Here is a 144,179-nt window from a genome sequence, read left to right as displayed (position 1 = left end):
CATATCCTATATCTATTCGACTACACCTCTAACATAACCAATTAAACAGTTTACAACTCATTCAATAGGATCTTTTACATGCAGATTCAGTCGATCTATTAATTAACTAAATCTCTAAACACAACCAATTAAACAGTTTAGAACTTATTCAATAGGAACTTTTACGTGCATACTACACTTCTAATAATAGGCCAATTGATAAAAAATAAAAATACAAATAAAAAATAAAAACGAGCAAAACAAGATCTCCCCGATCAATGTCTTAGGTTCTTATGTAAAAAATTTGGGCACCGATTCATACTCACGCCCAGTACTTTCTGATCAAAATTTGGTTTAGGCTATAATACAATATGCAGATTTCGATATAACGGGCTCTGCTCACCTTTATATAGAGCGCTCCGATCAGATTTCCTGAGGCAAGATGAATGGCTGGGGAAGTCACTCTTCCGTCTGATTTTTTAGCCGTGATCAGTCTCGTCCTCTCACACTAACTTATAATAGATCGAATTCGAGAACAACCATCCTCTGCTACCAATTCTGTTAGTGTTCAAATACTGGAGAGTTGAGACCAAATCACGGACGCTGGACAGAGTGGATTTCAGTTGTAACGAAAGACAGTTTTAATGAGTCAGGGATATCTTGTCCCGCAGTTTTACGTGCACGGACCTAGTTCACATAACTCGGCAAGGAGCCAGGTGAAAAAGAGGCCTATACAATGGTTACATACATTTTTATACATAGAATAAAGTAGGTGGAGTCTTGTCGTTTCGGTCTTCTTGACTGGTCGGAGGGTTGGAGGCGGGCCTTGCTCTAGCCAGAGCGGGCCCCATTGGTGCACAGCAAAAGTTCTTTGCTCTTGGGACCGGCCAGTTAGAGGGAGATGAGATGTGTGTTTATATAAGGAAGAGGGGGTCAGTCTTATGGCTGGGTGTATGTGTTCTTACGACGGAATGTCTTTGTTTATATGAGCTATGTGTATGAATATTTATATAACATTTTCCAACAGCAAGGCTCACTGCAACATGGCAGTGTTGCCATTGTTTATAAAAGTGTTTCTTTGTAATGTCTCCAACCCCCATATCACACACTTACAAACTGAAATCATATGTGTGTTCATTGTACTATCAATTGGTGAGAGAGCCTCAAATATCACATTAATTTGTAAACTCAGCAAAAAAAGAAACGTCCCTTTTTCTGGAACCTGTCTTTCAAAGATAATTCGTAAAAATCCAAATAACTTCACATATCTTCATTTTAAATGGTTTAAACACTGTTTTCCATGCTTGTTCAATGAACTATAAACAATTAATTAACATGCACCTGTGGAATGGTCGTTTAGACACTATAAGCTTACAGATGGTAGGCAATTAAGGTCACAGTTATGAAAACTTAGGACACTAAAGAGGCCTTTCTACTGACTCTGAAAAATACCAAAATAAAGATGCCCAGTGTCCCTGCTCATCTGCGTGAATTTGCCTTAGGCGTGCTGCAAGGAGGCATGATAACTGCAGATGTGGCCAGGGCAATACATTGCAATGTCCAGACTGTGAGTGGCCTAAGACAGCGCTACAGGGAGACAGGACGGACAGATGATCGTCCTCGCAGTGGCAGACCACGTGTAACAACACCTGCACAGGATCGGTACATCCGAGCATCACACCTGTGGGACAGGTACAGGATGGCAACAACAACTGCCTGAGTTACACCAGGAACGCACAATCCATCCATCAGTGCTCAGACTGTCCGCAATAGGCTGAGAGAGGCTGGACTGAGGGCTGGTAGGCCTGTTGTAAGGCAGGTCCTCATCAGACATCACCGGCAACAACGTCACCTCTGGGCACAAACCCACCATTGCTGGACCAGACAGGACTGGCAAAAAGTGCTCTTCAGTGACAAGTCGTGGTTTTGTTTCACCAGGGGTGATGGTCGGATTTGCATTTATCATCAGAGGAATGAGCGTTACACGGAGCGGGAGCGCAGCAGGATCGATTTGGAGGTGGAGGGTCTGTCATGGTCTGGTCATCATTGGACTGAGCTTGTTGTCATTGCAGGCAATCGCAATGCTGTGCGTTACAGGGAAGACATCCTCCTCCCTCATGTGGTACCCTTCCTGCAGGCTCATCCTGACATGACCCTCCAGCATGACAATGCCACCAGCCACACTGCTCATTCTGTGCGTGATTTCCTGCAAGACAGGAATGTCAGTGTTCTGCCATGGCCAGCGAAGAGCCCGGATCTCAATCCCATTGAGCACGTCTGGGACCTGTTGGATCGGAGGGTGAGGGCTAGGGCCATTCTCCCCAGAAATGTCCGGGAACTTGCTGGTGCCTTGGTGGAAGAGTGGGATAACATCTCGCAGTAAGAACAGGCAAATCTGATGCAGTCCATGAGGAGGAGATGCACTGCAGTACTTAATGCAGCTGGTGGCCACACCAGATACTGACTGTTACTTTTGATTTTGACCCTTTGTTCAGGGAAACATTATTCAATTTCTGTTAGTCACATGTCTATGGAATTTGTTCAGTTTATGTCTCAGTTGTTGAATCTTGTAATGTTCAATCAAATATTTAAACATGTTAAGTTTGCTTTAAATAAACACAGTTGACAGTGAGAAGACGTTTCTTTTTTTTGCTGAGTTTATATATCTACTGTATACATTGAATCACTGAAAAGTTGGTTCCTGTTTTAGTCATGTCACATTCGTAGGGGTCAAACAAAAACACCCTAATGATTAGTTGACAAAAGAGCATCCCACAATGCAGGCGATGGCTGCAGGATGAAGTTGGTGAAGATCATCTGCAGAAACTTGCAGTCAATTACAGTCAAAACTTCATGTACTTTCACATAAGTTCATATAGTCAAAATTTTTATTTTGACATTTTACCCCTTTTTCTCCCCAATTGGTAGTTACAATCTTGTCCCATCGCGGCATTTCCCTTATGGACTCGGGAGAGGCAAAGGTCGAGAGCCATGCGTCCTCTGAAACACAAACCGCACTGCTTCTTGACACACTGCTCGCTTAACCCGGAAGCCAGCTGCACCAATTTGTCAGAGGAAACACCATACAGCTGGAGCCCGATGTCAGAGTGCATGCGTCCGGCCCACCACAAGGAGTCACTAGAGCGCGATGGGACAAGGACATTCCGGCCGGCCAAACCCTCCCCTAACATGGACGACGCTGGGCCAATTGGGTGGGTGAAGAGGGGGTGAGTGTGCACAGTAGCTACTTAGAAAAAATATGTGCGTAAAATAACAGGCACTCAGAACATGATCCATAGCTTTGGGAAAGATGTTTCCAGAATGGCGGGGTCGGGGTGAAAACCTATTACAAATGCATGAGCTATGTTGGTTGGAATGCTTTTCAGGGTTAGAATAATTGATGTAGGAGTAAATGCAAATAGATATGTATTTTTTTTTATCCCCACCCCCACCCCCAACCTCCTAGAAATACAACATTTTAGGAAAAATGAAACAAGTAAAAAGAGTAGCAATAGAAATGAATTGTATCATACATTTTCTTAGGGGAGAAATTTCAGACCCTCGATGAACATATCAGGGTAAATATACAGTAGTTCTGGTTTACTCTGAATATTGGACTGCAATAGCTGCATACAATATAACCTGTCTGTCATCCAACAAATAAATTGTGAATTAAATTGGCTATTCACGTTAGACCGGTGAACAGGCATTTGGAGTTGAGGAGTCATGTCCGTGTCCTGAGTTCTGGGATTGAGTTTGATTCTATAGGAGCCCCTCATCTAATTTGCCCAGTCATTCCATTTCAAGATTGAAAATGTCTCAATTCTATTACCAAGTAATAACTCCCTGACAGTTGATTATTTTTTGGCTAAAAATGCAGAGGAAATGTTTGCTGATGCATTTGAAAGTGAGTTGAGAAAGCTTTGAAGACACTTTTTTTTAATGGGTTGAAACGTCAAGATTGCTTATGGCAATAAAGATGGGATGTGCTGACCTTGTCATTTACATGATGATCATTTAAGAAGAGTCGGGATTACCTTACCTTAAGGTGATTTCCCAATATACCTCAGTAGTAGTCTAATTGATTTGAAGTCACTTGGAGGACTTTATAGCTAAAGTACAAGGCTATTTTTTATTGAAATGGATGTTTCATCTATGGAACTGGGCAATGTTTTTATATCTGCATAGTCACTTTAACCATACCTACATGTACATACTACCTCAATCAGCCTGACTAACTGGTGCCTGTATATAGCCTCACTACTAGAATAGCCTCTCTACTGTATACAGCCTCTCTACTGTTATAGCCTCACTGCTGTATACAGCCTCTCTACTGTTATTTTTCACTGCCTTTTTACTGTTGTTTTTATTTCTTATCTATTGTTCACCTAATACCTCTTTTTTTTTACTTAAAATTGCACTGTTGGTTAGGGCCTGTAAGTAAGCATTTCACTGTAAGGTCTACTACACCTGTTGTATTTGGCGCACGTGACAAATACATTTTGATTTGTTCATCATGAATCAATCTGCCAAATCAAGTCTGTCCTCAGAGCGACATTGCAGGCCTCCTCATTCATACTTATGGCAGCAGAGTTTGGCTACAGCCACTAGCCCACCAGTATCAGTTGTTAGAATCTTTCACTCACTGCAATAATCCCTAGGACAAGAGTTCCCAGAGAGCATAACAGCTATGATGATTTATGGGCCCCTGAGCAATCAGGTACTGCTGATATCCATCCTCAGTCATGCAAGTGCCATGTCAATGAAGATTCCTTGATTCCTCCTCGCACTCTGATTCTGCACACATCTCTAACACTGACACTTCCTCTGCTGTAAACTAGATGACACATTTGATGTTTGGAACTTGTCTTTTTGAGCGGATATTAGAGTTTCACTATTCAGAAATCGCTCCGCCATTTCCTGGTTGCTAAAACTCTAATAGTTTGCCTAATTTCAGTTTATGTGACAAAATAAGTTAATATAGTGTATATAGTCACCATTTAAACCGCTGTGAAATATATTTTCCATACCCACAAATATAGTTGTTTCAGCTGTTTGAAGCTGGCGCACAAAACCGAAAGTAAAAGAGGTAAAAAACAAAATGGGAAGCATAGAAATAGCGCACATAGAACAGAACTACTGCTTCTTAGACTTGCTTTCAAGTAGAATGATAGATCTATAACTCACATTTCTATGTGAGTTTTGTCAGGTCGCCCAAAAAGTTGCATATTGCCACTTTAAGCTTTCCGTTGGCTGCTGATGTGTGTTGAATAATCAGACCTCTTGCTGTCTCATTGAAAAACATGCACGGAGAGGATGTTTTATAGAGGTGTCTGATTTAGCAATAAGGCACCTCGGGTGTTTGTGGTATATGGCCAATATACCACGGCTAAGGGCTGTTCTTATGTGCACCACTGAGTGCCTGGATACAGGTCTTAGCCGTGATATATTGGCCATATACCACAAACCCCCGAGGTGCCTTACTGCTATTATAAACTGGTTACCAACGTATTTAGAGCAGTAAAAATACATGCTTTGTCATACCCGTGTTATACGGTCTGATATACCACGGCTGTCAGCCAATCAACATTCAGGGCTCGAACCATCCAGTTCATAATTTAAACTATAAACCTGCCAGCTGTAATCCTGGACATTAACCTTGTCACCTTGTCAATCTGAGCAAAGTCCTTGAGCTCAGAGAGAGAAGGTAAACAAGAGCTGCGCTCCAATTAGGGTTAGTTACAGGTCCACAAAGTAGGGCAACGTAGAGCCTTTCGCTTTGAATACTATTTTAAACCACCGCCCAACAGCACCCATGGGTCAGGTGTTTTATGCAATCGGGCACAGTTGCATGAAACTAGCTACAGTATTATTCAAGACCTGTTTTTATTTATTTGCTTATGTAGTGTTTAATTGCGTTCTACAAACTAAATTAGTGTTTGTAGATACAGAAATAGCCCAATTAACACTGAATTCTACCAAGAAGCAAAGCGGGAGAGCCTTTTTAAAAGTCTATAGAAATGCAGGCCATGTTAATTGCTCATACACTAGCCCTGTAAACGTCTCCCTGAGGATGCATGTTGAGTCCAAATTAGGTCACCTATATTCAAACAAGGCTCACAGTCAGACGGAGCACAGCAAAGCACAGGTGCCCCACCACACTGATTAATGTTTTTGTTGAGGCATTTGTTGCATCTCTGCTAGTGGGTCAGCGGTTATGCGGTCACGATCGGAATTTGTTAAGGTGGAATTGGACACTGGGGGGATGGGTCTGTAACAACCTTGCCATGCTGTTGTCCGCAGTCTGATTAGGATTCCACAGGGATGTGTGAGAACAGGCTGCTTGCTGTATGCTGTGTGGAGGAACTCTGTTTCACCAAGTTTCCTCATTAAAATGATACGCAAGTGATAAGGAAGTGCTACTTTCTATTACATTTTATGCATTTACTGTCTAGATTTGATATGTACATTTTACCGGCAATTTCAATGTGGTAAAAAAATTGTATTGGTTATGAAATATAGAATAGTAGAGCTCGTAATTGAATATATATATTTGGTCTCGGTAGCCTGCAGTGTCTCAGTTGATGGGGCTGTCCAGAAACCAGAGTGACAAGATGGGATAATTAGAACTGTGATCTCTGCTGTCCAACAAACACCTTGGAGAAGTTGAAGGGCCTATAATTTAAATAGGCTATCAGCTGATCATGCCATCTGATATGAATTAGTGCCTGAATACCTACCACTGCTGAGCATTTTGACGTTGAATTGGCATGCTATTGCCTGGAGGAAATGATTATCTTGGAAGAGTGCATGTAGTTATGCTCTCTCTGTCTCTGAATAGGGTTAAATTAGTTGTCCTATTGGACTCATCACACATCTGCCTTTTTCAATCTAGTCTAGCAGTCCCTTGTGTATTTCAATAAATCATCAAATGAATCCTGTTCAGGCCTACAATTTTTTTTTAAAGCCATAGTTCCAAGTGTGATGAATTCAATGCGGATGAATTACAGATGTGCTGAGTGCATTACCTTCAGCAGACGAGAGTAGCATAAACCAGCAAGGATCTTTTCTTTTTAAATTGCTGTCAGCCGTTTATCGCTAACTTTTGTCCTCTGGAATTAATCACAGCTATGTTTCCATTAACTTGTGCACTAATTTTTTTTGTAGACATTTAGAAGGATCGCATAGAAAATAGATGCGACAATTGCATGCTAGGGTGCATTTAAAAACAGCTGTACGTACCGAGAGAAAAAAAAACTAGTGTCGAATAAAAATGTAGTGGTTGAAGCGTTTCCGTTACCTATTTAGGCAAATTGCGCGTAAATAAATTGGCTACAGCCTGTATCCCCTCCCACCTATCTGTTTTATGTCTCAGGAAGCCCGAGAAAGCCAGAATGGATAGAATGCAATACTTGACTAATATTTGTCATATTCTAATACTTCCCATGCGCCTGAATGTATCGCAATGGTCCGTGCCATGGTGAAACGTGCACTCCTGCAGATCGGAAATAAGTGGATGGTGAAGCTTGTATCCAGCCAACCAGAAAAGCAGGGCATTATTGAAAGTCAGGACAATCCTTGTCCTGCAAAGACACATTATTTTTTATAGTTTGCATTTTTTTATTTTGTACGAAGTAGGCGTTTCAAATTAAATGAGGAGTGGAGTTTTATAGTTATGCATGACATTGCGTGCCCCTCAAATGATTCGGCAATCATAATTTATTCGAAAAACACAGTTTCCATCATCATTTGTCGCAATTGTTTATTTATTTAACGTTAATTTAACTAGGCAAGTCAGTTGAGAACAAATTCCTATTTACATTGACGGCCTACACCGGCCAAACCCGGACAACGCTGGGCCAATTGTGCGCCGCACTATGGGACTCCCAATCACTGAGATGCAGTGCCTTAGACCGCTGCGCTTCTCAGGAGCCCTGAATAAATATAAAGAAAGAAATCAAGAAAAGCTCGACAAAATAACAATCATCCAACCCTGTCAAACAGGATAAAAATGTTGTTGATGTTGAGAAAATGTCTCATATCTGCTGGTTCCATTACACAATTATATTTTTTGCAACATTGCTTTCTTCACATAAACCTGGGTCAATAGAAACCTGCCTACTGTCAAAGTTTCTCTCAGATATCCCTCCCAGTCTGACACTAATGACATGACCCCTCAGGGCAGAGGACAGAGGGTGGCAGTAAGACACTGGACAGATGGACAGTCACAAAGAGGCCTGGGAGGTTTCAGCCATGTTGTGTCATTTAAGGAGATGTTAAGGTCTAGAGACACTTGGATGATTTCCCTCCATTTGAGTTGTATTAATCACAGGAGGCTGCTGAGGGGAGGACTGCTCATGATAATGTCTGGAATGGAGTGAATGAAATGGTATCAAACAAATGGAAATCATGTTTGATACCATTCCATTAATTCCATTCCAGCCATTACTATGAACCCGTTCTCCCAAATTAAGGTGCCACCTGTGATATACAGTGGCTTGCGAAAGTATTCACCCCCTTGGCATTTTTCCTATTTTGTTGCCTTACAACCTGGAATTAAAATAGTTTTTTGGGGGGTTGTATCATTGGATTTACACAACATGCCTACCACTTTGAAGATGCATAATATTTTTTATTGTGAAAAACTTGAGCGTGCATAACTATGCATAACTCTTTGGCCTGAATGCCAAGCATCACGTCTGGAGGAAACCTGGCACTATCCCTATGGTGATGCATGGTGGTGGAAGCAACATGCTGTGTGGATGTTTTTCAGCTGCAGGGACTGGGAGACTAGTCGGGATCGAGGCAAAGATGAACGGAGCAAAGTACAGAGAGATCCTTGATGAAAACCTGCTCAGGACCTCAGACTGGGGTGAAGGTTCACCTTCCAACAGGACAACAACCCATAGCACACAGCCAAGACAACAAAGGAGTGGCTTCGGGACAAGCCTCTGAATGCCCTTGAGTGGCCCTGGCTGGGAGCCTGGACTTGAACCCGAATTAACATCTCTGGAGAGACCTGAACATAGCTCCCCAACCAACCTGACAGAGCTTGAGAGGATCTGCAGAGAAGAACAGGAGAAACTCCCCAAATACAGATGTGCCATGCTTGTAGCCTCATACCCAAGAAGACTCGGTTGTAAATGCTGCCAAAGGTGCTTCAACAAAGTACTGAATAAAGGGCACGAATACTTATGTAAATGTGATATTTCACTTTTTTTTCTTGGTGTCATCAGACTAGAGAATCTTATTTCTCATTGTCTGAGAGTCACTTCTCATGGTCTGAGAGTCCTTCACCTCCCTGACCAAGGCCCTTCTCCCCCGATTACTCAGTTTGGCCGGGCGGCAAGCTTTAGGAAGAGTCTAGGCGGTTCTAAGGTTCTTCCAATTAAGAGTAATGGAGGCCACTGTGTTCTCAGGGACCATCAATGCTGCAGAAATGTTTTGGTACCCTTCCCCAGATCTTTGCCTCGACACAATCTTGTTTCGGAGCTCTACGGACAATTCCTTTGACCTCATGTCTTGGTTTTTGCTCAGACATTCACTGTCAACTGTGGGACATTATATAGACAGGTGTGTGCCTTTCCAAATCATGTCCAATCAATTGAATTTACCACAGGTGGACTCCAATCAAGTTGTAGAAACATCTCAAGGATGATAAATGGAAAAAGCATGCACCTGAGCTCTATTTAGAGTCTCATAGCAAAGGGTCTGAATACTTATGTCAATAAGATATTTCCGTTTTTTTATTTTATATATTTGCTAAAATTTATAAAAACCTGTTTTCGCTTTGTCATTATGGGGTATTGTGTGTAGATTGAAGAGGAGAATAACAATTTAAGCCATTTTATAATAAGGCTGTAACGTAACAAAATGTGGAAAAAGAAAGGGGTCTGAATACTTTCAGAATGCAATGTATCTCAATGTTTCTCCCCCCGGTGCATGTTGCTCACGGTTCACAGAAGGTGTTGCTACCAGTGTGTCCCCCTCCCACACTGATCCAATGTTAATGATGATGATGACTGGTAGCATGTAGCCTACACCCTCTATCTGCCGATCCCCACAAACAGTGTCCCCTTCCTCTTTCTTTAGCTAAAAGAGTCTTTGGTGAGCTCACATGTCCAATTCGTGTGTCAGAACTCTGATAGTGGTGGTCTGTTAATATAGACACCTGCTTGTTTAAATGCATTGGGGGAATATTCCACAGGACTATGATTTACTGGACCTGAAATTGCTTTGTCTTTGAGAACCAGGGTCTGACCATGTTTAGCTCACCCACCATGGGTGGAGAGGAGTAGACCAATGATGTACAGTATATAAACACTAGATTGCTTATGCTAGGCCAATGAGAGATTTTGAAACTACCTATCTGCCATAATTTGGCACTCCCCAGTAGGAGCAGTCCTCCATTGGAATGAATGGAAATCTACAGTATTTCAAGTAAATGTTTGCAAGACAAAATTAAATGTATTTAAGTATTTTTGTTGTTGTAGTGGGGACATTAATATTAACACGCTCCAAAAATTCTACTTTTAGGAAAATCTTTCTATATTTTTTATTTATTTGTATGTTAAGCTCACATAATATAATTTAAACGTATGCATTAAGGTGTCTTTAATATAATATAAGTAGAAAAAACGAATGTATACATTAATAAACGCCTTTCTGGAGGCTTCCAAAATAGATTTTTTTACAATGATGGAGGAGTCGTAAAAAGAGGCGTGGTGACTTCAAAACAGCGCCCCCTGTGTGTCACTCTAATGTATACTGTTTATAAATCATTAAAGCAGCTGCTTCAGGAAGTCCATGCACCAGGCGTCCAAGGGCTTTTTATTCAAGTTGAACCCCAACTTCCCCTTTATTAATTGTTAGCTTTAAATCCAATTCTTAATTCTAATTAGAATATTGATTCATTAGGATGCCTATTAGAGTGAGAAGTTAGAGCATAAAATAGTCTACACTGGAACAGGATTTTGTGACGCTGCCTGTGGAAAGGTAAATTAGAAAGATGGCAGGAAATTCCAGCGTGGAGACAGTAATGAGCAATATCATGTTATTTTTCCCCACAGAGAGGATTTCATTTGACGTGCTGTTTCATGATATGCCATTTGTCATACTGCAATTATACCTTGAATGTGCATATCTGTGCTGAAAATCTGCATGTGCGCAGATACAAAAGGTGGAGCCATATGCTGTAGGTGAAGCTTTAAATGAAATGTGACAAGAAAATCAGCCAATTTACAGTGTATTATAAACATTGGAGTTTAAACAGCTTGCCTATGAATATACAGATGTAATTTATCTGCGGTGGATTATTCAGTGTGCGGAGCCCTATCTGGAGGTAAACACCCAGGCCACTCAGGCTGCGTTTCCACAAGCAGGCCAATTCTCATCAGAATTGTGGTGCCTAAAAAAACCACAGCCTCAGAGTTGAATCTGTCCTTTCAAATCTTCTCAAGGTCTTCAGTGAACATCTTTTTCGTGTGGGTTTCATATGTAAGACACAAGGTTCGGAGTTGTACGCTCTCCGTTCAGTGTCCATTCATTTCAGTGGAAAATTTAATAGCAAGAATAGTTACAATACCTTGAATTTGCTATAGACTAGGAGGTTTAAAAGCCACTTTCATTCTTTGGATGTCTGTCCATACACCAAAAGTGTTACATTAATTTTAGTGAAAGAGAGATAAGGTACATTTCAGGGAACGTGACCATGCCATTTGAGGGATTATAAGCACAGATACAATTATTAAAAGTATTTCATGGACAATCTATTAAGTATATTGCAATGAGAACTCCTGATTTACTCTGACAAGACAAAGGAATTATTTCTAATTGTACCCAGGGGAATAATACATAAATAAACCAGTTTTAAATAAACCAGTCTATAAAATTCTGGGATTTTATAGATAAACTGATTCAGTGTGGACTGTGGACCACCCTAATTCAACATTTAGGGGTCTTTAAAAGTGTTCATTATTGGGGTAATTATTAGCAAAAGTTTAAAAAACAAGTACCCACCAGGTAGAGCAATTTCTCAGGAATGCAATGTCCATCCAGTACTCCCATCCACCCATTATTACTGAGAATTACCCCTTAAAGAGGCACAAATGGAAACAACCTGTATCCTCAGCTCAATTCTGTGGTTCCTTCTCTTTTTAGAACTGGTCAGGTTAGTGTTGGGTCATTGAAAAGGACATATCATTGAGTAATTTAAGAGGACGATCCATTTGAAAGGGTAATTCAGAGGTGTCAGAATCTCTGATTTATGGTTAGAGTGCATCTAGGAACCCGACGGACGAGAAACCTCAAGGTCATCGTTTGTACGCCCTGGTTCCATTATCCTGACTGACTCAGTGATGTGACCGTCACTGTAGCCGGATATACATTTAATTTACTCAGAGAGGACACTCCCTGATGTCTGCTTTGGCAATAAAAGGCCGGAGAGTGTGCAAAGCCTGCTTATTATCAGAGGCAGATTCATTGTAGGGGCTTCAACTTCTATTGCTGTATTTTTGTCAGTCCTCATGCAATCCCATTACTTTCTCCTTGAGTCTTTCCTTTGGAAAGCTATGTAAATGGCTTTAATAGTTCTCCCATGTGGTTTTCAAGTTGTGGTAATATCTGTGGTAATATCTTTCAGTTCCACGGCCTCATCATGATGCCATAGTTGTTTTAAGGTTCTATGTGTTTCAATGGTAGCTCTGTTCACATCTTAGCACGGGAGAATGGAGCGATCTAAAAATCCTCCCTTACAGCAGATTTGTCTAAATCCCAAATGCTTTTTTGTTGTTGCTGATCCACAGGGTGCACAAGAGGAACGTTTTAGATTTAACCACAAGATAATACAAATACTATAAGTTAAGCTATCCCTCGCTGGTCTATGATTCACACCTCAAAGCAAATACCACTTCAAAGAAATAGCCAAGCCAATTGCTTCAGATGCAATGACTCACGTGGAAGCTGTGGGTTCCCTGATGTCAAGTGCCCCCCCCCTAGCAAGACAATTAATGCCTTGGTTATAATAATAATACTGATCCCCCCCCTGTTGAGGCCAGCCCAGCATGTTTCCAAATCCAAATGAAAGCGTGTGATCATCTATGATCCTCTGGTCTCTTCTAGTACATTGTGTTCCTTTTGGTGCTTCAACATTTACTACGGTGTTTGACTGAGCTTTGGCATGAAACAAGCACAGAGTCTAGCACGTCACTGTCAAATTAACACAATTTAGAGTTGTAGCATGATGTGTTGACCTAGTGTATTTTGACGTAAAATATAAACATTTCTAATAGTTAGATTTGATCAATAATGTAACGCAAAACTTTAAGGTAGAACAAGAACTACTACTAAAAATATACAATGTTCCTACATACTGTTCAACCTGTTCCTTCTCGTTCTCAGATATGCTATTTAAATACAAAAATAAAAACATCTGGAATAAATGAACAAATCAAAACAATTACAATCAAACATTTATGTACCACTATTCACCCTAGTCAACCTTGGCCAATGTCATCCCTATCAACATAAGGTTTTTCTCTACAATATACTTGAATATACATTGAACATGGAATATTTCAGTATACTTGAAAAAGGCCTAGCTTAATGACTGATCAAATAGTAATATATTGATCAAATATATTCACAGTATGTGCTGTACAATGAAGGGTTAATCCCAGTCCTTAACATATCAACATTTACATTTGAGTCATTTAGCAGATGCTCTTATCCAGAACGACTTACAGGAGCAATTAGGGCTAAGTGCCCTGCTGAAGGCTCAAAACTAGTTATGCTTTAAAGTGCATGGTACATTTGACGAAATATGTCCATATGACCAACTGTCAAGCACATATAAATATGTTACTAACATAATTGTGTTGCATGACTGAGTTTGGTCAAAATTCTACACATAATAATTACAATTTCACAAATGGTTTCGAAGGTGGTTCATTGAACACACCATAAAACAATTACTTTTCCTGTTACTCAATATACATAACTGGAACCATGGCTCACCATCTGAGGTGCATATTGTTGAACTTTAAAATGTTTCTTCTTATTATTTTTTAAAATACATTTCTCACACAAACTTTATGCATCGAGTGTGATTTTCAATTTCAAGTACCAAATACACAGTGATATATCTAACAAAATAACATGACGGTGTCATTTGTCCTACCACAGCCATAGCCTATTATTTGTCCTCTCATCCAATACATCAGAGTGTGCCATGCTATCTAAAAATGTTCTCTGCATTTCACCCGTCATCTAACATTTAATTTCTGACAGCGTGCACTAAAATGCAGAAGAACAGCCATTCAGAATGCCTATCAGAACACTCGATTGAAAATAAATGATTGAAGGAAGATTGTAATCTGACGCTTGGTTTGGGTCTGTCCCAATAACCTGACAAAATGTGGAGCTAATGTTCTTGTGTGTGCCAGGTGTGAACAATAATAACAGTTATTTTCTATACATTTATATAGCCTTCCTCTACTCATGAACTGAATAGGATTCCTCAGTCTAGAGCAATGTTTGCTGACTGGTCCAGAGGGTTATCTGCCTCAATTTAGTCAAATGTCAAATACAATTTTTCATCCAAACCATAGCTTGCCGGTCTCTGTGAGTAAAACGAGAAGTTTAAGAAACACTGTTCTAGCTAGATCACCAGATCTGGTCTCTCAGCCAGTTTGAGGGCCTCGTGCATGCTGGCGGCGGAGAGTTTGCGGTTGATGTTCCTGTACCTGCAGAGTAGGATGTTACGGTAGGTGGTCCTCAGGTCCCTGTTGAAGAAGGCGTAGATGAAGGGGTTGATGAGGGAGTTGGCGTAGCCCAGCCAGAGCAGGAACCTCTCCACCCAGAGGGGAACACAGCTACACTCTGGCCCGCAGATGAAGGGCCTGGCCGTGGACAGAAGGAAGAAGGGCAGCCAACAGACGGAGAAGGCCCCCACCACGATGCCCAGGGTGGCGGCCGCCTTCTGTTCCCGTTTGAAGATGGAGATGTTCTTCCTGTCGTTCTTCAGCAGACGAGAGAAACTGGCACACTCCTCTACCTCCTTCTGGAGCTTAAAGGCCGCGGCCACGCAGTCAACACTGTTGCATTCGTCCTCCACCTTGGGAAAGCCTTGGATGGTGTGCTTGGCGGCACTCACCTTGGCCGCTCGGTAGATGTTGTAGTACATCATCAACATCACCGACATGGGGATGTAGAACGCGACGGCGGTGGAATAGATAGTGTAGCCCACGTCCTGGCTGATTAGACACACCTTGTCGTCGTTGACGTTCTGGGCCCAGCCGAACAACGGGGGAAGGGTGATGGAGGCCGACAGCAGCCACACAGACAGAACTATTTTGGCCATGCATCTCCCACTCTGTCGCACAGGGTAGGTCAAGGGTTTAGTTATGCCTAGGTACCTGTAACGGCAAAGAGATTTGTTTTAAATATTGAGAAGTCTCCGATGGAAGTAATATGATTGACAAAGTAATCACAGGATAGTATAGATTCCTCAAACTCAACTATGGACCTTGAAGCTGATTAGAGGGAAACAATGAAAGAACACAGTGAAGCCAGTTCCCTCTAATCGGGGACGGACTTACCTGGGCCACCAGGTGGGTGCAATTATTTATCAGATAGACCAGAAAACCAGCAGGCTTTGGACCTCGTAGGGCAAGAGTTGAATACCCCTGGTATACTGTAGATCAAAGGGTGGCCAACCATCTTCCTGCTGCAGTGCAGGCTTTTGCTCCAGCCCTTCTCTAACGCACCTGATCATGCTAATCAAGGATCTGATGAGCAGGTGTGTTAGAGCAGGGCTACAGTAAAAACCTGCACCTTCCCCCAGCCCAGAAACTCAAGAGGAGGGTTGGCCACCCCTGGTATAGGGTTGACAGGGTTGGTATAGATACAATAATCCATTCTCAATGTTTCCTCAATGGTTGAAAAAAAACAACATAGGCAAGTCTGTTCATTGGTGCTAATTGCTGTTGACTTTTCTTATGAGACTAACCTGGATAAATAATGGTTTGGGGAAAGACAAAAAGAAGAACATTTGCAATTTATTGGTTTTATTAGGGAGTCGAGACTGCATCTTGACTCACCTGTCTATGCTTATTACACACAGGGTCATGATTGATGCAGTGCAACACATCACGTCCATGGCAATAAAAACGTTGCAGAACACCTGTCCGAAGATCCACTGTCCCCCGATGAGGTCCGTGATGCTGACAAAAGGCATCACCGCCACGGCTATAGACAGGTCCGCGACCGCCAGGGAGACGATGAGATAATTGGAGGGCTGCTTCAGCTTCTTCACAAAGCACACGGATATCACCACAAGTAAGTTACCGCAAATGGTGAGCAAAGTGAGCACAGTGAGAACTCCTCCGATAAGAACCTTCTCCACATTCCCGTGGCTGAGAATCTGCATCCCGCATGTCGTGTCATTTTCCGTGGGGCTCAGAATTGGCAAAGTTGCAGTGGTTGTTTGGTGCGCCCTCAGCAGACGCAGATCCATCTCCGCTGTAGTCATACTGGTCCTGGCAAGTTCCTTCATCAGGTCTTTGGTCAAAGATGATCTCATGAGATTAATAAGATTTAATTGGTTCCATTCTTATATATTAATCCGTTATTAATAATGCATTGGGAATCCATCAATGCACAATGATTATTCCCCCCAACTTCATTGATTCATTAGTCTTTTCCATAATTTCTCCAAATTACCAGTCCCTGTAGTACCCTTATCCATGCAGCGGCGCCAAGGCAGCAGGTTAATGGGATAGAGTAAATTAATAGGATAAACAGACTCCGGTTAACAAGCTTGGTTTGTGATACATTGTAAAATGTAAGGCTGTTCAATGGTGACCATCGCACGAGTGGCTAGCGCAGCAAAGAACTCTGGAAATGTTGTATCGGCTAGACTGGAGGGAAATTATACCGGGATGACGTCAGAAGAACCCGCAGAGGTGTAGGCTAGCCTAGTTAATCGTCGCCACAAAGTCATAATTATGGCTAAACCCCTTCTATTTCTACAATTTCTCTTCTTATAATCAGATTTTTAACCTAACCTTAACCCCAACCTTATCCACACAGCTAACCTTATGCCTAACACAAACCTTAAATTAAGACCATGAATTTTTGGGATATAGACAATTTTGACTTTGTGGCTGTGCTAACTAGTGGCAAACAGTCTAGTTGGAAATTATTCTATAAATATAAAGCATATGCATATCACAGAAGTTTATATTTTATTTTGGTTTTTAGAACGGAGCAACACCTTGTTGCCATTATTTTACCAATTGTAGCTAGTGTTTATGTGTGCATGCATGTGTGTGAGAGAGGGGGAGAGAGAGATTATTTACTGTTAACTGTTGACTTTTTATTGTTTATTTCACTTTTCTTTATCCATTTCACTTGCTTTGGCAATGTAAACATATGTTTCCCATGCCAACAAAGCCCCTTGAATTGAATTTAATTGAGAGAGATCGCGAGAGTATCAGATTTATGCACTTTGGCGCCATCCTGAGGCTTTATTATAGGTCAAAATGTTTTTACAATATCCAAATTTTTTCACACAGTCAAATAGTGATTTTATTATATTTAGGATTGATATATTTACATGACAAGGGGCGTAATCTTAAAGTGGCAATCTGTAGTTGCGGCATACATTTTGGGGGGATTTATAGATGAATGATATAGGCCTACTAATTGATTCTTGGAGAATATAATTTAGAAATGCCTAATTAATTTAGTTAAACTGTCATACTCCATCAGAAGCCAAAATATAAGATGGTTATATTCCAATGTTTGTAAACAAAGTAAATCTACACAAACACTGTATAGCCTCATACCATGGTTAAAACTATAATTGTGATATAACGGATGGTCTTCCCTCAGATTTTTACCGAAACAGGCTTTGTTATTGTTATTGTCTGCGGATTGCCACTTTAAAGACTTCAGAAATGTGAGCTAGCTATTTTGTCTATTTATGTTTTAGAATTTTTTTTAACTGGGAAACCCCTGTGTCTTTATTAGGCTAATCTCTCGTGGACAGATTCTCTTGGACAGATTATATTTTCGCGAGAGAGTTTTGCTTCTGAGTAACCGATATAATTATTAAGCCTACTTGTAGGTAGACTACAATGTTGCCTATTGTAATGATACGTGTTACATTGTTCCTATTAGGCCTACAGTGTAACAATGCAATTAATTAGCCCAGTTCTTGATAAACTACACTACAAGATAATTACACAGTAGGCTAATAAACTGTCAATTTTGCCCAGTCAATTCATGTGTAACAGTTCATGTGTAACTTCAACTGATTTGGACCATGGGAGATGGCAATAAGAGAAGTTTAAAAATGTAATTATTTGGAGGATCTACGAAACAAACTGTACAATGACGTAGGCTGCCGGCTGTTTAACTCGGAAGCTGCTGCAGGAGATGAGCATGAAGAAGCCAAATGAACGACAGTGACCTCAGCCGAACGTCCTAGCAGTTGTTGCATTGTTCCACTATCCACTTCGACCCAAGGGCCATCATTATTTTCTGTCGCAATAGATATTTACCAAATAGCCTGACATCGGTCCTTTTGAAGAAACATCGCGGAGGAAAGCGGATCAATTGTCTGAAACTGCCCGCTAGTGCTTTCCCTGCGCCCCAAAAAATGGATAACGCTAATGGCAAAGCATCGGATCAGAAAATAACAGGCGTTTGCCAAGATAATGGTTTGACAAATGGATTCCATCCTACACAAACTGGCAACGGGAGCTGCAGTGCCTTATGTTCAAATGGAACCAGTACCAGTGGCGGGTGTTGTATTGGTAGTAGTAGTAGTAGTAGTAGTAGTAGTGCTGCTGGTGGTAGTGGACATAATGGAATTGAACATTTCCACGATCTTCAGTACCAGGAAGACGTCCATAATAATGGGTCGCCTCCAAAGCGGTGTAGACTCAGAAGAAGAATGGATTCTGGCAAAAAGAGTAGACCGCGTAAGTAGAATACCATTTTAATACAATGTTTCAGCCTCAATGCTAACTGTCATGTCGGCTGTACACATTCGGTCAAGTCTGCCTACACTTTCTAAGCATCCTCTCATAAATGTCAAGCACAGCAGGGTTTTCTGTCAATGCATTGATTGCACATAATTCGGTGTTTCCGATATTACACATCGAAAGTGAAGATCGCCTGGATTTTCTATGGTGACATGTCTCTTTTCATGAAACAATGAACCAGTCAGACTTGCTGCTGCATGATAGAATATCGCTTTGTGTTGCAAAGCTTTGCCAAGAATGTCAACAAGCAAGCCTAACCGCCCAATTCACCAATGTATACTGCTTCTGTAACGAATAATCGGCATGTCGGCCTATGTTTGTGGAGAAATCATTTGAAGGCCTATTCCTGTATCCTCAAACTACATTCTAGCTATTTCTAAGAAATGCACAAATAATAAGAATCAAGAACCATAAATAAGTAATTCTGTATTGTTTATAAACATGTTTATCATATACTAATACGACAATCATATTGTTTGACACAATGTAACACTCCCGGTAATAGAACATGAGGTGTATCCTCCCTCCCCCCTTGCTATTGTGAGATCTTTGATGTTATCCGTTGAACCGTTTCATTGGTCGTTTCAAAGTCAGGAGGTGTGTTGAAATCGCTGCTGATATGAGAGCCAACTCCCCTTGACCAATCAGTCGACAGTACTTGCTTAATAAGGGGGGTTGGCTGAAGAAACTAACAGAGCAGCCAGCTTTATTAACAGCACAGTATGTTTCTCTGTTTCCACTATAACACTGTAAAACAAGTTTGTCACTCACCATGTCAGTTAAGTGTAGCCTGCTTTATTGCTGCGACGACATTATGCCACAATGCAATAGGGCTGATTGAGTGATACTACTACTTATAGCCCAAGTCTTGGATTGAAGTTTCTTTGACCATAAGCACTTTGACCTGAGGATCACAATGAAGCTTATTGTTAAAAAACCAGGTAAGAGTTTATACTGTATTGTATTTTAAAGGGCTGAAATGTACTTATTTACTTACTTTTATTTGCATATTAACATCTCTTGCTACCTTGGCTGAATCAAATCTCAGTGGACAAACAGCAATTTTCCTAATTTCTTGAATATTGCAATGCTATACACTTTGGGCGTGCTTCTGGAACGATTTGGCTGGTTTATTATCTGTGTGGTGAATGCATGTAGCTCAACCATTAGTCCAAGAAGTTGCTACACTATGCTGGCTTGTCTGTGTTCCTCTGGGCACTGTTCAAATATGTCTGGAATCCAAACAGACAGCTTCTATTATATCATTGAATAGTAGTGATTGTGAACAAGAGCTGCAAGTTGATAAAATGCACTTGGCATGAAGACAAATACACATGTTTTCCCTCCAGCAGATGAGGCTGGTGGGAGGAGCTATAGGAGGACGGGCTCATTGTAATGGCTGGAATGGAATCAATGGAACAGTCGATCGGGGTTTCCATATGTTTGATATCGTTCCAATTATTCCATTACAGCCATTTCAATGAGCCTGTCCTCCTATAGCTCCTCCCTCCAGCCTCCTCTGCCCTCCAGTATGATCAATCGAATAAGCATAATATGCTTTGCTGATGTCGGCTTATTGGTAGTTCCCCTTATATGCAACAAACTGAATAGCAAATGGAGTTATGCTGTGCCAGTCACTCAACTATGAAAATATATGGTGTTAAATCCTTGACTTTTGTTGCACATTAATGTTAGGCTACTGTTAGGCTCTACTCTGACTAGCTGCTGAGAACTTTGCTCTCTGGGTGGGGGAATAAACACACCTTTCACCTATAAGTGCTGCCAGTCACGGTGCCCTGGCTTCCAGGGCCCAGATTCACAAATCCTTCTGAGGAAAACATTTATTCTTAACTGTTATTTTTTCCTTAACTATAGACTTAAGAAGAAAGATAAGCAAAGTTGCTATTCCTCAAAAAGGTTATTGGAAATGTACTTGCACTATTTCTTATTTTTCTCCTTAAGCAAAAAGTTAAGAAGAAATCAGATTCTTGAAAATAAGTTATTGGAAATGTTGTTAATTCCAAGATAGCTAAACCCTTGTCTTAAACTCAGGGCAGTGAGAAAAAAGCTAATGAAAGCAATTGAACATGTTTAATTCAATCACATACTTCATCTGTAAATTTCAGCATGGATTATTTTAAACGCAAGAACATGTTTTAGAACAGTAATCTCAGTAAGACAAATGCTAGTATGATTGCCATTGCTAGCTAGATAGCTAGCTAAAATGGTTGCCTAGCAACACACATCTTAAGAAGATTTGTAAGAGATATTTGAGATTGTAAGAAAATCATAAAATCTTAAGATATTGTTGAGGAATTGAGATCACAAACTATCTAATTAACTTCTTTTTGTTTCTTAGGAACTTTTTAACGTTTTTACGTAAGAAGTGTTTTGTGAATCTGGGCCCTGGTTACAGCCCTGGGCCCCCGATTCACTTAACCTTATTAAGAAGAATTGTCTTAATTAACTGTCGTTTTTTCTTCAACTATAGACTTAAGAAGAAAGTTAAGCAAGTTGCTATTCCTCAAAAAGGTTATTGGAAATGTCATTGCGCTATTTCTTATGTTTCAAAAAGTTAAGAAGAAATCAGAAAATAAAGTTATTGGAAATGTTGTTAATTCCAAGATAACTAAACCCTTGTCTTAAACTCAGGGCAGTGAGAGAAAAAGCTCATGAAAGCAATTGAGACTGGGCTCAGACATTAACTGAGGAGTGGCATAAATGGAAACATTCAGTCAAATACCTCCTCTGTAAAATGACAGTGAAATCATTGCAAAGCAAGATCTGTCTGTAGCACCGCTGACCGATGTATTGAAATCGGGTGATTAAGTCAGTAAAGATTCCAGAGTATATACTAGAAATTGATTGTCCAACCCAGATTGCACCACCATTACACCTCTGATATCAACAATTACATCTCAAATTGGACTATTTCAAGCACCCAAGAATGTCTTTTGGTTACAGTTTTTCTGTAGCTTTGCACAGAGTTGAATGTAACCAGTCTGGTTTGTGGAATGAGCCATAAGGGACTTTACACCCCTCTGTCAAATGAAGTGCTATTGATTGAAAAGCCAGGGGGAAGAAACCAGTTTGCCTGCCTGTGTATTGACTACATACAGTATTCATTGTACTGTACAATCAGTAGTAAATTGAGGGTTGGGCAGACTCTCCAGGCAATCTTCTCTCCATGCTGGTGTTTCCATGGCAACAAAGCCCTCAGCTTTTGTTGCAGAATGAACACACTGCTGTGAATTTGAGGACCCCCTTCCTCTCCTCTCCCTTCCTCCCCTCTCCCTCCCTTCCTCCCTCTCTCCAAAAAAGAGAGGAACATGTCAGTGATCGCTTATAAGAAGACATGATGTGTGCATAGTATGACATGATGGTTTCGTCTTCAATGAAATCAAGTTAGAAAATGCAACATAGGTCTGCACGGTTGATTGGTTGGCCTGACCTATATGGGGCAATAGTTTAGTTGTGACAGACAGAACACTAGAGCCCTCTCTTTTGAGAGCTTGTGTATCCATTTGTTGAAAGATAATTTAGCATTACTTCTAAAGAGCTAAACAGTACTTTTCTACAGACAAAGGTGACTAAGCTCCAATTCATCTCTTAAAATACATTTTGTTTTCTATTCCAGCCTTCCCCTGGTTTGGGATGGACATCGGCGGCACTCTGGTGAAGCTGGTCTACTTCGAGCCCAAGGACTTCACGTCGGAGGAGGAGGAGGTGGAGAGCCTGAAGAGCATCCGCCACTTCCTGACCTCCAACGTGGCCTACGGCAACACGGGAATCCGCGACGTCCACCTGGAGCTCAAGAACCTAACCATGTGCGGCCGGAAGGGTAACCTGCACTTCATCCGCTTCCCCACCCAGGACATGCTGGGCTTCATCCAGATGGGCCGAGATAAGAACTTCTCCAGCCTGCACACCACACTCTGCGCCACTGGCGGAGGGGCCTACAAGTTTGAGGACGACTTTAGGACGGTGTGTGATGGTTGGAAGAACTTTTGGCTGTTGCCAGACAGGGAGACTGACTGATAGTGACAGACGATGTGTATTTGTTTATTGCATGTTATTACATGTGTCATTAGTCAGTTAAAGATTGCGTGGCATGATCATTGACGGCAGCATGGTTTCTCATGTGATTAGATGAGAGTTGATGTATGTGGTTGGTTCAGACTCGCCTGGTCTAGTTACAGACAGCTCATGCTCAAAGTTGGAGCAGTTACCATTGCATATCAAAACCACTCCAGTTTCTACTCCTGCCCTATAGTCTTATACATCTTCTGCTTTCCATCTCCCAGATCGCCAACCTAAAGCTCCAGAAGCTGGATGAACTGGACTGTCTCATCCAGGGTCTTCTCTATGTGGACTCAGTAGGGTTCAATGGCCATCCAGAGTGCTACTTTTTCGAGAACCCCTCCGACCCCGAGAGTGAGAACTGTGTCAAGAAAACGTGTTGCCTTGACAACCCCTTCCCCATGTTGTTGGTAAACATTGGCTCAGGCGTTAGCATGCTGGCAGTCTATTCGAAGGACAACTACAAACGGGTCACAGGCACCAGGTAAACAAATGTAATCTGTTGCTTCTAGGTAAACCAAGGTAATCATGTCATTCAATGTCATGATAGCTGTATGTATTTGATCTGATAACACAGTTCTGTCACAATACCTTTGCTCGCATCCTTCTGTATTCGATGTATTCATGTTTTGAGTGTAGATAAGTTACCATGGTTCCTAACGTAGACAAAATAACAAAACAACTGTGAAAAAACTGGTTGAATCAATGTTGTTTCCATGTAATTTCAACAAAAAATTCATTGTTTTTATATAATCTTATTTATCGTTGAATCAAAGTGGAAAAATGCATGGATTTGAAAAAAGTCATCAAAGTAAGGGGATTTTAGAATTTTGTTTTTTCACCAAACTTCTACCTAAATCCAATGACACAGTGTCATTTTTTGTTTTGTTTTCACGTTGAATTCACATTAGTTGACAACTCAACCAAATGTAAACCAAAACTAGATGTAGAAATGATGTCTGTGCCCAGTGGGTTGTTTCCTGCAAGCTAAACAGATGTGCACAACCCATAGAGTAGAAGCTCACATAATTGCCTGTCCCCCACAGTTTGGGAGGTGGGACGTTCCTAGGCCTATGCTGCTTGCTGACTGGCTGCGAGACATTTGAGGAGGCCCTGGAAATGGCGGCAAAGGGGGACAGCAGCAACGTGGACAAACTGGTGAAGGACATCTATGGAGGAGACTATGAACGCTTCGGTCTCCAGGGGTCTACTGTTGCATCTAGGTGAAGTTTAAGTTAACTAATACCTCAAGTAGACGTATGCTTTGAAAACAGAGTATTATGGAAACTAACCCAATTCGTTAATTTATTGCAGTTTTGGTCATATGATGAGCAAGGAGAAGCGTGACAGCATCAGTAAGGAGGACCTAGCCCGAGCCACTCTCGTCACCATCACCAACAACATTGGCTCTATTGCTCGTATGTGTGCGGTTAATGAGGTACAAAGGCAAAGGTTGTTGTCACATCAGCAATCAAATTCCGTTTAACTTGGTTGAGTCATTCTAATAGTGTGACGATACACGTAACTGAAAAGAATAATGGAAACACTTTGTTGGTGTTTCTTTTATTTTGTTAGTTACCTGTAGCACACTGGGGTGTGACAGAAGGGTTCAAGTTCTCACAAAGTTATTTTCTGTCATCATAAAACAAAGGAGTGAAGTGGACAGCCAGTGTGATGGATGATGGGAATGGACTCTGTGTGCTTTCAGCTTCTTTACAGTGTTGCCTTGTGGCATGGAGATCAAGCAGCATTGTACAGGGCTATCAAAGCACACAGAACAACAACAGTAAGCTTTCTGACACAAATCAAGAGTTTGGGACTATAAGTTTCTATCTACATTTTTGTCAAAATGTACTTTTTGACATAGCCTTGTTCTGTATGATGTTCTCTACCTACAGTATATGGTGCTCTAAATAGATCATTTCATGTTGTTAAGTTCAAAAGGATACAAGATAAAATTGCCGACACCATTCAAACCAATGAGGTTTCGGAACATTAAAGCCAATTATCTCAGAATCATCTTTTTGCAGATATAACCTTAGGGGGGGGGGGATTTTCTGAGCTCTGGTGCATTTAACCCATTAGATCGGTGTGTTTGGACTGGTGTGAACACCATCCACACTCGCGAGCACACTAAATAGCGCACTAAACAACGCACCGTGGTTCGCTCAAAAAGGGTGGTCTCGGTCCGATTCAATTCGTACTGTGGTGCAGTTCACTGCAAGATTATCTTCCCCTTTGAGCAACCCCATTGTAATGTTTTGAGTGCAATGTACACAAGTGTACATTTGATTCAGCTTTCTAGCTACTTATGCATGTAGAGAACAGTGTATGAATTGGAGGAAGTCTTACGACTTCCCTGCACAGTACACCACTTTTTTGCTTTGGTGGATTGTTATTTAGAATGAGCAGTCTTGTCATTCTGGCAGCCCCGTAACTATGTAATTAACAGAAGTTGAGCCGTTCGTTATTGGCTACTGCTCAACCTTTCTCTCCCCTGCTGCTGAGTCACTGAAGCTTAAGATTGATTCTACTGCTGCTGCTCCTTCAGGTTTTCTCCCCTATTTCATCTTAATCATTTTATTTAACTAGGCAAGTCAGTTAAGAACAAATTATTATTTTACGATGGCCTACCCGGGCCAAACCCTATCCCGGACGACGCTGGGCCAATAGTGCGCTGCCCTTTGGGACTCCCAATCATGGCCGGTTGTGAAACAGCCCGGGATCGAACCAGGGTTTGTAGGGATACCTCTAGCACTGAGATGCAGTGCCTTAGACCGCTGTGCCACTTGGGAGCCCTAGATGGCAGTCAGACACCCATCTATGCTATTAATCTGAGAGCAAGCCCAAGGTCTTCAAACAAATATTTTTGTGGACATATCTTACTTTGAAAACATCTCATTCCATCTTGCTCTGTGAAACAGTCATTCTAAAAAAGTCTGGTTTACAAATGGTTCAATGTTGTCTTTCAGAAAATTGAAAGAGTGGTGTTTGTTGGGAATTTCCTGAGAATCAATACTGTGTCAACGAAGCTGCTTGCTTATGCCATGGATTTTTGGTCCAAAGGACAATTAAAAGCTCTCTTCTTAGAGCATGAGGTAAGTAGTTTGCGATATGGTCATATGCTCATTGGAATGCGTTGATCTAAGGGCAGTGTCACTGAGTCACTTCCCAATGCTATTATAACGTATGTGTAGTGTGAGGGATGTTTCTATGCTCGAAGGGGCCGATTCAGACTTAGGAAATCTATGCTTTTTTACACGTTTTTATTTAAGCGCTTCAAATGCGCCGAATACCTTACCGTGAAATGATTACTTACAAGCCCTTAACCACCAAGGCAGTTCAAGAAATAGAGTTAAGAAAATATTTACTAAATAAACAAAATAAAAAAGTAACACAATAAAATAACGAGGCTATATGCAGGGGTACCGGTACCGAGTCAATGTGCGGGGGTACAGGTTAGTCAAGGTAATTTGTACATGTAGGTCTGGGTAAAGTGACAATGTGATGGTATGGGTGGCCATTTGATTAATTGTTCAGCAGTCTTAGGGCTTGGCTCAGTAGTATTAAGACTGACATTGTGCAGGTGTCTAACACGCTTTGCGGGTGTGGCTCCCTTATGCCCGCTAAAAACCCTTCAACTTGCTGGCCAAAATATTTTATTTTGGAGTTTTCATTCCATAGGGTTTTCAGTCCATCTGCCTAAAGCCGTCCCTTTAAATATGGATTACCTTTAATTTGATTTTTCTCAAGACTCACAAGAATAAATTGAAAGAATGGTTCAGAATATTAGAGATCAATGAAAGAAAGCCATCTAAATATATATATATATTCCTCTCTGTTTCCGCACCAATTGGTAGATGCAAAAATACTCTGATCTTGTAGATTATTTAGGGTTTGTAAAGTATTTATGAGTAATAAAAAAAACTGGTTTGGAGAGCGTGTATGCACAAAATATATTGGTGAATCAAAAATACAGTTTGATTCTTCTTGAAACTTGCCATATTCAATTGTTTAATCCATTAAATATTGGATGGTGAAAAAAGTGTAGAATAGGGGTTGAACAATAGTTCTATAAATCTACTCTAATCATGGAACTGTGATGACAACGGTCCAGTCGTCGTGAACCGTATGGCAGGTTTAAACTGCTACGTGTGGTATATGTTCCATAATGATTCCAATAGGCTACATGTCCCAAATTATTAATTAATTATTATTATTAATATGGTGCACTATTGCTAGTGACTCTCATGAACAACCACACGGACCCGACAGAGGAAAGAAAGGTCAACTAATGATGGAATGGAAGGATGCAAAAATGTAGGCTACAAATTGAAACTAACATTAAGTGACAGTTATAAATGCATGTGGCACAGGAGGCTGCTGAGGGGCTGGAATGGAGTGAATGGAATGGTATTAAACACATGGAAATCATTTGTTTGATTAGATCGATTACCATTCCATTCCAGCCATTACTCTGAGCTCGTCTTCCCCAATTAAGGAACAACCAACCACATGTGGTATGTGGGTATTACTGACGGTGGCTACCGATAGTGGCTAATATTTAACGTGATAGGCTATAAATGGAAAACAGAATATAATTAAACATTTGAGAGTGCACAAAGGTTCAATTTGGCGCGACTTTGCTCATGTCGAAGCCCTGTGATCACGTGAACTAGGCTGCAGTAGGCTACCCATTTGGGGTGTGTCTCCAAGTTTCGTCCCTGCAAGCTAATAGGCCGTACAGTAAAAATTCTTCATGACATCACAGCATCTTATGTTGACTGTGCTTTTCAGTTCGCTGACTGGCTTCACATTTGTCTCCAGCGACCATAAGAAAATGTCGATCTGAAACAATTATCATTTATATTTACAATCCGCTTATCTGAACGGATTACTTTCTTATCAATAGCTCTTATCAATTTGTAAATTACAGTGCATGGAGAATGCTGTTATTTATATCGGGGGGGAAAAGTTTATGTTTTCCCACTTGGAAACTTTTTCATGCTTTCTTTGCGCTTAAAGGATATGGAATTATGAGGGAATTAAGTCAAGGTTATAATATGGTGTATCTGTAGACACCTTTGCCACACCTCCATTTCTGCTATCCACCTCAAACAAATACCTGGCTGGCACATGTTTCCCCATGCTTCAGTTCAAATGTCAGAATGCGTGCGTGCAGAGAGGATAGTATGTGTGAAAATAATTACGTTTAATTTATGAAAGCAGCACACTTGTTGTTTTAGTCTCCTAATTGTACCATGAAAAGGTTAAACAACAGATCATCTGCGTATGTTTGGATAGGTTACAATTGGGTGCTGAGCAGGAATCTCAAGGTTGCTGATGATAATATCCTGGTCAAATACCTGATCAGATAATGAACTGACCTGAGCCCTCTGTGTTTTTCAGGGTTATTTCGGGGCCGTCGGTGCCTTCCTGGAGCTACTGAAAATGACGGACGACCTTTAAGACGGACAGACGGATGCAGACGAAACCCTAACTCTCACCACAAGATGCTGCTGCTCTACAGTTCCGGAAAAGCCACTGACTGGCCAAAATGGTGGAAAAGCCACTGACTGGCCAAAATGGTGGAAAAGCCACTGACTGGCCAAAATGGGGAAAAGCCATTTGAATAGTTTAACTGTTTTAAGAGGTTCTGCTAATTATCCTCTTCCGCGTCTGCTGATGTTTTAGAAAACAGATTTTTAATATTATGAAAACAGGCTGGAGGAGATGAGGTTGGCATTTTGTTTGCCACTTTAAAGTAAACATGTGTGGTACTTCCTGTTTATAAAAGCCCTAACTGTATATTGTGTGCTTAAGCCAAACGCTACTGGTCCCTGATAGTATGTGTGTTTTGGGACCATATTTGTTATTTTATTTTTACAAGATGTAAGTAGCTAAATTGATCTTTAAATTAGGAGCATTAGCTTTCAACTAGCCTTCACATTTTTTTTCCCTAATCAATCATCCTAACCCGTTGTTCTGTGATATGATTTGAGATGTAATCAAATGTATTATCCTACTGTACATGGGAATAGTAAGCAGTTACTATATCAACTGCTTCTGTCAACCCATCATCTGTGGTTTGGCCAATTTGGGAAATTTTGACCATTAAGCAGTAGCTAAATTTGACATCAAATGTTGCGGGTTGATTTTGTGAAATAATACGCTGCAATACCTCAAACAGCATTTTACATAATGGATATTTTTTTATCAGTAGCAGTGGAATGACCAGTTCCCCAAATCATTCCTCTGCATTCACTTTAATGCAGTATTCTGTCTCTCCTTCCCTGTTCCATGCCTTATAATTCTGTCACTGTTTTAAGGAAACTGTTAACTTTGGGACCAAGCATTCAGTACTAAATGATCCTTAGAAACTTCACAAAGTAGATGTTCCTCAGAAAAGCCGACTCACTGACATGGACTAGCCTAGCAGGTGCGATACAAAGTGTCCTTTGTGAGTCATGAGATTCCAAACCTTTACATGAAGGAACTTTTTAAGAGTTCTAAAAAATAGTTAATTCTACAGTTCTGTTTTCATTCTCATCAAAGTGGGTGTCCATTTATGCCTGACTTCCTACCTGTAATAATCCGTATGTGTTTTATGATTGTAATTGAATATGTTTTGGATGTACTGTATTGAGTACTCTAGTCGAAAGGAGATTTGATTCTCCTACGGTATCTCTTGGTTAAATTTCATGACATTTCATGATGCCGTTTTGGTTTCAAGTGAAACTGCATAGCTGGCCTGTGAACCGCTGTGTGCTGCATACCCTTCTGCCTTCCTGCCCTCTTCAGAGGGTCCCGTGACCATCCTCCTCATCCAAACGATACATTTTAGACGCAGCCTAAATGGCACCCTATTCCCTATAGTACGATACTTTGGAACAGATCACGCTGTTCCCTATATAGTGCACTACTTTTGACCAGGGCCCATGATTTTGGTCAAAAGTAGTGCACTATATAGGGAATATGTTGCCATCTTGGACTCATACCCAGACTAACTTAGCTAACATCATACATTTTTATTTTTAATCCCAATGCAACCTGTGGGGAGTCTTCAGCTGTAAGTTCGGACAGATGTTCAAATGTGCTTTATGCTTTATTACTGTATAGAACATGGCGAATAATAATATATGTAACTCAGAGCCTGATTGAACTGGATTACTGACCTGGGCCTTGCTATATATTCAGCCGTGCTTCATTGTCGTCATTAAAACTGTTCTCTAAACTGTTTTGTCTAACCTGATGAGATGTTGAGTTTGTTGCATTCACATCCTGATGTACCGCCTTTTCCCCGTTGTGCCTATAACACTTGCTTAGTGAAGAAGGTACAGTATTTTGTGACGCGTACAGTGCCTAGTGAAAGTCTACAGTGCCTAGTGAAAGTCTACAGTGCCTAGTGATAGTCTACAGTGCCTAGTGATAGTCTACAGTGCCTAGTGAAAGTCTACAGTGCCTAGTGAAGGTCTACAGTGCCTAGTGAAAGTCTACAGTGCTTAGTGAAAGTCTACAGTGCCTAGTGAAAGTCTACAGTGCCTAGTGAAAGTCTACAGTACCTAGTGAAAGTCTACAGTGCCCAGTGAAGGTCTACAGTGCCTAGTGAAAGTCTACAGTGCCTAGTGAAAGTCTACAGTGCCTAGTGAAAGTCTACAGACCCTTGCACTGCTTTCACATTTTGCCGCCTTAAACTTGAAACTATAAAGAGATTACGTTGAGACGTTCTCCCACGGATCTACACAAGCATTTAGTTTCACCTTCAGTAGTATCTGGTAAATATGTGTATGTGACCAATACATTTGATTTTGATTTGTCTTTTTTAGCTACTTCACATTTTCAAAGTGAAAGAAAAATTTGACATTTCCTGAAATGTATTAAAAAAACGAAGTCTTGATTGCAAAGATCTTCACACGTCTAAAATACTTTTAGGAGCAAATACTTGAATGAAAAAATGACAATTTGTTGAATTAGCTCCATCTGTTTGCAAAAGTATTGGTTCTCGTGATTGAATAACAACTCCCCCTGTCTGTGTAAGGTCCCTCAGTTGGATAGTGAATGTCAAACAATGATTGAACCTCAGAGCTACCGATGAGATTTATGAGCATGTCTGGGATACATTTTTATACAGGCATAACGTAACCTTTATTTAACTAGGCAAGTCAGTTAAGAACAAATTCTTATTTACAATGACGGCCTAGGAACAGTGGGTTAACTGCCTTGTTCAGAGGCAGAACGACAGATTTTTACCTTGTCAGCATGGGGATTTGATCTAGCAACCTTGCTAGGTTACTGGCCCAACGCTGTAACCACTAGGCTACCTGTCGGGGGAGGTTAAGAAATAACTCCAAGCCACCTTATGATTACACCCCAGATCAGCTAGATGCAGGCAAGAGTGAGCAAGGCAGTATTGAATGTGTCACTGCTGTCACTTTGACTACTCCAATTTGTTTCTTGACATGCACACCTACATTATAAACGTTCATTCGTAGGCTAGGTTGTAGCAACCTCATGATGGGTATAGGGAATGGTCAAGTATGGTTGGTAGTTAGAACACTATATTGAATATGGTCTTTATAGTGGCAGCATTATATTATGGGAATATCACTGCCGGGGACTGGGGAGTTTGTCAGGATCAAAGAAACTTGAAACACTAGAATGGCTTTCCAAGAGTTGAGTGTTTCTGAGTGGCCCAGTCTCAATGCTGCCTTAAATATATTAGAAAATCAGAGTTTGTCAGGATCAAAAGAAATATGAAAGGAGCAAAGCCCAGGTAAAAAGTTAGAGCAAAACCTACCTCAGTCTTTTGAAAACCTAACCCTGGGATAGAGTTTTATTTTTAGGAACAGTTGCACAAATTTGTATGCAAAAGACACACCAGAATGGCTTTCCAAGAGGTGCTGGGTGTTCCTTAGTGGTCTAGTCTCAGTGCTGACTTAAATCTGCTTAAATATCGCTGTCCATCAATTACCATGTCCATCAATGACTCCCAACAAAACTGACTGAGCTTGAGCAATATTGACAAAAACAATGAAAATACATGTATGTTGCCCTAAAAGTTGTGCAAAGTTGGTGGAATCTAATTCAAACTGATTCACTGTAATTGCTGCTAAAAGTGCTTCCACCAATTATGAAATCTGGAGTGTGAAGACCTACGCAGTCAAAAGACCTTTGTTTTCTTATTTAGTATTAATTTAGAAAATGTATATCTTTTTTTGTGGAGTAGGTTGTGTAAAACTGTGGAGAAGGTTGTGTAGATCAGTAGGAGAAAAATCTAATTGAATCATTTTTTACATAAAAAATTGAAGGCAGCAAAATGTAAAAACTGTGCAAGGGGTGTGTAGACTTTCACCAGGCTCTGTATATTACTACGTATAGCGTACTCACTGAACTGTATATCAGAGACTTGCACATGGACTTTGGCATTCCTGTACGACCCTGAGCGACCACTTTAACTTCCAAATGTCATGGGATGCCTTTGATTATAGAGACTAGGCATAACCTCTGATTGACCACTGAAACCTCCGGTAGTCCAGCCTCCATTTTGTTCTGACTTCACTTTGTTATGTTATGGAGTGAGTGATCCTTTTGGGTGTGGCACGTTATGTCAACAGTGTTTTATGATGTGTGTGTGCACCCGTGGGGTTGGGGAGTAACTGATTACATGCAATCAGTTACATGTAATCTGATTACAAACAAATCTGTAACTGTAATCAGTTACGTTACCAGCAAAAATATTGTAATCAGATTACAGATACTTTTGAGAAACTGGATGATTACTTATTGGATTACTTTTAAATTCAAGAAAGGAGTTTTGCAAAAATAAAAAAATGATAGCTTTCTGTTTTCTCAATGACATTCAATTCAGCAATGAAAAAGGGTGCAAATTTAAGTTTGTTCCACCTGAGCGAGTCTGACCACAAGTCAGAGACCACTATGATAACACACCAAATGCTTTTGATGGATCCTTTTTGTCTTCTTCTAATGCCTCTTAAGGTCAGATCAGATTCCGTTACTGAGTTTGGGTAACTAGTAACTGTAACGGACTACATTTAGAAAGTAACCTTCCCAAGCATGTGTGTGCGCACGTGTGTGCAGGTGTGTTTTTGTGTTGGAGAGGTCTGCGTGTGCCTGAGAGCCTCTTGAAACCTTTTTTGTTGTTGAGCATTTGCACAAGCACACCCATTGTGTAATAAAGTATTTACTAAAATAATAACGTTTCCTTTCGTTTTTCCCAGTATGTCAAAACATGACTATTACAGCCCCCTCCCAAAGGAATTTGGGGGCTAAGGAATGTGCTATCTTATTGTTTGTAACAAGTACTAAGATGAATTAAGGTGTTGTACAGTATGTGGGGTTGTTTGTGAATGGAAATTTGAACGGGTTAACTCAGCTTCAGCTATGAGAATTTAGAGAATGTATCTGAGAATGTATCTTTTGCAATCCATCTTGACATACCATGCAGATAGCCTACATTGGTAAAGACACTCTTCCTGTGTTTTCATGTTACATACGTATTGTGGCTCTGTTGAATAAACAAAACATCTGGTAAAAATGTTTGAATTATGCAAAATGTAAATCAATATGAGCACTTATTGTTTGTTTTCATTTAAAGAGATTATTCTGTTCCACAAAATTATGTATATAAAATGGTGTACTGTATTCACATGATTTTGAAATAAATCTAACCATTAATGTTCCTAAAGACATATTAGGAGGATATAACCATACCGGTTGCTTGTACATAATGTTAACTCGCAGGCCTTACAAAATGTGAGTGGTGGCTGTATTAAATTCAAATAATAGCTCTATAGGAACAAGCAAATCAAATTATTCTAAAGTTTAAAAGTTGACTGAATTGTGTTAGCGATGAAGTGGTCTTACTGAATATTGTTACACCTGGAGAAAACAGAACCAATTCCCTTGAAATGATTCCCAGTTCAATACATTATAACTTTAAATATATCTGTCACGATCGTTGTAATGAGCGGACCAAGGCGCATCATGAGTATAGTTACACATATTTTTAATCTCCGTGAAATAAACAAAACAATAAAGAAACAATGAAACGTGACGTCATGACGTGCACACAGGCAACTAAACACAAACAAGATCCCACAAAACACAGGTGGGGAAATGGCTACCTAAATATTATCCCCAATCAGAGGCAACGATAAACAGCTGCCTCTAACCATATTAGCACCAACATAGAAATAGACATGCTAGAACACCCCCTAGTCACGCCCTGACCTACTACACCATAGAGAACCAAGGGCTCTCTATGGTCAGGGCGTGACAACATCAACACCAGTGAAGGCTCCTCAGAGGAGGACCATCCTACTCAGTGAATTTCATGCAAATTAAACTAGAGAAATATTTTTAAAGTAATCCTTTTTAGATAAAAATATACGAAATATGTGCATATGTCACCAAACAATATACTAAAATACACTGTTTTGCAATGAAGGACTACAGTAGCCTTAACTGCACTCTCTGGGGAGGCACCATGGTGTAGCTGGAGGACAGCTAGTTTCCGTCCTCCTCTGGTCACATTGACCTCAATGCAAAACCTAGGAGGCTCATGGTTCTCACCCCCTTCCATAGACGTACACAGTAATTATGACAACTTCCGGAGGATGTCCTCCAATCTATCAGAGCTCTTGCAGCATGAACTGAGATGTTGTCCACCCAATCAAAGGATCTGAGAATGAATCTACTTCTGAAAGCATAAACTGCAGTTAGCTAGCAATACAGTGCATACAATGTGATGAGTGGTTAACTCAAAGAGAGATTTCTAGTAGCTATGTTTACTATGATATTAGCTGATATGGTAATAATGATGTAGGCTATGTGTAGCGGTTAGCGGTTATGGTGTGAAGGTTTAGCTTTTAGAGGTGTTTTTGTCTGGTCGCAGACAGCTACAACAGTGCATTGAAGTCCACAAGTAAAGGGAAAAGGTGAGAGGATGAATTATACAAGGAGAAAAGTAATGATGTTGTTTGAATGTGGCTGCTATGAAAGTAAACTGTGTGTGTGGGTGATCAGGGGTGTATTCATTCTGCCGATTCTGTTGAAAAAAAAAGTAAAAAAACGGAAGCAAAAGGAACGAATCCGAGATAGACCTACCTGAATTTGTCCAATAGAAACTCTCCTCAAAATGGAACGTTTTGCAACAGTTTGGACTAATGATTACACCCCAGATCAGCTAGATACAGGCAGGAGTGTGCAAGGCGGTATTGAATGTTTTACTGCTGTCACCTTGATCACTCCAACTTGTCTCTTGACATGTGCACCTACATTATAAACTTTAATTTGTAGGCTAGGTTGAAGCAACCTCATGATGGGTAAAGGGAAAATGTGAGTGTCATGTACACACAGTGCAGTGCTATTGAATTTGACATGTGAAATGATCACCAGTAAACTATTGATCTTACAGTATCCAGTATTCATCGATGTACAGTCGGATATTCATCACCATTTACATTTGGTTTACCAAGAGTTGTGGACATGGTGTTTAGAGAGTTTAACTGCATAATTTATTCTCATGTGTTGAGAGGAGTGCAGGAGGAGGGGGGCATCCAGCCAGGGTGGAGGTTATCAAGTTCCTCCTGTTCTGCCACATGAGTCTGGGGTCTGTCCCAAGCCTGCACATCCCCCAATCTGCGCAGACTTTTCACTTATCCCTAAACGTTTTTGATGCCAGAATACATGCAGGATCAAAGGTTCTGTAGTGGATTGTGAGGTCACTTAATGTCACAGAACACATACTGTGTACGTTTTGATTAATGAACAGGGAGCTGCAAACGACTTGACTGAACTATGCAACTGAACAACAGCTGGATGTGTGTGACCTAAAGGTAAGAAGCTTATTATCTTAGAAACTGTGGGGGAAATTATGTTTAAAAAAATATTTTTTTTTTCGAAGCTTTTTACTGTGTGTTTTAATTCCCATTGATTGTTTTTCAAACATTTGTAGCGACGCAGCCAAGAGCCTTTGACGTTCAAGTAGCCTATTGGAGCTTTCACCGATGATGATGAGAACGAGACGTGTCCAAAATGGTTGATTCTGCTGAACCGTTGCACGTTTACTGATTCACAAGTGTTGTATTATATAAACTGTAGATTATTGCAGTCTTTAAGACAACACAAATAACAAAAAGAGAAAGGAACTTCATGGGTCAGTGTGTTTGACATGTTTCCCCGCTCCACGTTTTTCAGAACTGTTGCATCTCCTCGTGAGATTTAGATGTAAGGCTAACTGGTTTTCAAAAGAACGTGCATGTAATTCACGAGACGTAAAAGTAGCTATTTTCTTTAGGGGGATATTTCATTACGGACCCAGTCCAAATTGTTGACATTTCAGCCGTGTGATACACCATACAATGTCAGCCCTCTGTGACCTATCCATTGACATATTTTGTCTATATTGTGCTAGATGTCTTTGGGTGATTTTATATTTTCTGCAGCCTTAATTATACGAGTCTCAAACATATTGTTGGATGACAAACACTACCGGTTTTAGAACGCTTACTCATTCAAGGTTGGTTTAAAAAAACTATTTTCTACTTGTAGAATAATAGTGAAGACATCACAACTATGAAATAACACGAATTATGTAGTAACCAAAAAAGTGTTAAACAAATCAAATTAAATGTTATATTTGTGGTTCTTCAAATAGCCACCCTTTGCCTTGATGACAGCTTTGCACACTCTTGGCCTTCTCTCAACCAGCTTCATGAGGTTGTCACCTGGAATGCATTTGAATTAACAGGTGTGCCTTCTAAAAAAATATTTGTGGAATTTCTTTCCTTAATACGTTTGAGCAAATCAGTTGTGTTGTGACAAGGTAGGGGGTATACAGAAGATAGCCCTATTTGGTAAAATACCAAGTCCATATTATGGCAAGAACAGCTCAAATAATCAAAGAGAAACAACAGTCCATCATTACTTTAAGACATGAAGGTCAGTCTATACGGAACATTTCAATAACTTTTAAAGTTTCTTCAATTGCAGTTGCGAAAACCATCAAGCTCTATGACGGAACTGGCTCTCAGGAGGACAACCACAGTAATGGAAGACCTAGAGTTACCTCTGCTGCAGAGGATATGTTCATTAGAGTTACCAGCCTCAGAAGTTCAAGTAACAGACACATCTCAACATCAACTGTTCAGAGGAGTGTGACTCAGGCCTTCATGGTCGATTTGCTGCAAAGAAACCACTACTAAAGGATACCAATAATAAGAAGAGACATGCTTGGGCCAAGAAACATGGACATTAGACTGGTGGAAATTTGTCCTTTGGTCTGGATTCCAAATTGGAGCCCAGGAAGGATTGTGATGAAGTGCTGCATCAAATGACCTGGCCTCCACAATCCCCCGACCTCAACCAAATTGGGATGGTTTGGGATGAGTTGGACAGAGTGAAGGAAAAGCAGCCAACAAGTGCTCATCACATGTGGGAACTCCTTCAAGACGGCTGGAAAAGCATTCCAGGTGAAGTTAGTTGAGAGAATGCCAAGAGTGTGCAAAGCTGTCATCAAGGCAAAGGGTGGCTATTTGAAGAATCTCAAATATAAAATATATTTTGATTTGTTTAACACTTTTTTGGTTACTACCTGATTCCATATGTGTTATTTCATAGTTTTGATGTCTTCGCTATTATTCTGCAATGTAGAAAATAGTAAAAAATAAAGAAAAATCCTTAAATGAGAAGGTGTTCTAAAACTTTTGACCGGTAGTGTGTATTCACGTATATATTTCAAGCGCAATATTGAATGTTCAGACATCTCCTGAACTTGATATCCTACTCAAAACTTTGCTGACTACATGTCTTAAGGTCTACAAAACAATGATAAACCAGCAAGGCATGAAATTATCGTCTTTTTTGATCAAATCAGCTAAATTTAGATGGACAGTTTCTCCACAGTAGGCTATGTAAGATCGAGTTATAGTTGGGATTTAATGAACTCTAAGGGATATCGGATTTTCCTCTCTCTGCTGTGCAATATTGTAGCGGTGGCCTTGGTGAACCAGCTGCCTGGTCTCATAGACTAGATGTAACATGGTAAATGTAATTCTGAGATACTTAAATTAGTATGATATGTAACGTTTGGTATCATGTGAACGTCTGGCAACCCAAAGATTGTGTACTCGAATCTCATCATGGACAACTTCATGATTTTAGCTTATTAACAACTTTGCAATTACATACTACTTTTGAACTACTTTTCAACTACTTATCATATTAGCTAACCCTTCCACTAACCATAACCCTTTAACGTAACCCCTAACCCTAATATCTGTCCTAGCTAACGTTAGACACCTAGCTAACATTAGCATTAGCCACCTAGCTAACGTTAGCCTCAACAAATTGTAATGTGTAACATATCATACATTTTGCAAATTTGTAACATATTGTATGAATTTCAAATCATAACATATTGTACGAATTACAATTCCTAACGTATTATAATAGTAATTGTAATTTGTAACATATCATACAAAATGGATGATGGATATCCACAAATTAATACAAACTACACGAAATGTCACATATCATACTTACATTTACTATCTTACGTTTACCCCTTAGTCCAGTTTGGAACCAGACATGTGGCTGACATGGGCTCAGCAGCTGGAACAATGAAACTATACAATTAGCCTTTATGGAGTCAAACAATTATGCAACTTTATATCCTCCACATTCTTAGTTTAAAAAGGTATTTATTTATTTAGTTTCCATACAAAGATATCATAGATATAGTGTGTTTGGTATCAGACTGAAATTCTAATTTAAAGGAAAATACCACTGGTATTTTCTTCATTATTACATTGTTGATACAGTCGCAACATGTTTTGCATGTCAGCAGTCCAGTTTTCATGATATAGAATTTTCAAGATGCAAAGTGATGATGATGCATTTTGCATCATGTGGTTGGTGACCCCCCAAAAAAACACAAAAAAAACAACCAACATATAGTTTTTGAGTGGATTTTTCCTTTACACACTGACATTAACTGACATGCATCAATCAAAACATGATTGCCGTTTGTTGCTACATGCTTATTAAGTACATTTCAGAGAATTGCTGTTAAACTAATGGAGGGTAGCCAAGTCAAGTGCCTAATGGAACCAAAGCTGCAGAGATGTGTTTCTATAGGAAGTGTTTAAGAGCAGCACATGCCACGGGCTCAGAGAGGTCATAAAAGCAGACGGCAGCTAGGGTCTGAAGTTAATATTGTAATCGTCCCGAGTTATCCCTGACACCCTGGCAGTAAACACATCCTCTCATGGACTCCTATGTCAATAACCCTGTCACCTCACTGTTCTGCTTGGGCCGGGGGAGTAAAGTATTTCAACACACACATCAGCAGTGATTAGTCTTGTTTGTAGGCTGAGTCCTCAACAAATGCTGAATGGGCTGGACACGTTTCAGACCCAGACCCAGAGAAGATGTCTGAGGTGTTTTTGTTGATGCCTGTTAATGATTCCGAGCCACCTTTTGACTTATTCATAGTCTTAGCTAGTATATGTGCTTCTCCCTGTTTTCTACAACAGTGTAACTGAAGTGAACTGAACAGCCTCTTCAACAACCAGTGCAATCCCATGCTGGGTGTGACTGTGTCAGGCTGTCTGTCTGCGAGGTGTCCCTGGGTCTTAACTGAGAACAGGAGAAAAACAGAGGGAACAGAAAAAGGATCTAAGCATGGTTCATGCTGCGGCTATGGCTCAGGGGAAAAAGAGACCAGCGGTCCCCCCTCCTGATGGGGGCTGGGGCTGGATGATTGTGGCCGGCTGCTTCTTGGTCACTGTCTGCACACGTGCCGTCACCAGGTAAGTCTGTCAGGAAGAGAGGGTCATGGAGTTCCCCCTAGCTTGGTCCTGACACAACTCTGAGAACTGTGGAGTGATAAGCCTGTGTGTTTATTTTACAGTATAAGTGGGCGTACCATCAAATCAGATTATTAGCATTTGTTTTTACATGTTTAAGTACAGTTACGTTTGTGGGACACGTTATAATGTCAAACAAAACTTAACCATACTATCAGGTATGAAGGTAAGAGCCAGATGCAGACCACGTTGAATAAACAATAGTTTAATATTCCAACAGGGGCAGACAATAGACAGGATAAGGCAGGTAGGGGTCAGTAAACCAGAGGCGGGGCAATGGTACCGGCCGGTAGGCAGGCTCAGGGTCAGGGTAAGGCAGAGGTCGGTAATCCAGAGGGGGGCAAAGGTACAGGTCAGCAGGCAGGATCAGGGGCAGGCAGAGTGGTCAGGCAGGTGGGCTCGGAATCAGGACAGGCAAGGGTTAAAACCAGGAGGGCGAGAAAAGAGAGACTGAAAAAAGCAGGAGCTGAGACACAAAACGCTGGTTGACTTGAACAAACAAGACAAACTGGCAACAGACAAACAGAGAACACAGGTATAAATACACAGGGGATAATGGGGAAGATGGGTGACACCTGGAGGGGGGTGGGGACAATCACAAAGACAGGTGAAACAGATCAGGGTGTGACAGTACCACCACCTGGCGTCCTACCAGGGCACATACCTGGATGACCGGGGTGTCAGTGCTGAAAATCCGCAATGCGGCCTGTGTCCAGGATGTCCCTGGCAGTGACCCAGCACCTCTCTTTCGGGCCATAACCCTCCCAGCCAACAAGATACTGGAACCCCCAGCCCCGATGTCGAACCTTCAGGAGACGCATCACCGTGTAAGCCGGTTGGCCGTCGATGAGATGGGGGAGAGGGTTGGACCTGGAAACGGGAGACAAAGGGCTGTGAGACATGGGTTTGACTCTGGACACATGAACGGTGGGATGTATACGAAGGGTACGGGGAAACAGAAGATGAACAGCAGAGGGGCTAATGATCTTGGAGATGGGGAAAGGGCCGATAAACCGGGGGGAGAGTTTGGGGATTCCACTCGGAGGGGCAAATCCCGGATGGATAGCCATACCTTCTGCTCGAGACGATACCGGGAACCGGGTTCCGATGGTGATCCGCTTGTCATCTACACCTGGAGGTGGTCTTGAGGAGGGCGGACCGGGCTCTCCTCCAGGCATGGCGACAGTGGCAGACAAACATCTGGGCAGAAGGTATGCCGACCTCCTCTTCTTGCTCAGGGAAGAGCGGGGGCTGATACCCCAGGGAACACTCAAACGATGATATGCCCGTGGCAGACCAGGGAAGGGTGTTGCGGGCGTGTTCCACCCACACAAGCTGCTGGCTCCAGGTGGTGGGGTTTGGTGGAGACCAGGCAGCTCAGGATGGTCTTGAGGTCCTGGTTGAGGTCCTGCTCCAACTGTCCATTAGACTGGGTGTGGACCCCTGTGGACAGGCTGGCCGACAACCCAAAGAGGGTGCAGAACGCCTTCCAGAACCGGGATGAGAACTGAGGGCTGCGGTCAGAGACCATGTCCACGGGCAGTCCATGGATCCGGAAGATGTGTTGCACCATGAGCTGGGCCGCGTTGAAGCGGTGTTTAAGGTCCCGGAACGCCCAGTCCGTGGCCGTGGCCCACGTGAACAGAACCTTGGTAGAGGTGAGGGCAGGGGGAGGCCAGGGTTCTGTAACCCTGGATAAAGCGGCGATAAAAGTGGGTAACTGTGGGTAACTCCCGAGCTGCAAGCTCGTCCTTAACCTCCTCCGAGACGCCATGCAGGAACATGTCGAAGAGTGCTTCCGGGTTCCACGCACTCTTCTCTGCCTACATACGGAAATCCACCGCATAGTCGGCCACAGTGCGGGAATCCTACAGGAGCTGGATTAGCTTCCGGGCATCAAAGACCTTCCTCAACTCTCCCATGAACACCTCCAGGCTCGTGCATATGGTCGGCTCCTGTTCCCATACGGCGGTAGCCCAGGAGAGAGCCCTTCCAGACATCAGCGTGATGAGGTAGGCTATTTTGGAGCGATCAGAGGGGAAGGTGGGTGCTGAAGCTTGAAAATGAGGCCACACTGAGCTAGAAACGCCCAACACGTGCTCGGCTCTCCATTAAAGCATTCCGGCTCCCGGGAAGATGAAGTGGCCAGTGGGGCGGCACTGCTAACTGCCGAGTTGCTGAGGGGTGGTGGGGTTACCACCGTGGTAGGCTGCCCCCCAGACCACCCGCTGAATTGCTCCAGCAGCATGTCCAAATCAAATCAAATTTTATTAGTCACATGCGCCGAATACAAGGTGTAGACCTTACAGTGAAATGCTTACTTACCCCTAAACAACAGAGCAGTTTAAAAAATATAGATAAGAATAAGAGATAAAAGTAACGAGTAATTAAAGAGGAGCAGTAAAAAAATAACAATATATTCAGGGGGGTGCCGGTACAGAGTCAATGTGCGGGGGCACCGGTTAGCTGAGGTAATATGTACATGTAGGTAGAGTTAATTAAAGTGACAATGCATAGATGAGGGGGGCAATGTGAATAGTCTGGGTAGCCATTTGACCAGATGTTCAGGAGTCTTATGGCTTGGGGGTAGAAGCTGTTTAGAAGCCTCTTGGACCTAGACTTGGCTCTCCGGTACCGCTTGCCATGTGGTAGCAGAGAGAACAGTCTATGACTGGGGTGGCTGGAGTCTTTGACAATTTTCAGGGCCTTCCTCTGACACCACCTGGTATAGAGGTCCTGAATGGCAGGAAGCTTGGGCCCAGTGATGTACTGGGTCGTTCGCACTATCCTCTGTAGTGCCTTGCGGTCGGAGGCCGAGCAGTTGCCATACCAGGCAGTTATGCAACCAGTCAGGATGCTCTCGATGGTGCAGCTGGAGAACCTTTTGAGGATCTGAGGACCCATCCCAAATCTTTTCAGTCTCCTAGGTTTTGTCGTGCCCGCTTCACGACTGTCATGGTGTACTTGGACCATGTTAGTTTGTTGGTGAAGTGGACACCAAGGAACTTGAAGCTCTCAACCTGCTCCACTGCAGCTCCGTTGATGAGAATGGGGGTGTGTTCGGTCATCCTTTTCCTGTAGTCCACAATCATCTCCTTTGTCTTGATCGTGTTGAGGGAGAGGTTGTTGTCCTGGCAATACACATGGCCAGCTCTCTGACTTCCTCCTTATAGGCTGTCTCTTTGTTGTCGGTGATCAGGCAACAAACACAACACACTGTTGTGTCTTCGGCAAATTGAATGATGGTGTTGGGAGTCGTGCCTGGCCGTGCTGTCATGAGTGAACAGGGCGTACGGGAGGGGGCTGAGCACGTACCCCTGAGGGGCCCCTGTGTTGAGGCTCAGCGTGGCGGATGTGTTGTTACCTACCCTTACTACCTGAGGGCGGCCCGTCAGGAAGTCCAGGATCCAGTTGCAGAGGGAGATGTTTAGTCCTAGGGTCCTTAGCTTATTGTTGAGCTTTGAGGGCACTATTTTGTTAAATGCTGAGCTGTAGTCAATGAATAGCATTCTCACATAGGTGTTCCTTCAGTCCAGGTGGGAAAGGGCAGTGTGGAGTGCAATAGAGACTGCATCATCTGTGGATCTGTTGGGGTGGTATGCAAATTGGAGTGGGTCTAGGGTTTCTGGGATGATCGTGTTGATGTGAGCCATGACCAGCATTTCAAAGCACGTCATGGCTACAGACGTGAGTGCTACGGATCTGTAGTCACTTAGGCAGGTTACCTTAGTGTTCTTGGGCACAGGCACTATGGTGGTCTGCTTAAAACATGTTACAAAACTATTACAGACTCGGACAAGGAGAGAGGTTGAAAATGTCAGCGAAGACACTTGCTAGTTGGTCAGCGCATGCTCTCAGTACACATCCTGGTAATCCGTCTGACCCTGCAGCCTTGCGAATGTTGACCTGTCTAAAGGTCTTCCGGTACAGCTGGTGCTCTCATGCATGTTTCAGTGTTATTTGCCTCGAAGCGAGCTTAGAAGTTGCTTAGCTCGTCCAGTAGGCTCGTGTCACTGGGCAGCTCTTGGCTGTGCTTCCCTTTGTAGTCTGTATTGGTTTTCAGGCCCTGCCACATCCGACGAGCGTCAGAGCCGGTGTAGTACGACTCGATCTTAGTCCTATATTGACGCTATGCCTGTTTGATGGTTCATCGGAGGGCATAGCGGGATTTCTTATAAGCTTCCGGGTTAGAGTCCTACTCTTTGAAAGCGGCAGCTCTAGCCTTTAGCTCAGTGCGGATGCTGCCTGTAATTCATGGTTTCTGGTTGGGGTATGTACGTACGGTCACTGTGGGGAAGACGTCATCAATGCACTTATTGATGAAGCAAATGACAGATGTGGTGTACTCCTCAATGCCATTGGAGGAATCCCGGAACATATTCCAGTCTGTGCTAGCAAAACAGTCCTGTAGCTTAGCATCTGCTTCATTTGACCACTTTTTTATTTATCTAGTCACTGGTGCTTCCTGCTTTAATTTTTGCTTGTAAGCAGGAATCAGTAGGATAGAGTTATGGTCAGATTTTGCCAAATGGAGGGTGAGGGAGAGCTTTGTATGCATCTCTGTGTGTGGAATATAGGTGGTCCAGAGTTATTTTCCCTCTGGTTGCAAATTTAACATGTTGATAGAAATTAGGTAAAACTGATTTAAGTTTCCCTGCATTAAAGTCCCCGGCTACTGGGCGCGCCGTCTCTGGGTGAGCGTTTTTTTGTTTGCTTTGAGGAATCGAGCTCATTCAATGCTATCTTGGTGCCAGCCTCTGACTGTGGTGAGATGTAAACAGCTACAAAGCATATAGATGAAAACTCTCTCGGTAGGTAATGTGGTCTGCAGCTTATCATGAGAAACTCTACCTCAGGCGAGCAATGGCTCAAGACTTACTTATATATCGTGTACCAGCTGTTGTTTACAAAAATACATACACCGCTGTCCCTTGTCTTACCAGATGCCTCTGTTCTATCCTGCCGGGATGTCATATAACCAGCCAGCTGTATGTTGATATTGTCATTGTTCAGCCACGACTCCGTGAAGCATAAGATGTTACAGTTTTTAACGTCCTATTGGTATTTAATCTTCCTAATACCTCATCCATTTTATTATCCAAAGATTGCATGTTTGCGATCGTCTCCTACTCCTCAGAAGGCAGCCTGCCTTCCGGCCTATCTTTCTCCACATCCTTTTCACGCAGATCATCGAGGGTCAGGGCCTGTTCCCGAAGGAGCCGTATATCCTCGGACTCATCAGAGTCGTGAAAGAAGAAAAAGGATTCTGCTAGTCCTTGGTGAGTAATCACAGTTCTGATGTCTAGAAGTTATTTTCGGTCATAAGAGACTGTAACGGCAACATTATGTAAAAAATAGTAAAATAATAAATTACAAACCACGCAGATAAACAAACAAAAAAACACAATCAGTTGGGGACACGTAAAACGTCTACCTTCTGCTCCGGCGCCCGGTCATGGTGCCCAGCCAACGTTTGGACCCCTCCATCAGCCCACGAAGCAATTCCTAGTGCCTACCAATGGAGGCTCCTTGGGAGGAGATGGGTTGTGCAGCTGGCCCGGGTCTGCTGGGTCAGTCATGGCCAGTTCATACTCTCAGGTATGAAGGTAAGTCCCAGATGCAGACCGCGTCGAATAAACAATGGTTTAATATTCCAACAAGGAGAGGCAATAGACAGGACAAGGTAAACCAGAGGTGGGGCAACGATATCGGGCAGCGGGCAGGCTCAGGTTCAGGGTAAGGCAGAGGTCGGTAATCCAGAGGGGGGCAAAGGTACAGGTCGGCAGGCAGGATCAGGGGCAGGGGCAGACAGAGTGGTCAGGCAGGTGGGCTTGGAGTCAGAACATGCGAGGATCAAAACCTGGAGGGCGAGAAAAGAGAGATAAGAAAAGCAGGAGCTGAGACACAAAACGCTGGTTGACTTGAACAAACAGGACGGACGGCAACAGACAAACCTTGAACAAAGGAATAAATACACAGGGGATAATGGGGAGGATGGGTGACACCTGGAGGGGGGTGGAGACAATCACAAAGACAGGTGAAACAGATCAGGGTGTGACACAAACTTGATGTAGGCTATCCATCCATTCTATAATGGTGGGCTATGTATTTAGTGTATGAGGTGAAAAGTGTTCAAAAATCTGTATTATCTTACACAGAAACATTGTACATCCTTTTCATTACAATTTTTTTTTTAATAATAGCACGGTTATAGTATGATACAAATGTTATTACATATGATGTAATGTTTATTCTATGTGATGTGGGTCTGGAAAAAAAATGCTCGTTACGTAAAGAACGTCATAAACCATTTCTAATACTTTTAAAATAACGGTTCTGTTCGGGAACAGTAAATATCACTTTTGTTTCTGGTTCTGTTCCCTGAACCAGTTCCAAACTGTGTATGTAATATACATTACCAGTCAAAAGTTTTGATACACCTACTTATTCAATGGTTTTTCTACATTTCTGAAATATTAGTGAAGACATCAAACCATATGGAATCATGTAGTAACCAAAAAAGTGTTAAACAAATCAAAATATACAGTGGGGCAAAAAAGTATTTAGTCAGCCACCAATTGTGCAAGTTCTCCCACTTAAAAAGATGAACGAGGCCTGTAATTTTCATCATAGGTACACTTCAACTATGACAGACAAAATGAGGGAAAAAAATCCAGAAAATCACATTGTAATATTTTTTATGAATTTATTTGCAAATTATGGTGGAAAATAAGTATTTGGTCACCTACAAACAAGCAAGATTTCTGTCTCTCACAGACCTGTAACTTCTTCTGTAAGAGGCTCCTCTGTCCTCCACTCGTTACCTGTATTAATGGCACCTGTTTGAACTTGTTATCAGTATAAAATACACCTGTCCACAACCTCAAACAGTCACACTTCAAACTCCACTATGGCCAAGAGCAAAGAGCTGTCAAAGGACACCAGAAACAAAATTGTAGACCTGCACCAGGCTGGGAAGACTGAATCTGCAGTAGGTAAGCAGCTTGGTTTGAAGAAATCAACTGTGGGAGCAATTATTAGGAAATGGAAGACATACAAGACCACTGATAATCTCCCTCGATCTGGGGCTCCACGCAAGATCTCACCCCGTGGGGTCAAAATGATCACAAGAACAGAGCAAAAATCACAGAACCATACGGGGGGACCTAGTGAATGACCTGCAGAGAGCTGGGACCAAAGTAACAAAGCCTACCATCAGTAACACACTACGCCGCCAGGGACTCAAATCCTGCAGTGCCAGACGTGTCCCCCTGCTTAAGCCAGTACATTTTCAGGCCCGTCTGAAGTTTGCTAGAGAGCATTTGGATGATCCAGAAGAAGATTGGGAGAATGTCATATGGTCAGATGAAATCAAAATTGAACTTTTTGGTAAAAAAGAATGCTGAGTTGCATCCAAAGAACACCATACCTACTGTGAAGCATAGGGGTGGAAACATCATGCTTTGGGGCTGTTTTTCTGCAAAAGGACCAGGACGACTGATCCGTGTAAAAGAAAGAATGAATGGGGCCATGTATCGTGAGATTTTTAGTGAAAACCTCCTTCCATCAGCAAGGGCATTGAAGATGAAACGTGGCTGGGTCTTTCATCATGACAATGATCTCAAACACACCGCCCGGGCAACGAAGGAGTAGCTTCGTAAGAAGCATTTCATGGTCATGGAGTGGCCTAGCCAGTCTCCAGATCTCAACCCCATAGAAAATCTTTGGAGGGAGTTTAAAGTCTGTGTTGCCCAGCAACAGCCCCAAAACATCACTGCTCTAGAGGAGATCTGCATGGAGGAATGGGCCAAAATACCAGCAACAGTGTGTGAAAACCTTGTGAAGACTTACAGAAAACGTTTGACCTCTGTCATTGCCAACAAAGGGTATATAACAAAGTATTGAGATAAACTTTTGTTATTGACCAAATACTTATTTTCCACCATAATTTGCAAATAAATTCATTCAAAATCCTACAATGTGATTTTCTGGAATTTGTTTTCTCATTTTGTCTGTCATAGTTGAAGTGTACCTATGAGGAAAATTACAGGCCTCTCTCATCTTTTTAAGTGGGAGAACTTGCACAATTGGTGGCTGACTAAATACTTTTTTGCCCCACTGTATGTTATATTTGAAATTATTCAAAGTAGCCACCCTTTGCCTTGATAAAAGCTTTGCATACTCTTGCCATTCTCTCAACCAGCTTCATGAGGTAGTCACCTGGAATGTATTTCAATTAACAGGTGTGCCTGTTAAAGGCAAAGGGTGGCTACTTTGAAGAATCTCAAATATAAAATATTTGTTTAACACTTTCTTGGTTACTTCATGATTCCATATGTGTTATTTCATAGTTTTGATGTTTTCACTATTATTCTATAATAATAGAAAAAAAGTTAAAATAAGGAAAACCCTTGAATGAGTAGGTGTGTCCAAACTTTTGACTGGTACTGTAGGTCAACTCTATATATAGTGCAACTTGGACTGAGTATGACATGAGAACAAGATTTACTAAAGTGACAAGAGGTATCTTCTGCCATCACACTCTCCAGTTCAGGTTACACTGGGTGCCTAGTAAACAACCTGCAGGTCAGTAGCAGGTCTTCAGTATAGGACTACAGTGAAGCACTACAGACCCTGACTGAGGATGGTTGTGTTTGAACATTTCCTCTAAAATGTAGTTTTTCAAGGTTTCACAATGTTTCAAATTTTGTTACCGAGTGTACCCTCTAGAGTCTAAGCCCTGTCTAAGCTGGGGGATCTAAGCTAACATATGGAATTATTTTAAGATGGTCATACCAAAGATCATTTAGCTATTTGATTTTGAATTTTAAAACCCCTTAAGGTATAAAAACAAATATACAAAAAGTATTGAATGAAACATTGAATTTGGCATTTCTGCTTTTAACCAATATAAACCCATTGAATAACAGATTCACTACATGGAAGTTTGTTCTGAAGTGTCTGTCTTATATCTGAGAGATATAAGAATGAGAGGACTGATTTTCGGGATGTTTCATGGACTGAAAAACATGCTCTAGCTCTGCAACCTTTAATTGCAGATGCTGAAGGGCAATATTGGCGGACGCAGTGGATTGAGATGCAGCAAAAAAACACATATCTCTAGTTAAACAGACAGATTTTGATAGGGACATGTTGTATTATGTTAATTGGTTTCCTCGGGAGCGCGACCATTATAGGCCAAGGGTTAAATGGGGTTTAATGAATTGCATTACTGAAAAAACGAGTTCAGTCAGGTTGCCTGTTGGGTGAGGGATAAAGAAGGAGATTATAGTCTCACATTTCCATCATGCAATCCTTTGTGTAGAATAGAATTAGAAAACAATCAAACAAGGAAGAGCATGTTTGTCCCTCCAACATTATTCAATAATTTGTAAACTGATTTTGCCGGTTCAGATTGTCACCTTGAGCCTTTACCCTATTGCACGTTGTGACTCTGCCAGGTATAATCTAAAGTAGTAATTGGTCAGAATTGGAAGGAATGGGGAAAATTCCACCAATGGTTTGAAAGTAACCCAAGGTAATACATCTAGGCAGTGAACTCCTGTTCCTCTGCTTTCTCGATATGCATCAGTGATCCTGAAGTTCTTTTAGGTCTAGTGAGTGAGTTTAAACCCCTAAAACAGCTGTAGCAGACAGGGTGCGTACACGTTTTTGTGTGTGCGCGTGTGAGGAAACAGCAGGCTGACAGAGGCCTGCAGTGCGATAGGGGCCTGCCGTGCGATAGGTCCCCCATGTGTGTTCTCTGGCCAGTGCTGGAGAGGACATGAAAATCAGATGGCCGTCACATTCACAGTGAGTGATTTGTCTCTTATCGTCTGCATGGTGCTAGTCCTGGACAGTTTGTACAGGTGCAGCCTTGCTGCAGACTCGGACGGAGGAGCTTGTGGCTCATTAACCCCCAAGCAGGCGTTCTTCCCACACGTCCCAGGCTTTTTACAGCTCTCCCCTCAGCTCCATGATTACACAATTCATTACAATTGCATCACTCCCTCTGACCACTCAGGTCATCACCATGTCTAGCTGGAGAAAAGTAATTACATAATTGAAGAAACCTCAGTGTGTTCCGAGAACATGTGCTGTATACACTCAGAAGTGTGTGTGTGTACCACAGGAGGTTGGTGGCACCTTAATTGGGGAGGACAGACTAGTGGTAATGAATGTGGCAGAATCAGTGGAATGGTATCAAATACATGAAACGCATGGTTTCCAGGTGTTTGATGCCGTTCCATTTTCTCTGTTATGGCCATTATTATGAGTCGTTCTCCCCCAGCAGTCTCCAATGGTGTATGTGTGTGTGTGTGTGTGTGTGTGTGTGTGTGTGTGTGTGTGTGTGTGTGTGTGTGTGTGTGTGTGTGTGTGTGTGTGTGTGTGCAACGTTGTATCATGTCTAATTTGAGTCAAAACAAACCACTAGGAAAAATATACCTATTTGAAATGTGCAAGATGGTTGTTATTTGTCATGATTTTGCCTTATCTTGAGCATTTTCTTCTGTTCCAGATGCATCTCCATCTTCTTTGTGGAGTTTCAGATGCACTTTGGAGCGGACTATTCAGGGACAGCCTGGATCCACAGTCTGGTGGACTGCACCACTATGCTGTGTGGTAAGTCATCATGGCCCTCAGTCAAGTGCTGCTTCAGCAACAGTGATCTGGCTTCACGCTGGGCCTGGCATTGGCTTGCTCAATGCCCAGGGTAGTGATAAAATGAATTTGGTTTATTGGATGTAAACATAAAAGCTGTTAAAGGACTAAGGAGAAGTTAACTCAGTTTGACAACTAAAACAACTAGGTGTGATATTTGGTGTATCATTTCACTTCCAATTAGGACACATGATCAATCAATCAAATGTATTTATAAAGCCCTTATTATATTAGCTGATGTCACAAAGTGCTGTACAGAAACCCAGCCTAAAACCCCAAAGAGCAAGCAATGCAGTCGTAGAAGCACGGTGGCTAGGAAAAACTCCCTAGAAAGGCCAAAACCTAGGAAGAAAACTAGAGAGGAACCAGGCTATGAGGGGTGGCCAGTCCTCTTCTGGCTGTGCCGGGTGGAGATTATAACAGAACATGGCCAAGATGTTAAAATGTTCATAGATGACCAGCAGGGTCAAATAATAATAATCACAGTGGTTGTAGAGGGTGCAACAGGTCAGCACCTCAGGAGTAAATGTCAGTTGGCTTTTCATAGCCGACACAGAGTATCTCTACCGCTCCTGCTGTCTCTAGAGAGTTGAAAACAGCAGGTCCGGGACAAGGTAGTGTAACGGTATAACTTTAGACCGTCCCCTCGCCCATACCCGGGCGCGAACCAGGGACTCTCTGCACACATCAACAACAGTCACCCACGAAGCATCGTTACCCATCGCTCCACAAAAGCCACGGCCCTTGCAGAGCAAGGGGAACTACTACTTCAAGGTCTCAGAGCAAGTGAAGTCACCGATTGAAACGCTATTTAGCGCGCACCACTAACTAAGCTAGCCGTTTCACATCCGTTACAGTAGCACATCCGGTGAACAGGTCAGGGTTCCATAGCCGCAGGCAGAACAGTTGAAACTGGAGCAGCAGTACAACCAGGTGTATTGGGGACAGCAAGGAGTCATCAGGCAGGCCAGGTAGTCCTGAGGCATGGTCCTAGGGCTCAGGTCCTCCGAGAGAAAGAGAGAGAGAGAGAGAGAGAGAGAGAGAGAGAGAGAAAGGAGAAAAAGAGAGAGAATTAAAGAGAGCATACTTAATTTCACACAGGACACTGGATAAGACAGGAGAAATACTCCAGATATAAGACTGAAGACAATGTCATGTAAATGTGCTTTTTACAATCACACAGCAAAGTTACGGTATGCTTCAGTTGATAAAGTCACAAGCCGCTGACTGGCAGTGTGTAACTCAGTCAACCCATCGGTCAGTTTTTGCTGCTTCTCTTAGATTGGGATGTTTAACCCCTCTTACATAGGAAAGTAGGGATGTTTTGGCTATTTTAGTTAGTCTCACCCAACTCTCCAGGATACACTGCTTTCTCTCATCTCCACCATAGAAATCTTCCTTGGATCTTTTGGACATGTTGATTGTTTCTTGATAGTTTGTACACATTAGTGCAGTAGTATTTAAGAACAAAGTACTGACAACCCCTTGTCTGACTAAAGTAGACAGAGAGAGGAGGTTGCTTCTTTCCCTGTCGATTTAGCTCTTGAGAGAACAATGTTAGCAACACACAGACGTTAGCGACACACAGAGAACATCTTGAAATACCAAAACAGTGTTACAACCCTATGACCCCAACACATACGGAGTTTGTTTATTTTGCTTGCACCCAGTGAAATGTGATACTATGATAGAGACGGCAAAGGCATGTAAAAATAGACCTTTATGCTGACTCGTGTCAGCCTTTATCAAGACTGACTTAGGTAACATGTTTAGGCAGGCGTATGCTAAGGCTAGTCAGCATGGGTCACAGAGGACTGCTGCGGATCACAAACCCCTCTCATGGGCTTGTATTAACTCACAGTATCAATGGTCCAAAGTGACACACATTTCAGTAAATGTTAACTTGCAACTATTTAATATGTGTTGAAATTAGCAGTGGGGTATCTTTTTGGAGCTGAACTTTTTGCTGAATTGGTGTTACTCCCTCTGTTCCTGAATCTGCATGTGTTTGTTCATGTCGAGGTGTGAGAGCTGTGGTAAAAGTCAAGAACTGGTTTGTCCTCATATTACCCCCTGCGCAATGACACATAAGCTTTTCAGTTATCAACCTGGATGTGTATTTTCCCCCTGCTCTTTTTTACTCAGCATATGACTCATCATATTTGTCAAATCAGAGTACAAGATGTACTTGGCATTGTACACCAACCACAAATCAATCATGATACACCTGTCTTTGGCAGAGGTAAAACAACTAAGAACATACTGTACTGAGTTTTGTAAGACTGTGTTCCGGAAACTATGTGCTCGCAACCATGTAGACGATGTGGCAGCTGCTGTGGTGAAACAGAAAGAGAACGTGCATCTGTAGCCTATCCTTTTCTCTGCTCTGATAGACAACATGCAACTCTCTCCATCCTTGCACTTTAACATTTATCTCAAATTATTTAATATGCCTTTTAGTTGTATTTTTTTCTTATAGGATTGTTCTGGTATGTAACATTATTTGCGGTTGAATATATGACACGTTGTTGGCGGTAGAATGCTGGCCTATAGAGCGCAGACGGGAACGCATCTGCGGTTTGATAAACAGACAGTAGCCCATTTAAGCCACCACATTGAAAACCAACTGAAATCTGTTCGGGAACATCAATATTGTCGATATAGTCTACCCTAACCAATGCATACAGTATATGCATAATAATGCAGTCCACAGTCAAAGATGATAGGCCTGCTAGAGTTTGTTTCACTAGCCTAAACCAATTATTTACCAAATTATTCAAAGACCTCTTAAAAGTGTGCTTTTATGTTTTGTTGCCTTGCGTAATATGCGGTAGGGCAATATATTGTACAAACGTTACGGCACAATCATGTTTTGTAATTTAGGCTTGGGCTCATAAAATATTTTTTTTATGTAGGGCTCTGGTAGGGTCTCATAAAATATTTTTTATGTAGGGCTCTGGTAGGGTCGGGCTTGAATTGTCCGACCAGATCAAAGCTCTTTGCCTATAGCATTTTTTTTATTCTCATGCGTTCCGGTACCTCAGAGCCACCAAGCCATCCCCTCTCACGAGCACTGACTGTACTACTGTAGTGCAGCAGACAATCCCATATTAACATGTGTACTTTGTTGTGATTGACAGCTCCTCTAGGCAGCTTCATTGGGAACCGTCTGTCGTGCCGCATCGCTGTGATCCTTGGTGGCTTTCTGTCCTCCATCGGCCTGGTCCTCAGCTCTTTCGCTACCAGCCTGGAGTACCTGTACCTCACCCTGGGGGTCCTCACAGGTGGGTCCCCCCCAATGACTGTACAGTGCATTCGGAAAGTATTCAGACCCCTTGAGTTTTTCCATGGTACAGTCTTATTCTAAAATGTATCAAATATTTTTTTCCCCTCATCAGTCTACACACAATACCTCATAATGACAAAGCAAAAAAAATGTTTGTGTGTGTGTGTGTGTGTGTGTGCGTGCAAATGTATCATTTGAAAAAAACTGAAATATCACATTTACATAAGTATTCAGATCCATTACTCAGTACTTTGTTGAAGCACCTTTGGCAGCGATTACAGCCTCGAGTCTTCTTGGGTATGACACCACAAGCTTGGCACACCTGTATTTGGAGAGTTTCTCCCATTCCTTTCTGCAGATCCTCTCAAGCTCTGTCAGGTTGGATGGGGAATGTCGCTGCACAGCTATTTTCAGGTCTCTCCAGAGATGTTCATCCGGGCTCTGGCTGGGTCACTCAAGGACATTCAGAGACTTGTCCCGAAGCCAGTCCTGCATTGTCTTGGCTGTGTGCTTAGGGTCGTTGTCCTGTTGGAAGGTGAACCTTCGACCCAGTCTCAGGTCCTGGGTGCTCTGGAGCAAGTTTTCATCTAGGATCTCTCTGTTCTTTGCTCCGTTCATCTTTCCCTTGATCCTGACTAGTCTCCCAGTCCCTGCCACTGAAAAACATCCCCACAGCATGATGCTGCCACCACCATACTTCACCATAGGGATGGTATTGGCCAGGTGATGAGCGGTGCCTGGTTTCCTTCAGATGTGAAGCTTGGCAATGAGGCCAAAGACTTCAATCTTGATTTCATCAGACCGGAGAATCTTGTTTCTAATGGTCTGAGAGTCCATTAGGTGCCTTTTGGCAAACTCCAAAAGTTTGGCCAGCTCTAGGAAGAGTCTTGGTGGTTCCAAACTTCTTCCATTTAAGAATGATGTAGGCCACTGTTTTGTTGGGGACCTTCAATGCTGCAGACATTTTTTGGTACCCTTCCCCAGATATGTGTCTTATTTAATCAATTTTAGAATAAGGCTGTAATGTAACAAAATGTGGAAAATGTGAAGGGGTCTGAATACTTTTCCGAATGCCCTATATATATATATATATATATATATATATATATATATATATATATATATGAATGGACAAAGCCATCAAACATGTGACACCATTAATTCCTATGTGAAGACTCAATAGCTCATTTGAAGCCAAGGAAGTCGGTTGAGATGGCGTCTCACGTAGGAGATTTCTGTGGACACAACATGCACAGTTTGAGCTAATCCAGGAAGTGATGTTGCAGGCTAGCTCAGTGCTGTCCCCTTTATGGCACTTTAAATCCAATGTATTATTATTATTATTATTATCATTAGGGCCCCTATACATCATGCAAATAATGTAATTCAGGGACAAAAGGAATGCCCTAGTATGTCTCATAGAAAAACAACAAAAACCTTATCGTCTTTGAATTTACAGGTATTGGATTTGCCCTCTGCTACACCCCTGCCATAGCCATGGTGGGCTCATATTTCTGTGAGAGGAAAGCCCTGGCGTACGGGATCGCCATGTCAGGCAGTGGCATCGGGACCTTCATCCTGGCCCCTGCCGTCCAGATACTCATAGAGCACTACTCATGGCGTGGGGCCCTGCTCATCCTAGGGGGTGTTGTTGCCAACCTGTGTGTTTGTGGGGCATTACTGCGCCCTATCACTCTGAAAGAAGAAGAGGAGGCTCATGGTCCAGTCCCGTTGGACACCGAGTGTGGATATGGGGTGAAAGCTCCGGTGGTTAGCATGTTAGAGGAATCACTGGCGATCAACAACAACAACAGCCACCGCTGCTTCTGCTTCCAGTCCATGCAGGAGTACTGCTTCCTGCTCATGCCTGACTTCCTGATGCTGGCAGTGAGCTTCTTGTTCCTAGCCAGTGGCTGCAGTCTGCCCTTCGTTTACCTGGTTCCGTATGCACTGGACGTGGGTGTGACCCACCACCAGGCCGCCTTCCTCATGTCCATCCTGGGGATCATTGACATCGTGGGGAACATCACCTTCGGCTGGCTCGTAGACAGGAGGTAAGCCAAAGTTTTAAAGATGTTGTTCCATTGAGTATGCCAACACAATATAGGTATTTTCATTCCACGAATCACCCTTGCTCTTTAATAGGCCGGCATTCCTTTATTCGGACCAGAAGACAGGTTCAAAACATACCTTTATTAGGCCTGGAAGACAGGTTCAAAACGTACCTTTATTAGGACCGGAAGACAGGTTCAAAATGTACCTTTATTAGGACCGGAAGACAGGTTCAACCTTATTTGGACCGGAAGACAGGTTCAACCTTTATTTGGATCGGAAGACAGGTTCAAAACGTACCTTTATTTGGACTGGAAGACAGGTTCAAAACTTACCTTTATTAGGAACGGAAGACAGGTTCAAAACATACCTTTATTAGGAACGGAAGACATGTTCAAAATGTACCTTAATTTGTTGCGTTGTCTCTTTCTTTAGGTCTTTGTGTGAAAATGAGAAGCTATGCATTAACATAGATATGGGTCCAGCCTTTTCTTATCCAGTAAAGATTCATATTCAGAGTGTTTAACAGTCACATGTAGAGTTTTCAGTCATTTCTTGTAATCTCACCTTTTAGTGAACTGTTTGTCACCCAGTTTTACTGGAGCTGTTACCCAATTGTATCTTGAAGATAAAGCTGGTTTCCTCTGACAAGCCATTGGATGTTAAGCCGCCAATCGTTCAGATGGTCAACATGAAAAATCTGTGTTTTCAGACTGATTGTGTTCACTGTTTTTCTCACCCCCAGGTGCCTGAAGAAGTATCGTAATGTGTGCTACATGATAGCAGTGGGCATGGAGGGGGTGTGCTGCCTCTTCATCCCTCTCCTGCGGACGTTCGCCCTGCTGGTGCCTTTCTCTGTGTTTTATGGGTACTTTGATGGCGCCTACGTTGCCCTCATACCTGTGGTGACCTCGGACATTGTGGGGACACATAACCTCTCCTCCGCCCTAGGGATTGTCTACTTCCTACATGCCATTCCTTACCTGCTCAGCCCTCCAATAGGAGGTAAGTACTAACCAATCGTAGAACAGGTGGTGTACAAAAGAGATAGCGGTAAATGTCTCCACATTGTTTGCTGATCGCAAAAGTGGTCTTTATGAAAGCTTTTAGTGGTACAAGACCACATTTGCAAGTTGTAAACAATTAGTAGACATTCAACTTCTTTCTGGACCTCCCATATACTCCCTCTGATCAAGTAGAGTAAGCCTGCTGGTCTCTTTGAACTAATTCAACAGAAAACAATCTCACTTACAGTAACCTTATGTCATTCTAAAGTGACCCAATTATTCAGTCCTGATTCTGAAATGATTTGTAGTTGCTGACTAAACCTATTCCTGGACAAAAAATCTATTTCAATGGAGAACTTCCATCTGTGTCTGGGAAACTGGCCTGAAGAGTACACCATTGATGTTTCATTGGTCAATTAATGACCAATGTTGCAAAAGTTTACCTTTGGATGATAATGTTTCGTCAAGGATGTATCTTGGTTTGAACAATACCCCATCAATGCTTGATTGGTCAATTAATGACAAAAGTTGCAAATGTTCACGTGACGTTACTTTGAAAATATTGTTTCATAAGTGCAGCAATAGTTTGTTAAATTACCCACCAGTGTACGTTTACTGAATAAAATGATTAATTATGAATGTATTAACACATGCATTAGTCAGGAAGTCCACAAGACATGCGTTTTTTTTCTACCATCAAGTGAAAGCCAAATTCCTCCTCCTCCTCCCTCTGCAGGCTGGCTGGTTGACACCACAGGCACCTACACGGCCACCTTCTTCCTCAGTGGCTTTGCCCTCATCTCCAGCTCCCTGGTCATCAGCACGGTGACGGGGATACGCCACTGTCGCAGGACCCAAAAGCACAGAACCAAAAATAAAAACACAGACCCCAAACAGGAGCCTTGCCGATCAGACTTCTACACAGCCTCAAGTAAAGATGTGAACCCTTCAGTCAACACAGCAAATTCTTAACATTGGACGCTTTTGTGTAATTATGCATTTGTTTTGTTAGAATACCAAAGCACATTGAAGATTATGAGAAACGGTCATCAACTGGTACACATAATCTAGGGTGATAGTTCAGAATTGGGAATGACTTCCCTCAGATGCTAAATGGACACTAAATGGAAGGTAAATACAGTAATTCTGCCGTAACCAGATAAACTTTAGCCAAAATATGGACTTTAAATAATCTCTCTATCATCCTGTGATGTTATTGCACATTTTATGTGCCTTTCTTTTTCAAGGTTGACATGACTGCCAATTTAAATTTAACTAAGGAAGTTGATCAATTTTAATATCACTGAAGATTCTGACAGGGTTATAGCGCCTTTCTGTAATAGATTATTTCTGAAGTGGACAGTCTTCATGTTGTTTCGTAATACCTTATTTTGACAAGAGAGGGCAGTCATGATCCAAGGCCAGTGTGGGATGGCTCCTTTGTAAAAGTCTATTCACAGCTGAAGGCCGTTTTTTTTTTTCTTGAGCAGATAATCAGGGAAGACCAAAGAGATATAGTATTTGAGTCAAACAGAATCATTTCGAACCTTGATTACAATACAAATGATTACACAAATACATATGCCACTCTATGCGTGGGAATACTTGGGAATAGATTTCATCAATTAAAATGACTTTCAGCTGATTTTCTGGTGATTTTACAGTCTTTTATGTCCAACAACATTTTTTTTAAATCATTGTATATATACAGTACCATTAAAAAGTTTGGACACACCTACTCATTCAAGGGTTTTTCTTTATTTTGACAATTTTCTACATTGTAAAATAATTTTGAAGACATCAAATATATGAAATAACACATACTGTAGTAACCAAAAAAAGTGATAAGCAAATCAAAATATATTTTATATTTGAGATTCTTCAAAGTAGCCACCCTTTGCCTTGATGACAGCTTTGCACACTCCTGGCATTCTCTCAACCAGTTTCACCAGGAATTATTTTTCCAACAGTCTTGAAGGAGTTCCCAAATATGTTGAGCACTTGTTGGCTGCTTTCAACTCATCCCAAACAATCTCAATTGGGTTGAGGTCGGGTGATTGTGGAGGCCGGGTCATCTGATGCAGCACTACATCACTCTCCTTCTTGGCCAAATAGCCCTTACACAGCCTGGAGGTGTGTTGGGTCATTGTTCTGTTGAAAAACAAATGCCAACCAGATGGGATGGCGTATCACTGCAGAATACTGTTGTAGCCATGCTTGTTAAGTGTGCCTTGAATCCTAAATAAATCACAGAAAGTGTCACCAGCAAAGCACCACCACACCACATCACACCTCCTCCTCCATGCTTCACGGGGAGAACCACACATGCAGAGATCATCCATTCACCTACTCTGCGTCTCACAAATACATGGTGGTTGGAAACAAAAATCTCTAATTTGGACTCATTAGACCAAAGGATAGATTTCCACTGGGGTAATATCCATTGCTCGAGTTTCTTGGCCCAAGCAAGTCTCTTCTTCTTATTGGTGTCCTTTAGTAGTGGTTTCTTTGCAGCAATTTGACCACGAAGGGGAGGTGTCCTTGCACCCTTGGTTTAATTGCATGAGCACCACTGTCATTGACAATGTACATTTAGACTCTGTAAAGCCCTGAAAGCTGTTACAAATTCAAGAAGACACAGACTATGCAATGGTTTTCCTCCTCTTCATCTGAAGAGGAGAGGCGAGAAGGATCGGAGGACCAATATGCGGCGTGGTAAGTGTCCATGGTTGTTTATTTAAACACATAAACTGAACACGCTATACAAAAACAATAAACGTAAACAACCGAAACCGAAACCAGTACCGTGTGGTGTAAAACACAGACACAGAAACAATCACCCACAAAACCACAGTGAAACCCAGGCTACCTAAGAATGATTCTCAATCAGAGACAACTAACTGATTGAGAACCATACTAGGCCGAACACAGAAAAACAACCTAGAAACACAAGAATGCCCACCCAACTCGCGTCCTGACCAACTAAAACAAACAATTAACACAATAACTAGGGTCAGAATGTGACAGACTAGCACTAAGAATTTTGATGTTGATTGTTTTTTCTTTCAATTATTTTTTTGTCATACGGTAGTGGAAATAATAACTTTTATTTATTTATTAAAGCGTATTGTAAAGACCATATGTTGATTCAAAATGTCTTACTTCAGGTTGCTCAAGCACCACCAGGATGGCTACTGGCTGGAGGAAATATTTATTTTTCTTTAGATTCAGTTCTTGATATGTCCTCTGATAAACCCTCCCCTCGTACCAAAGCTGCTAAGCTCACCATGTCATTCATGAAAGATCTCAATTTCCTAGACATCTGGAGACAGATGCACCCACAGGATCAGGACTACTCTTTTTATTCACTCCCACACAACAAACACACACACATACTGTAGATAACTTTTTGCTATCAACCAAACTGCTTCATAGAGTGTTAGATACCGATTATCTTCCCAGCTTGCTTAGTGACCATTCTCCTCTGGTATTATCAATCTCCATTCCTACCAAGGTAAATGGAGCATATAGATGGAGACTAAATTTTGCGCATTCATCATAGAGCTGATCAATAGTTTTTAATTTGACAAACAAACCCTCTGCTCCTGACAGTTTCATTCTTTGGGACGCATTGAAAGCCTATCTGAGGGGACAGATCATTGCCTATACTAAAGGGCTGAAGAGAAAACACAGTGCCGAACTGAATGCCCTTGAATCTGAAATATCTGAACTAGAGAAAACCTACCAAAGAGGCCCGACTAAAGACCTATAAAGGCTTTTGGTAAATAATAAACTGAAATATAATACCCTGAACACTTATCAAGCTGAGAGGGCCATCACTAAATCAAAACAGCATTACTACGAGCTTGGAGAGAAAGAACACAACGTATTGGCATGGTAACTGAAAGCAGAGGAAAGTAAGAGGACAATTAACACTATAGAAACTCTTACTAACAAGATATCTTTCGACCCTACAGAAATTAATGATACTTTTAAGAAATATTACGAGGACCTCTATACTTCCCAATCAAGCGATGATCTATCACTCCTTTCTCTCCTCTCTCAACCGCCCATGCCTGTCAGAGGGCACCTGAGTGAACAGTTCTCAGTCCCTGAATTGTTGGAGGCCATTACATCTTTACCTTCTAATAAATCTCCTGGAGAGAATGGCTTCCCTCCAGAGTTTTATAAATAATTTAAGGAGCTGTTGGTACCCTACCTTATGGGGGTACTTAAAAAAGCTGGGGAGGACTACTGCTTCCGAGGGTCTTTCTCTCAAACTGTGATTACGGTAATTCCCAAGAAATCTAAAAACCCACTAAAGTGCACCTCCTATAGACCAATCTGGAGTCATCTGTTGGTCAACCCAGATCAGACTGTCTTCATAATTAATAGATTGTCCTCCAATAATCCCAGAAGGTTCTTTGCTATAATTCACCTTGCTAACAAAAACAAAATACCTAGTGTCGCAGTCTCCCTCGACGCCGAAAAGGCCTTTGATAGGGTCAAATGGCTATACCTCTTTCACATCTTGGAAATGTTTGGTTTAGACAGCTAGGATTGCTACCAATGGGATTACTTTGTCCTCTTTCCCTCTCTATAGGGGGAACAGATAAGGTTGCCCAAATAGCCCCCACCATCGAACAGTTGGCTGAGGCCATTAGAACATGTGCTGACATACATAGCTTTGAGGTAGGCCACCATACCCATAAGTTATCACTTTTTGGGGATGACCTTATCTTATTTCTAACAAACCCAGAACATTCTCTCTCTCACTTACAGAACCTATTACAGTATTATAGTTATTTCTCTGGATATAAGATCAATTTTGATAAAAGATAAATCTTAACATTGTCTGTATTTGACCATCATACCATCAAGCATAAGTTTCCTTTTAGATGGTCGCCTGTGGGCTTCACATATTTGGGCATAATGGTGGATGGTAACCTGAACAACCTCTATAAACTCAATCTGGACAGTTTGTTGCAAAAGATGGAGGAGGTGTAAATGGACGGATTTACCTCTCACTGTACTTGGTAGAATTAATATAATTAAAATGAATGTTCTATATTTGTTTCAATCTCTCCACATCCCTGTGTCCGCAGCATTATTTTCCTCTTTCGACAAGCTGACCAGACAGTTTATCTGGCACAGCAAAACCCTTATGGTTAGTCTGGACAAACTGACCCTTTGTCAGACCCTGATCTGTTTCACCTGTTTTAGTGATTGTCTCCACCCCCCTCAAGGGTTGTTCCTGTTTTCTAGTTTCCGGGTGTTTACCTTTTCTGCCTGCCCTGAGCCTGCCAGACATCCTGTACCTTTGCCCCACCTATCTGGATTACTGACCTCTGCCTGCCCTGAGCCTGCCAGCCGTCCTGTACCTTTGCCCCACCTATCTGAATTACTGACCTCTGCCGTCCTGTACCTTTGCCCCACCTATCTGGATTACTGACCTCTGCCTGCCCTGAGCCTGCCAGACGTCCTGTACCTTTGCCCCACCTATCTGGATTACTGACCTCTGCCTGCCCTGAGCCTGCCAGCCGTCCTGTACCTTTGCCCCACCTATCTGGATTACTGACCTCTGCCTACCATGACTGCCGTCCTGTACCTTTGCCCCACCTATCTGGATTACTGACCTCTGCCTGCCCTGAGCCTGCCAGACGTCCTGTACCTTTGCCCCACCTATCTGGATTACTGACCTCTGCCTGCCCTGAGCCTGCCAGCCGTACTGTACCTTTGCCCCACCTATCTGGATTACTGACCTCTGCCTACCATGACTGCCGTCCTGTACCTTTGCCCCACCTATCTGGATTACTGAACCCTGCCTGCCCTGAGCCTGCCAGCCGTCCTGTACCTTTGCCCCACCTATCTGGATTACTGACCTCTGCCTGCCCTGAGCCTGCCAGCCGTCCTGTACCTTTGCCCCACCTATCTAGATTACTGACCTCTGCCTACCCTGACTGCCGTCCTGTACCTTTGCCCCACCTATCTGGATTACTGAACCCTGCCTGCCTTTAACCTCTCTTTTGCCTGCCCCTGTTGGATTAATAAACTGTTGTTACTTCTGGATCTTACCTGAAACGTGATACCCTTGATTATGGTCAAGGGGGCTTAAACCTCCCCAATTTCAGAATGTATTACTGGCAGTCTAGATTTCTGGGTCAGAGGTTTAACAATGGTCCTTCTCCCTCATGGTTGAACATTGAAAAGTTTGATGTACATGAGGACACGGGCAGAATTGTTTAACAAATGGTACATGAAATCTATAAAAACTATCACAGACAACCCTTTAATTACACATTCTGCTTGGCATGGTGCAAACTGCATGAGCTGTAAAGACGAGAGGAATTTTGTTCCCCTAAAACCCCTCTACGGAACAATAGATTGATTCTTGTGTTTTTCCAGAATAGTAACTTTAGACCATAGTCGAATAAGGATATCACTCTTTTGGAGCATTGCTATGAGGAGGGAATTCTTATGTCCTTCAAACAGCTGAAACAGAAATACCACCTGTCTAACAAGGACTTCTTAAATTCCTACAACTACAACATTTTATTAGGGTGAATCTCAAGGGCCAAGGGAACCTACCTAAGATGTCACCCAATGAACAACTCTGCCATGCAGACCAACCACTGTTTAGGACCATTTCCCGTGTCTACGATGCTCTTAACTAGATAAACGCCGACTTAGATGGGAAAAAGACCTGGGTATTAATCTTGATTAGGGACTATGGAGTGACCTATGCAGGGATGGTGTTATATCCACATTGAACTCCAGATACAGACTGATCCAGTTTAATTTCCTCCATCAGCTCTATATCACCCCATCTAGACTGCACAAGTTCAACCCTGATATCTCCTCTCTCGGTTTAAGATGTGGCTCAGATGAAGGAACATTCCTTGGCAGTGTTCAAAACTACACCGTTTCTGGCAACGGGTATGCAATACCATTTCCTCAATTCATGGGGCTGCATTCTGTCACGTTCTTAGTAGTTCTTGTGTGTTTTCCTTGTTTTAGTGTTGGTCAGGACGTGAGCTGGGTGGGCATTCTATGTTGTGTGTCTAGTTTGTCTGTTTCTGTGTTTGGCCTGATATGGTTCTCAATCAGAGGCAGGTGTTAGTCATTGTCTCTGATTGGGAACCATATTTAGGTAGCTTGTTTTGTGTTGGGGTTTGTGGGTGATTGTTTCCTGTCTTTGTGTCTATGCACCAGATAGGACTGTTGTCGGGTTTCACGGTTGTTGTTTTGTAATTTGAAGTGTTCAGTTGGGATTTATTATTAAAGAAGATGAACACTCACCACGCTGCGCTTTGGTCCTCTCTTTCCCAGGAAGAAAGCCGTTACACATTCCCTTTAAACCCGAAGATCTGTCTACTGGGTAACTTTACTAATTACAATCTTAGGCCACGTCATACTATAAAGCTAACAGAAATATTGCTAGCGATTGCCAAGGAATGTATTGCCTTGAAATGGAAATCGGATTCCTCCCTGCCAGTTGCAATGTGGCTATCGGAAGTTAATAGTTTTATCCCACTGGAGAAAATGACTTACTGCTTGAGGAATAATTTGGAGACATTTGACAACCTTTAATTGTTTATATGGAGAATCTCCCCTTACATCACATTGATTGCATCTCTATATATTCCTCACGTAATGTTTCACACTTAATGTATAATAGGTAGCTTACGGCCAATGTCTTATTCTTAAACAAAAAAAATATATATTTCACTCACATTCTTGTCTGTCGTCTTCAAAGGTTTTTGTCACTTTGTTATATTGTTGTCCAATATCTTCTCATTTTTGTTTTGAATGTTCTTAATCGGAAAATGCAAAAATAAACAACAAAAGTGTGTTGTGAATAAAAGTGCACTAAATGCCTGTAAACCTAAAAGCGCATGTAGAATACAATAATATATTTCAATTTCATAACTATATCTTCAAATGACCCAAACCATATTTCCACACACAAATATATCAATTTCATTTTTTTTGTTACTATGCTAAATCATATCAATCTTGAATCAGGGAGAATTTAAACTAAGTCTAACAAAGATTTAAGTGGAGGCATGCACACTTTCAGGCTTTATTACTAGATTACAGAGTGCAGATTCATGTTTGACTCCGGAGTATTATTGCTGAAGAGACAGGCGAAGTTCACAGAGTGCAGAGAGGTATTTGTCATTGCAATCATGCACAACAGCCTTATCATACCACTGTACGGCCTGTTCTTTCTTCCCCTGCATTCTATAGACAAACCCCAGAATACCACAGGCCTCTCCATCCATGGGGTCTTGGGAGATGCGCCTCTCTGCGATCATCTTCAGTTTCTGGGCACAACTCTTCCCATTGGCAGTGTCTTTCTGTAGTTCCAAACCTTCTGTGTAGTGCTTGATGGCCAGAGGTTCACATTTGTTGTGATACTGCTGGAACTGGCCATAGTTGAAGTTGACCACCTGCAGACTGTCATTCTTAGCTAGGGCTTTCTCAAAGGTTTTCTTGAACAGTTCCTCTGCCTTGGTGATGTCTTTATCCTCTCCGTAGAGCAGTGCCAGCTCAGCCATGGCATAGATGAAGGAAGGCTTCAGTGAAGTAGCCATCTCCAGATGTTGAATGCACTTACGGAGTAGCTGCTGGATCTCAGCCCCCTTACCATGGAAGCTTCCACTCTTGCATACTGAGATCTTTTTCCTCTTGTAGCAGAGAGCCAATTGATGGTGTATTATGACAGACTGGCTTGTACGCTTTAGTGCTCTGTGCAACAGAGCAATGGACTTGTCAACGTGCCCCTGCTGTCGGAGAAACTTCCCTACATAACGTGTCACGTGCGGACAGTCTGGGGACATATCCAGAGCTTTCTCCACCAACTCCTCTGCCTCCCCAAATATTTTATAGACCGCCAGTTTCAGGCCCAGAAGGACCATGAGGACTGCGTCTTGTGGGTCAATCTCTATGGCACGTCTCAGTTGTTTAATAGCTGGTGAGTCATTAACACTTGAGAGCTCTTTTTCTGTACGATACAATGCAATGGCGTAACCTGCATTCCACTCACTCTCCTCAAACTCCAGCTCCAGAGCTTTCTTGAAGCATTCTAGTGCTTTGTCATAGTATTTATAGGAGAACTTGAGGAAGGTCCAACCCTTCTCACCATAGACCTCAGGATGGAGGACAGATGTGGAACTAGTTGGAAACTTCTCTTTCATCTCCTCCAGTTTCTCTAAGTAACTCTGGCACTTGATGTAATCACCCACATGGTAATGTAACCAGGAAAGGTCTCCATAGGGGACAATGAGATGTTTCTCACAGTCCTCACCATGGTACTCTCTCGTGAGCTCCTCAGCCTTTAACAAGTTATCCATTGCCTCTTCTGGGTAACCCTTCAGGTATTTGATGTAGGCCAGATTGCTGAATGTCCGTGCAACCCCTGCCTCTTTCCCGAGACCTAACTCAATCTGGTCCTTGAGCCTGGTCTGTAGATTATCAATATCCATGTCATCTTGCCTCAAATCCCAGGTGAAGCGGCACTCCAGTTGAAGTAGTTTGGTTAAAACGGAGCTGAAAATAATTTATTTTAGTGACTATGTTATTGACAATTTTACACAGCTCATTATTTCAAAATCATAGATTTCGGCATGTGTTCATTCAGAATCTAATTTTGTTCACTGTGTTACCATGTGCTTAGTAAAGTAGTCATACAAAGATATAAGATGGCAAACTTACCTCATTTCAATAGTTGTAAAGTTGCACCAGCACATAAAGCAACAATGCTCAGGTGGCCACACTGATAATGAACATCTTGTGTGCTGGCCTGCTGTCACACCATGCGCGTTCCCTGCCCAGCTATAATATTTGTTAATATTACGCGCGTTCCCTGCCCAGGTACAATAATTGTTTGTATTAAGCAGAAGTATAAAGTAGCCTACGGAAGTTGACACATTTACAACAATAGTACCAGTTGGCGTCCCTATATGAAGCGAAAGGATGAGTATCGTCACTCTGGAATACTAGTACAGTAGTCTAAGTTTCGTTTCTTCTCAGCCAGTGAACGATTACCTCACGTGGGTGTGTCCTTGGATGGATGACGCGCGCGGCCTCAGCGAGAGTGCTGTGCGCAATAGACATAACACGGCACATATTTTTTGTTTGCATTTATTATGGATTCCCATTAGCTGCTGCCAAGCAGTGCTGCCCTGTTCTGAACCAATTGCAATTTTCCTACGTCCTTTTTTGTGGCACCTGACCACACGACTGAACAGCGGTCTAGGTGCGACAAAACTAGAGCCTGTAGGACCTGTCTTGTTGACAGTACCGTGAAGAAGGTAGAGCAGTGCATTATCATGGACATACTTTTCCCCATCTTAGCTACTGCTGTATAAATATGCTTTGACCATGACAGTTTACAATCCAGGGTAACTCCAAGCAGTTTAATCACTGCTTGGAGTTACGCTGCTCCACATAAATTCTGTTTTAGAGATATTATGAAGAAAATATATCTTAAATTTGAAATAAATGGCATTGTAAAACTTCAGAAAGTAAATGTCAATTTAATAACAGTTGAGTGCAGGTCATTCATCCAAACCTCGAGATATAGAGACAGACCATATTTTACTCTGGTATATTACTACTGTACTGAGAGTTTCCTATTCTCTGACAATGACGTTCCAGTCTGTTTATAAGCCACCAGATACAGTGCACGTCAGATGCAGGTAACTGCCAAAATAACGGAAACACTTAAGTAGATAAGAGATGCAAAGTATATTGAAAGCAGGTGCTTCCACACAGGTGTGGTTTCTGAGTTAATTAAGCAATTAACATTCCATCATGCTTAGGGTCATGTATAAAAATGCTGGGCAGGCCATTATTTAGGCCATTATTTTGACTATCATGGCTATGCCCCCATAGGATCACAATGCCCCCATCCACAGGGAACACGAGTGGTCACTGAATGATTGATGAGCATGAACATGATGTAAACCAGGGGTGTCAAAGTCAAATGGACGGAGGGCCAAATAAAAAAATCAGCTACAAGACGAGGGCCGGACTGTTCGAATGTTCATTGAAAAATTTTTAAATGACGCATATAGTCTAGTGAACCTAATTGAACCTACTGAAAACCTAACAAATATATTACAATATGATCAGATAAATAAAGCAATATTTTCTTATGGCTCTGTCAGTAATCTTTAATTTTCAACAGACACAAAAGACAAATTTCCTTTATATAAATATCCCCATAACATGAACATTAAATGAAAGAAACCGGTATTCAAGGCACCATCAGTAGACTATATTTTCTATTTTAGCAAAAGTGGGCTAAATTTACTTCAAAGAAAAAACAATAATAGCAATTTTCTATCATCCACTCAACTGAAATATTTTTAAAATATAATTGGATTGAAATACAAAAAAATAAAGTGCAAAAATCTATTAATCAAAAACAACACTTTGTTTAAGGAGAAGTAACATGCAGTGAAAACAAATATTAAATTTTAACTTTTAAACTTGAACTGAGTAAAAACTCTAAATATGTGATTGCACAGTAATGTTCACTTGTTTGAGGTTGAGGGTGATACTTGGTGGTGTCCCATCTTTTCCACAAGTTCATCAATGTTCGGGGTAAGGCTCTGAGCTGAAGAAATCCTCAGAATTGAGTGGAGGTGTTCAGCAGTAAGTCGACTTCTGTGTGATGTTTTGTTCAGGTTCATCAAAGAAAACAGTTGTTCACACAGGTATGTGCTGCCAAACATAGACAACGTTTGAGCAGCCTGGATGCGCAGCTGGGGCATTGTGCCGGGGAGGAAACGGGCGAACTCCGCAGCACCCACTGCCGCATATTTTGCCCTCAGTGCATCATTGCATTGGAGGTCAATCAACTCCATTTGGAGGTTTGGTGGTGAGCTTTCCACGTCAACAGCAAATGGGTTACCGAGCAGTTCCAACCTGCTTTTTTGTGCTTCAAAGTCAGCAAATCGGCGTCGAAAGTCAGCGGCAAGCATACCTATTTTATCAGCCAACTGTGTGCTCGGGAACGCACTGGTAGAGAGCTTCTCTTTCATGGTCTGGCAGCTGGGAAAGTGGCTCAAATTTTCTTTCCGCATCTGCGTCTCCCACAGAGTCAGTTTGGTTTTAAATGCCTTCACTGTACTGTACATATCAGAGATGACACGATCCCGACCCTGCAGCTGCAAGTTTATTGCATTCAGATGACTCGTAATGTCACACAGAAAAGCCATTTCACACAGAAACATTTCGTCTCGGAGTTGTGTTGTGTCTTTCCCTTTGCTGTCCAAGAACAGACAAATCTCCTCACGAAGCTCGAAACATCTTTGAAGCACCTTTCCCTGGCTTAGCCATCGCACCTCTGTGTGATAAGGCAAATCACCATGCTCCGTTTCTAACTCCGTCAGAAATGCCTTGAACTGGCGGTGATTCAAACCTTTGGCTCTGATAAAGTTAACTGTGCGCGTGATGATGCTCATTACATGCTCCATTTTCAAGGCTTTACCGCACAACGCTTCCTGGTGTATGATACAATGATAAGCTGTCAGCTCACCTGTCGCGTTTTCCTCTTGCATCTTTTCCCGTATCTTCGCCACCAGTCCGCTCCTGTGTCCACACATCGCAGGTGCTCCGTCGGTTGTCAAACCCACGAGTTTTTCCCAAGGCAGCTCCATCTCATTTACACATCTTGACACCTCTTCATACAAATCATGCCCCGTAGTTGTGCCATGCATAGGACGTAAAGCCAAAAACTCCTCTGTCACGCTTAGGTTGGAGTCCACTCCGCGGATGAAAATTGACAACTGGGCAATGTCAGAAATGTCGGTGCTCTCATCCACAGCCAAGGAATATGCAATAAAATCTTTTCCCTTTTTCACAAGCTGCTCTTTTAGATTGATGGACAACTGGTCTACTCTCTCGGCAATGGTGTTTCTGCTCAGACTCACATTTAAAAAGAGTTGCCTTTTTTCTGGGCAAACTTCGTCACAAACTTTAATCATGCAGTTTTTGATGAAATCCCCCTCCGTAAATGGCCGGGCTGATTTAGCGATCTCTTCTGCCAAAATAAAACTGGCCTTGACAGTTGCGTCCGCGTGTGTGTCCGCGTGTTTCGTTTCATAATGTCGTCTCAGATTATACTCTTTCAGTACCGCCACACTTTCTCCACACAGAAGACACACAGGTTTTCCAGCTACCTTCGTGAACATATACTCCGACTCCCACCTTGTTTGAAACCCCCGGTTCTCAGTATCCACCTTCCGTTTTGCCATTTTTGATGGGTATCTGAAAGTTAATTTTACTGTGATGCTGACGACTGCTGTGCCAATAAATATTGAAATGAAGCAGCCTACTGCTCGGTGCGTCACCTTTGCATTGTGGGAAATGTAGTATTGGTGCGTGTAAAAGATCTGCGGGCTGCCGGCTTGCTGCGGGCCGGTTCTAATAATAAATCAAGATCATCCCAGGGGCCGTAAAAAACCTTCTTGCGGGCCGGATGTGGCCCGCGGGCCTTGACTCTGACATATGTGATGTAAACCATATGTCATGGCCGTCTCAGTCACCAGAGTTCAACACTTATGGGAGATTCTGGATTGAGCTCTGCTACCCGACCTGAGCCCGACATTATACATCGGGTCAGGGCCAGGTAGGGCCTGATTTTTTTTATCAGTAACTAGGGTACGGGCAGTGCTCGAGTATCATTAAATTAATCACTAACATTTTGAAGCTGAGCCTTTTGCTCGTGTTCTGCTGCGCCGTATAGTAATTTCTGACTAAGATCATGAGATGGTGTCAGAAGTGCTTCAACCTTGTCAAATATAAAACAGGAAAGATTATTTTACAAAAATGATCATGTTCCTTGAGTTTTGTCGGAGTTTAGAGTGACAAAAAGTGTCTAACAGCTAATTTCTCTCACCATTGAGCAGAGCAGCCCAAGCGGAGCATTTGCCATGGATATTCACAGACTCAGAGACACCATTTTTTTTGTATTTTACCTTTATTTAACTAGGCAACTCAGTTAAGGACAAATTCTTATTTTTAATGATGGCCTAGGAACAGGGGGTTAACTGCCTTGTTCAGGGGCAGAACAACAGACCTTGTTAGCTCAGGGATTTGAACTTACAACCTTTCGGTTACTAGCCCAACGCTCTAACCACTAGGCTACCCTACCCTAAGAGGGTAGCCTCATACTACCCTAAGAGCCACCATGAGCAGAGCTCATGGAGAGTGAGCAAGTGACAGACAGAGAGGAGCAGCTCATGGATTTAGCAATGGAGGAAGTTATTTCTGGTTTCGGTCAAGCCCGGGCCAGGCCTTAAATTTGGCAGAAGCAATTGGGTCTGGGTAGGGTAGGACCTGAACGTCGTGGGAATGGGTAGGGCTTGGGATTAAAATTCATGCAAGACTCAAATTCTGGAGCGGCGCCTGAGACAGTGTTTTCCACCACCATCAACAAAACACCAATTGATGGAATTTCTCATGAAAGAATGGTATCTCATCCCTCCAATAGAGTTACAGATACTTGTAGAATCTTTGCCAAGGTGCATTGAAACTGTTTTGGTTCGTGGTGGCCCAACGGCCTATTAAGACACTTTATTTTAGTATTTCCTTTATTTTGGCAGTTACCTGTATTTTATAACGAAAACAGAAGAGCAGAATATTGGTGTGCAAAGTATATATTGTTATAGCAGACCAACCAAAGGCCTAAAACTAAGACTGTAGCCAAATTAGGGCCTTTCAACCAGTTGTTGGCCAATAAACATGGGTTTATTGAATCGCTGCTTTGAGTTGCTTTTCAAAGTTGCATTTCCTCTGACAATGCCATCAGGTAGTGAATGGTTATAACTAGGCATAGGGTTTACTGAGGACAGGCTTTTAACTGTAAATACCTATAGGCTTACTGTTCCATACGGACAAGTTGAGGCCCATTCCTTCAAACTGCCACACAGATTTATCTCATTTTCATCAAAGCTCATGTTTCAGGAAATGTGATGATGGATCCATTTTCATTTGAGATACTGTAGCCTATGTATCTTCAACATGGTAGAGCTGCATTTGATGAATACTTAACCATGTAATAAGTCACAACATTTTATTATAATATAAAAATGACGTTGGCCATAATACAGAAGCTGTCTTCGGGTGATTATAGTCAGTATACAAATGTCACTGTCACGAGAGCCTTATTTTCCCTGTCTGACTGCATTACACACGATAGTTCTGTAATAAAAATAAATGTCATGCAGTCAAGAAATACACAGGCAATGTTGACTAATCAAGTAGAAAATAATGTTAACGCGCTCAAAGATGTTGGTAATATGTTCTCTACACAATGTTAATGTCAGTTACAAGAGCTACTGCAGTTGAATTGGTCATATCTAATTAACTTGAAATGGGACACATCCAAAGACATAGAAACATGTTCTCCATAGGTAATATAGTCTAACTCTATATTTATTTTGAAATCAAAATTAATAAACGTACACACCACTTGAATTTAGTTACAGAAACACATTTAAATGCATACAGCAGTATTTCAATGTAACACATGTTGTGTTACAGTAAGCTATTCCTTACCGGGAATAGCTTAGTTACAAATCCGTAAAAAACCCTTAACCAACAATGCAGTTCAATAGATAGAGTTCAGAAAATATTTACTAAATAAAATAAAGTAAAAAATATAAAATAAAATAAAAAGCAACACAATAAAATAACAACAACGAGGATATATACAGGGGGTACCGGTACAGAGTCAATGTGCATGGGTACAGGTTAGTCAAAGTAATTTGTACATGTAGGTAGGGGTAAAGTGGCTTGCAGAGTGAATCTTAGCTCTCCTGGTGTACTCCTCAGCCTTCCTCTTTGTCTTCAGTGACGAGGAACGCCAAAATCTCAAAGGCTTCGCACACTCTCTTCTTGAGTACACCAAGAAGAGAGTCTTGGTGGCAGATCCCTGTGATCCGCTTCATCCTCTTCCTAGCCTGCTTCCTGTCCCAACTCTGTCTGAATCTGGTAGGCCTTTTTGAAGTATGTCACAGCGCCATCCTGGTGTTTCTTCTTGTAGAACAAAAACAGGCCGAAGCCAGAGTAGCAGCGCTGCTTTTCTGAGTCACTGCGGGAATCATCCTCTAACAGGACAGTGAACATCATCGGAAGTTGCTTTATGGCCTACATACAACATGCAAGTAGGGGCATTTTCAGCCAGTTGGTTATATCCCAACAGTATTTTCAAACCCAAATCTAAAATAAATGGAATAATTTGAATAATCTGTCTTCAGATGGTGATAGTCAGCACTACAATATCTGTCACCAGAGCCATGGCCTACCCCTTTATATACAGCTGTCACAGGCCAGCTCATAGCCTGTGACAAAAATGAGGGGACACGAACAACAGGTATAGGCCAATCAAAAAGGTTCATTATAAACCAAAAACTATTAACTTTAAACAATGAAAAAGGAATGAGGTGTGAAAGTATCATAGGGTGTATGTAAAGGGTGTATGTAGGGTGTATGTAAAGTGCAGGGATGTGTGAATCTGTGTGTGTGAATATGACTGAGTGAAAACTTGTAAAACTACAAAGGAACAAACAAAACAGGATCATACCTGGAGGAGCAGAGAGAGAGACAAGAGTGGTTAGTGAAGCAGTTTAAATACCCTGAGCCCAGGTGGCTCCAGTCACTAACGACCCTCCTCTGCCTGCAGGAGGAACCGCCCCTGCAATGCAGAGGAAGGGCCGTGACACAGCCTACTCACTACACGTACTAATATCTGTCATGAAATATGTTTTATTTAGTTAAGAAATGTATCTTTAAATGTGAACAATGTCAAAATATTATTGTCTTACTGTACCTTTTCGACTAAATGAAAGGTGACTCCCTACAAATGTCTGGCAAAGTGCCAGCATGGAAATACTTAGAGGGAACAATAAGAAGATTTAATATTTGGCCTTTATGTTGGTTTTTGGAGCAAAGTAGAAAGAAGCACGTTAACAAGCTCAAAGATCATCACGTTTTTGGCAGTATGTTTTATTATCTCTTTCACAATGTTAATGCCAGTTACAAGAGCAACAACAGTTGAACGGTCGGTGAAGATATCTAATCAACTACCTGAAAGGTGACACATCCAAAGACATAAAAACATGTTTTCCTAAAGTAATACATTCTAATTCATTTTTTGTTGTTGTTGCAATAAAAAATATAAAAAATGAACATAAGAAACATGCACGCAACTTGAAGTTAATGTTACACTTTACAATTAAGACCATTCAAATGCATGTAGCAGTATTCCTATAAGCCATGCACTGTGTAACAGTAAGATAGGGGTAGTTGGTTGTCACACTTTTTACTCTTGTGTGTATTTCTCAGCACCAGTATATCTTACAAGACTCGTTTTGATGTTAGGAGAAAGAACAAGGTCAAGGGTTGAAATCAGTGGTGGAAAAAGTACCCAATTGTGATACTTGAGTAAAAGTATCTATACATTAATAGAAAGTTACTCAAGAAAAAATGTAAGTCACCCAGTAAAATACTACTTGAGTAAAAGTCAAAGTATTTGGTTCTAAATATACTTTAAGTATCAAAAGTGAATGTATACATCATTTCAAATTCTTTATATTAAGCAAAGCAGATGCCACAATTTTCTTGTTTTTAAAATGTACAGATAGCCAGGGGCACACTCCAACATTCAGACACCATTTACAAATGATGCATTTGTGTTGAGTGAATCCGCCAGATCAGAGGCAGTGGTGATGGCCATGTGTTCTCTTGATAAGTGTGCAAATTGGATCAGCATTCAAAATGTAACGTGTACTTTTGGGTGTCAGGGAAAATGTATGGGGTAAAAAGTCAAACAAATTCTGTAGGAATGTAGTGAAGAAAAAGTAAAAGTTGACAAAAAAATGAATAGTAAAGTAAAATACAGATACTCCAAAAAACAAATGAAATACTACATTGAAGTACACTACCGGTCAAAAGTTTTAGAACGCCTACTCATTCAAGGGTTTTTCTTTATTTTTACTATATTCTACATTGTAGAATAATAGCAATGACATCAAAACTATGAAACAACACATTTGGAATCATGTAGCATCCAAAAACACATTTTTGGTTCCTACTTGATTCCATATGTGTTATTTCATTGCTTTGATGTCATCACTATTATTCCCTTGAATGAGTAGGTGTTCTAAAACTTTTGACCGGTAGTATATTTTTACTTAAGTACTTTACACCACTGGTTGAAATGGGGACCCTTTTCATTCTCTTATCTTATCCCAACATGGAGTTATAAGCCCTCAAACACACTCTGTCCACTTGTGACAACCAGCCCCGTTGGATGTCATACAGCATGGGGTTCGTTGTCACAATGTTTGCTAGTAGCTTATTCCTTTCTTTGATTGAACGATATTCCTAACAAAATTCAGCCTTTTATGCCGTGAGGGTAACATATGACATTTATAGTGGATTTTTATGTGCATGCGTGCTTGCACATGCGTGTGTGTGTGTGCGCACGTGTTGGTGTGTGACAGAAAACAAATGTGAGAGAAAGGCAAAGAAGGGAGCTCTTTATATCACAAGAACAAAATAGCTTGGGATTTATTGTAACGGTATTCGTCGTCTGAAGAAGAGGAATCATCGGACCAAAGAACAGCGTGGTAAGTGTTCATGCTTGTTTTATTAAAACTGAACACTATAACAAAAATAAACAAGAGAATAACTGAAACAGTCCTGTAAGGTGAAAACACTAAACAGAAATTAACTACCCACAAAAACCCTGTGGGAAAAAGCTACCTAAGTATGGTTCCCAATCAGAGACAATGATAGACAGCAGTCCCTGATTGGGAACCATACCCGGCCAAAACAAAGAAATACAAGAACATAGAAAAAGGAACATAGAATTCCCACCCAAATCACACCCTGACCAAACCAAAATAGAGACATAAAAAGCTCTAAGGTCAGGGCGTGACATTTATTGTATACTGGCAGTTGCAATGTTGAAAGTGACAACCAACCCCAAATTCCATGTGACAACCATCCCCAACGATCCTCCCAATGCTAATTAAGATGCTTGTTAGCTTGACCTAGGAATTGGTTTGAAATATATATAAGAAAAAAATAATAATTCCGCTCAGCCCAATGTTTTGTCATTCTGAAATGGATTGTTATTTCAAATAATTCACAAAAATAACCTTCCAATTATTACACAGCGCCATTTCAATTGGGAGTAATTAGCACTGTGACAACCATCACCGGTCTCCCCTATATCATTTCAGTTTCATTCCTTTGCCTAGGGCATCTGTAAGGTCATCTGTGTCTGAAGAGTGCACCTCGACTCTCCTTGGCTCTTCAGCATTCCTGCCTTTTTTGTCTTCAGTGGCGAGGAATTCCAAAATCTCAGAGGCCTCACCAACTCTCTTCTGGTTAGCGATCTGCTTCAGCCTCATCCTAGCCTTATTCCTGTCCCAACTCTCAATCGGAATCTGGTAGGCCTTTTTGAACTGGGTCACAGCACCATACACGTCTTTCTTCTTGAAGAACAGAAACAGGCCGAAACCGGAGTAGCATTGCTGCTTGTCTGAGTCACTAAGGGACTCATCCTTCAGCAGGTTGGTGAAGATCTTCATCGCCTCCTCCAGCTGGTAGTTGTCTCCGTAAGCCTCAGCCAGGTTCAACCTGAATTGGACGTTGGATGGCTTCAGTTCCACAGCTCTGGAGAAGTGATGGATGCAGAGCTCCATCTTCTCTCTTATCTGGCGTGCGTTGACCCATCTCCCTTTCCTCTTCTGCTCAGACATCTGGTTGAACTGACTTTTGTGACACCGGCCGATTTGGTAATGCATGAAGGAGGAGTGTGGAGACAGTTTCACAGCTTTCTTCAGAACCTCCAGGGTCTCATTGATGCCCTCGTGACTGAAAAACTCAACCACGTAACGAATGACAAGAGGTACGTCAGGAGACAGTCTGAGGGCCTCTTTGATGAGTTTCATGGACTCATGTCTACTTTGCTTTTGAAGCTGCAGGGCTAGCAGGACCATGATTTCAGTGTTATCGGGCTCTAAGGATAAGGCTTTCCTTAGCTGAGTAGCACCTTCAGTATGCGCCAACCTCACATTTCCTTTCCTGGCTAACGCTTCCAACCTGTACAGGACCATGGCATAGCCCACGTTGAAGGATGCATTGTCTGGTTCTTTCTTAAGAGCTTTCTGAAAGCTCTCCTTTGCCCCCAAATAAAATAGCCCCCCAAGCCTTAGAAAACTCCAAGCCTTCTCACCATGTATTGAAGGTAAGCTGCCTTGAATAGCAGTCGTAACACCCTTATTGATGTTTTCCAGCTTTCCAATGTAGGCATCCACATCATTCATGTTCCCTGAGTGATAGTGAACCCATTCAAAGTTAGCATAGGTTACCAGTAACTCTGTATCATCCTGTCTATTCTTCAATGCACTCTCAGCCTTGTGGAGATACTCAAGAGCACTAACATTGTTTTCCTCCAGGTGGCTCAGAAAGGCTAGTAAGTTGAAATATATGGCATGGTTCAGAGTGCTGAACTTCATGATGCGATCCAGAAGTTTTTCAGGGAGGCTGTCCCGGTCCTTGATGTCATCCTTTTCTATTCCCCATGTAAAGTGACACTCAAGTGCTTTCAGCTTCACTTCCATATCTGTTGTGACAGAAGCGCTATGAGAAAAAAGAAAAATACCCATTAGTATTTGTTATTATAATATTATTATTAGCCCATCATTGTTGTCGTTGTTATCAGCCATCATCATCCTCATCATCATCACAACAGCATGGACAGTACCAGTCAAAGGTTTGGACACACCTACTCATTCAAGGGTTTTTCTTTATTTTACTTTTTTCTACATTGTAGAATAATAGTGAAGACATCACAACTATGAAATAACACAAATGGAATCATGTAGTAACCAAAAAAGTTTTAAACAAATCAAAATATATTTTATATTTGAGATTCTGCAAAGTAGTCACCCTTTGCCTTCATGACAGCTTTGCACACGCTTGGCATTCTCTCAAACAGCTTCATGAGGTAGTCACCAGGAATGCATTTCAATTACCACGTGTTAATTAAAAAGTTAACTTGTGGAATTTCTTTCCTTCTTAATGCTTTTGAGCCAATCAGTTGTGTTGTTACAAGGTAGGGGTGGTATACAGAAGATAGCCCTATTTGGTTAAAGCTAAAATATATATATTTTTTAAATCAAAAGCTCAAATAAGCAAAGAGAAATGACAGTACATCATTACCTTCAGACATGAAGGTCAGTCGATACAAAACATTTCAAGAACTTTGAAAGTTTCTTCAAGTGCAGTCGAAAAACCATCAAGCGCTATGATGAAACTGGCACTCATGAGGATCGCCACAGGAATGGAAGACCCAGAGTTACCTCTGCTGCAGAGAATATGTTTATTAAAGTTAACTGCACCTCAGATTGCAGCCCAAATAAGTAACAGACACATCGCAACATCAACTGTTCAGAGGAGACTGCGTGAATCAGGCCTTCATGGTCTAATTGCTGTATAGAAACCACTAATAAAATAAACTAATAATAATAAGAGACTTGCTTGGGCCAAGAAACATGAGCAATGGACATTAGACTAGTGAAAATCTGTCCCTTGGTCTGATGAGTCCAAATGTGAGATTTTTGGTTCCAACCGCCGTGACTTTGTGAGATGCAAAAGGTGAACAGATGATCTCCGCATGTGTGGTTCCCACCGTAAAGCATGGAGGGGGGGGGGGGGGTTCTTCATTATTTCCCTCAAAAACCTACCACCCCTCCCCTAATTGGAGTAATCTAATGGCCAACAACACTTAAGCTTCTATTTCCAGCTTATACATACTATATACATTTTTCGGACACAATGTATTTTACAACAGTTATCTTTTGTTTGTTTTGAACCCCATCCTTCAGCTACTCTTACCCCCCAAACTGTTGCCAGTTTGCTTTGTTCGTCAAGCCTACCAGCGGTTTCCCCCTTACTCCTGTCTGGATCTAGTTCCTGTTTCCCGGTTTTACCATTCTGCCTGCTCTGACTCTGAGACTGTCTGCCCGTTCTGTACTTTTTGGACTCTGATCTGGATTACTGACCTCTGCCTGCCCTTGACCTGTTGTTTTGCCTGCCCCCTGTTCTAGTAATAAACCTTTGTTACTTCGACACTGTCTGTATCTGGGTCTTCCCTAAAACGTGATAGGCAAGGCTATAAGCAAATCGGTAAACTGTGATATGACTAAGGAGTTAATCAGGGTGATTTTTCCACAAATAGACAGGTCTTTTCCTTTCCATGGTAGCAAGATCTTATCTGTTTTTTCTAACATTATATGAAAATGTACTGTAGGGAGATCATTTATTTCTTTCAGGATATGAATACCACGTTTGTCCACATTTTATTTTTCCTTTATTTAACTAGGCAAGTCAGTTAAGAACAAATTCTTATTTACAATGACAGCCTACCCCGGGCAAACACTAACCCGGGCGATGCTGGGCCAATTGCGCACCACCCTATGGGATTCCCAATCACGGTCTGTTGTTATACAGCCTGGAATCGAACCAGGGTCTGTAGTGACGCCTCTAGCACTGAGATGCAGTGCCTTAGACCGCTGTGCCACTCTGGAGCAGTGTAGGACCATTTTATACTACACAGTAATGTAAAAGTAGTATTATTTTGTGATCTCTTATGTAATATAGTACACATAATTTATTTGTAATCCAGAGAGGTTAGAAAAAGTATCTAGATCCTCTATGAGGCTGTGCAGGGATACAAATTGTGGATTTAAAGAAAACATGAATCATCAGCGTACAATGACACCATTGTTTTTAAGCCCTGGATTTCTAGCTTTGGCTTTGTAGGACCAACCCTGCCAGGCAGGCTCAGAATTTTGAGGGGGCAGTGCTGCTCTAGTTGGTCTCTGACCATATTTATCTTTATGTCTTGGCTGCGTATAGGCTACTTGCAGTAAGCCGATAAAACAGATAAGGACTTCTCCTTACTGTATGGGTCACTCAGATGGGTGTCGAGGGTTGGGGACCGTTCCATCATGATAGGACAATAAATAAACTATATTTATAATTTATTTAACGTCTATATCTCATATCTGCACAAAATTGAAAGCTCTCTCTGTCACAACTCCTGCTCGCAGACACACATGGGCTATGGCATTTGCAACCAATATACCAGCACATACCCACATACTGTGCCTTCTATGTCTTCTGTTTGCTGTGTTTTGTCCATACCATGTTGATTCCTACCTCATTTCAGGTTTTTCAGTACTTTTGTGTTCCAGTTCCTGATATTTGAAGATGTATTATCTCAATAATGATGCTTTCTTCTCATGCTGTCTTATTTATTTATAAATACTATAGATAGAACGTCAAATACTAATTATTTGACAACATTTTCCTTGTAATTATTACACCGTTCTACAATTTCTTTCGGGAACTGATCATTCATGCCTATTTTCGTGCCAGCGAGTATTTTACCCAGGCTTTTAACCATTATTTCATCCTTAAAGAATGAAAATCTGGTAGTGATTGTGCGCTCATATCTCTGCCCGAAACTGTACACGTTCGAGTTTGATTTTGTCGACAGTATCGCCTTGGATCAGTAGCACTGTAAGAAATAATTATTTCACCACACTTTCAGGATCTTCATCCTCTTTTTCTTGGATAACATTAAGTAGCAGACTTTCTCTCATACACCTAGTCTGTATTTCAAGTAAGGCTTCTCTCAGAAATATGTTCTCCTTTTGAAGTTCTTTAACGTCCGTTTGAATCGTATTGACTGTTTGTTTCTTTCTCCATGGTCTCAGCTTTTTCGTCACTCATCTCGAGTTCGTTACTACTTAGTTCAAGTATGCCCAGTTTATAATTTATCGATTTAGCCAAGTCGGATTCCACACTTACCATTCCCGGTGGTGAAAAGCATAAATCGTCTGTGTCCGTCGTTTTCTTTTGGGGATTGGTTATCCATGCTTACTTTCCAACATGTTAGGGTGTTGATTGCATTGGTAATATTGGTCGACACATTTCTCTAGTCTTGTAATTCGTTTTGTGTTATCCAGATTGAAGGTTACTGCACACGAGTAGATGGAGTGAAGTGCTAATATTTAGTCCATTTTCCAGATATTAAATAGTCCGTTTTTATCTTGAGTGGTTCTGCGGCGCTGTGTTCAGTCCGCATTGACCTCTCTCTCTCTTGCTCTCCTAACACAACAACATGGTTTATTATTGTGTTATATTAAGTACATTAGAGAGAGAGATTATGTATGTGCATGTCATTCAATTACGTTATCATTTCTGCAAGAATCTTACCTCATTTTACAGTCGGTGGCAGATAAGGCAGGCTACAGTATCGAGATGATAAAAATCAGAGACACTACCTACTTCCAGGTATATCAAAGAGTTATATTTAGCAGAAACAAAAACGAAACTGATACAGGTACTTGCTTGCCATATATGTCCATTCTGCCAACAAGCTGTGAATGAAGGACAACAGTATCATCAACAACTGAATCAAAATGTATCTAGGATGTGCACGCACCATCCCAACGGCATGCATCTTTTTTTCATGACTCGTTTTAACCAAGAAATGGCGATTTGAAGCTAACGTTACACTCAAACAAAATGCTGGGTTAAAAACAACCCAATTTGGTTTATTTGGTAACCCAGCGCTGGGTATATATTGGACAGAACACACGCTGAGTAATTTTGACCCAGCCAGTTGGGTTGTGTGAATAACCCTGTTGTAAAAGGAAGCAGAGCAGAAACTGTCTTGTATCCTTTGTTTTGTCACGTTTCAGAAGTAAATGATCTTGGCAAGCTTTTACCAGTTGATGTACTTTAGAGAGAGAGCTGGCCAAAAGTTGGCTGACATTAGCTATTATTTTTGCCTCAATCACACTAAGCCTGAATCAAACATGAAACCATCAGCCAAACGATTTAAGATTGATTATGAGACGTTTTTTCAGTGCAATGTGAGTTGTATTAGTCAGTAAGGTTATTGATCTGTCAGTTTCCCTAGCTAATTCTCTACTTTTCACACTGACACAGTAATTGGATGCAGTCTATCACAGTGCCATCAGTTTCGTAACCAAAGCCCCATATATTGCGACCTGTATGCTCTCGTTGGCTGGCCCTCGCTTCATATTCCTCGTCAAACCCACTGGCGCCAGGTCATCTATAAGTCTTTGCTAGGTAAAGCCCCGCCTTATCTCAGCTCACTGGTCACCATAGCAGCACCCACCAGTAACACGCGCTACAGCAGGTATATTTCACTGGTCACCCCCAAAGCCAATTCCTCCTTTGGCCGCCTTTCCTTCCAGTTCTCTGCTGCCAATGACTGGAACGAATTGCAACAATCACTGAAGCTGGAGACTCATATCTCCCTCGCTAACTTTAAGCATCAGCTATCAGAGCAGCTTACAGATCATTGCACCTGTACATAGCCCATCTGTAAATAGCCCATCCTACTACCTCATCCCCATATTGTTATTTATTTATTTTTTGCTCCTTTGCACCCTAGTATCTCAACTTGCACATCAGTACACTCCAGTGTTTAATTGCTAAATTGTAATGATTTCGCCAGTACTGCCTATTTATTGCCGTACCTCCCTAATTTTACCTCATTTGCACACACTGTATATAGACTTTTCTGTTGTGTTATTGACTGTATGTTTGTTTATTCCATGTGTAACTCTGTGTTGTTGTTTGTGTCGCACTGCTTTGCTTTATCTTGGCCAGGTCACAGTTGTAAATGGGAACTTGTTCTCAACTGGCCTACCTGGTTAAATAAATGTGAAATAGAGAATATAAACAGCTCTAATGTTACAGGCTTCACTCTCATGGTGCATTGTAAAAGTCTGCGCAGGACCAATTTCTTCATCCCTCTCCAGTTCTTCCCTGTTGGATTTCTGTCAGACTGACTCCCGCCCGCTACTGCAAGAACAGTATGGAATCAATATCATGTCAAATGTATTGTGAACACACAGCATGCATTTTGTAGAAAAAGATTGCACTTTCTCTTGAGCTATACCCTTTACCAGAGGGAGGATTTTTGGACAGAGAAATAATGGGTGACCAATATTTAGGCCTATTTCTAGGCAATGTAGTAAACTATAGGCTAATCATAGGCCTATTTAGGCAGTACATTTCCCTGGAAAGATAACTGCCCCGTGCTTCTTCGCACATGCATAGGCTATAGCCTACTGTATTTAATAGAGACCACACGCGCACCTGTTCTCGTGAACTGGAAGCAGCAAGAATGATGACAACGACACCTGCTACGTTTTTCATAGTCCTATAGGTAATAGTCTACCTTTTAGGAGGACGATTTGCAGGCAGAGACAAATAAATGAGTAATCAATACTTATAGAAAATGAAAAGGCGCAACGATCACTCACCATAGTAGCCTAACCGATGTGCGCTTTGAGCCCTTTCCTTTTCAAGGATGATTACATTTTTTCATTGCACATGGTTGAGCGCCCTCCACTTTCCATGATCAATATTTATTTACAGACACTGTAATAAACTACAGTCGAATCACATTTGAATTAATTTCATATTCAAGTTAACTGCCACATGATTCTCCGCACATGTAGGCAGCCTACTCTATCAATGAGACCACACATACTAGGCGCACTTGAACTCTCATGCCTAGCTAGGAGTAGTAGGCTACTGAAGTTGATGCAGCAAAAATATGTGCTTTTAATACAATAGGTAGGCTAATGCATACAATGCAGAAAGAGGACCGTTTCCAAATAATCGATGGGACAACAAAACTAGTTTCCTCCCGAAGTTGTCTGTCTGAATGCCAGCTCCCGCCCACTGCGCCACAATGATCTCTGTCAGGACCTGCAGGTCCCGCAGGCTCGCTGCAGGAATGCAGTCCTCTAGTGCAGTCAGTACACAACACTATGCTCCTCATGTCTTAGCACGATTAGATGGTGACAGCAGGGTCAGACAGCCAGGGAAGATCAGTCTACGGAGCTCAGGTGAATTTTGCAATATATTAACAATACCATTGAATTATACAATGTTCCATCTTGTATTGATAGGTAGTTACAGGACAGCAGTTTAAGCTTAAAGCTACAGTCTGGGATCTGGAAATAATGGTCATTTCAATTATTGAACCATTGATTATTTTCTTGGATAATATAATGTATACATGTACTCCAAGGTAATTATTTGTCATTTTAGGAGGATCAGATGGTGACTGGGGTCTCAGCAGGGTCAGGCAGCCAGGGAAGACCAGCAGATACTTCACTTTATTCACTCTGTGCAGCAAACACTGGACAAGCCTGATGCTATTTTAAGGCAGTCTGCCAAACCTCAAGTTGATTTCCAAACTGTATCAATGGTTGATAGAGGCTTTTCCAGAATAACACTTAACATGTAAAACAAAAATGTGAGGAAGACCTGGTAGAAGCTATTGATGATGATGATGATGAATGAATACATATTTGATTTAATGCTCAGTCATGTTAATATAATCTCAGACGTAAATTACTGCAGTTTAAGGCCATCCATAGAACATACTATATGTCAGTGAAACTGAATATCACGCATTAAGAAATGCAATACCTCTGCTGGAGGTGTAAAACACAAAAGGGGACATATTTGCACATGTTATGGTCTCATGAAGGCTGAATGAATTCTGGCAAAGAGTATGTTCTTTCATCTCAGCATGTCTACATATTCTCTTTTCTCCCTGTTTTTGTTTTCTTGGAAATATTGATACTGGAGGCGTTTAACAGTGCATTCAGAAAGTATTCAGACCCCTTCCCCTTTTCCTTATTTTGTTACATTACAGCCTTGTTCTAAAATTTATTAAATTGTTTTTCCCCTTCATCAATCTACACACAATGCCCCATAATGACAAAGCAAAAACAGGTTTTTAGAAATGTTTGCAAAAGTATAAACCCCCCCACCCCTCTGGAAATATTACATTTACATAAGTATTTGGACCCTTTACTGAGTACTTTGTTAAAGCACCTTTGGCAGTGATTACAGCCTCGAGTCTTCTTGGGTATGACGCTACATACTTGGCACACCTGTATTTGTGGAATTTCTCCCATTCTTCTCTGCAGATCCTCTGAAGCTCTGTCAAGTTGTATGAGGAGCTTTGCTGCTCAGCTATTTTCAGATCTCTCCAGAGATGTTAGACTGAGTTCAAGTCAGTCAAATCAAACCAAATCAAATTGTATTTGTCACACGTGTTTAGCAGATGTTATTGCAGGTAAAGCGAAATGCTTGTGTTTCTAGTTCTAACAGTGCAGTAATATCTAACAATTTCACAACAATACACACAAATCTAAAGTAAATCTAAAGCAGCCTCTATTGTGATAGTGATGGATGGTTGTTGCTAATATGACTAGAATGACATTGTAAGTAACAGCCAAATTTCCAGGACATATGCAGGTCTTAAATGTGCAGAAAGCTTAAATTCCTGTTAATCTAACTGCACTGTCCAATTTACAGTAGCTTTTACAGTGAAAAAATACCATGATATTGTTGATATTGTTGATACATTCACCTCTGAAGGTAAATAATGCACTTACATTTGGTAATCTTGCTCTGATTTGTCATCCCGAGGGTCCCAGAGATAAAATGTAGTACAGTTTCGTTTGATAAATTAAACATTTTATATTCTAATGTCGGAACTAGTTCGACAGATTTAACCCCTGCTGTCAGATCCTTAACAGTCTGATGGTCTTGAGATAGAAGCTATTTTTCAGTCTCTCGGTCCCTGCTTTAATGCACATGTACTGACCTTGCCTTCTGGATGATAGCAGAGTGAACAGGCAGTGGCTCAGGTGGTTGTTGTCCTTGATGATCTTTTTGGCCTTCCTGTGACATCGGGTGCTGTAGGTGTCCTAGAGGGCAGGTATTTTACCCCCGGTGATGCATTGGGTAGACCGCACCACCCTCTGGAGAGCCCTGCAGTTGCGGGCAGTTCTTGTACCAGACGGTGATACAGCCCGACAAGATGCTCTCAATTGTGCATCTGTAAAAGTGTGTGAGGGTTTTAGGTGCCAAGCCACATTTCTTTAGCCTCCTGAGGTTGAAGAGACGCTGTTGTGCCTTCTTCACCACACTCTCTGTGTGGGTGGACCATTTCAGTTTGTCAGTGATATGTACGCTGAGGAACTTGAAGCTTTCCACCTTCTCCACTGCCGTCCCATCGATGTGGACACGGGTTGCTCCCTCTGCTGTTTCCTGAAGTCCACAATCTACTATTTTGTTTTGTTGTTGTTTTGTGAGAGGTTATTTTCCTGGCACCACACTCCCAGGGCTCTCACCTCTTCCCTGTAGGCTGTCTCTTCATAGTTGGTAATCAGGCCTACTACTGTTGTGTTGTCTGCAAACTTAATGATTGAGTTGGAGGGAGTACAGGAGGGGGCTGAGCACGCATCCTTGTGGGGCCCCAGTGTTTAGTATCAGCGAAGTGGAGGTGTTTTTTCCTACCTTCACCACCTGGAGGGCGGCCCATCAGGAAGACCAGGACCCAGTTGCACTGGGCGGGGTTCAGACCCAGGGCCTCAAGTTTAATGCTGAGCTTGGAGGGTACTATGGTGTTGAATGGTGAATTATAGTCAATGAACAGCATTCTTACATAGGTATTCCTCATGTCCAGATGGGATAGGTCAGCGTGCATTGCGATTGCATCATCTGTGGATGTATTGGAGCGGTAAGCAAATTGAAGTGGGCCTAGGGTGTCAGGCCGGGCTCTGTCTGGGCCACTCAAAGACATTCAGAGTCTTGTCCCGAAGCCACTCCTGCGTTGTCTTGGCTGTGTGCTTATGGTCGTTGTGCTGTTGGATGGGGAAACTTTGCCCCTGTCTGAGATCCTGAGCGCTCTGGAGTAGGTTTTCATCAAGGATCTCTCTGTACTTTGCTCCGTTCATCTTTCCCTCGATCCTGACTAGTCTCCCAGTCCCTGCCGCTGAAAAACATCCACACAGCATTATGATACTGCCATCACCATGCTTCACCGTAGGGATGATGTCAGGTTTTCTCCAGACGTGACGCTTGGCATTCAGGCAAAAGAGTTCAATCTTGGTTTCATCAGACCAGAACATCTTGTTTCTTATGGTCTGGGATTCCTTTAGGTTCCTTTTGGCAAACTAAAAGCGGGCTGTCATGTGCCTTTTACTGAGGAGTGGCTTCCGTCTGGCAACTCTACCATAAAAGCCTGATTGGTCGAGTGCTGCAGAGATGGTAGCCCTTCTGGAAGGTTCTCCCATCTTTACAGAGGAACTCTGAAAGGCTGCTCTTCCCTGTTTGGCTGGACAGCCAGCTCAGGGAAGACTCTTGGTGGATCCAAACTTCTTCCGTCTAAGAATGATGGAGGCCACTGTGTTGTTGGGGACCTTCAGTGCTGCAGACATTTTTTTGGTACCCTTCCCCCGATCTGTAACTTGACACAATCCTGTCTCGGGGGTCTACAGACAATTCCTTCAACCTCATGGCTTGGTTTTTGCTCTGACATGCACTGTCAACTTTGGGACCATGTCCAATCAACTGAATTTACCACAGGTTGACTCCAATCAAGTTGTAGAAACATCTCAAGGACGATCAATGGAAACAGGATGCACCTGAGCTCAATTTCGGGTCTCATAGCAATGGGTCTGAATACTTACACAACCGAACAAACGTTTTAGAACACCTACTCATTCAGTGGTTTTTCTTTCTTTTTACTATTTTCTACATTGTAGAATAATAGTGAAGACATCACAACTATGAAATAGCACGTATGGGATTATGTATTAACCAAAAAAGTGTTAAACAAATCAAGATAAATGTTTTATTTGTGGTTCTTCGAATAGCCACCCTGTGCCTTGATGACAGCTTTGCACACTCTTGGCATTCTCTCAACCAGCTTAGAAACATAGAAATATAACATAGAAAAATAATATAGACTACCCACCCCAACTCACGCCCTGCCCACCTAACACGAAGACATAAAAATAAACTAAGGTCAGAACGTGACAGTGAGATACATTTTATGGCGGATTTGCTGTTTCTGTGTGTTAATGTACTTTATATTTGCGGTGTATATGTTTCTTTTAATGATTTTTTTTGTTTCCAATTTAAATAATGAATGTTGTGAACTGGGAAGGAAATTGTGTTGCGAGGGAGTTTAGTTATTGACTAAACTGGTGGGGGTTGGGCGTGCAGGCGGCTAGGGCTGGCTGGTCGGTCTGGGAAAAATTTTATATAGAGAGTTTTAATAAAGACAATCAAAAGTCTTTGTATTTTTTTCAAGAGTTGTTCAGTTGTTAGGCTCTTGGTCAAATTTGCAACACAATATTTATTATTGAATTACCTTTGGTCTAGTTCAGTCTTATTAATCACGTAAGCATTTTGAATAATGATCTCTTACCTAGCTTGATGACTGTGGGTATTTTTGCTTACTTTTTGTTCTAAATGGCAGCATATTGGATTGTGTAAAAATCTTTAAATTACCTTTAGATGCTCAACAAATTCTAGGAGAGGACCCCCTGACACACAGCCAGGTTAAGGAACTTTTAGGGAACTCGTACTCTTCTGTAAGCGTCATTGAAACTACAACATGATCAATGTTCGACCTTAACATTTGATAACTATACAACAGAACAGATGAATAGGAATAACATTTACTCTCACTGGTGGCTAAAAATAACTACCTGAAAGCCACACCCCTAATAAACTACACCTCCAGTGTTCTGATCTCAGTAACCCATCAGCGACAACCCAGCACCCAGCATCAATAACCCAACAGTTTTTAAAGAGAACAACCCAACTAAGTGACCCATCGCCTGCAAACCAGCAGTTGGGTCAACCAAACAACCCAGTATGTTTTGGTGTAGAGGGGCAAAGCTATTGAGATGTAAAAACATACAGTGTGCTTAAAGTTTGGGCTCCATCCGTGGCAAATGCTCAGTCAAAATAGAGCAGAAAAATCAGCAGCATTCTACTTAGGATATTACGACGTTAAGAGACTGATTCATGATCTCTCACTTTGACTTTTTAATCTGAAGCAAGTTTTCTTTTATTCGTGGCCTTGAAGAATTCGCAGGGAAATTGCATTAGGCCTACATAGCCTATCCAATCACTACACTTGTTAATATCTGTAATGAAATATGTTTTATTTAGTTAAGGAATGTATCTTTAAATGTGAACAACATCAAAATATTATTGTCTTATTTGACAAGGTTGGTTGGTTTTTGGAGCAAAGTAGAAAGAAGCACGTTAACAAGCTCAAAGATCATCAAGTTTATGGCAGTATGTTTTATTATCTCTTTCACAATGTTAATGCCAGTTACAAGAGCAACAACAGTTGAACGGTCGGTGAAGATATCTAATCAACTACCTGAAAGGTGACACATCCAAAGACATAAAAACATGTTTTCCTAAAGTAATACATTCTAATTAAAAAAAATACATGTTGGAATTTTACACAAAAAAAATCGAACATAAGAAAAATGCACGCAACTTGAAGTTACTGTTACACTTTATGATTAAAACCATTTAAAATGCATGTAGCAGTACTCCAATAAGCCATGTGTTGTGTAACAATATGTGTATTTCTCAGCACCAGTATATCTTACAAGACTCTTTTCGATGTTAGGAGAAAGACCAAGGTCATGGGTTGAAATGGGGACCTGTTTTTATCCTCTTATCTTATCCCAACATGGAGTTAAAAGCCATCAAACACACTCTGTCCACTTGTGACAACCAGTCCCATTGCGGGTTTGGATGTCACACAGTATGGGGTTGGTTGTCACAATATTTGCTAGTAGCTTATTCCTTTACTTGATCAAACAATATTTCTAACAAAATTCAGCATTTTATGCCGTGAGGATAACACGTGACATTTTCAGTGAATTTGTGTGTGTGTGTGCTTGCACATGCGTGTGTGGGTGTGTGACAGAAAACATGTGTGTTTGAGAGAAAAGCAACGAAGGGAGCTCTTTATATCACAAGAACAAAATAGCTTGCAATTTATTGTATACCGGGGGTGGCAATGTTGAAAGTGACAACCAACCCCGTATTCCATGTGACAACCATCCCCAACTACACCACCCCCCAATGCTAATTAAGATGTTAGTTACCACATGACTTGACCTAGGAATTTAAATATCTCTCCCTTTCCTTTTTTCAACAAACATCCTTGTTCATGGATACTCTGATAATTCAAACATTTACAAAGAAAATGTCATACTTTTAAAAAAAACTTTTACCTATGAAAAACACAAATTCATCTCACCACAATGTTTTGTCATGTTGACATAAATTGACCAGGTGGATGAGTTCTTTCAAATTCATACATTTTAACCTTCCAATTATTACACAGCGCCATTTCAATTGGGAGTAATTAGCACTGTGACAACCATCACCGGTCTCCCCTATATCATATCAGTTTCATTCCTTTGCCTAGGGCATCTGTAAGGTCATCTGTGTCTGAAGAGTGCACCTCGACTCTCCTTGGCTCTTCAGCATTCCTGCCTTTTTTGTCTTCAATTGCGAGGAATTCCAAAATCTCAGAGGCATCACCAACTGTCTTCTTTTTAGTCTGACACCACTCTGCTATCTGCATCAGTATCTTCCTAGCCTTATTCCTGTGCCAACTCTCAATCGGAATCTGGTAGGCCTTTTTGAACTGGGTCACAGCACCATACACGTCTTTCTTCTTGTAGTACAGAAACCGTCCGAAACAGGAGTGGCATTGCTGCTTGTCTGAGTCACTAAGGGACTCATCTTTCAGCAGGATGGTGAAGATCTTCATCGCCTCCTCCAGCTGGTAGTTGTCTCCGTAAGCCTCAGCCAGGTTCAACCTGAATTGGACGTTGGATGGCTTCAGTTCCACAGCTCTGGAGAAGTGATGGATGCAGAGCTCCATCTTCTCTCTTATCTGGCGTGCGTTGACCCATCTCCCTTCCCTCTTCTGCTCAGACATCTGGTGGAACTGCTGTTTGTGACACAGGCCGATTTGGTAATGCATGAAGGGGGAGTTTACAGACAGTTTGACAGCTTCCTCCAAAACCTCCAGGGTCTCATTGATGTCCGCATGCCTGCAATACTGGGCCAAGTAATATGTGACGTGAGGCACGTCAGGAGACAGTCTGAGGGCCTCTTTGATGAGTTTCATGGACTCATGTCGACTTTGGTTTTGAAGCTGCACAGCTAGTAGGACCATGATTTCAGTGTTATCGGGCTCTAAGGATAAGGCTTTCCTTAGCTGAGTAGCACCTTCAGTATGCGCCAATCTCTCTGTTCCATCCATGGCTAATCCCTCCAACCTGTACAGGACCATGGCATAGCCCACGTTGAAGGATGCATTGTCTGGTTCTTCCTTAAGAGCTTTCTGAAAGCTCTCCTTTGCCCCCAAATAAAATAGCCCCCCAAGCCTTAGAAAACTCCAAGCCTTCTCACCATGTATTGAAGGTAAGCTGCCTTGAATAGCAGTCGTAACACCCTTATTGATGTTTTCCAGCTTTCCAATGTAGGCATCCACATCATTCATGTTCCCTGAGTGTTAGTGAACCCATGCAAAGTTAGCATAGGTTACCAGTAACTCTGTATCATCCTGTCTATTCTTCAATGCACTCTCAGCCTTGTGGAGATACTCAAGAGCACTAACATTGTTTTCCTCCAGGTGGCTCAGAAAGGCTAGTAAGTTGAAATATATGGCATGGTTCAGAGTGCTGAACTTCATGATGCGATCCAGAAGTTTTTCAGGGAGGCTGTCCCGGTCCTTGATGTCATCCTTTTCTATTCCCCATGTAAAGTGACACTCAAGTGCTTTCAGCTTCACTTCCATATCTGTTGTGACAGAAGCGCTATGAGAAAAAAGAAAAATACCCATTAGTATTTGTTATTATAATATTATTATTAGCCCATCATTGTTGTCGTTGTTATCAGCCATCATCATCCTCATCATCATCACAACAGCATGGACAGTACCAGTCAAAGGTTTGGACACACATACTCATTCAAGAGTTTTTCTTTATTTTACTTTTTTCTACATTGTAGAATAATAGTGAAGACATCACAACTATGAAATAACATGTATGGGATTATGTATTAACCAAAAAAGTGTTAAACAAATCAAAATACATTTTATATTTGTGGTTCTTCAAATAGCCACCCTTTGCTTTGATGACAGCACTGCACACTCTTGGCATTCTCTCAACCAGCTTCATCTGGAATGCTTTTCCAACAGTCTTGAAGGAGTTCCCACATATGCTGAGCACTTGTTGGCAGTTAATGTTGAGATATGTCTGTTGCTTGAATTTATTTGGGCTGCTTTTTCTGTGGCTGGTAAATCTAATGAATATATCCTCTGCAGAAGAGGTAACTCTGGGTCTTCCATTCCTGTGGAGGTCGTCATGAGAGACAGTTTCATCATAGCGCTTGATGGTTTTTCGACTGCACTTGAAGAAACTATTGTTATTGAAGTTATTGAAATTGTCCGTATTGACTGACCTTCATGTCTTAAGGTAATGATGGACTGTCGTTTCTCTTTGCTTATTTTTGCAGTTCTTGCCATAATATGGACTTGGTATTTTACCAAATGGGGCTATCTTCTGTATACCACCCCTACCTTGTTACAACACAACTGATTGGCTCAAACGCATTAAGAAAGAAATAAATTCCAGATATTAACAAGGCACACCTGTTAATTGAAATTAATTCCAGGTGACTACCTCATGATGCTCGTTGAGAGAATGTCAAGAGTGTGCAAAGCTCTCATCAAGGCAAAGGGTGGCTACTTTGAAGAATCTCAAATATAATATATATTGTTTTACACTGTTTGGTTACTACATGATTCCATATGTGTTATTTTATAGTTTGATGTAGTAAATAGAAAAACCCTGGAATGAGTAGGTGTGTCCAAACTTTTGACTGGTACTGTATATCTTTAAAAAAAATATATATTTCTTTATTATTTTCCCCTAACCTTACCACTCTCCCCTAATTGGAGTAAACTAATGGACGACAACACATAGGTTTCTACTTCCAGCTTATACGTACTTTATACACTTTACGGACACAATATATTTTACAATAGTTATCTTTTGTTTGTTTTTCCTTCATCTACCCTCAACCCCTCTGATCTATCTCAGAAGACCATCCAGTTAGATTTTTATTTGCCATATATTTTTAACTGTGCTGTTTCACAAAAGATCTGAACCTATGTACATTTTATGGACACAGGATATTTTACAATAGTTATCAAGGATTTGTGTTTTCTTTTGGGGATTGTTTCACCATGCTTACTTTCCAACATGTTTGAGTGTTGATTATATTGGTAATATTGGTCGATACATTTCTCTAGCCTTATAATTTGTTTTGTGTTATCCAGATGGAAGGTTATTGCACACGAGTAGGTGGATTGAAGTGCTAATATTTAGTCAAATTTACAAAAATGGAATATTCTGCTTTTATCTTGAGACGTTCTGCAGCAAAGTGTTCAGTCCACCATAACTCCACTCTCTCTTTCTCACTCATAACACAACAACATTGTTTATTATTGTGTTATATTAAGTACATTAGAGAGAGAGATTATGTATGTGCATGTCATTCAAATATGTTATAATTTTTGTAAAATTCTTACCTCATTTTACAGTCAATGGCAGAGAAGGAAGGCAACAGTATTGAGATAATAACACTCAGAAACACTACCCACATCCTGTGAAATCAAAGCTTTTCATTTAGCAGAAAGGAAAACGAAACTGATACGTGCTTGCCATATACAGTGGGGAGAACAAGTATTTGATACACTGACGATTTTGCAGGTTTTCCTACTTACAAAGCATGTAGAGGTCTGTAATTTGTTTCATAGGTACACTTCAACTGTGAGAGACGGAATCTAAAACAAAAATCCAGAAAATGACATTGTATGATTCTTAAGTCATTAATTTGCATTTTATTTCATGACATAAGTATTTGATCACCTACCAACCAGTAAGAATTCCGTCTCTCACAGACCTGTTACTTTTTCTTAAAGAAGCCCTCCTGTTCTCCACTCATTACCTGTATTAACTGCACCTGTTTGAACTCATGGATTAAAATCCTGCAGCGCACGCAAGGTCCCCCTGCTCAAGCCAGCGCATGGCCAGGCCCGTCTGAAGTTTGCCAATGATCATGGAAGTTTGCCAATGACCTCTGGAGAGCCCTGCGGTTGCGGGCGGTGCAGTTCCCGTACCAGACGGTGATACAGCCCGACAAGATGCTCTCAATTGTGCATCTGTAGAAGTTTGTGAGGGTTTTAGGTGCCAAGCCAAATTTCTTTAGCCTCCTGAGGTTGAAGAGATGCTGTTGTACCTTCTTCACCACACTATCTGTGTGGGTGGACCATTTCAGTTTGTCAGTGATATGTACTCTGAGGAACTTGAAGCTTTCCACCTTCTCCACTGCCATCCGATCGATGTGGACACCGGGCTGCTCCCTCTGCCCTTTCCTGAAGTCCACAATCTACTCTTTTGTTTTGTTGATGTTGGGTGAGAGGTTATTTTCCTGGCACCACACTCCCAGGGCCCTAACCTCCTCCCTGTAGGCTGTCTCATCATTGTTGGTAATCAGGCCTTCTACTGTTGTGTTGTCTGCAAACTTAATGATTGAGTTGGAGGGAGTACAGGAGGGGGCTGAGCACGCATCCTTGTGGGGCCCCAGTGTTGAGTATCAGCGAAGTGGAGGTGTTTTTTTCCTACCTTCACCACCTGGTGGTGGCCCATCAGGAAGTCCAGGACCCAGTTGCACAGGGCGGTGTTCAGACCCAGGGCCTTAAGATTAATGATGAGCTTGGAGGGTACTATGGTGTTGAATGCTGAGCTATAGTCAATGAACAGCATTCTTACATAGGTATTCCTCATGTCCAGATGGGATAGGTCAGCGTGCATTGCGATTGCATCATCTGTGGATGTATTGGAGCGGTAAGCAAATTGAAGTGGGCCTAGGGTGTCAGGCCGGGCTCTGTCTGGGCCACTCAAAGACATTCAGAGACTTGTCCCGAAGCCACTCCTGCGTTGTCTTGGCTGTGTGCTTATGGTCGTTGTGCTGTTGGATGGGGAAACTTTGCCCCTGTCTGAGATCCTGAGCGCTCTGGAGTAGGTTTTCATCAAGGATCTCTCTGTACATTGCTCCGTTCATCTTTCCCTCGATCCTGACTAGTCTCCCAGTCCCTGCAGCTGAAAAACATCCACACAGCATTATGATACTGCCATCACCATGCTTCACCGTAGGGATGATGTCAGGTTTCCTCCAGACGTGACGCTTGGCATTCAGGCAAAAGAGTTCAATCTTGGTTTCATCAGACCAGAACATCTTGTTTCTTATGGTCTGGGATTCCTTTAGGTTCCTTTTGGCAAACTAAAAGCGGGCTGTCATGTGCCTTTTACTGAGGAGTGGCTTCCGTCTGGCAACTCTACCATAAAAGCCTGATTGGTCGCGTGCTTCAGAGATGGTAGCCCTTCTGGAAGGTTCTCCCATCTTTACAGAGGAACTCTGAAAGGCTGCTCTTCCCTGTTTGGCTGGACAGCCAGCTCAGGGAAGACTCTTGGTGGATCCAAACTTCTTCCGTCTAAGAATGATGGAGGCCACTGTGTTGTTGGGGACCTTCAGTGCTGCAGACATTTTTTTGGTACCCTTCCCCAGATCTGTAACTTGACACAATCCTGTCTCGGGGGTCTACAGACAATTCCTTCAACCTCATGGCTTGTTTTTTGCTCTGACATGCACTGTCAACTTTGGGACCATGTCCAATCAACTGAATTTACCACAGGTTGACCCCAATCAAGTTGTAGAAACATCTCAAGGATGATCAGTGGAAACAGGATGCACCTGAGCTCAATTTCGGGTCTCATAGCAATGGGTCTGAATACTTACACAACCGGTAAAACGTTTTAGAACACCTACTCATTCAGTGGTTTTTCTTTCTTTTTACTATTTTCTACATTGTAGAATAATAGTGAAGACATCACAACTATGAAATAACACGTATGGGATTATGTATTAACCAAAAAAGTGTTAAACAAATCAAAATAAATGTTTTATTTGTGGTTCTTCGAATAGCCACCCTGTGCCTTGATGACAGCTTTGCACACTCTTGGCATTCTCTCAACCAGCTTCATGAGGTGGCTGCCTCTCGGGCTTCCTTGCCAGCCGTGTTCCCACATACCGCTGGTTCCTTTCTCCGGCTGCCTCTGCTCTCCTAGCTGCCTCCACCTGTTCTCCACCTGATCTCCTCCCATGTGTAGACTCCCTTGCCGTCCAGAACATCCTCCCATGTCCAGGAGTCCACCTTACTATGCTGCTTGGTCCGTTGGTGATGGGACGTTCTGTCACGGCTGGCTGAAGGACTGGACCAAGGTTAAGCATGGTAAGCGTACATTTTCTCTTTATTCAAAAATTACGCCGACAAAACAAAGAACAAAAACCAAACCGTGACGCTTTGGACTATGTGCCCTGAACAAAGACAAAGTTAACTTCCCACAAAACAGGTGGGGGAAAAGAGTACCTAAGTATGGTTCTCAATCAGAGACAACGATAGACAGCTGTCCCTGATTGAGAACCATACCCGGCCAAGACATAGAAATATAACATAGAAAAAGAACATAGACTACCCACCCCAACTCACGCCCTGCCCACCTAACACGAAGACATAAAAATAAACTAAGGTCAGAACGTGACAGTGAGATACATTTTATGGCGGATTTGCTGTTTCTGTGTGTTAATGTACTTTATATTTGCGGTGTATATGTTTCTTTTAATTATTTTTTTTGTTTCCAATTTAAAAAATGAATGTTGTGAACTGGGAAGGAAATTGTGTTGCGAGGGAGTTGAGTTATTGACTAAACTGGTGGGGGTTGGGCGTGCAGGCGGCTAGGGCTGGCTGGTCGGTCTGGGAAAAATTTTATATAGAGAGTTTTAATAAAGACAATCAAAAGTCTTTGTATTTTTTTCAAGAGTTGTTCAGTTGTTAGGCTCTTGGTCAAAGGTGCAACACAATATTTATTATTGAATTACCTTTGGTCTAGTTCAGTCTTATTAATCACGTAAGCATTTTGAATAATGATCTCTTACCTAGCTTGATGACTGTGGGTATTTTTGCTTACTTTTTGTTCTAAACGGAGACAGCATATTGGATTGTGTAAAAATCTTTAAATTACCTTTAGATGCTCAACAAATTCTAGGAGAGGACCCCCTGACACACTGCCAGGTTAAGGAACTTTTCGGGAACTCGTACTCTTCTGTAAGCGTCATTGAAACTACAACATGATCAATGTTCGACCTTAACATTTGATAACTATACAACAGAACAGATGAATAGGAATGACATTTACTCTCACTGGTGGCTAAAAATAACTACCTGAAAGCCACACCCCTAATAAACTACACCTCCAGTGTTCTGATCTCAGTAACCCATCAGCGACAACCCAGCACCCAGCATCAATAACCCAACAGTTTTTAAAGAGAACAACCCAACTAAGTGACCCATCGCCTGCAAACCAGCAGTTGGGTCAACCAAACAACCCAGTATGTTTTGGTGTAGAGGGGCAAAGCTATTGAGATGTAAAAACATACAGTGTGCTTAAAGTTTAGGCTCCATCCGTGGCAAATGCTCAGTCAAAATAGAGCAGAAAAATCAGCAGCATTCTACTTAGGATATTACGACGTTAAGAGACTGATTCATGATCTCTCACTTTGACTTTTTAATCTGAAGCAAGCTTTCTTTTATTCGTGGCCTTGAAGAATTCGCAGGGAAATTGCATTAGGCCTACATAGCCTATCCAATCACTACACTTGTTAATATCTGTAATGAAATATGTTTTATTTAGTTAAGGAATGTATCTTTAAATGTGAACAACATCAAAATATTATTGTCTTATTTGACAAGGTTGGTTGGTTTTTGGAGCAAAGTAGAAAGAAGCACGTTAACAAGCTCAAAGATCATCAAGTTTATGGCAGTATGTTTTATTATCTCTTTCACAATGTTAATGCCAGTTACAAGAGCAACAACAGTTGAACGGTCGGTGAAGATATCTAATCAACTACCTGAAAGGTGACACATCCAAAGACATAAAAACATGTTTTCCTAAAGTAATACATTCTAATTAAAAAAAATACATGTTGGAATTTTACACAAAAAAAATCGAACATAAGAAAAATGCACGCAACTTGAAGTTACTGTTACACTTTATGATTAAAACCATTTAAAATGCATGTAGCAGTACTCCAATAAGCCATGTGTTGTGTAACAATATGTGTATTTCTCAGCACCAGTATATCTTACAAGACTCTTTTCGATGTTAGGAGAAAGACCAAGGTCATGGGTTGAAATGGGGACCTGTTTTTATCCTCTTATCTTATCCCAACATGAAGTTAAAAGCCATCAAACACACTCTGTCCACTTGTGACAACCAGTCCCATTGCGGGTTTGGATGTCACACAGTATGGGGTTGGTTGTCACAATATTTGCTAGTAGCTTATTCCTTTACTTGATCAAACAATATTTCTAACAAAATTCAGCATTTTATGCCGTGAGGATAACACGTGACATTTTCAGTGAATTTGTGTGTGTGTGTGCTTGCACATGCGTGTGTGGGTGTGTGACAGAAAACATGTGTGTTTGAGAGAAAAGCAACGAAGGGAGCTCTTTATATCACAAGAACAAAATAGCTTGCAATTTATTGTATACCGGGGGTGGCAATGTTGAAAGTGACAACCAACCCCGTATTCCATGTGACAACCATCCCCAACTACACCACCCCCCAATGCTAATTAAGATGTTAGTTACCACATGACTTGACCTAGGAATTTAAATATCTCTCCCTTTCCTTTTTTCAACAAACATCCTTGTTCATGGATACTCTGATAATTCAAACATTTACAAAGAAAATGTCATACTTTTAAAAAAAACTTTTACCTATGAAAAACACAAATTCATCTCACCACAATGTTTTGTCATGTTGACATAAATTGACCAGGTGGATGAGTTCTTTCAAATTCATACATTTTAACCTTCCAATTATTACACAGCGCCATTTCAATTGGGAGTAATTAGCACTGTGACAACCATCACCGGTCTCCCCTATATCATATCAGTTTCATTCCTTTGCCTAGGGCATCTGTAAGGTCATCTGTGTCTGAAGAGTGCACCTCGACTCTCCTTGGCTCTTCAGCATTCCTGCCTTTTTTGTCTTCAATTGCGAGGAATTCCAAAATCTCAGAGGCATCACCAACTGTCTTCTTTTTAGTCTGACACCACTCTGCTATCTGCATCAGTATCTTCCTAGCCTTATTCCTGTGCCAACTCTCAATCGGAATCTGGTAGGCCTTTTTGAACTGGGTCACAGCACCATACACGTCTTTCTTCTTGTAGTACAGAAACCGTCCGAAACAGGAGTGGCATTGCTGCTTGTCTGAGTCACTAAGGGACTCATCTTTCAGCAGGATGGTGAAGATCTTCATCGCCTCCTCCAGCTGGTAGTTGTCTCCGTAAGCCTCAGCCAGGTTCAACCTGAATTGGACGTTGGATGGCTTCAGTTCCACAGCTCTGGAGAAGTGATGGATGCAGAGCTCCATCTTCTCTCTTATCTGGCGTGCGTTGACCCATCTCCCTTCCCTCTTCTGCTCAGACATCTGGTGGAACTGCTGTTTGTGACACAGGCCGATTTGGTAATGCATGAAGGGGGAGTTTACAGACAGTTCGACAGCTTCCTCCAAAACCTCCAGGGTCTCATTGATGTCCGCATGCCTGCAATACTGGGCCAAGTAATATGTGACGTGAGGCACGTCAGGAGACAGTCTGAGGGCCTCTTTGATGAGTTTCATGGACTCATGTCGACTTTGGTTTTGAAGCTGCACAGCTAGTAGGACCATGATTTCAGTGTTATCGGGCTCTAAGGATAAGGCTTTCCTTAGCTGAGTAGCACCTTCAGTATGCGCCAATCTCTCTGTTCCATCCATGGCTAATCCCTCCAACCTGTACAGGACCATGGCATAGCCCACGTTGAAGGATGCATTGTCTGGTTCTTCCTTAAGAGCTTTCTGAAAGCTCTCCTTTGCCCCCAAATAAAATAGCCCCCCAAGCCTTAGAAAACTCCAAGCCTTCTCACCATGTATTGAAGGTAAGCTGCCTTGAATAGCAGTCGTAACACCCTTATTGATGTTTTCCAGCTTTCCAATGTAGGCATCCACATCATTCATGTTCCCTGAGTGATAGTGAACCCATGCAAAGTTAGCATAGGTTACCAGTAACTCTGTATCATCCTGTCTATTCTTCAATGCACTCTCAGCCTTGTGGAGATACTCAAGAGCACTAACATTGTTTTCCTCCAGGTGGCTCAGAAAGGCTAGTAAGTTGAAATATATGGCATGGTTCAGAGTGCTGAACTTCATGATGCGATCCAGAAGTTTTTCAGGGAGGCTGTCCCGGTCCTTGATGTCATCCTTTTCTATTCCCCATGTAAAGTGACACTCAAGTGCTTTCAGCTTCACTTCCATATCTGTTGTGACAGAAGCGCTATGAGAAAAAAGAAAAATACCCATTAGTATTTGTTATTATAATATTATTATTAGCCCATCATTGTTGTCGTTGTTATCAGCCATCATCATCCTCATCATCATCACAACAGCATGGACAGTACCAGTCAAAGGTTTGGACACACCTACTCATTCAAGAGTTTTTCTTTATTTTACTTTTTTCTACATTGTAGAATAATAGTGAAGACATCACAACTATGAAATAACATGTATGGGATTATGTATTAACCAAAAAAGTGTTAAACAAATCAAAATACATTTTATATTTGTGGTTCTTCAAATAGCCACCCTTTGCTTTGATGACAGCACTGCACACTCTTGGCATTCTCTCAACCAGCTTCATCTGGAATGCTTTTCCAACAGTCTTGAAGGAGTTCCCACATATGCTGAGCACTTGTTGGCAGTTAATGTTGAGATATGTCTGTTGCTTGAATTTATTTGGGCTGCTTTTTCTGTGGCTGGTAAATCTAATGAATATATCCTCTGCAGAAGAGGTAACTCTGGGTCTTCCATTCCTGTGGAGGTCGTCATGAGAGACAGTTTCATCATAGCGCTTGATGGTTTTTCGACTGCACTTGAAGAAACTATTGTTATTGAAGTTATTGAAATTGTCCGTATTGACTGACCTTCATGTCTTAAGGTAATGATGGACTGTCGTTTCTCTTTGCTTATTTTTGCAGTTCTTGCCATAATATGGACTTGGTATTTTACCAAATGGGGCTATCTTCTGTATACCACCCCTACCTTGTTACAACACAACTGATTGGCTCAAACGCATTAAGAAAGAAATAAATTCCAGATATTAACAAGGCACACCTGTTAATTGAAATTAATTCCAGGTGACTACCTCATGATGCTCGTTGAGAGAATGTCAAGAGTGTGCAAAGCTCTCATCAAGGCAAAGGGTGGCTACTTTGAAGAATCTCAAATATAATATATATTGTTTTACACTGTTTGGTTACTACATGATTCCATATGTGTTATTTTATAGTTTGATGTAGTAAATAGAAAAACCCTGGAATGAGTAGGTGTGTCCAAACTTTTGACTGGTACTGTATATCTTTAAAAAAAATATATATTTCTTTATTATTTTCCCCTAACCTTACCACTCTCCCCTAATTGGAGTAAACTAATGGACGACAACACATAGGTTTCTACTTCCAGCTTATACGTACTTTATACACTTTACGGACACAATATATTTTACAATAGTTATCTTTTGTTTGTTTTTCCTTCATCTACCCTCAACCCCTCTGATCTATCTCAGAAGACCATCCAGTTAGATTTTTATTTGCCATATATTTTTAACTGTGCTGTTTCACAAAAGATCTGAACCTATGTACATTTTATGGACACAGGATATTTTACAATAGTTATCAAGGATTTGTGTTTTCTTTTGGGGATTGTTTCACCATGCTTACTTTCCAACATGTTTGAGTGTTGATTATATTGGTAATATTGGTCGATTCATTTCTCTAGCCTTATAATTTGTTTTGTGTTATCCAGATGGAAGGTTATTGCACACGAGTAGGTGGATTGAAGTGCTAATATTTAGTCAAATTTACAAAAATGGAATATTCTGCTTTTATCTTGAGACGTTCTGCAGCAAAGTGTTCAGTCCACCATAACTCCACTCTCTCTTTCTCACTCATAACACAACAACATTGTTTATTATTGTGTTATATTAAGTACATTAGAGAGAGAGATTATGTATGTGCATGTCATTCAAATATGTTATAATTTTTGTAAAATTCTTACCTCATTTTACAGTCAATGGCAGAGAAGGAAGGCAACAGTATTGAGATAATAACACTCAGAAACACTACCCACATCCTGTGAAATCAAAGCTTTTCATTTAGCAGAAAGGAAAACGAAACTGATACGTGCTTGCCATATACAGTGGGGAGAACAAGTATTTGATACACTGACGATTTTGCAGGTTTTCCTACTTACAAAGCATGTAGAGGTCTGTAATTTGTATCATAGGTACACTTCAACTGTGAGAGACGGAATCTAAAACAAAAATCCAGAAAATGACATTGTATGATTCTTAAGTCATTAATTTGCATTTTATTTCATGACATAAGTATTTGATCACCTACCAACCAGTAAGAATTCCGTCTCTCACAGACCTGTTACTTTTTCTTAAAGAAGCCCTCCTGTTCTCCACTCATTACCTGTATTAACTGCACCTGTTTGAACTCATGGATTAAAATCCTGCAGCGCACGCAAGGTCCCCCTGCTCAAGCCAGCGCATGGCCAGGCCCGTCTGAAGTTTGCCAATGATCATGGAAGTTTGCCAATGACCTCTGGAGAGCCCTGCGGTTGCGGGCGGTGCAGTTCCCGTACCAGACGGTGATACAGCCCGACAAGATGCTCTCAATTGTGCATCTGTAGAAGTTTGTGAGGGTTTTAGGTGCCAAGCCAAATTTCTTTAGCCTCCTGAGGTTGAAGAGATGCTGTTGTACCTTCTTCACCACACTATCTGTGTGGGTGGACCATTTCAGTTTGTCAGTGATATGTACTCTGAGGAACTTGAAGCTTTCCACCTTCTCCACTGCCATCCGATCGATGTGGACACCGGGCTGCTCCCTCTGCCCTTTCCTGAAGTCCACAATCTACTCTTTTGTTTTGTTGATGTTGGGTGAGAGGTTATTTTCCTGGCACCACACTCCCAGGGCCCTAACCTCCTCCCTGTAGGCTGTCTCATCATTGTTGGTAATCAGGCCTTCTACTGTTGTGTTGTCTGCAAACTTAATGATTGAGTTGGAGGGAGTACAGGAGGGGGCTGAGCACGCATCCTTGTGGGGCCCCAGTGTTGAGTATCAGCGAAGTGGAGGTGTTTTTTTCCTACCTTCACCACCTGGTGGTGGCCCATCAGGAAGTCCAGGACCCAGTTGCACAGGGCGGTGTTCAGACCCAGGGCCTTAAGATTAATGATGAGCTTGGAGGGTACTATGGTGTTGAATGCTGAGCTATAGTCAATGAACAGCATTCTTACATAGGTATTCCTCATGTCCAGATGGGATAGGTCAGCGTGCATTGCGATTGCATCATCTGTGGATGTATTGGAGCGGTAAGCAAATTGAAGTGGGCCTAGGGTGTCAGGCCGGGCTCTGTCTGGGCCACTCAAAGACATTCAGAGACTTGTCCCGAAGCCACTCCTGCGTTGTCTTGGCTGTGTGCTTATGGTCGTTGTGCTGTTGGATGGGGAAACTTTGCCCCTGTCTGAGATCCTGAGCGCTCTGGAGTAGGTTTTCATCAAGGATCTCTCTGTACATTGCTCCGTTCATCTTTCCCTCGATCCTGACTAGTCTCCCAGTCCCTGCAGCTGAAAAACATCCACACAGCATTATGATACTGCCATCACCATGCTTCACCGTAGGGATGATGTCAGGTTTCCTCCAGACGTGACGCTTGGCATTCAGGCAAAAGAGTTCAATCTTGGTTTCATCAGACCAGAACATCTTGTTTCTTATGGTCTGGGATTCCTTTAGGTTCCTTTTGGCAAACTAAAAGCGGGCTGTCATGTGCCTTTTACTGAGGAGTGGCTTCCGTCTGGCAACTCTACCATAAAAGCCTGATTGGTCGCGTGCTTCAGAGATGGTAGCCCTTCTGGAAGGTTCTCCCATCTTTACAGAGGAACTCTGAAAGGCTGCTCTTCCCTGTTTGGCTGGACAGCCAGCTCAGGGAAGACTCTTGGTGGATCCAAACTTCTTCCGTCTAAGAATGATGGAGGCCACTGTGTTGTTGGGGACCTTCAGTGCTGCAGACATTTTTTTGGTACCCTTCCCCAGATCTGTAACTTGACACAATCCTGTCTCGGGGGTCTACAGACAATTCCTTCAACCTCATGGCTTGTTTTTTGCTCTGACATGCACTGTCAACTTTGGGACCATGTCCAATCAACTGAATTTACCACAGGTTGACCCCAATCAAGTTGTAGAAACATCTCAAGGATGATCAATGGAAACAGGATGCACCTGAGCTCAATTTCGGGTCTCATAGCAATGGGTCTGAATACTTACACAACCGGTAAAACGTTTTAGAACACCTACTCATTCAGTGGTTTTTCTTTCTTTTTACTATTTTCTACATTGTAGAATAATAGTGAAGACATCACAACTATGAAATAACACGTATGGGATTATGTATTAACCAAAAAAGTGTTAAACAAATCAAAATAAATGTTTTATTTGTGGTTCTTCGAATAGCCACCCTGTGCCTTGATGACAGCTTTGCACACTCTTGGCATTCTCTCAACCAGCTTCATGAGGTGGCTGCCTCTCGGGCTTCCTTGCCAGCCGTGTTCCCACATACCGCTGGTTCCTTTCTCCGGCTGCCTCTGCTCTCCTAGCTGCCTCCACCTGTTCTCCACCTGATCTCCTCCCATGTGTAGACTCCCTTGCCGTCCAGAACATCCTCCCATGTCCAGGAGTCCACCTTACTATGCTGCTTGGTCCGTTGGTGATGGGACGTTCTGTCACGGCTGGCTGAAGGACTGGACCAAGGTGAAGCATGGTAAGCGTACATTTTCTCTTTATTCAAAAATTACGCCGACAAAACAAAGAACAAAAACCAAACCGTGACGCTTTGGACTATGTGCCCTGAACAAAGACAAAGTTAACTTCCCACAAAACAGGTGGGGGAAAAGAGTACCTAAGTATGGTTCTCAATCAGAGACAACGATAGACAGCTGTCCCTGATTGAGAACCATACCCGGCCAAGACATAGAAATATAACATACAAAAAGAACATAGACTACCCACCCCAACTCAGCCCTGCCCACCTAACACGAAGACATAAAAATAAACTAAGGTCAGAACGTGACAGTGAGATACATTTTATGGCGGATTTGCTGTTTCTGTGTGTTAATGTACTTTATATTTGCGGTGTATATGTTTCTTTTAATTATTTTTTTTGTTTCCAATTTAAAAAATGAATGTTGTGAACTGGGAAGGAAATTGTGTTGCGAGGGAGTTGAGTTATTGACTAAACTGGTGGGGGTTGGGCGTGCAGGCGGCTAGGGCTGGCTGGTCGGTCTGGGAAAATTTTTATATAGAGAGTTTTAATAAAGACAATCAAAAGTCTTTGTATTTTTTTCAAGAGTTGTTCAGTTGTTAGGCTCTTGGTCAAAGGTGCAACACAATATTTATTATTGAATTACCTTTGGTCTAGTTCAGTCTTATTAATCACGTAAGCATTTTGAATAATGATCTCTTACCTAGCTTGATGACTGTGGGTATTTTTGCTTACTTTTTGTTCTAAACGGAGACAGCATATTGGATTGTGTAAAAATCTTTAAATTACCTTTAGATGCTCAACAAATTCTAGGAGAGGACCCCCTGACACACTGCCAGGTTAAGGAACTTTTCGGGAACTCGTACTCTTCTGTAAGCGTCATTGAAACTACAACATGATCAATGTTCGACCTTAACATTTGATAACTATACAACAGAACAGATGAATAGGAATGACATTTACTCTCACTGGTGGCTAAAAATAACTACCTGAAAGCCACACCCCTAATAAACTACACCTCCAGTGTTCTGATCTCAGTAACCCATCAGCGACAACCCAGCACCCAGCATCAATAACCCAACAGTTTTTAAAGAGAACAACCCAACTAAGTGACCCATCGCCTGCAAACCAGCAGTTGGGTCAACCAAACAACCCAGTATGTTTTGGTGTAGAGGGGCAAAGCTATTGAGATGTAAAAACATACAGTGTGCTTAAAGTTTGGGCTCCATCCGTGGCAAATGCTCAGTCAAAATAGAGCAGAAAAATCAGCAGCATTCTACTTAGGATATTACGACGTTAAGAGACTGATTCATGATCTCTCACTTTGACTTTTTAATCTGAAGCAAGCTTTCTTTTATTCGTGGCCTTGAAGAATTCGCAGGGAAATTGCATTAGGCCTACATAGCCTATCCAATCACTACACTTGTTAATATCTGTAATGAAATATGTTTTATTTAGTTAAGGAATGTATCTTTAAATGTGAACAACATCAAAATATTATTGTCTTATTTGACAAGGTTGGTTGGTTTTTGGAGCAAAGTAGAAAGAAGCACGTTAACAAGCTCAAAGATCATCAAGTTTATGGCAGTATGTTTTATTATCTCTTTCACAATGTTAATGCCAGTTACAAGAGCAACAACAGTTGAACGGTCGGTGAAGATATCTAATCAACTACCTGAAAGGTGACACATCCAAAGACATAAAAACATGTTTTCCTAAAGTAATACATTCTAATTAAAAAAAATACATGTTGGAATTTTACACAAAAAAAATCGAACATAAGAAAAATGCACGCAACTTGAAGTTACTGTTACACTTTATGATTAAAACCATTTAAAATGCATGTAGCAGTACTCCAATAAGCCATGTGTTGTGTAACAATATGTGTATTTCTCAGCACCAGTATATCTTACAAGACTCTTTTCGATGTTAGGAGAAAGACCAAGGTCATGGGTTGAAATGGGGACCTGTTTTTATCCTCTTATCTTATCCCAACATGGAGTTAAAAGCCATCAAACACACTCTGTCCACTTGTGACAACCAGTCCCATTGCGGGTTTGGATGTCACACAGTATGGGGTTGGTTGTCACAATATTTGCTAGTAGCTTATTCCTTTACTTGATCAAACAATATTTCTAACAAAATTCAGCATTTTATGCCGTGAGGATAACACGTGACATTTTCAGTGAATTTGTGTGTGTGTGTGCTTGCACATGCGTGTGTGGGTGTGTGACAGAAAACATGTGTGTTTGAGAGAAAAGCAACGAAGGGAGCTCTTTATATCACAAGAACAAAATAGCTTGCAATTTATTGTATACCGGGGGTGGCAATGTTGAAAGTGACAACCAACCCCGTATTCCATGTGACAACCATCCCCAACTACACCACCCCCCAATGCTAATTAAGATGTTAGTTACCACATGACTTGACCTAGGAATTTAAATATCTCTCCCTTTCCTTTTTTCAACAAACATCCTTGTTCATGGATACTCTGATAATTCAAACATTTACAAAGAAAATGTCATACTTTAAAAAAAAACTTTTACCTATGAAAAACACAAATTCATCTCACCACAATGTTTTGTCATGTTGACATAAATTGACCAGGTGGATGAGTTCTTTCAAATTCATACATTTTAACCTTCCAATTATTACACAGCGCCATTTCAATTGGGAGTAATTAGCACTGTGACAACCATCACCGGTCTCCCCTATATCATATCAGTTTCATTCCTTTGCCTAGGGCATCTGTAAGGTCATCTGTGTCTGAAGAGTGCACCTCGACTCTCCTTGGCTCTTCAGCATTCCTGCCTTTTTTGTCTTCAATTGCGAGGAATTCCAAAATCTCAGAGGCATCACCAACTGTCTTCTTTTTAGTCTGACACCACTCTGCTATCTGCATCAGTATCTTCCTAGCCTTATTCCTGTGCCAACTCTCAATCGGAATCTGGTAGGCCTTTTTGAACTGGGTCACAGCACCATACACGTCTTTCTTCTTGTAGTACAGAAACCGTCCGAAACAGGAGTGGCATTGCTGCTTGTCTGAGTCACTAAGGGACTCATCTTTCAGCAGGATGGTGAAGATCTTCATCGCCTCCTCCAGCTGGTAGTTGTCTCCGTAAGCCTCAGCCAGGTTCAACCTGAATTGGACGTTGGATGGCTTCAGTTCCACAGCTCTGGAGAAGTGATGGATGCAGAGCTCCATCTTCTCTCTTATCTGGCGTGCGTTGACCCATCTCCCTTCCCTCTTCTGCTCAGACATCTGGTGGAACTGCTGTTTGTGACACAGGCCGATTTGGTAATGCATGAAGGGGGAGTTTACAGACAGTTCGACAGCTTCCTCCAAAACCTCCAGGGTCTCATTGATGTCCGCATGCCTGCAATACTGGGCCAAGTAATATGTGACGTGAGGCACGTCAGGAGACAGTCTGAGGGCCTCTTTGATGAGTTTCATGGACTCATGTCGACTTTGGTTTTGAAGCTGCACAGCTAGTAGGACCATGATTTCAGTGTTATCGGGCTCTAAGGATAAGGCTTTCCTTAGCTGAGTAGCACCTTCAGTATGCGCCAATCTCTCTGTTCCATCCATGGCTAATCCCTCCAACCTGTACAGGACCATGGCATAGCCCACGTTGAAGGATGCATTGTCTGGTTCTTCCTTAAGAGCTTTCTGAAAGCTCTCCTTTGCCCCCAAATAAAATAGCCCCCCAAGCCTTAGAAAACTCCAAGCCTTCTCACCATGTATTGAAGGTAAGCTGCCTTGAATAGCAGTCGTAACACCCTTATTGATGTTTTCCAGCTTTCCAATGTAGGCATCCACATCATTCATGTTCCCTGAGTGATAGTGAACCCATGCAAAGTTAGCATAGGTTACCAGTAACTCTGTATCATCCTGTCTATTCTTCAATGCACTCTCAGCCTTGTGGAGATACTCAAGAGCACTAACATTGTTTTCCTCCAGGTGGCTCAGAAAGGCTAGTAAGTTGAAATATATGGCATGGTTCAGAGTGCTGAACTTCATGATGCGATCCAGAAGTTTTTCAGGGAGGCTGTCCCGGTCCTTGATGTCATCCTTTTCTATTCCCCATGTAAAGTGACACTCAAGTGCTTTCAGCTTCACTTCCATATCTGTTGTGACAGAAGCGCTATGAGAAAAAAGAAAAATACCCATTAGTATTTGTTATTATAATATTATTATTAGCCCATCATTGTTGTCGTTGTTATCAGCCATCATCATCCTCATCATCATCACAACAGCATGGACAGTACCAGTCAAAGGTTTGGACACACCTACTCATTCAAGAGTTTTTCTTTATTTTACTTTTTTCTACATTGTAGAATAATAGTGAAGACATCACAACTATGAAATAACATGTATGGGATTATGTATTAACCAAAAAAGTGTTAAACAAATCAAAATACATTTTATATTTGTGGTTCTTCAAATAGCCACCCTTTGCTTTGATGACAGCACTGCACACTCTTGGCATTCTCTCAACCAGCTTCATCTGGAATGCTTTTCCAACAGTCTTGAAGGAGTTCCCACATATGCTGAGCACTTGTTGGCAGTTAATGTTGAGATATGTCTGTTGCTTGAATTTATTTGGGCTGCTTTTTCTGTGGCTGGTAAATCTAATGAATATATCCTCTGCAGAAGAGGTAACTCTGGGTCTTCCATTCCTGTGGAGGTCGTCATGAGAGACAGTTTCATCATAGCGCTTGATGGTTTTTCGACTGCACTTGAAGAAACTATTGTTATTGAAGTTATTGAAATTGTCCGTATTGACTGACCTTCATGTCTTAAGGTAATGATGGACTGTCGTTTCTCTTTGCTTATTTTTGCAGTTCTTGCCATAATATGGACTTGGTATTTTACCAAATGGGGCTATCTTCTGTATACCACCCCTACCTTGTTACAACACAACTGATTGGCTCAAACGCATTAAGAAAGAAATAAATTCCAGATATTAACAAGGCACACCTGTTAATTGAAATTAATTCCAGGTGACTACCTCATGATGCTCGTTGAGAGAATGTCAAGAGTGTGCAAAGCTCTCATCAAGGCAAAGGGTGGCTACTTTGAAGAATCTCAAATATAATATATATTGTTTTACACTGTTTGGTTACTACATGATTCCATATGTGTTATTTTATAGTTTGATGTAGTAAATAGAAAAACCCTGGAATGAGTAGGTGTGTCCAAACTTTTGACTGGTACTGTATATCTTTAAAAAAAATATATATTTCTTTATTATTTTCCCCTAACCTTACCACTCTCCCCTAATTGGAGTAAACTAATGGACGACAACACATAGGTTTCTACTTCCAGCTTATACGTACTTTATACACTTTACGGACACAATATATTTTACAATAGTTATCTTTTGTTTGTTTTTCCTTCATCTACCCTCAACCCCTCTGATCTATCTCAGAAGACCATCCAGTTAGATTTTTATTTGCCATATATTTTTAACTGTGCTGTTTCACAAAAGATCTGAACCTATGTACATTTTATGGACACAGGATATTTTACAATAGTTATCAAGGATTTGTGTTTTCTTTTGGGGATTGTTTCACCATGCTTACTTTCCAACATGTTTGAGTGTTGATTATATTGGTAATATTGGTCGATTCATTTCTCTAGCCTTATAATTTGTTTTGTGTTATCCAGATGGAAGGTTATTGCACACGAGTAGGTGGATTGAAGTGCTAATATTTAGTCAAATTTACAAAAATGGAATATTCTGCTTTTATCTTGAGACGTTCTGCAGCAAAGTGTTCAGTCCACCATAACTCCACTCTCTCTTTCTCACTCATAACACAACAACATTGTTTATTATTGTGTTATATTAAGTACATTAGAGAGAGAGATTATGTATGTGCATGTCATTCAAATATGTTATAATTTTTGTAAAATTCTTACCTCATTTTACAGTCAATGGCAGAGAAGGAAGGCAACAGTATTGAGATAATAACACTCAGAAACACTACCCACATCCTGTGAAATCAAAGCTTTTCATTTAGCAGAAAGGAAAACGAAACTGATACGTGCTTGCCATATACAGTGGGGAGAACAAGTATTTGATACACTGACGATTTTGCAGGTTTTCCTACTTACAAAGCATGTAGAGGTCTGTAATTTGTATCATAGGTACACTTCAACTGTGAGAGACGGAATCTAAAACAAAAATCCAGAAAATGACATTGTATGATTCTTAAGTCATTAATTTGCATTTTATTTCATGACATAAGTATTTGATCACCTACCAACCAGTAAGAATTCCGTCTCTCACAGACCTGTTACTTTTTCTTAAAGAAGCCCTCCTGTTCTCCACTCATTACCTGTATTAACTGCACCTGTTTGAACTCATGGATTAAAATCCTGCAGCGCACGCAAGGTCCCCCTGCTCAAGCCAGCGCATGGCCAGGCCCGTCTGAAGTTTGCCAATGATCATGGAAGTTTGCCAATGACCTCTGGAGAGCCCTGCGGTTGCGGGCGGTGCAGTTCCCGTACCAGACGGTGATACAGCCCGACAAGATGCTCTCAATTGTGCATCTGTAGAAGTTTGTGAGGGTTTTAGGTGCCAAGCCAAATTTCTTTAGCCTCCTGAGGTTGAAGAGATGCTGTTGTACCTTCTTCACCACACTATCTGTGTGGGTGGACCATTTCAGTTTGTCAGTGATATGTACTCTGAGGAACTTGAAGCTTTCCACCTTCTCCACTGCCATCCGATCGATGTGGACACCGGGCTGCTCCCTCTGCCCTTTCCTGAAGTCCACAATCTACTCTTTTGTTTTGTTGATGTTGGGTGAGAGGTTATTTTCCTGGCACCACACTCCCAGGGCCCTAACCTCCTCCCTGTAGGCTGTCTCATCATTGTTGGTAATCAGGCCTTCTACTGTTGTGTTGTCTGCAAACTTAATGATTGAGTTGGAGGGAGTACAGGAGGGGGCTGAGCACGCATCCTTGTGGGGCCCCAGTGTTGAGTATCAGCGAAGTGGAGGTGTTTTTTTCCTACCTTCACCACCTGGTGGTGGCCCATCAGGAAGTCCAGGACCCAGTTGCACAGGGCGGTGTTCAGACCCAGGGCCTTAAGATTAATGATGAGCTTGGAGGGTACTATGGTGTTGAATGCTGAGCTATAGTCAATGAACAGCATTCTTACATAGGTATTCCTCATGTCCAGATGGGATAGGTCAGCGTGCATTGCGATTGCATCATCTGTGGATGTATTGGAGCGGTAAGCAAATTGAAGTGGGCCTAGGGTGTCAGGCCGGGCTCTGTCTGGGCCACTCAAAGACATTCAGAGACTTGTCCCGAAGCCACTCCTGCGTTGTCTTGGCTGTGTGCTTATGGTCGTTGTGCTGTTGGATGGGGAAACTTTGCCCCTGTCTGAGATCCTGAGCGCTCTGGAGTAGGTTTTCATCAAGGATCTCTCTGTACATTGCTCCGTTCATCTTTCCCTCGATCCTGACTAGTCTCCCAGTCCCTGCAGCTGAAAAACATCCACACAGCATTATGATACTGCCATCACCATGCTTCACCGTAGGGATGATGTCAGGTTTCCTCCAGACGTGACGCTTGGCATTCAGGCAAAAGAGTTCAATCTTGGTTTCATCAGACCAGAACATCTTGTTTCTTATGGTCTGGGATTCCTTTAGGTTCCTTTTGGCAAACTAAAAGCGGGCTGTCATGTGCCTTTTACTGAGGAGTGGCTTCCGTCTGGCAACTCTACCATAAAAGCCTGATTGGTCGCGTGCTTCAGAGATGGTAGCCCTTCTGGAAGGTTCTCCCATCTTTACAGAGGAACTCTGAAAGGCTGCTCTTCCCTGTTTGGCTGGACAGCCAGCTCAGGGAAGACTCTTGGTGGATCCAAACTTCTTCCGTCTAAGAATGATGGAGGCCACTGTGTTGTTGGGGACCTTCAGTGCTGCAGACATTTTTTTGGTACCCTTCCCCAGATCTGTAACTTGACACAATCCTGTCTCGGGGGTCTACAGACAATTCCTTCAACCTCATGGCTTGTTTTTTGCTCTGACATGCACTGTCAACTTTGGGACCATGTCCAATCAACTGAATTTACCACAGGTTGACCCCAATCAAGTTGTAGAAACATCTCAAGGATGATCAATGGAAACAGGATGCACCTGAGCTCAATTTCGGGTCTCATAGCAATGGGTCTGAATACTTACACAACCGGTAAAACGTTTTAGAACACCTACTCATTCAGTGGTTTTTCTTTCTTTTTACTATTTTCTACATTGTAGAATAATAGTGAAGACATCACAACTATGAAATAACACGTATGGGATTATGTATTAACCAAAAAAGTGTTAAACAAATCAAAATAAATGTTTTATTTGTGGTTCTTCGAATAGCCACCCTGTGCCTTGATGACAGCTTTGCACACTCTTGGCATTCTCTCAACCAGCTTCATGAGGTGGCTGCCTCTCGGGCTTCCTTGCCAGCCGTGTTCCCACATACCGCTGGTTCCTTTCTCCGGCTGCCTCTGCTCTCCTAGCTGCCTCCACCTGTTCTCCACCTGATCTCCTCCCATGTGTAGACTCCCTTGCCGTCCAGAACATCCTCCCATGTCCAGGAGTCCACCTTACTATGCTGCTTGGTCCGTTGGTGATGGGACGTTCTGTCACGGCTGGCTGAAGGACTGGACCAAGGTGAAGCATGGTAAGCGTACATTTTCTCTTTATTCAAAAATTACGCCGACAAAACAAAGAACAAAAACCAAACCGTGACGCTTTGGACTATGTGCCCTGAACAAAGACAAAGTTAACTTCCCACAAAACAGGTGGGGGAAAAGAGTACCTAAGTATGGTTCTCAATCAGAGACAACGATAGACAGCTGTCCCTGATTGAGAACCATACCCGGCCAAGACATAGAAATATAACATAGAAAAAGAACATAGACTACCCACCCCAACTCAGCCCTGCCCACCTAACACGAAGACATAAAAATAAACTAAGGTCAGAACGTGACAGTGAGATACATTTTATGGCGGATTTGCTGTTTCTGTGTGTTAATGTACTTTATATTTGCGGTGTATATGTTTCTTTTAATTATTTTTTTTGTTTCCAATTTAAAAAATGAATGTTGTGAACTGGGAAGGAAATTGTGTTGCGAGGGAGTTGAGTTATTGACTAAACTGGTGGGGGTTGGGCGTGCAGGCGGCTAGGGCTGGCTGGTCGGTCTGGGAAAATTTTTATATAGAGAGTTTTAATAAAGACAATCAAAAGTCTTTGTATTTTTTTCAAGAGTTGTTCAGTTGTTAGGCTCTTGGTCAAAGGTGCAACACAATATTTATTATTGAATTACCTTTGGTCTAGTTCAGTCTTATTAATCACGTAAGCATTTTGAATAATGATCTCTTACCTAGCTTGATGACTGTGGGTATTTTTGCTTACTTTTTGTTCTAAACGGAGACAGCATATTGGATTGTGTAAAAATCTTTAAATTACCTTTAGATGCTCAACAAATTCTAGGAGAGGACCCCCTGACACACTGCCAGGTTAAGGAACTTTTCGGGAACTCGTACTCTTCTGTAAGCGTCATTGAAACTACAACATGATCAATGTTCGACCTTAACATTTGATAACTATACAACAGAACAGATGAATAGGAATGACATTTACTCTCACTGGTGGCTAAAAATAACTACCTGAAAGCCACACCCCTAATAAACTACACCTCCAGTGTTCTGATCTCAGTAACCCATCAGCGACAACCCAGCACCCAGCATCAATAACCCAACAGTTTTTAAAGAGAACAACCCAACTAAGTGACCCATCGCCTGCAAACCAGCAGTTGGGTCAACCAAACAACCCAGTATGTTTTGGTGTAGAGGGGCAAAGCTATTGAGATGTAAAAACATACAGTGTGCTTAAAGTTTGGGCTCCATCCGTGGCAAATGCTCAGTCAAAATAGAGCAGAAAAATCAGCAGCATTCTACTTAGGATATTACGACGTTAAGAGACTGATTCATGATCTCTCACTTTGACTTTTTAATCTGAAGCAAGCTTTCTTTTATTCGTGGCCTTGAAGAATTCGCAGGGAAATTGCATTAGGCCTACATAGCCTATCCAATCACTACACTTGTTAATATCTGTAATGAAATATGTTTTATTTAGTTAAGGAATGTATCTTTAAATGTGAACAACATCAAAATATTATTGTCTTATTTGACAAGGTTGGTTGGTTTTTGGAGCAAAGTAGAAAGAAGCACGTTAACAAGCTCAAAGATCATCAAGTTTATGGCAGTATGTTTTATTATCTCTTTCACAATGTTAATGCCAGTTACAAGAGCAACAACAGTTGAACGGTCGGTGAAGATATCTAATCAACTACCTGAAAGGTGACACATCCAAAGACATAAAAACATGTTTTCCTAAAGTAATACATTCTAATTAAAAAAAATACATGTTGGAATTTTACACAAAAAAAATCGAACATAAGAAAATTGCACGCAACTTGAAGTTACTGTTACACTTTATGATTAAAACCATTTAAAATGCATGTAGCAGTACTCCAATAAGCCATGTGTTGTGTAACAATATGTGTATTTCTCAGCACCAGTATATCTTACAAGACTCTTTTCGATGTTAGGAGAAAGACCAAGGTCATGGGTTGAAATGGGGACCTGTTTTTATCCTCTTATCTTATCCCAACATGGAGTTAAAAGCCATCAAACACACTCTGTCCACTTGTGACAACCAGTCCCATTGCGGGTTTGGATGTCACACAGTATGGGGTTGGTTGTCACAATATTTGCTAGTAGCTTATTCCTTTACTTGATCAAACAATATTTCTAACAAAATTCAGCATTTTATGCCGTGAGGATAACACGTGACATTTTCAGTGAATTTGTGTGTGTGTGTGCTTGCACATGCGTGTGTGGGTGTGTGACAGAAAACATGTGTGTTTGAGAGAAAAGCAACGAAGGGAGCTCTTTATATCACAAGAACAAAATAGCTTGCAATTTATTGTATACCGGGGGTGGCAATGTTGAAAGTGACAACCAACCCCGTATTCCATGTGACAACCATCCCCAACTACACCACCCCCCAATGCTAATTAAGATGTTAGTTACCACATGACTTGACCTAGGAATTTAAATATCTCTCCCTTTCCTTTTTTCAACAAACATCCTTGTTCATGGATACTCTGATAATTCAAACATTTACAAAGAAAATGTCATACTTTAAAAAAAAACTTTTACCTATGAAAAACACAAATTCATCTCACCACAATGTTTTGTCATGTTGACATAAATTGACCAGGTGGATGAGTTCTTTCAAATTCATACATTTTAACCTTCCAATTATTACACAGCGCCATTTCAATTGGGAGTAATTAGCACTGTGACAACCATCACCGGTCTCCCCTATATCATATCAGTTTCATTCCTTTGCCTAGGGCATCTGTAAGGTCATCTGTGTCTGAAGAGTGCACCTCGACTCTCCTTGGCTCTTCAGCATTCCTGCCTTTTTTGTCTTCAATTGCGAGGAATTCCAAAATCTCAGAGGCATCACCAACTGTCTTCTTTTTAGTCTGACACCACTCTGCTATCTGCATCAGTATCTTCCTAGCCTTATTCCTGTGCCAACTCTCAATCGGAATCTGGTAGCCCTTTTTGAACTGGGTCACAGCACCATACACGTCTTTCTTAGCGTAGTACAGAAACCGTCCGAAACAGGAGTGGCATTGCTGCTTGTCTGAGTCACTAAGGGACTCATCTTTCAGCAGGTTGGTGAAGATCTTCATCGCCTCCTCCAGCTGGTAGTTGTCTCCGTAAGCCTCAGCCAGGTTCAATCTGAATTGGACGTTGGATGGCTTCAGTTCCACAGCTCTGGAGAAGTGATGGATGCAGAGCTCTCTCTTCTCTTTTATCTGGCGTGCTTTGATCCAACTCCCTTCCCTCTTCTGCTCAGACATCTGGTGGAACTGCTGTTTGTGACACAGGCCGATTTGGTAATGCATGAAGGGAGAGTTTACAGACAGTTCGACAGCTTCCTCCAAAACCTCCAGGGTCTCATTGATGTCCGCATGCCTGCAATACTCGGCCAAGTAATATGTGACGTGAGGCACGTCAGGAGACAGTCTGAGGGCCTCTTTGATGAGTTTCATGGACTCATGTCGACTTTGGTTTTGAAGCTGCACAGCTAGTAGGACCATGATTTCAGTGTTATCGGGCTCTAAGGATAAGGCTTTCCTTAGCTGAGTAGCACCTTCAGTATGCGCCAATCTCTCTGTTCCATCCATGGCTAATCCCTCCAACCTGTACAGGACCATGGCATAGCCCACGTTGAAGGATGCATTTTCTGGTTCTCCCTTAAGAGCTTTCTGAAAGCTCTCCTTTGCCCCCAAATAAAATAGCCCCCCAAGCCTTAGAAAACTCCAAGCCTTCTCACCATGTATTGCAGGTAAATTGCCTTGAATAGCAGTCGTAACACCCTTATTGATGTTTTCCAGCTTTCCAATGTAGGCATCCACATCATTCATGTTCCCTGAGTGATAGTGAACCCATGCAAAGTTAGCATAGGTTACCAGTAACTCTGTATCATCCTGTCTATTCTTCAATGCACTCTCAGCCTTGTGGAGATACTCAAGAGCACTAACATTGTTTTCCTCCAGGTGGCTCAGAAAGGCTAGTAAGTTGAAATATATGGCATGGTTCAGAGTGCTGAACTTCATGATGCGATCCAGAAGTTTTTCAGGGAGGCTGTCCCGGTCCTTGATGTCATCCTTTTCTATTCCCCATGTAAAGTGACACTCAAGTGCTTTCAGCTTCACTTCCATATCTGTTGTGACAGAAGCGCTATGAGAAAAAAGAAAAATACCCATTAGTATTTGTTATTATAATATTATTATTAGCCCATCATTGTTGTCGTTGTTATCAGCCATCATAATCCTCATCATCAACACAACAGCATGGACAGTACCAGTCAAAGGTTTGGACACACATACTCATTCAAGGGTTTTTCATTATTTTACTTTTTTCTACATTGTAGAATAATAGTGAAGACATCACAACTATGAAATAACATGTATGGGATTATGTATTAACCAAAAAAGTGTTAAACAAATCAAAATAAATTTTATATTTGTGGTTCTTCAAATAGCCACCCTTTGCTTTGATGACAGCACTGCACACTCTTGGCATTCTCTCAACCAGCTTCATCTGGAATGCTTTTCCAACAGTCTTGAAGGAGTTCCCACATATGCTGAGCACTTGTTGGCAGTTGATGTTGAGATATGTCTGTTGCTTGAATTTATTTGGGCTGCTTTTTCTGTGGCTGGTAAATCTAATGAATATATCCTCTGCAGAAGAGGTAACTCTGAGTCTTCCATTCCTGTGGAGGTCGTCATGAGAGACAGTTTCATCATAGCGCTTGATGGTTTTTCGACTGCACTTGAAGAAGCTATTGTTATTGAAGTTATTGAAATTGTCCGTATTGACTGACCTTCATGTCTTAAGGTAATGATGGACTGTCGTTTCTCTTTGCTTATTTTTGCAGTTCTTGCCATAATATGGACTTGATATTTTACCAAATGGGGCTATCTTCTGTATACCACCCCTACCTTGTTACAACACAACTGATTGGCTGATTGGCTATCTTCTGTATACCACCCCTACCTTGTTACAACACAACTGATTGGCTCAAACGCATTAAGAAAGAAAGAAATTACAGATATTAACAAGGCACACCTGTTAATTGAAATTAATTCCAGCTGACTACCTCATGATGCTCGTTGAGAGAATGTCAAGAGTGTGCAAAGCTCTCATCAAGGCAAAGGGTGGCTACTTTGAAGAATCTCAAAAATAAAATATATTGTTTTACACTGTTTGGTTACTACATGATTCCATATGTGTTATTTTATAGTTTGATGTAGTAAATAGTAAAAATAAAGAAAAACCCTGGAATGAGTAGGTGTGTCCAAACTTTTGACTGGTACTGTATATCTTTAAAAATATATATATATTTCTTTATTATTTTCCCCTAACCTTACCACTCTCCCATAATTGGAGTAAACTAATGGATGACAACACATAGGTTTCTACTTCCAGCTTATACGTACTTTATACACTTTACGAACACAATATATTTTACAATAGTTATCTTTTGTTTGTTTTTCCTTCATCTACCCTCAACCCCTCTGATCTACCTCTGAAGACCATCCAGTTAGATTTTTATTTGCCATATATTTTTAACTGTGCTGTTTCACAAAAGATCTGAACCTATGTACATTTTATGGACACAGTATATTTTACAATAGTTATCGAGGAGTTGTGTTTTCTTTTGAGGATTGGTTCACCATGCTTACTTTCCAACATGTTTGAGTGTTGATTATATTGGTAATATTGGTCGATACATTTCTCTAGCCTTATAATTTGTTTTGTGTTATCCAGATGGAAGGTTATTGCACACGAGTAGGTGGATTGAAGTGCTAATATTTAGTCAAATTTACAAAAATGGAATATTCTGCTTTTATCTTGAGACGTTCTGCAGCAAAGTGTTCAGTCCACCATAACTCCACTCTCTCTTTCTCACTCATAACACAACAACATTGTTTATTATTGTGTTATATTAAGTACATTAGAGAGAGAGATTATGTGCGTGCATGTCATTCAAATATGTTATAATTTTTGTAAAATTCTTACCTCATTTTACAGTCAATGGCAGAGAAGGAAGGCAACAGTATTGAAATAATAACACTCAGAAACACTACCCACATCCTGTGAAATCAAAGCTTTTCATTTAGCAGAGAGGAAAACGAAACTGATACGTGCTTGCCATATACAGTGGGGAGATCAAGTATTTGATACACTGACAATTTTGCAGGTTTTCCTACTTAAAAAGCATGTAGAGGTCTGTAATTTTTTATCATAGGTACACTTCAACTGTGAGAGACGGAATCTAAAACAAAAATCCAGAAAATGACATTGCATGATTCTTAAGTCATTCATTTGCATTTTATTTCATGACATAAGTATTTGATACATCAGAAAAGTAGAACTTAATATTTGGTAAAGAAACCTTTGTTTGCAATTACAGAGATCATACGTTTCCTGTAGTTCTTGACCAGGTTTGCACACACTGCAGCAGGGATTTTGGCCCACTCCTCCATACAGACCTTCTCCAGATCCTTCAGGTTTCGGGGCTGTCGCTGGGTAATACGGACTTTCAGCTCCCTCCAAAGATTTTCTATTGGGTTCAGGTCTGGAGACTGGCTAGGCCACTCCAGGACCTTGAGATGCCTCTTACGGAGCCACTCCTTAGTTGCCCTGGCTGTGTGTTTCGGGTCGTTGTCATGCTGGAAGACCCAGCCACGACCCATCTTCAATGCTCTCACTGAGGGAAGGAGGCTGTTGGCCAAGATCTCGCTATACATGGCCCCATCCATCCTCCCCTCAATATGGTGCAGTCGTCCTGTCCCCTTTGCAGAAAAGCATCCCCAAAGATTGATGTTTCCACCTCCACGCTTCACGGTTGGGATGGTGTTCTTGGGGTTGTACTCATCCTTCTTCTTCCTCCAAACACGGCAAGTGTAGTTTAGACCAAAAAGCTATATTTTTATCTCATCAGACCACATGACATTCTCCCATTCCTCCTCTGGGTCATCCAGATGATCATTGGCTAACTTCAGACGGGCCTGGACATGCGCTGGTTTGAGCACGGGGACCTTGCGTGCGCTGCAGGATTTTAATCCATGAGTTCAAACAGGTGCAGTTAATACAGGTAATGAGTGGAGAACAGGAGGGCTTCTTAAAGAAAAACTAACAGGTCTGTGAGAGCCGGAATTCTTACAGGTTGGTAGGTGTTTAAATACTTATGTCATGCAATAAAATGCAAATTAATTACTTAAAAATTATACAATGTGAGTTTCTGGATTTTTGTCTTAGATTCCGTCTCTCACAGTTGAAGTGTACCTATGATAACAATTACAGACCTCTACATGCTTTGTAAGTATGAATACCTGCAAAATCGGGCAGTGTTTCAAATACTTGTTCTCCCCACTGTATGTCCATTCTGCCAACAAGCTATGAATGAAGAAGAACAGTACCATCAACAACTGAATCTAAACTTACCTAGATTGTGCACGCACCATCCTAACGGCATGCACCTTTTTTTTCATGACTTGTTTTAACCAATTGATGGCGATTTGTAGCTACACTCAAACAAAATGCTGGGTTAAAAACAACCCAATTTGTGTGATTTGGTTACCCAGCGCCGGGTAAATATTGGACAGAACACACGTTGAGTAATTTTGACAACTGGTTTGTTTGATAAAATCAATTTTTATATTCTAATGTAGGAACTAGTTTCTACAGTTTTAACCCCTGCTGTCAGATCCTTAACAGTCGGATGGCCTTTAGATAGAAGCTATTTTTCAGTCTCTCGGTCCCTGCTTTGATGCACATGTACTGACCTCGCCTTCTGGATGATAGCAGAGTGAACAGACAGTGGCTCAAGTGGTTGTTGTCCTTGATGATATTTTTGGCCTTCCTGTGACATCGGGTGCTGTAGGTGTCTTGGAGGGCAGGTATTTTGCCCCCGGTGATGCATTGGGTAGACCGCACCACCCTCTGGAGAGCCCTGCGGTTGCGGGCGGTGCAGTTCCCGTACCAGACGGTGATACAGCCCGACAAGATGCTCTCAATTGTGCATCTGTAGAAGTTTGTGAGGGTTTTAGGTGCCAAGCCAAATTTCTTTAGCCTCCTGAGGTTGAAGAGATGCTGTTGTGCATCTTCTTCACCACACTGTCTATGTGGGTGGACCATTTCAGTTTGTCAGTGATATGTACGCTGAGGAACTTGAAGCTTTCCACCTTCTCCACTGCCATCCGATCGATGTGGACACGGGGTTGCTCCCTCTGCCCTTTCCTGAAGTCCACAATCTACTCTTTTGTTTTGTTGATGTTGGGTGAGAGGTTATTTTCCTGGCACCACACTCCCAGGGCCTTAACCTCCTCCCTGTAGGCTGTCTCATCATTGTTGGTAATCAGGCCTTCTACTGTTGTGTTGTCTGCAAACTTAATGATTGAGTTGGAGGGAGTACAGGAGGGGGCTGAGCACGCATCCTTGTGGGGCCCCAGTGTTTAGTATCAGCGAAGTGGAGGTGTTTTTTTCCTACCTTCACCACCTGGTGGTGGCCCATCAGGAAGTCCAGGACCCAGTTGCACAGGGCGGTGTTCAGACCCAGGGCCTTAAGATTAATGATGAGCTTGGAGGGTACTATGGTGTTGAATGCTGAGCTATAGTCAATGAACAGCATTCTTACATAGGTATTCCTCATGTCCAGATGGGATAGGTCAGCGTGCATTGTGATTGCATCATCTGTGGATCTATTGGGGCGGTAAGCAAATTGAAGTGGGCCTAGGGTGTCAGGCCGGGCTCTGTCTGGGCCACTCAAAGACATTCAGAGACTTGTCCCAAAGCCACTCCTGCGTTGTCTTGGCTGTGTGCTTATGGTCGTTGTGCTGTTGGATGGGGAAACTTTGCCCCTGTCTGAGATCCTGAGCGCTCTGGAGAAGATTTTCATCAAGGATCTCTCTGTACTTTGCTCTGTTCATCTTTCCCTTGATCCTGACCAGTCCCTGCCACTGAAAAACATCCACACAGCATTATGATGCTGCCATCACCATGCTTCACCGTAGTGATGATGTCAGGTTTCCTCCAGACGTGACGTTTGGCATTCAGGCAAAAGAGTTCAATCTTGGTTTCATCAGATCAGAAAATCTTGTTTCTCATGGTCTGAGAGTCCTTTAGGTTCCTTTTGGCAAACTAAAAGCGGGCTGTCATGTGCCTTTTACTGAGGAGTGGCTTCCGTCTGGCAATTCTACCATAAAGGACTGATTGGTCGAGTGCTGCAGAGATGGTAGTCCTTCTGGAAGGTTCTTCCATCTTTACAGAGGAACTCTGAAAGGCCGCTCTCCCCTGTTTGGCTGGACAGCCAGCTCAGGGAAGACTCTTGGTGGATCCAAACTTCTTCCATTTAAGAATGATGGAGGCCATTGTGTTGTTGGGGACCTTCAGTGCTGCAGAATTTTTTTTGGTACCCTTCCCCAGATCTGTAACTTGACACAATCCTTTCTCGGGGGTCTACAGACAATTCCTTCAACCTCATGGCTTGGTTTTTGCTCTGACATGCACTATCAACTTTGGGACCATGTCCAATCAACTGAATTTACCACAGGTTGACTCCAATCAAGTTGTAGAAACATCTCAAGGATGATCAATGGATACAGGATGCACCTGAGCTCAATTTCGGGTCTCATAGCAATGGGTCTGAATACTTACACTACCGTTTCAAACATTTTGGAACACCTACTCATTCAGGGGTTTTTCTTTATTTTTTTTACTATTTTCTACATTGTAGAATAATAGTGAAGACATCACAACTATGAAATAACATGTATAGGATTATGTATTAACCAAAGTAGTGTTAAACAAATCAAAATAAATGTTATATTTGTGGTTCTTCAAATAGCCACCCTTTGCTTTGATGACAGCACTGCACACTCTTGGCATTCTCTCAACCAGCTTCACCTGGAATGCTTTTCCAACAGTCTTGAAGGAGTTCCCACATATGCTGAGCACTTGTTGGCAGTTGATGTTGAGATATGTCTGTTGCTTGAACTCTGTGATGCATTTATTTGGGCTGCTTTTTCTGTGGCTGGTAAATCTAATGAATATATCCTCTGCAGAAGAGGTAACTCTGAGTCTTCCATTCCTGTGGCGGTCGTCATGAGAGACAGTTTCATCATAGCGCTTGATAATTTTTCGACTGCACTTGAAGAAGCTTTAAAAGTTATTGAAATTGTCTGTATTGACTGACCTTCATGTCTTAAGGTAATGATGGACTGTCGTTTCTCTTTGTTTATTTTTGAAGTTCTTGCCATAATATGGACTTGGTATTTTACCAAATGGGGCTATCTTCTGTATACCACCCCTACCTTGTTACAACACAACTGATTGGCTCAAACGCATTAAGAAAAAAATTCCAGATATTAACAAGGCACACCTGTTAATTGAAATTAATTCCAGGTGACTACCTCATGATGCTCATTGAGAGAATGTCAAGAGTGTGCAAAGCTCTCATCAAGGCAAAGGGTGGCTACTTTGAAGAATCTCAAATATAATATATATTGTTTTACACTGTTTGGTTACTACATGATTCCATACGTGTTATTTTATAGTTTTGATGTAGAAAATAGTAAAAATAAAGAAAAACCCTGGAATGAGTAGGTGTGCCCAAACTTTTGACTGGTACTGTATATCTTTAAAAAAATATATATATTTCTTTATTATTTTCCCCTAACCTTACCACTCTCCCCTAATTGGAGTAAACTAATGGACGACAACACATAGGTTTCTACTTCCAGCTTATACGTACTTTATACACTTTACGGACACAATATATTTTACAATAGTTATCTTTTGTTTGTTTTTCCTTCATCTACCCTCAACCCCTCTGATCTACCTCTGAAGACCATCCAGTTAGATTTTTATTTACCATATATTTTTAACTGTGCTGTTTCACAAAAGATCTGAACCTATGTACATTTTATGGACACAGGATATTTTACAATAGTTATCGAGGATTTGTGTTTTTTTGGGGGGATTGTTTCACCATGCTTACTTTCCAACATGTTTGAGTGTTGATTATATTGGTAATATTGGTCGATACATTTCTCTAGCCTTATAATTTATTTTGTTTTATCCAGATGGAAGGTTATTGCACACGAGTAGGTGGATTGAAGTGCTAATATTTAGTCAAATTTACAAAAATTGAATATTCTGCTTTTATCTTGAGATGTTCTGCAGCAAAGTGTTCAGTCCACCATAACTCCACTCTCTCTTTCTCACTCATAACACAACAACATTGTTTATTATTGTGTTATATTAAGTACATTAGAGAGAGAGATTATGTATGTGCATGTCATTCAAATATGTTATAATTTTTGTAAAATTCTTACCTCATTTTACAGTCAATGGCAGAGAAGGAAGGCAACAGTATTGAGATAATAACACTCAGAAACACTACCCACATCCTGTGAAATCAAAGCTTTTCATTTAGCAGAAAGGAAAACGAAACTGATACGTGCTTGCCATATACAGTGGGGAGAACAAGTATTTGATACACTGACGATTTTGCAGGTTTTCCTACTTACAAAGCATGTAGAGGTCTGTAATTTGTATCATAGGTACACTTCAACTGTGAGAGACGGAATCTAAAACAAAAATCCAGAAAATGACATTGTATGATTCTTAAGTCATTAATTTGCATTTTATTTCATGACATAAGTATTTGATCACCTACCAACCAGTAAGAATTCCGGCTCTCACAGACCTGTTACTTTTTCGTTAAGAAGCCCTCCTGTTCTCCACTCATTACCTGTATTAACTGCACCTGTTTGAACTCATGGATTAAAATCCTGTAGCGCATGCAAGGTCCCCCTGCTCAAGCCAGCGCATGGCCAGGCCCGTCTGAAGTTTGTCAATGATCATGGAAGTTTGACAATGACCTCTGGAGAGCCCTGCGGTTGCGGGCGGTGCAGTTCCCGTACCAGACGGTGATACAGCCCGACAAGATGCTCTCAATTGTGCATCTGTAGAAGTTTGTGAGGGTTTTAGGTGCCAAGCCAAATTTCTTTAGCCTCCTGAGGTTGAAGAGATGCTGTTGTGCCTTCTTCACCACACTATCTGTGTGGATGGACCATTTCAGTTTGTCAGTGATATGTACGCTGAGGAACTTGAAGCTTTCCACCTTCTCCACTGCCATCCCATCGATGTGGACACGGGGTTGCTCCCTCTGCCCTTTCCTGAAGTCCACAATCTACTCTTTTGTTTTGTTGATGTTGGGTGAGAGGTTATTTTCCTGGCACCACACTCCCAGGGCCCTAACCTCCTCCCTGTAGGCTGTCTCATCATTGTTGGTAATCAGGCCTTCTACTGTTGTGTTGTCTGCAAACTTAATGATTGAGTTGGAGGGAGTACAGGAGGGGGCTGAGCACGCATCCTTGTGGGGCCCCAGTGTTGAGTATCAGCGAAGTGGAGGTGTTTTTTTCCTACCTTCACCACCTGGTGGTGGCCCATCAGGAAGTCCAGGACCCAGTTGCACAGGGCGGTGTTCAGACCCAGGGCCTTAAGATTAATGATGAGCTTGGAGGGTACTATGGTGTTGAATGCTGAGCTATAGTCAATGAACAGCATTCTTACATAGGTATTCCTCATGTCCAGATGGGATAGGTCAGCGTGCATTGTGATTGCATCATCTGTGGATCTATTGGGGCGGTAAGCAAATTGAAGTGGGTCTAGGGTGTCAGGCCGGGCTCTGTCTGGTCCACTCAAAGACATTCAGAGACTTGTCCCAAAGTCACTCCTGCGTTGTCTTGGCTGTGTGCTTATGGTCGTTGTGCTGTTGGATGGGGAAACTTTGCCCCTGTCTGAGATCCTGAGCGCTCTGGAGAAGATTTTCATCAAGGATCTCTCTGTACTTTGCTCCGTTCATCTTTCCCTCGATCCTGACTAGTCTCCCAGTCCCTGCTGCTGAAAAACATCCACACAGCATTATGATGCTGCTATCACCATGCTTCACCGTAAGGATGATGTCAGGTTTCCTCCAGACGTGACGTTTGGCATTCAGGCAAAAGAGTTCAATCTTGGTTTCATCAGATCAGAAAATCTTGTTTCTCATGGTCTGAGAGTCCTTTAGGTTCCTTTTGGCAAACTAAAAGTGGGCTGTCATGTGCCTTTACTGAGGAGTGGCTTCCGTCTGGCATCTCTACCATAAAGGACTGATTGGTCGAGTGCTGCAGAGATGGTAGTCCTTCTGGAAGGTTCTCCCATCTTTACAGAGGAACTCTGAAAGGCCGCTCTCCCCTGTTTGGCTGGACAGCCAGCTCAGGGAAGACTCTTGGTGGATCCAAACTTCTTCCATTTAAGAATGATGGAGGCCATTGTGTTGTTGGGGACCTTCAGTGCTGCAGACATTTTTTTGGTACCCTTCCCCAGATCTGTAACTTGACACAATCCTGTCTCGGGGGTCTACAGACAATTCCTTCAACCTCATGGCTTGGTTTTTGCTCTTTTGGGGATTGGTTCACCATGCTTACTTTCCAACATGTTTGAGTGTTGATTATATTGGTAATATTGGTCGATACATTTCTCTAGCCTTATAATTTGTTTTGTGTTATCCAGATGGAAGGTTATTGCACACGAGTAGGTTGATTGAAGTGCTAATATTTAGTCAAATTTACAAAAATGGAATATTCCGTTTTTATCTTGAGACGTTCTGCAGCAAAGTGTTCAGTCCGCCATAACTCCACTCTCTCTTTCTCACTCATAACACAACAACATTGTTTATTATTATGTTATATTAAGTACATTAGAGAGAGAGATTATGTACGTGCAGGTCATTCAAGTATGTTATAATTTTGTACAATTCTTACCTCATTTTATAGTCAATGGCAGAGAAGATAGGCTACAGTATTGAGATAATAAACCTCAGAGACACTACCCACATCCTGTTATATCAAAGCTTTTCATTTAGCAGAAAGGAAAACGAAACTGATACGTGCTTGCCATATACAGTGGGGAGATCAAGTACTTGATACACTGATGATTTTTTAGGTTTTCCTACTTACAAAGCATGTAGAGGTCTGTAATTTTTATCACAGGTACACTTTAACTGTGAGAGACGGAATCTAAAACAAAAATCCAGAAAATGACATTGTATGAATTTTAAGTCATTCATTTGCATTTTATTTCATGACATAAGTATTTGATACATCAGAAAAGCAGAACTTAATATTTAGTACAGAAACCTTTGTTTGCAATTACAGAGATCATACGTTTCCTGTAGTTCTTGACCATGTTTGCACACACTGCAGCAGGGATTTTGGCCCACTCCTCCATACAGACCTTCTCCAGCTCTTTCAGGTTTCGGGGCTGTCGCTGGGTAATACGGATTTTCAGCTCCCTCCAAAGATTTTCTATTGGGTTCAGGTCTGGAGACTGGCTAGGCCACTCCAGGACCTTGAGATGCTTCTTACGGAGCCACTCCTTAGTTGCCCTGGCTGTGTGTTTCGGGTTGTTGTCATACTGGAAGACCCAGCCACGACCCATCTTCAATGCTCTCACTGAGGGAAGGAGGTTGTTGGCCAAGATCTTGCGATACATGGCCCCATCCATCCTCCCCTCAATACGGTGCAGTCATCCTGTCCCCTTTGCAGAAAAGCATCCCCAAAGATGGATGTTTTCACGTCCATGCTTCACGGTTGGGATGGTGTTCTTGGGGTTGTACTCATCCTTCTTCTTCCTCCAAACACGGCGAGTGTAGTTTAGACCAAAAAGCTTTATTTTGTCTCACCAGACCACATGACATTCTCCCATTCCTCCTCTGGGTCATCCAGATGATCATTGGCAAACTTCAGACGGGCCTGGACATGCGCTGGTTTGAGCACGGGGACCTTGCGTGCGCTGCAGGATTTTAATCCATGAGTTCAAACAGGTGCAGTTAATACAGGTAATGAGTGGAGAACAGGAGGGCTTCTTAAAGAAAAACTAACAGGTCTGTGAGAGCCGGAATTCTTACTGGTTGGTAGGTGATCAAATACTTATGTCATGCAATAAAATGCAAACTAATTACTTAAAAATTATACAATGTGAGTTTCTGGATTTTTGTTTTAGATTCCGTCTCTCACAGTTGAAGTGTACCTATGATAACAATTACAGACCTCTACATGCTTTGTAAGTAGGAAAACCTGCAAAATCGGCAGTGTTTCAAATACTTGTTCTCCCCACTGTATGTTCATTCTGCCAACAAGCTATGAATGAAGAAGAACAGTACCATCAACAACTGAATCTAAACTTACCTAGATTGTGCACGCACCATCCTAACGGCATGCATCTTTTTTTTCATTACTTGTTTTAACCTATTGATGGCGATTTGTAGCTACACTCAAACAAAATGCTGGGTTAAAAACAACCCAATTTGTGTGATTTGGTTACCCAGCGCCGGGTAAATATTGGACAGAACACACATTGAGTAATTTTGACCCAGCCAGTTGGGTTGTGTGAATAACCAGGCTGTTGGGATCAGGGGTGAAACAATCCCCACCATTCTGAAATTGCATTTGTGTGCCGTCCAGTTTTATCATTGGAATGTGAGACAAAGATTGGTAACAGTATGGTTTAAAACCATGCAGATGCCTCCAAGCGGTCGGGTATGCTGTCTGGTGTGTGTAACCAGCTGGATTTTAGACCGTGAGACACCACAGAGTGGGCTGACATTCTGGCTGGACCAGAACAGGAGAGTTGAGCATAGTTCAGTGTGTATGAGCATAGTTCAGTGTGTATGAGCATAGTTCAGTGTGAATGAGCGTAGTTCAGTGTATGTGTTGCGCTCTTTCATCACCAAGTTGTAAAAGGAAGCAGAGAAGAGATTAGCTGCTCTTTAGTTGACTGATGTAGCTGGCAAGGTAACTGCTGTTTAACTTAAAAGAAAACAACTAAACTACTGTTTATTTGCAGTGCTGAGCTAGTATTGTAACTGACATGTAACGTTAGGTAATATTTTATCCCCTCTCGACTTAGGTGACTGAATAAGCTACGCTAGCAAGTAGCTACCACAGCCAGGGGTCGGCTCTAGCCTCTAGTTATCTGTCAGATACTACACAACAAACAATTAGTATTACTGTTAAGGGAATTTTTATCAATAATGACTAATTATGTATACATTTCAATCAGGACTGACTAATCAGAATACTATTATGTTACTGTATATGTACTAATCAGAATACTATTATGTTACTGTATATGTACTAATCAGAATACTATTATGTTACTGTATATGTATGAATTTTCTTTTTAATCCTAGTACTGAATATAATGTGTGTAAATATAATCAAAAATTAGAACAATGACTGTCTGTTCCTTGGTAGAAATTAATGAACTATATCGCCAGACTGGCTAGAATGCTTATCTACACAGGCTGACCTTGGCTCTAGGCGAGGTGGGAAGGCTTGAGAACTATAGAGCCTTTCTACCAGTGTCAAGAAGAGACGGAACATTTAGAAAACGCTGACGTCATTTTCAGTTTATAACCTGTGGTAAAATGTGTAAGGAGCAGTACTCTCGTGAATAAAATCTGCTGTTTGACTTTAAGACTGGGCTCTGTCCATTTTTATAAAATAAGGGTCATACAAATCCTTATGGATTGACCGAGTGTTTAATTTTAATTGGGTATTAAAACAGAGGAATTTAATTCCTGCAACAATTACTTTCTTAGCTACAGTATACATACAGTTGAAGTCGGAAGTTTATATACACTTAGGTTGGAATCATTCAAACTCGTTTTTCAACCACTCCACAAATTTCTTGTTAACAAACTATAGTTTTGGCAAGTTGGTTAGGACATCTACTTTGTGCATGACACAAGTAATTTTTCCAACAATTGTTTACAGATAGATTACTGATCAGATAGATAGATTCACTGTAGCACAATTCCAGTGGGTCAGAAGTTTACATACACTAAGTTGACTGTGCCTTTAAACAGCTTGGAAAATTCCAGAAAATGATTTCAATGCTTTAGAAGCTTCTGATACGCTAATTGACATAATTTGAGTCAATTGGAGGTCTAGCTGTGGGTGTATTTCAAGGCCTACCTTCAAACTCAGTGCCTATTTGCTTGACATCATGGGAAAATCAAAAGAAATCAGCCAAGACCTCTTTTTTTTTGGAGACCTCCACAAGTCTGGTTCATCCTTGGGAGCAATTTCCAAATGCCTGAAGGTATCACGTTCATCTGTACAAACAATAGTACGCAAGTATAAACACCATGGGACCACAAAGTCATCATACTGCTCAAGAAGGAGATGCATTCTGTGTCCTAGAGATTAACGTACTTTGGTGCAAAAAGTGCAAATCAATCCCAGAACAACAGCTAAGCACCTTGTGAAGATGCTGGAGGAAAAAGGTACAAAAGTATCTATTTCCACAGTAAAACGAGTCCAATATCAACATAACCTGAAAAGCCACACAGCAAGGAGGAAGCCACTGCTCCAAAACCTCCATAAAAAAGCCAGACTACAGTCTGCAACTGCACATGGGGACAAAGATCAAACTTTTTGTAGAAATGTCCTCTGGTCTGATGAAATAAAAATAGAACTGTTTGACAATTAATGACCACTGTTATTTTTGGAGGAAAAAAATGGAGGCTTGCAATCCGAAGAACACCATCCCAACCGTGAAGCACTGGTGTGGCAGCATCATGTTGTGGGGGTGCTTTGCTGCAGAAGGAACTGGTGCACTTAACAAAATAGATGGCATCACGAGCAAGGGAAATTCTGTGGATATATTTAAGCAACATCTCAAGACCTCAGTCAAGAAGTTAAAGCTTGGTCGCAAATGGGTCTTCCAAGTGGACAATGACCTGAAGCATACTTCCAAAGTGGTGGCAAAATGGCTCAAGGACAACAAAGTCAAGATATTGGAGTGGCCATCACAAAGCTCTGACCTCAAACCTATAGAACATTTGTGGGCAGAACTGAAAAATTGTGTGCGAGCAAGGAGGCCTACAAACCTGACTCCATTACACCAGCTCTGTCAGGAGGAAAGGGCCAAAATTCACCCAACTTATTGTGGGAAGCTTGTGGAAGGCTACCCAACATGTTTGACCCAAGTTAAACAATTTAATGGGAATGCTACCAAATAATAATTGAGTGTATGTAAACTTCTGACCCACTGGGAATGTGATGAATGAAATAAAAGCTGAAATAAATCATTCTCTCTACTATTATTCTGATATTTCACATTCTTAAAATTAAGTGGTGATCCTACCTGACCTAAGACAGGGAATTGTTACTAGGATTAAATGTCAGGAACTGTGAAAAGTTTAGTTTAAATGTATTTTGCTAAGGCGTATGTAAACCTCCGACTTCAACTGTATCTCCCTGGCATATTACATCATTTATGCAGCCTCATCCTGTTGTGCTGTGCTCACTTGAACAGTACGGTGGCGTGGCGGTCATTCGTGGGCAAACTTTGTCATCAAACTTTGTCATCAGAGTCTGGCATTCTCTGGATTTGTGGTGCATTCAAGACAACTGGGAGTTGGGGTGGACAAAAAAGGTGGAATCATGATGACATAAGTGATCTTCAGGTCATAACTCTAGAAAGAGGCCCGAGTTCCCGATTTTACAATTTCGAGTTGGATGAAAGTTCAAAAAGTATTTTCCCAGTCATAGCTCATTTTTCGCAAATTCCCAGTTAGTCTTGAACTCACTAAAGTCCGATTTTGCAGTTCCGAAGTTAACAGTTGTTTTAAGCGCGACACAAATTATACTTCCTTGACAGCATTTACATTTTTAACTAGGAAAAGAGACCCTTAATCTTAGACTTGGGACCACACATCCAATGCCACTCCACTGAATAGCAGGCTAATGATTGCTTTGCAATACTTGCAGTTAGCCACTGATTCTCTCCGAACTACTCATTGTTGAATTTGCGATTTCCATCTTGTTGTGTAATGTTTATGTCCAATGGCCGATGAGCACCGATACATTTTATCTGTTATTTCTCTCCTTTATTTCTCTTCATATGACAAGGATTAAAAAGGATTTGCCAGTAGATTGTTGACTTGATTCATGATGATGACTGCTAGCTAAGATTTTGAAAGTATGACGTTGACATGATCAGTCCAACAAAGCTGCTGTAGACATAACGTGATTTGACGTGATTTTGTCTGTGGCCAATGACCTTGAGCCTTCTTGGATGGGCACTTCTAATGTAACTCTATGGCAGCACCCAATGGGCTAGAAATGTACACCTCTACCGTTAGACTTGGCGGTGACGTAGTGTCCCAATGAGTGACAGAATACTGAGCCAATCAAGGCGCAACGCTCCATATTTTCTGCTGTTTTGCCCCACCACCACAGAAGGCACTGAGCTAAGCTGAACACCTGCATTTTGGAGCTGTATTACTCAAGAAAACAAAAACGTTTGTATGCGGCTTTATCAAATATATATATATTTTGACATTGTTTGCGAACTGATATGAGACATGTATTAATGCCAAAACAACATGCAAAACAGGCAAGCCCCCCCAAAAAATGTGGGTCTCTGCCCCACCTGCCCTGAATGACAGGTCGCCACTGAAGTTAACCGCCAAGTGATTATCCGCCTATGTAGGCAGCCTACTCTATTTCAATGACACCACACATACAGTACTAGGCGCACTTCAACTCTCATGCCCAACTAGGAGAGGTAGGCTACTGAAGTTGAAGCAGAGTGTGTGAATAATGTGAAAAAATTTGCTATGAGGCGTGCCTTGGAAGAACCTTTAGTTGTTACAGTGGCAGATTTAGGTATGGGCAACATGGGCAGCCTCCCAGGGCGGCATCTTGCCGGGGTCAGCACGGGGCACCTGCACAATTTTTTGGGGAATGGTGACATTTGCGCAATCGGTTTTCTATCGCTCATTTGCACTGCACGTCAATAATATCATGTCACCGTGTGGGAATGTGGGTCATTTAACCTTGTCGGAGTGGGCACCCTGATTCTAGTTTGTGAGCTAGACAGGCTATTGCCTGGGAAGGTCTCCCACTCAGAAGTACAAGATCGGGAGGGGGGCGGGGGTAAGTTGACCTCAGAACTCCCCACTAGAAGCCCGAGGTAGGGGGAGCGGGGGAATCTATCAAATAACGTACCTCTACTATGTACAATACTAAATCCATCACACTACGAAATGCTACAAAATAAACCACAATTCATTTATAATACTGTGAATATATAGTTTCACAGACATACAGTTGTCATGACATTGGCCTGGGGGGTAGGTTTATGACAGTCATAAATACCTCTTCCCCCCTTTTTCCTCTCTCTACCCTACTGAGGTTACATTTGCAAAACCCTTGGTTAACATAGAGATTCGGGGAACATCAGAAGGTGGGGGGAAATTAACTATATTCTTGTAATGCGACCAATTGAACATATGCGGTGGTACTTAATGAATATGATGTCAGTTCAGTTGTCATCTGAGACATTCTCATCAATGATAAGATGACATAAACTCTACAGTGGAAGTCTACACATCAGAATTATCGGATTCACATGGAATTGTTGTTCAATTTAAATGTTTGAATATGAAATTATTCGTGATGGGATGAAATGTGATTTTAGCTTCTAAAATGTGATGTTTGAGTTTTCATAAGATAGGGCTGCTCAATCAGTGGCCCGCCCATTGAAGGGACATGGGATATAAAACTTTTCAAACATGTCCTTCTCTCCCCTCCTATATAAGCCCTTGGCGACAATATAACAATGGGTTAACTGCATGTTCAGGGGCAGAACGACAGATTTGTACCATGTCAGCTCAGGGATTTGAACTTGCAACCTTCCGGTTACCAGTCCAACGCTCTAACCACTAGGCTACCCTGCCGCCCCAGATAGGTTAGTGTAACACTTATGTTTGTTAGCCTATGTTGCTATGTTGCTTGCTATGCTGTAACACATAGGATGACAATATTCTGTTTTTTGTTCAACTAGCTTACATAACATTGGATATCATTTCACACAGTTTCATCATAATAATGTGTGTAGCCTGCAGCAAAATGATTACAACCTAACTAGCACATTATTGATTTAGTTCACTTTCATTGAGGTGACATAAAGGTTTTCTGTGATTGTATTGACTAGGTCCTGAGCTCAGTAAGGGGAATTTCCAATGCTGTAGGCTAACTTAAAAGACGTCTATATTATGCTGATATTTTGTATATTTTGTGATATATTGAGTATTTTGGGGTGTCTTATGCCTAGAATTAACCAAGGAGGTTGTGGGGTTAATTTGGTTCCTATTCTGAAAGTTTGGTACATTGTGCATAATGACATGTATATTTTCATTGTGCAACAAATGTAGTTAGGGTGTCAGACTCATATACTGTATTTCAATGCAAATTCAGGGGCACTTCTGAAATATTTTGGAGCACCCTCTGGCACTGGCCAGGATGAGCGGCCATCTACCTCCTCAGCCACACAGGCCTATTCAGAAATGATCTCGGAGCCTCAGGATGAGGAGTCATCCAAATCCTCAGCCACACAGGCCTCTTCAGAAATGTTGTCTGAGCCTGAGGATGAGGATGAAGACCCATTTACTTCCAGTTCTCACCAGCAGGATTCTTCAGGTGTGTTTGTGCGCATGCACACGTGTGTGTGTGTGTGTGTGTATGGGTACACGCACGTGTGTTTATGCGTGCAACCCTGCATAACATAAACAAAATAAATAATTTCCCTTTTGCAAAGTTTTAAGTTTCCATATTGTAGGTAACAATGATGATTTTATTATTACTGGGTATGTATGTGGGATGTTCCACCACTATAAATGCTGTGAATAACATGTGTAAACTAATGCCCATGTGCTCTCTGTTAGAAATGCCTGTAGCAGCATCCTCACCAAATCCTGCTGCTGAGGATGAACCACTGTCTACAGACCCTGCTGACTGGCCTTAAGTTCTGACTGACAGAATCCGGACACAACTAGTTTGCAGAGGACCAAGTGAGGTACCACCTAACTTTGTTTTCCCACGGAATGAGAGGGATGTAAGAAGATGCCACCACTTGTATTTCAGGAAGACCTTGAAGTTGGTTGGTGTATTCTGAAAGAAACAATAGCCTCTTCTGCTTCTGCTGCAAACTCTTTTCTAAGAAGAACATGTATTTAGCAAACCCAGGACTGACAGACTGGAAACATGCAAGTTCTTTGCTGACTTCACACGACAGCAGTCCAGAACACCAAAACTGCATGAAAACATGGAAAGAACTGGCAATAAGGAGCAAAAAAAGGGAATCAATTGATAAGCATGAGATGGCACTCATAGAGGCTGAGAGGATAAGATGGAGAGAGGTGTTACTTGCAAGTATATATTTGTATTAGAATATACAAAATAAAAGTATTCTAAATAAACTCTTACAAAATAGGCTACATGAAATTTAGTTTGGGCCAGTGAAATACAAATTACAAAATGGGGGGGGATGGTAGGGGACGCCATGTGCGACTGACGTGTTTTCCGTTTGCTCCCGTGGTATTCTTAAAGTTTATGTGAATTTTGCAGCAGAACCGTATTTATTTTTGAATATTAATTTGGTGATCCCTTTCCGTAAAAACCAAGACTACTTTGCTTCCGAATGTCAGCATGTCGACCAAACATAAGGCTCTCATCACCGCCCTCTCCTGAGTCTGAGGGCCCGGGGACGCACACTTTACCCGGGGGTGCGGCTTGGCCTGGCGGCGCTGAAATGAACATTCTCGAAGCCATCAAACTACTACGCTCTGAGATAGTTGAAATGAAAACACAGGTAGTTGCTATGATTGAGGCCAGAATACAGGAGGTTTCTGATACTTTAAAAGTAGATTTAACCATCCTGCGGAACGAGACTGTGCCAGCAATCACATTACTCAAAACAACAACTGCGTCACACACTACAACGATTGCAGCACTGGAGACCTACGCTACTAATGTCTCCGATTTAACTACATCCCTGGCGGCTGAAGTTAAACGCCTAGCTGGGGATTTGAAAAAGGTGAAGGGATTTCGTTTCAGGGCTGCTGAAGGATGTTCTTGCCTTAGATGAAAAGCCCCTGATTGATCGAGCCCACCGGTCGCTGCGCCCAAAGCTGGGATGGGGAGAGGCCCCGTGACATAATTCTTCAAGTGCACTTTTTTTCATGAGAAGATGGAGATCCTCCGACGAGCCCGCAATACCACTCTGAGCTTTCAAGGACAGAGCTTCTCCATCTACCAGGACTACTCCCCCACTGATTCCAGGCAGCGCGCAGCTTTCGGACAGGCCAAACGAGTACTTCGGGACCATCCAAGTGTGAAGTATGGACTGCGATTCCCGGCCCGTTTATGGATATCTCATGAGGGTAAAGACTACACATTTGAATCTCCGGATGAGGCTATGGCTCACATTCAACGTCACATCAAGATGTCTTGAATATGCTCACAGTTCAGCAACTGTTGCTTGCGAACTGTGGATAGTAAGTAACCCACCTGTGGTACAATTATGTTTAGATATAACAGGCTAGTCTTGTATAGTTGGCGAAACTATTCAGGCTTATTTGATGTGATCTAATGTTTTGATCATCTAGTGTGCGTGCCTTATCTCGCTCACCTATTTAGTTTGTTTACACATTGTCTCAGTGACTCAAAATATTTTTGGTTATTTGTTTACTGCATCCGTTTGCATTGACCCAGTAAACAGTAAATGTCTCCCGAGGCTACACGGTTTTTGGGGTCTCACTTTAATTTTAAAAGTTTTGAGCGTCATTTATGCCCGGCAAACGTTCAACGTTGTGCACTCGTAGTTTTTTGGTATTGGTTGTAAGCTGTCTCAGCGTCAACTAGACTACTATTATAATTACTATTACTACGATTTTATACTTCAAATTAGATTTTTGGCTGAGAGCCTTTATACATTTAATTTATTTCTCTCTCAATGCCTGTTATAAGACTGGGAATACAATTATATACATCTACAAGTGGTGCTTTTGTCATTCCGTTTGCACAAGGGATTCGCCTTTTTTTTATTTGAAAAAATACATACAAATCTTTTTTTTTGCTGCTTGATCCACTAACAAAACGCGACTTTAAAGAGCGGGACTGTGGGTTTAGGTTTAAGACCGCACTCTCACAGACATACTGTGCGAAGAGAACATGTTCTATTTAGGCTTGTACCTTGTTTGGGGAGGTATTGTCTGGGATGGGGGGATGGGGGGAGGGGGGGATGGGGGGAGGGGGTGGGGGGCAGGTTGAATTGTTCAGTTCTAATGTTGTCATTCTGTCTTTTTTGGGGTTTTTTCTGGGTTTTTTCTGTACTTTTTCCAAACATTTACCACCGTACATTATTACTCTGAGACAAGTTATTCTGGGGGTTTTGGGCGCTCATTGCTTTTCCATTCTATGCTCTAATGACAGGGTTGAATAACGGGAATGCCCAGAGGGGCCGAAATAATGCGATCAAGTACATTTCAAGGAACACCAAAGGGGTTAACAACCCGGTGAAGCGTAAGAGGGTGTTGACACACTTAAAGGGTTTGAATGCAAATATTGCATTTCTACAAGAGACTCACTTGAGGACTGGTGAGCATTTTAGGATGCGTAAGGACTGGGTTGGTCAAGTGTTCCACTCAAACTTTCATAGTAAATCAAGAGGTGCTGCTATTCTGGTTGATAAAGCTACTCCCTTTGTAGCTTCTGAGGTTATTGCTGATCCTAAGGGACGACACGTCATAGTAACCGGTGAACTGTTTTCTACCCCTCTTGTTTTGGCTAGTGTTTATGCTCCCAATTGGGATGACACAAGTTTCATTTCTTCCTTTCTGTCTGCTATTCCCAATTTAGATTCTCATTTGTTGATTTTAGGGGGGGATTTCAACTGTAAAATGTCCCCAGTTCTTGACAAGTCCTCAAAAACAAATACAAGCCCATCTAAATGTGCCCTACTTATTCAATCCTTTCTTCAGAAATATGCTATGTTTGAGGCCTGGCGTTTCCTACATCCTACAGATAGACGGTATTCCTTTTATTCTCATGTTAATCAAACATACTCCCGGATTGATTACTTCTTTTTGGACAAAAAACTTCTGCCTAACCTTCGGCAGTGTACTTACGAGAGTATTGTTATCTCTGACCATTCCCCATTAGTGCTTGAACTAGAGTTTCCCCAGCGATCTCCTATGTGTTATCAATGGCGTCTCAACCCCATTTTACTCTCAGATAAGGAGTTTGTCAATTTCATTTCTTCTGAAATCACCTTATTCCTAGAGACTAATTCAACACCAGGTATGTCCTGCTCTACCATATGGGAGTCTCTCAAAGCATACCTACGTGGCTAAATTATTTCTTATACAGCCAACCAAAACAGAGTTCGCTCCCAGTGACTTCGGGACCTGAGCGAGTCCATAGCCACATTGGATGAGAAATATGCTATATTATGCTTCCTCTGATCTGCATAAAGAGCGGCAACTACTCCAATCTGAATTTGATGAGCTTTCTACCAGGCAAGCTGAACAGTTACTCTTGCGAGCTCGATACAAAGTCTATGAACAAGGCGACAAGGCCAGTAAACTCCTTGCGCATCAGATCCGTAAATCTGAGTCCTCACGTTTAATCCCACAAATAAGGACCACAGTTGTACATAAAGAGATCAATGATCAATTTAAACTATTTTACTCTGCGCTATACACATCTGAATCCCCTCAAGACCCTTTGCTGATTGACTCCTTCTTTAATGGCTTGAATATGCCTTCAATTGATACAGACTCCCATGACTGTCTAGAAGAAGAATTTACGCTTGAGGAGATTGCAACAGCAGTGTCCGCAATGAAAAGTGGTAAATCACCGGGTCCGGACGGTTTTCCAACCAAATTTTACAGGACGTTTTCTGGTCTGCTTTGCCCATTCTTGTCTCGACTATTTGCGGAGTGCCTTAATACTTCAAAGCTACCGCCTAGTCTTTATCAGGCTTCAATTTCATTACTACTATAGAAAAACAAAGACCCCCTGGAATGTGGATCCTATCGCCCAATCTCGCTTTTAAACTGTGATTACAAAATCCTAGCTAAGCTTCTAGCCATCCGTATGGAAGGCTTGCTGCACCAAGTAATACACTCTGACCAGACTGGCTTTGTGAGAAATAGGCATTTATTTTTCAATATTAGGCGCCTTATGAATATACTGTACTCCCCAGCGTCAGAGGACCCGGAGGTGGTGGTCTCACTTGATGCCGAAAAAGCGTTTGACCGCGTTGAGTGGGATTACCTAACAGCTGCCCTTTATAGATTTGGCTTTGGCCCCAAATTCATTGCGTGGATAAAGATTCTTTATTTTTCCCCCATGGCTTCGGTACGGACTAATAACTTGTCCTCTGACTATTTTCCCTTGCACCGCGGATCCAGACAGGGTTGTCCACTCTCCCCATTGTTGTTTGCTTTGGCAATCGAGCCTCTCGCCATTGCACTACGCTCTAATGATGCCATTCAAGGTATAATCAGGGCGGGCTGGGAGCAAAAAGTCTCGCTATATGCTGACGACCTCCTTTTGTTTATCTCCAACCCCAATACCTCATTGCCACGTGCCCTATCTGTTCTTAAAAAGTTTGGATTAATCTCAGGGTACAAGCTGAATCTAGGCAAGAGTGAGCTTTTTCCGGTAAACAAGGCTGCTTTAAAGTGCTCTTTTACAAGTTCTCAGTTTAGGATTGTCCAGAATCAATTCACCTACTTGGGAGTAAAAGTGACAAGGAAATATTCAAATTTGTTTCAGAAAAACGTTGTTGCTCTAGCAGACAGCTTGAAACAATCTTTTACTTTTTGGAATTCACTACCCCTTTCCCTTATCGGAAGGATTAATGTCATTAAAATGAATGTGTTGCCCAAATTTTTATATTTATTTCAATGTTTACCCATTTTTATTCCAAAATCTTTTTTTATTTCACTGGATCAAACATTCATGCATTTTATTTGGGATGGCAAGGTACCACGGATTGGTAGAAAACATTTACAGAAGCCTAGGTCATTGGGGGGTTTAGCTCTGCCAAACTTTCAGACATACTACTGGGCTGCAAATTTCAGAGCCGTTCTGTACTGGCTGCAGACTGATCCTACTGGCCCTAGACCACTCTGGGTCCAGATGGAGTCTGAATCGTGTAAACCTGCAGCACTTTCCTCTGTGTTGTGCTCGTCTCTCCCAGTGTCCCTAGGCAAAAGGTGTGTCAACCCAATTGTAAAGCAGTCTCTTAAAATTTGGAATCAGTTCCGTTTAGCCTTTAGCCTCCGAGGCTTTTCTCTATCAGGCCCAATCAATCAGAACATTTTATTTCCTCCATCTTTGAATGATGGGGATTTTGGCATTTGGCACTCACTAGGCCTCTCCTCGCTAGCCCAATTATTCTTTGATGATACATTTGCCTCTTTTTCTCAGCTGCAGGAAAAATTCAATCTCCCCAATCCCACTTTTTCCGCTATCTCCAGACTAGAAACTTTGTCAGAGTTAACACACCTGGATTTCCCAATAGGCCTGCGAATACAGCTATAGAGAGCATCTTGGAGTTGAACAAGCTTCCGAGGGGCGCAATTTCAGATGTATATGCAATCATTCATGACTTACAGAAGAACCCTTCTTTGGTGCCTTTAAAGACTCGATGGGAAAAGGATTTGGGGGAGGAACTTGGGGAAGACGCCTGGGAATCTGTGCTGCACAGGGTGCACTCGTCCTCTTTTAGCACTAGACACAGCCTCATTCAATTCAAGGTGGTTCACCGTATCCACTGGTCGGGGGCCAAACTTGGAAGAATATTCTCTGATTTTGATCCTACCTGTGTCAGATGTAAAGTGGAACCAGCCACACTGTTGCATATGTTTTGGGGCTGTTATAAACTCTCAAGTTTCTGGGAATTAATATTTAAATGTTTCTCTGATATATATGACACTGTTATAGATCCGTCTCCCCTCACAGCCCTTTTTGGAGTACTGCCCTTGGGTACCCCCTATCAAGAATCCAGTCGGACACTGTTGCTTATACAACTCTTTTAGCTAGACGGCTAATACTACAGAACTGGAAGATGGCAGCTCCCCCATCTTATAAATATTGGGTGAGAGATGTGTTGTGGTCTCTGAAACTAGAAAAAATTCAATTCAATTCACGTGGGAACCCCAAACTGTTTAATGAAGCTTGGGCTCCATTCCGGTCTTACTTTAAACAGTCCATCCTCTGATGGCATTCCAATTAAAACTAAAATAAGTCTGTGACTTAAGGGTTGGAGGAGCTTCTCTCTGTGTTTTTGCTGGGGGGGGGCATTAAGGTCCATGTGCTTATTGATTGTGATCCGCAGATGCCTTGTTCATCTTGCCCGGGCAGAGACTGAAGTGTGAGCTTGTTTTTCCCAGTTATTTTTACATTTTGTTCACGCCTACATGAATAATCATTCAATTTTTTTTAATTTTTTTTTAAAGCATTGTAAACTTTATTTTTGGTCCAGTGGATGGTCAGTCTGTGGCCATGACCCTCTGTGAGTGGTTGCATTTCTCCACCCTTATCCCTTGACTGTTTACAGGAACAATGGTGAGGTGTTTGCTCTGTCCCTGTACTATAGATTGTCCTTTAACCTCTGTAGCCTTCTGCCTGGTGTGTTTAACTTGTCTAAAGTATGGTATCTTTAAAGCTATTTTTTTATTTGTATTTTTATTTGTATTTTTTTTCTAGTTGAGTATATTATTTATATTGCTTTGTCTTGTTTGTGTGTGTGTGTGTGTAAAACTTAATAAACAAAGTAAAAAAAAATACAAAATAGGTATTTAAAATATTGAAATATCAAATACATGTAACATAAATACTACCTGTTGTGGCACTAGCTACCTGCACTGTAAATATACAACAGTTTACTAACCTCTGTGCTTCCAGTAATGCACTGTAAATATACAACAGTTTACTAACCTCTGTGCTTCCAGTAATGCACTGTAAATATACAACAGTTTACTAATCTCTGTGCTTCCAGTAATGCACTGTAAATTCTAGAAATACAGCATGGTACTCTAGTAAGGTGTTCCAGTTATATGTTATACATTTTTGTTACAGTAAAGGTCCTGTAAATCTACAGTAATTTACTGGCTTCTGTGCTGCAAGAAATGTACTGTAAATTTACAGTAATATACTGGCTACTGAGTGGCTGAAATGTTTTAGAGTGTAGGCATCCACATCATTCATGTTCCCGGAGTGATAGTGAACCCATGCAAAGTTAGCATAGGTTACCAGTAACTCTGTATCATCCTGTCTATTCTTCAATGCACTCTCAGCCCTGTGGAGATACTCAAGAGCACTAACATTGTTTTCCTCGAGGTGTCTCAGAAAGGCTAGTAAGTTGAAATGTATGGCATGGTTCAGAGTGCTGAACTTCATGATGCGATACAGGAGTTTTTCAGGAAGGCTGTCCAGTTCCTTAATGTCAGCCTTCCTTATGCCCCAAGTGAAGTGACACTCAAGTGCTTTCAGCTTCACTTCCATATCTACCTTGAAAAATACAATTATTACCATCCAGCATTTGAACTGTTGTTGGCACTTCCTCCTCCCAAGGTGTCGGACCATAAAGCAGAGTGTCACATAATCCCATTTGAGCCCAAGGTAGTCAGGTTAATCAACACCCTCTCCCCTGAGTCCTGACAGGCACTATCTACCTCCTCTCTAGGCTTTCACATACTTACACTAATGCCTAGCTCCCTCTACTGCCCCAGCATTAATATTGCACTAGCAATATCAAAGTTGCTGTGTGTTTATTACTGTTTTATGTCAAGTCGATCATACAAATAAAAGGTATTATTAGCAGTACTAAATTACAAAAACGGTATAGGCTAAATAAATCACGATTTTAAGGAGAAATATCACAGGTGATGCCAAAGTGTGCCTTCAGTTAATTGATGAAATAAAATTCAAATGTAACATATATATTTATATCGCATCAAGAGATCCTGTTTGTATTTCAGAGTAAAATTCTTAATCCAATACCTAATCTTGTTGAAGACAGCCAGTTGTTTTCTTATGTTGCCCACACTGAAGGAAAAGCAGCCTACAAGTGCTCACCATATGTGGGAACTCCTTCAAGACTGTTGGAAAAGCATTCCAGGTGAAGCTGATTGAGAGAATGCCAAGAGTGTGCAAAGATGTCATCAAGGCATAGGATGGCTACTTTGAAGAATCTCAAATGTAAAATATATTTGGATTTGTTTAACACTTTTTTGGTTACTACATGATTCCATATGTGTTATTTCATAGTTTTGATGTCTTAACTATTATTCTACAATGTAGAAAATAGTAAAAATAAAGAAATTAGTAGGTGTGTCCAAACTTTTGACTGGTACTGTATATATATTTTTGTGCTAGACAGGTGGGGGTCAAAATTGCCCCACCTGCTCTGAATTACGGGTCGCCACCGGTCCTGTAGTTTATTTATGATCATGTTTTCATTATAGGCCTATTGTCTGCATGCAGCCTATGGCCTTTTATGCCCAGCAATAATTGCCCCTTGGAGTTTTAAATATTATGAATTCAATTGA

The 144,179-nt window shown here is 41.6% G+C and overlaps 8 protein-coding genes and 1 pseudogene across 9 annotated transcripts; 2 read left to right on the top strand and 7 right to left on the bottom strand.

The window, feature by feature from the left end:
* Window positions 1–14,635: 14,635 nt before the first annotated feature.
* On the bottom strand, window positions 14,636–16,558 carry LOC139367457 (5-hydroxytryptamine receptor 7-like). Its single transcript, XM_071105670.1, has 2 exons — window positions 16,077–16,558; window positions 14,636–15,392 (listed from the first exon to the last, which is right to left on the bottom strand). Exons 1-2 carry the CDS (start codon window positions 16,556–16,558, stop codon window positions 14,636–14,638), a joined length of 1,239 nt encoding a protein of 412 aa, XP_070961771.1.
* Window positions 16,559–18,407: 1,849 nt separating this feature from the next.
* Window positions 18,408–33,318, top strand: LOC139367982 (pantothenate kinase 1-like). 2 transcript variants are annotated; one of them, XM_071106433.1, is made up of 7 exons: window positions 18,408–18,965; window positions 22,666–23,012; window positions 23,333–23,592; window positions 24,155–24,331; window positions 24,423–24,546; window positions 26,081–26,206; window positions 28,518–30,360. In XM_071106433.1, exons 1-7 carry the CDS (start codon window positions 18,641–18,643, stop codon window positions 28,575–28,577), a joined length of 1,419 nt encoding a protein of 472 aa, XP_070962534.1. In that variant the 5' UTR covers window positions 18,408–18,640; the 3' UTR covers window positions 28,578–30,360. The 2 variants fall into 2 exon arrangements, with proteins under 2 accessions (XP_070962534.1, XP_070962535.1); XM_071106434.1 differs by lacking the exon at window positions 18,408–18,965 and adding an exon at window positions 19,719–19,969 and having other exon boundaries at window positions 28,518–33,318.
* A 6,184-nt stretch (window positions 33,319–39,502) lies between these two features.
* Window positions 39,503–58,738, top strand: LOC139367456 (monocarboxylate transporter 12-B-like). The gene is made up of 6 exons (XM_071105669.1): window positions 39,503–39,940; window positions 50,517–50,620; window positions 53,800–53,943; window positions 55,405–55,999; window positions 56,743–57,002; window positions 57,741–58,738. Exons 1-6 carry the CDS (start codon window positions 39,813–39,815, stop codon window positions 57,974–57,976), a joined length of 1,467 nt encoding a protein of 488 aa, XP_070961770.1. The 5' UTR covers window positions 39,503–39,812; the 3' UTR covers window positions 57,977–58,738.
* A 5,831-nt stretch (window positions 58,739–64,569) lies between these two features.
* LOC139367981 (interferon-induced protein with tetratricopeptide repeats 10) lies at window positions 64,570–67,047 on the bottom strand. The gene is made up of 2 exons (XM_071106432.1): window positions 66,722–67,047; window positions 64,570–66,556 (listed from the first exon to the last, which is right to left on the bottom strand). Exons 1-2 carry the CDS (start codon window positions 66,754–66,756, stop codon window positions 65,134–65,136), a joined length of 1,458 nt encoding a protein of 485 aa, XP_070962533.1. The 5' UTR covers window positions 66,757–67,047; the 3' UTR covers window positions 64,570–65,133.
* Window positions 67,048–76,133: 9,086 nt separating this feature from the next.
* Window positions 76,134–81,376, bottom strand: LOC139367455 (interferon-induced protein with tetratricopeptide repeats 5-like). The gene is made up of 2 exons (XM_071105667.1): window positions 81,320–81,376; window positions 76,134–77,674 (listed from the first exon to the last, which is right to left on the bottom strand). Exons 1-2 carry the CDS (start codon window positions 81,322–81,324, stop codon window positions 76,261–76,263), a joined length of 1,419 nt encoding a protein of 472 aa, XP_070961768.1. The 5' UTR covers window positions 81,325–81,376; the 3' UTR covers window positions 76,134–76,260.
* An 8,804-nt stretch (window positions 81,377–90,180) lies between these two features.
* On the bottom strand, window positions 90,181–93,649 carry LOC139367454 (interferon-induced protein with tetratricopeptide repeats 5-like; annotated as a pseudogene).
* A 5,218-nt stretch (window positions 93,650–98,867) lies between these two features.
* Window positions 98,868–102,336, bottom strand: LOC139367453 (interferon-induced protein with tetratricopeptide repeats 5-like). The gene is made up of 2 exons (XM_071105666.1): window positions 102,293–102,336; window positions 98,868–100,514 (listed from the first exon to the last, which is right to left on the bottom strand). The coding sequence occupies exons 1-2, from the start codon at window positions 102,295–102,297 to the stop codon at window positions 99,086–99,088; spliced, it is 1,434 nt and encodes a 477-aa protein (XP_070961767.1). The 5' UTR covers window positions 102,298–102,336; the 3' UTR covers window positions 98,868–99,085.
* A 5,435-nt stretch (window positions 102,337–107,771) lies between these two features.
* Window positions 107,772–111,022, bottom strand: LOC139367846 (interferon-induced protein with tetratricopeptide repeats 5-like). Its single transcript, XM_071106182.1, has 2 exons — window positions 110,979–111,022; window positions 107,772–109,200 (listed from the first exon to the last, which is right to left on the bottom strand). Exons 1-2 carry the CDS (start codon window positions 110,981–110,983, stop codon window positions 107,772–107,774), a joined length of 1,434 nt encoding a protein of 477 aa, XP_070962283.1. The 5' UTR covers window positions 110,984–111,022.
* Window positions 111,023–115,316: 4,294 nt separating this feature from the next.
* Window positions 115,317–119,789, bottom strand: LOC139367452 (interferon-induced protein with tetratricopeptide repeats 5-like). The gene is made up of 2 exons (XM_071105665.1): window positions 119,732–119,789; window positions 115,317–117,886 (listed from the first exon to the last, which is right to left on the bottom strand). Exons 1-2 carry the CDS (start codon window positions 119,734–119,736, stop codon window positions 116,458–116,460), a joined length of 1,434 nt encoding a protein of 477 aa, XP_070961766.1. The 5' UTR covers window positions 119,737–119,789; the 3' UTR covers window positions 115,317–116,457.
* Window positions 119,790–144,179: the final 24,390 nt, after the last annotated feature.

The sequence above is a fragment of the Oncorhynchus clarkii genome, chromosome 16, assembly GCF_045791955.1.
Source record: "Oncorhynchus clarkii lewisi isolate Uvic-CL-2024 chromosome 16, UVic_Ocla_1.0, whole genome shotgun sequence".
Lineage (NCBI taxonomy): Eukaryota > Metazoa > Chordata > Actinopteri > Salmoniformes > Salmonidae > Oncorhynchus > Oncorhynchus clarkii.
The sequence above is the reverse complement of the archived record's forward strand: the minus strand, read 5'-3'. Positions and strand labels throughout refer to the sequence as shown.

Excerpts from the sequence above, each read along its gene's own strand:
- LOC139367982 (XM_071106433.1), top strand. The coding sequence starts at position 18,641 with ATGGATAACGCTAATGGCAAAGCATCGGATCAGAAAATAACAGGCGTT. Across the intron at positions 23,013-23,332 it reads TTGAGGACGACTTTAGGACG|ATCGCCAACCTAAAGCTCCA; the intron begins GTGTGTGATGGT and ends TCCATCTCCCAG. Across the intron at positions 23,593-24,154 it reads AAACGGGTCACAGGCACCAG|TTTGGGAGGTGGGACGTTCC; the intron begins GTAAACAAATGT and ends TGTCCCCCACAG.
- LOC139367456 (XM_071105669.1), top strand. The coding sequence starts at position 39,813 with ATGGTTCATGCTGCGGCTATGGCTCAGGGGAAAAAGAGACCAGCGGTC. Across the intron at positions 53,944-55,404 it reads CACCCTGGGGGTCCTCACAG|GTATTGGATTTGCCCTCTGC; the intron begins GTGGGTCCCCCC and ends TTGAATTTACAG. Across the intron at positions 57,003-57,740 it reads GCTCAGCCCTCCAATAGGAG|GCTGGCTGGTTGACACCACA; the intron begins GTAAGTACTAAC and ends CTCCCTCTGCAG.
- LOC139367981 (XM_071106432.1), bottom strand. The coding sequence starts at position 66,756 with ATGTGCTGGTGCAACTTTACAACTATTGAAATGAG. Across the intron at positions 66,557-66,721 it reads TTTACAACTATTGAAATGAG|CTCCGTTTTAACCAAACTAC; the intron begins GTAAGTTTGCCA and ends AATTATTTTCAG.
- LOC139367457 (XM_071105670.1), bottom strand. The coding sequence starts at position 16,558 with ATGAGATCATCTTTGACCAAAGACCTGATGAAGGAACTTGCCAGGACC. Across the intron at positions 15,393-16,076 it reads TGTGTAATAAGCATAGACAG|GTACCTAGGCATAACTAAAC; the intron begins GTGAGTCAAGAT and ends TTGCCGTTACAG.